A 144,179-nucleotide genomic window follows, 5' to 3' on the forward strand; every position below is an offset into this window, starting at 1 on the left:
GCTGGACAATTTCCGGGAAAACATGTACCTCTGGGACCTAGTATTTGGGAAAATTTGACTCTAAAAGGCCAATATCATCTGCATGGTTGAGGTATCTGTCCCTACCTAAACAATGGATTTTATGCTAGAGTGTCTGGGTAGATGTATCCTTAATTTGGAAATCCTTGTCAGCTAGGGGAAGGTCGTCCAGGTCCAAATGTGTAGTTGTGATAGGTATAACATCCATGGCAACAGGAGCAGCCATAATTTAGTTCTCGTGGATTTAAATTTGGCTTTAAAGGTTTAATTCAAAGGTTTTTCATGGAAATTGGGAAATTTTAGAGGGTTTGGTCGCGGGTTTTCAAATTTAAAGTATTTTTCAATTAATTTTACTTAATTAAAATACTTCACAGGCTGAACGTTTTCCAAATTTGAAAGGGTGAGTGGTAATTCGTAGTGAAATACCTGGAATTGGGTGAATTATTTGCAAATTTGGAGTTCATGGTAGCTGCAGAGGTTCGAATGGATCTGGTATGGATTGAGAGGTTGACTGGGGTCTCTGCAACTTTCTTCAAGAGTGAATTCGGAGTTCAAATGGTGAATTCAGCGTTTGCAGGAATCACACTAGTTCGCAGAGGTTCACAAAGAAAACGAGCGAAAAAAGGTGAAAAAGGGCTTCTCGGCCTTTTTATGGAGCAACGGTTACTTTTTGGCAGCAAATTTTATGAATGAACAGTAGGCGGTTTGGCGGGTTGAGCGGGGAGGTAGTTTCCCAGGCCATTGCACCGCTTATGGAGGTTGGGCGGTATTTCAGAGGGGTCACCCGATCTACTCTAGAGCGCGACATGTAGCAGTCGGGGGGCCGGAGAAAACCGCTTTATCGGGCGGGTAACGGTCAGCCATCAGGTGCGACTGATATGGCTATGGACCATTGGATGAAGGGGAAGATGATCGGATGACAGTTGGGCGAGGGAGGTGCGCGGGTGATAAGAGCATGGGTTTCGGGGGGCCCAAGGCTTTAATCCCCAGTGGTTTGTGATTAATTTAAGACTTAATCATGGGCTTAGTTGATCGGGTGGGGTTTAATGATGGGTTTTATTTATTTTTTCGGGATAAGGGGTAAACTGTATAGTTTTTATCAAAACTAAGGGTTGGGATATTATTTAAGGGATTTATTTAATATACGGGGATAAGTATATCGAGAATTTATATAATTAAATTAAAAATTAATATGAAATGTGATGAGAAGAGTGGGTATATCTTTAAGTATAAATGTAAATGTAATATTTGCATGCTTTATTTACATATACTCAATACTTAGGATAAGATGTTTTTGTGGGTTTTTTCAATGAAAAGGGCTTTAACATGGAGTTGTTTTTACTTTTCCTAGGCAAAAGAGTTTTAACCTTAGGAAAAAGGGTTTTATTAGGGTAATGAGGGGGAGATGAATTTCATGAAGGGGATTCTATCACTTGATGTCCTTAAGTCATTAAGCCAAGGGTTCGGTCCCACCAAAAGTTAGAGAAATGCTCTGAGCCTCTTTGACTTGAAGGATTTAAAGTGCTAGAGCATACTTGTGGATAGGAAATTAGTAAGTAAGGGGAAAAATGAATGACGGGGATTTAATCACATTAACTTGAAAACCTTTTTTTTTGCTTTCACAGTTGATCATACATATTAAAATATGTGTCTAAGCCTGATGCATGTGTTTGATCCAATGAACTTTGCAGTTCAACAACCTTTCTTCTACTTACCCATTTCTTACCTTAACATGTTTTCTTCATTTCTTTGGGTGCATTTAGGCTAGCAAACCCTTATTCTATCTTTTCTTTAATAAAACAAACTATCTATTTCTAACCTTATATCATCCAAGGGCTCAAATTTAACTGATGAGCTCCTTTTGTTTTCTCTACCTATCTAATGATCTGCCAAGATTAAACTGTTTGGTCATATTTTATTCTCTAACTATAGACATAAAATTCAAAGCATTATATAATAAAGATTAAACAGTTTGATTACCACGGATTGTGGCATGAATAACAAGCTGCACACAATCATTATTATGCATAAAATTAAATAGTAGTGGCATTTAGCCTTGCTCACTTTCATGGTCTCTTTTTGTTTTTTGGGGTTCATATATTTTCATTTTTTTGACCTTCTCTTTTTCTTTTTTGTCCCTTTATATTTCTTTTAGGACATACCCTCTTTACATTTTTTAATTTTTTAATATGGAAAAAATTTGCAGAAAGCAAAGGTATGTACAATATTACAAGGCTTAACCTTAGCCATTCAAAATTATGACTCCTATTGGTATAGGAACCTAATAGTGGCTCCACTTGGGGATGGCATCTTTTGAAAAGATGTCAAGAACTAATGAAGATCAGTAGCCTTTGAATTGTTGCTGATGTTACCTTGCAAAGTGTTCTTCTATGCATCTACATTATTGATACTTATGACAGTAAATATTTTAAAGCTTAGGGCCTTCTCTTCGGGCTTCAAATTCAATGATCACCACCCAATCCAATCTAGGTTTTGTAAATTAAGTATGTACAACATGGGAAATGAAAATTAGTAACTTGGTTCAAAGTAATGTTTTAGCATTCGACCATTCACTGGCCCACCTTCTGCATCTGTACCATTAATTTCTCTCAGGAAGAAAGCATTATTTCCTCTGTAAGCATAAATGACATAGGGACCTTTCCATAGGAAATCAAATTTCCCATGTTTACCTTTGTCTTCCCTCCTTGAATCCCACTTGAGCACCTTGTCACCAAGGTAGAAATATTCAGCCTTGGTTCTCTTATCAAAAATCTTTTTAACCCTTTCTTGCACAACTTGAGACCTGATATAGACCTCTTCTCTGGTTTGTTGTAGATGAATAGTTTGGTTGATTCTTCTTTGGACACTATTTGGTTCAACCTGCAATTCTTGAAGTATCTTCATTACTGGTACTCCCAAAAAGGATGGAAAGAGAGCTTCCATCCAATAAACTAGTTGATAGGGAGAAGTACTAATTGATTTCTTAGTAGTCAATCTGTCTGCCCATAAGGCATTGACTAGCTTTTTATTCCAAGTTTTCTTATTGTCCTCTAGTAACTTCTTGATGATGTTTACCAGGATTTTGTTTGAGGACTCTACCAATCCATTACCTTGAGGTTAGTAGGTTGTTGAATGGCCCAGGGTGATATGATACTTATTGCAGAAATCTATCATTATTTTGGATTTAAAGGTTGTTGCATTATCAATAATGAGCTTAGTTGGAAATCCAAATCTTGATAGAATATGTGTTTCAAGGAAGGTTATGATAACAGTGTCTGTGGCTAGCCTTGAAGGTATGGCCTCTATCCATTTTGTGAAGTAGTCTGTGTCTGTGAGGATCCATTTGTGCTGGGTAGATGAGGGTGGGTGAATTTTGCTAATGAAGTCTAAACCCCATTGTTGACATTTGTTATAAGAGGTCACATATTTTTTGACATCATAAAACAAGGTAGGCCAATAGAAACCAGCTCTAAGGATTTATCTACAGTGGTCTTCCAGTAAAGGTGTCCTCCACAGTCACCTGCATGAAACTCTTGCAAAACTTTAGCAGATTATTCTTTTAATAAGCAATTGAGAAGAATACCTTCATGATGTCCCCAAAATAGAGCATTGTCTAATATACAAAATTTCAAGGATTTCATCTTCAAAAACCTGCTTTTAGTCCTCGATAATTCAGGAGGAGCTTGTAAGTTCAGTAAAACATGAATAATATCAACATACCAAGGTGATTCAATAAAGGCTTGGTTGATTAGTGGAGTCGACATCTCCTCTTCATTATCTATTGTTGCAATAAAGTTTATATCCAAGGCTTGACAGTTCGATTAAGCCATGAGCTTGGATAAAACTTGGCCCTTGATTAACTTAGTAGGTTTGATTTCTATATCATACTCTAAAATAGTAGCAATCCACTTTCCCCTCTTTCCATTAGGACCATCCTGAGTTAGGATGTCTTTGACTACTGAATTTGGAACGTAGGCTACTATATGAGAATATAAGATGTATACCCTAAAGTCCTTAATGGCTTTGACTAAAGCCAATGCTTGTTTTTCCATTATATTATATTTCAAGGGGGCATCTCTCAGGGCTTTGCTAAAGAAAGAAATGGGTTGTTCATAGCCCTAGTCATTTTTCTGCAATAAAACTGCAGAAATTGTGTGCTCAGAAGAAAATGAAAACAAGATGAAATCTCTGTCAAATTTAGGACTGATTAACACAGGTGTTTTAGTCAAGGCTAGTTTAATGTCTTCAAAGGATTTTTAGCCTCAACAATCCATTTTATGGTGGAGTCTTTTTTCAACATGTTGTTTAGTGATCTAATTAATTCTTCTAGATTAGATATAAATCTTCTAAGCAAATTAATTTTCCTAAGAAAGCTTGTAACTCTTTAATGTTCCTAGGGTGTTGTATTTGCAAGATGGATTCTATTCTCGCAGGGTCTATTCTTATATTATCTTTTGAAATTATGTGACCTAACAAATTTCCTTCTTCTAACCCAAACAAGGACTTTTTGGGGTTCAAGGAGATTCCAAATTTCCTGCACTTAATAAAAACTTGTCTTAGATGATCCAAATGTTGATTGTCAGATTTTGAAAATATGGTAATATCATCTAGATATATCACAAGGAAGTCATGAATTTCTTTTGCAAAGGCTATATCCATATCCCTCTGGAAAGTGACTCCTGCATTCATTAGCCCAAAATGCATTTTCACATACATAGATGTGCCCCAGGGAGTAGTAAAAATAGTTTTGGGTTGGTCATCAGGATGAACCAAGATTTGATTATAACCAGAAAACCCATCCAACAATGAGATTATGGTTGATCCAACTACTATCTGTAAAATGTGGTCCATTTTGGGGAGAGGGTAATTGTATTTTAGTCACACTTTGTTGAGGTTTCTGAGATCCACACAGAGTCTGATCTCACCAGTTTTCTTTCTAGTTCGCACCATGTTTGAGACCTAATCAGAAAACTTGATTGATGCAATTTTTTGGCATCATACATCCTCTGAATTTCTTTTTCAATTGCAGGTAATAAGACAAGATTAATCCTTCTAAGTTTTTGTTTGAATGACTTTTGATTTTCTTTAATAGGAATTGTGTGCTGGATGATGTTGGTGTCCTAGGATTTGAGGTCCTCATAACTGCAAGAAAACACATCCTGAAATTCTTTCAACAACTCAATGTATTTCACTTTTTTCGATGGGGGTAATGATTTTCAAAGTTTGATCAGTTTAGGATTTTCATTGGTGCCTATATCACATTCCTCTATATCAGATCTTGAAGGTTCCATTTTAGGTTTCCTAGGAACATCATTTGAATCAAATAAATCTTCCAGAGGGGTTAATCCCTTTGGTAAGAAATTATCCTTGAGATTAATTACTTCGGTTTCTTCACTTATTATTTCATCAATCTCAATTTGCTCCAAGTTATCTACATCTAATTTGGTAAATTTAGTTGGGTTGAGTCTATCTAGTTCATCACCTTCTATCTCATTTATTTCTATCTCACCCTTAGTGTCAGGATCTATTGATGTATCAATATCTATATTGTTATTTACAAACTCTTCTTCTGAAAGTAAAAAGTTATTTATCTTTTTGTCACCAGAAAATATTTTCCAATTCTTCAAATTATATGGAATTTCAGGCCTGTGCCTAACTTTAGCAATGTACTGATGGTTAGGCTGGAAGGGTGATTCGCGGGTGCTACCAAACATTGCTAAACTATGGGATTACATATTATGTTTTCTAGGGATTACTGCACGCTTTGTTTCTAGGAAAGTGTTAAGTATTTCTACGATAGTTCCCCTATAACAACTTAATCTATTGTCCTTTGTTATATATACAACATCAATCTCTTTTATAATTAGTTCAGAGTCTCCCATGACAGAAACTCTTTTAACTCCTACATTCCTAACTAACTTAAGACCTAAAAAATTAATGCTTCATACTCGACCATATTATTTGTACATTTAAAATTCAATCTATGTGCATGGCCTTCTAAGTGATTATTTTCCAAATTATATATCCACACTCCTGCTCCTGCTCCTAACCTATTGACTTACCCATCAAATTCTAGATGCCATAATATCTCATGCTCATTGTTTTCACTATCTGGTGCAACAAATTTTTCATTATTTATAGCAATTTGACCATCTTGTTCATTGAACAGTTCTGTAGTATGGTCAGTTTCATTTTGTGTAAAAACTGCAATTTCTTTTGGTTCTGTATTAGTATTGTCTAAATTTTATTCTTGTGTTTGATCAGAATTATAAAGGATAAAAGAATCAATATCTGAGTGTATGGAGTAGATGGGAAATTTTTGAGGTCGATCCTAGCTACTTACCATATATTTCATTAGGGTTTCACGATATAGTTTCTTAGGTTGTCCAAAAACAGAGATTGTTGCATATGACATATCTAGTTGTAAGGATCCTTGAAGTTTGGCTCCCCATGATCTGGATAACAGCATGCCATACTTTGGTGGGATGTTAACAACTACAATATCCATAAGGATGCTTTTGGTAGGATATTGGACTAAAGTGACACATAGGTCTTTGATCAATCCTAGACACTATACCTGACTAGAGTCAAATGAGAATAAGTCTTTATAAGCCCTTGTAATGTCTAGGTTTAATTTCTCCATCACTGATTTGGGCATTAAGTTGTGAGAGGCCCCCAGAATCCAACATTGCATTGTGTAGAATTTTGTCATGGATACTAAGGATGATGTAAAAAGGTGAAACTCCTCCTTATAATGGTTTTCCATTAACATCTGGACCAAATATGAGTTTTGGTTGGTCATCAACAAGTTGACTGAATCCCCATTTTCAGCAATGTATAAGGTCTGGGTTATTTGTGATTTGTAAGTTTCATTCTTGATTAGTTCTATTAAAGGAACTGAAATCTTTAGCTTTGCTATCTCTGCTCCTAGATTGAATGGAAAAGAGACTTTTTCTGTTTGAAGGTTTTGAATTTTTGCAGCAGGGACTTGAGTAGGTTTGTCTTCTTTTCCTTTATTGGGGACCTCCTTAGGTGGATTTTCAAATATGATGTTTTGAGCTTTGTCCATTGGTTCCTTAGGTGGAATTGAAGTGGATGGCAGATCAACAAAAGGTTGATAAGAGGTTATGTCTAGAATTGTGGGGCCAGAAGGTTTTGGGTTTTCCCTAGGGAGAATTTGGAGGATTTTTGAAACAGGGGCTTCTTTTATTTTCTTGGGTTGACTTTGTATTGTTTTCTTGGTTTGGTCAGGGACATCAACATTCTTTTTGCTTCTTAGATTATACTATTTATGTACTTCAAAGATGGTAGAATCATATCCTTGTTTGTAATCAAATGATTCTCCAGATTGTATTTGTAATTGTTGCAACATATGCAGTTCCTGCTCATCTTGGGTTAGAAAAACAGTGTCCTCATCATTTAATCCCATTAGGTTAATTTGTGTATCTTGTTCTGGATCTTTTGGCTGGGATGTCTCTGCATAATTTTCTTGAAAAGGAGGCCTAATGTTTTGATCCAGTCCATTTTTCCCAATGTTTTGGTTTTTTCTAAAATTTGGGTTTCTAACTGGAGGTGCTTGTTGGTTATCCCATTGAGATTTCCTATCGATATTCTCTATTCTATCCATTAGTATTTCCATAATTTTGGGTAAACTATCTATTTTAATGTCAGATGGTGAAGTTTCATCCTTAGCAGTTCCTCTTCTTTCATTTCTGACTCTAGCCCTTTTAGCTAACAAATTAGCTGCAACACTAACAGCTACACTTTTCATTTCTTCTAATGTTGGGGGGTTTATTTCGCGAAGTTGGTATGCCATATCTATATCAAAACCATCAGGGAACTTTATTAATGCTAAGTTAGGTGGGGGTCTAAGATTAACTAGGATGGCGTTATATATATTATTGAATCTAGTGCAGTAACCTTGAACAGTTTCATTAGGTCGTCTTCTAATATTCTCATATTCTAAAAGGATTTGTAGGGGTTTCTTTTTATTTTCCCATCTATTCAAAAATTTCTGGTAAAATGAATCTAAACTATCAATACTATTAGCAGGCAATGCTCTAAACCATTTCCTAACATCACCAGCTAAAGTTTGGGCAAAGAGTCTCATTTGAACATTATCTGTGTCAATCTCGTGCAACTCAAAGTAATCTATTATCTTGTTGAGATGTTGTTGTGCAGTGTAATGTATTGTGCCATCAAATTGAACAATTTTGCTTCCGTAGTCTCTTGGCATAGCACCAAGTTGGGCAGGTAAAACAAGAGGAGCATATCTATTTGCCATGGCTGTAAGCTGGGAGGGGCTAAGATGTGGGGTTGAGGTACTTGGAGATGATGCAGTAGTGGATGAAGAACTAGGACTAGTAGATGATGAATGGGTAATGATAGGTTGGTGAGGGAGTGTAGGTATAAATGGTGGTAAAGAATTGACTTCAGAAGGTATTATTGTGGAAGTTGAAGGGAACAATGGTGAACTCAAAGTAATGGACAATTTTTTAGAAAGCTCAGGGTTTGTGGCAGTATTAATGGATGATTTTGGAGATTTCAGAATGTATTCATCAATTAATTTGTTGGCTTGTTGAACTTCAAGGTCTGCAATAAAATCAGGATCTAGAACAATTTCATCGATTGCACTTTCAGATTTTGTTCTAAATAATGAAAGATCAAATAGCACATCAAAGGGAAGTTTTTCTAAAAATAACCACTCATCAAGACATGAATTAGCTTTAACTAATGGTATTTGACTAGCTGAACATTCTTCCTTTTTAGATTTTCTTGAAATTAGGTTGGGATTATCAACTACCAGGGCAGGGTTTGGGTCTGGATAAGCCCTAGTAAAATGAGTCTTCCTGGAAGCCAAAATTTCAAATTTTTTAATTATTTTTGTGAGATTTTTTCAAGATAACTTATAACAAATGACTTTAAGAGGCTCAGAATGTAGATTTAGAATTTTTTTAAAGATTTATTAGGCCTGAGAACTCGATTTCCCCAGTGTGGTCGCCACTATGTGATCACTCATAATTTTCTCTAGAAGTTATTAGAAGAAAGAAAATGACCGAGGTAACCACAAACCAACTTTTCGGCATAGGCTCTAGCCAACCTAGGCTCAGAGAGGGCTCTCTCTATGTGATTTAGCTTTGCTTGCTGGGATTTCAGGTTAGTTATGAATGTTTAGGGGGGGTTTTGATTTGTATTGAAGATTGGATGGTGGGATCCTTAAAACATATGGATAACATGATGTCTTTAGACCATTGGGCTATGAAGTCAATAGAAGGGCAGCCGGATTGGATCAACTTACTAAAGGGAATGTTCAAAGGGTAAGCTAGTAGAGTAAAGTGACGGTATTTCAAACAAGAGGGTGAAATGGTTTTAATCAGGGTGATAGAGCAATTAAGAATTCTAAGACTGAGATATAAAGGAGGAATAGAGGGTAATCGAAACAAAGGGCATCTAAGAATCCTTTGTTATGGGTTAGAAAGAAACAACCTAAACTAAGGAGAAATTAAGAATTCCTTAACTTAGATATCAGTAGAAAAAATTTAAATGCCTGACTGTTAAAACATAGTGTAATTAAACAAATTCTGAGATATTGTTCCAGTTATAGCATTCAGATTCAGAAATACATTAAAGATTGTGGAAAAATTTAAGAAAGATAACAACAACATGAGAAAATACTTGTCTGCACTTCGCTTAACACATGAATCCTGTGAAATATCTTGTCTTTATTCATCAATCCAACTTGCTAGCCTAGTCAGTGATACAATAGCTTTACAGTCTTTTGATCAAGAAGTCTATAGAAATGTCTAAGAATCCACCCTACATACTTCGAATTGTGAAGTATTTATACAAAAGTTTATTACAAAATATCCCAAACTAACTTGAGATTTAATCTAGGAAATAAAAATATCTTCTTGCTAGAAGGTAGAGACAGTTATTGAACTGCTTCATGCTGTCCCTAGTATTTTGGTGTTGCTGGCCTTTATAGTTGGGTTTCTAGCCTTTTATGCTGCCTTGCTGTTTGGTTTTTTATGTTGGAAGCTGCATTCAGTTTTGGCTTTCATCTAATACACTTTGACACTGATACTCTTTAATCATGCTGACCTTCCTTTACCTTTTACCCTGTTGACTGTACATTAACCTTTTTACTACATTTTACTATAGTAAATCAATCAATTTTTTCCATAATTCAGCACCAGGTAAATTGATTTTCAAGATCCTCCTATATATCTCATTTGCCTCGATGTACTTAGCAAAAGTAGGCCTAGTGATGAATAGGTGTTTCACCTCATGCTGGAGGAAAAACAGGTTTTCAAATGTCTGGTAAAGAACTTTGCCTGTTGGCAATGCCTTTATCGATGATGTACTGGCCTGTTCTTTAGCTAGCTCTCTGATTTTGTTGTCATAATCCTATTGTGTCATGAGCTTGTCATTTATGACCAAGGGACTAGGTAACCCTTTCTCTCTCAAAATTTGAAACTTGGCCATAAATCTATCAACTGCTACCTGCATATTTTGACACTTGTCCTCCAAGTTTAACATTAAGTTTCTCTTGGAAAGGACCTTTCTTACCTCCAAAATTGTTTTTGTCCTATCCTCTATATCCAATTCCTGAAGTTCATACTTGTTTTTACTATTGAGGAAGTGGATAAGTCTGGTAGCATCTTCAGGCATGTCTCCTAGTTCTTCCTTGACTTTTTGGATAGCTTCTGTAGCTATCTTTATCAGATCTATCTGTTCAAAAATCACTTGAATGGATGGCCAAATATCATTGACAGAGTCAATGATATTGGCCCATAATAGTTCCTTGGCTTGCCCAAGGGGTTCCTTTAGTGTTAGATCTTTCTCCATGGCCTTTAATATTTCATTCATTCTGGCAGCTTTCTACACTTCTTCCTTGTGCATGATCTTGGCAAGCTTGCAATCTATTTCCAAGCTTGTCATCTTTTCCTTCAGCTTATTCATCTCTGTAGCCTGTATGGACATTTCCTCCATGGCTCTGACCAACTTTGCTGCTTCTTCACCTGATGCACCTGATGCTGATGTAGACTCCGTTGAAACTAGTTGTGCTGTAGGCATAGGAGTTGTGGGAGCCAATGAGGCTACCAATGCGGAAGGGACTGTTGGGATGACATTTGCAGATGTAGTGGCAATATCACTTTGCTTCAATTGAATTAAAGTGTCTAATTCCTTCTCTGTCTCCCTTAATTGATCATTCAATTTCAGGACTAGGTCCATTAATTCTTCATGTCTAGTCTAGTTCTCCAAAACTTCCAGTGTTTGGGGATGCTGTAGCTGAGGTATCTTCAATTGTTTTTTCAGTGCTACAATGTCATCGTTATTTTTCTTAATCAGCTGCTTAGTGGCTTTAATGTCTTTGGGATCATGTCCCAATTCAATCACTAAGTCTTCCAAAGACTTGATTCTAGTATCCTTGGCCTATGAGGAGGCCTTCTCTAACTGATATTGAGCTGAGATGTTGGTCAATGAATTTTGCAGTTGATGGGCAGCTATGGCTTTACCTGTAAGGGTGGAGTAAATCATTTCTCCAGCCTATTTATGAAACTCAATTTGGTCTATGGGATGAATATCCCTTGCCATCACTTCAAAATCAATTCTCTTGTAATTTGCTGATGTCCTTGGCTGTTGTGCAGTTGGTTTTATGAAGGACATCTGTAGTTTTCCTTCTTTGATGTCGAAAGCAGACATCAACCTGGTCTGATTAGTAGGTGTGAGTTTGAGATACTGAGCATAAGTTTGGGCCTTTAGTTTCTCATTTCTCATCTTGATCTCTTTATATCTATCTTTTATATCCTTATCCTTATCAGCAAGCCTACTGAATGAGGATACTTCTACACTTAGTTGCCTTTCCAAAATCTGGGTCTATGATGTGGATGGCCCCTGTGTTTCCTCAGATGGAGTTGTGCCTTTACTTCTATCCAGCTCAGTATCAATTATTTCTACTGAGCCTTTTGTGTCTTCCTGCTCTGAAACAGGATTTAGCCTAGGTATTTTGCTCTGACTAGTCTCATATTGTATATTTGATGTGCCCATTCCTGAACTTGAGGGTTCCTCCCTGGTCCTTTTGGGGTTCTTTTCCTCATTCTGAGGAGTCTGCATGATAGGAGGGGTGCTCATGGCTGCTTCTTGCTATTCAGGTACCTGCAGAAATGAGCTCTCATCAAGCTGTCTTTCTAAGTCACATAAGGTATTCTCTACATCTACCTTTGTACTGTCTCTGTCTACAAGAGTATTTTCCACCCACTTAGATTGATTGACATATCTTTCTATCTCTGGTATGGGGTGGTGAATATAAGGTCCCAACTTGACCTTCTTTCTCAATCTGGTCATAAATTCTTGAGGGTCATACCTCCACATGAAACTCTTTTGGAACTTCATTTGCTGCAAAATTTGGTCTGCTTCCTCCCTTGCCTCTCTAGAATTGCAGATGAAGGGGCCTAACTGGTTTTTTACTTTGAATTGTGATCTTTTCTTGGTCGAGACAAAATTTATCTCATCAGAGTTCATTATTTGTCTATAGTACTCTAGAGCAAATAACCTCATGGGGAGGTATTTGGGTAGTTTATATGGTGCAAGCTGGCAACCATAAATTCTTATCTCTGTGTGGTTTTGGTAAAGGTACCAATCTCCCACTTTACTTTGTTTAGACAACTAAAGGACCCTTTTTATCTCTGTAGTTATCCTAGGTGGAGGGCTTCCTGTCAGCATAGTCGTGACTGGATGAACAAAACAATATATGGAATCTGAATAGGTATATGGTGACTGAAACTTATGGAACAACGGGGTCCAAAAAATGACAGATTTGGGCTGGCATTTGGTATCCAGCCTCTGAAGGGCAAAAGGAAATCTGTCTGGTTGATAGTATAGGAACATATGGTAGGGGATAGATGAGTATTTAACTCTCTCTCACTGTGCATCCTGGTGAACTGTTCATGCATTCTCTCAGCTATGAACTCAACATAATTGTACAAAACAGCAGGAGGCTGTTCTGGGGTATAAATTGACATGAAGGCTAGGACAAGTTTATCAACTAATTCATCATTGGTGTAGCCAGGAACACATGATATCGTGGTGATGATTTGTTTTCCCCTTTCGAAGAACATGGTAGAAACATATGGAGGGGGATCTTTGGGAATATACCTCTCTTCTATAATGAATGTCTGCAATATTTGGGCTAACTTGGACAGACTGAACTTGGAGTACTGGTCTAGAAAATCCCCAATGGAGAGCGGGGTTAGGTTTTGACTTGGTTGGATTTGCGATATTTGATTAATGGAATTGGCTGTAATGGTGAACATAATCTTTTGGTCAGGGGACATAATAGCTCTCAGGCTGGCAATGTAACAGGCATGGCATTGGTGGACAATTTTAGGGAAAACATATACCTTTGGGAACTGGTATTTGGGAAAATTTGACTCCCAAAGGCCAATATCATCAGCATGGTTGAGGTATCTTTCCCTACTTAAACAATGGATTTTAAGTCGGAGGGTCTGGGTAGATGTATCCTTAATTTGGAAATCCCTGTCAGCTAGGGGAAGGTGGTCCAGGTCCAAATGTGGAGTTGTGATAGGTCTAACATCCATGGCAACAGGGGCAACCATAATTTAGTTCTTGTGGATTTAAATTTGGCTTTAAAGGTTTAATTCAAAGGTTTTTCACGGAAAATGGGATTTTTTAGAGGGTTTGGCCACGAGTTTTCAAATTTAAAGTATTTTTCAATTAATTTTACTTAATTAAAATAATTCATAGGCTGAATGTTTTCCAAATTTGAAAGGTTGAGTGGTAACTCACAGTGAAATACCTGGAATTGGGTGAATTCTTTGCAAATTTGGAGTTCACGGTAGCTGCAGAGGTTCGAATGGATCTAGTGCAGATTGAGAGGTTGACTGGGGTCTCTGCAATTTTCTTCAGGATTGAATTCAGAGTTCAAATGGTGAATTCAGCATTTGCAGGAATCACACTGCTTCGCAGAGGTTCATAGAGAAAACGAGCAAAAAAATTTGAAAAAGGGCTTCTCGGCCTTTTTACAGAGCAATGGTTACTTTTTGGTAGCAAATTTTATGAATGAGCAGTAGGTGATTTGGCAGGTTGAGTGGGGAGGCAGTTTCCTAGGCCATCACACCGCTTATGGAGGTTGGGCAGTATTTTGGAGGGGTCACCTGATCTACTCCAGAGCGTGACACATAGTAGTCAGGGGGGGGGCGGAGAAAATTGCTTTATCGGGCGGGTAATGGTCGGCTATCGGGTGTGACCGATATGGTTGTGGACCGTTGGATGAAGGGGAAGATGACCAGATGACAGTCGTGCGAGGGAGGTGTGTGGGTGATAAGACCATGGGTTTTGAGGGGCCCAAGGCTTTAATTCCCGACGGTTTGTGATTAATTTAAGACTTAATCACAGGCTTGATCGGGTGGGGTTTAATGACGGGTTTTATTTATTTTGTTGGGATAAGGGGTAAATTGTATAGTTTTTATCAAAACTAAGGGTTGGGATATTATTTAAGGGATTTATTTAATATATGGGGATAGGTATATCGAGATTTATATAATTAAATTAAAAATTAATATGAAATGTGATGAGCGGAGTGGGTATAACTTTAAGTATAAATGTAAATGTAATATCTGCGCGCTTTATTTACATATACTCAATACTTAGGATAAGATGATTTTGTGGGTTTTTTGAATGAAGAGGGCTTTAACATGGAGTTGTTTTTACTTTTCCTAGGCAAAAGAGTTTTAACCTTAGGAAAAGGGGTTTTATTAGGGTAATGAGGGGGAGATGAATTTTATGAAGGGGATTCAATCACTTGATGTCCTTAAGTCATTAAGCCAAGGGTCCGGTCCCACCAAAATTCAGATAAATGCTCTGAGCCTCTTTGACTTGAAGGATTTAAAGTGTTAGATCATACTTGTGGATAGGAAATTAGTAAGGGGAAAAATGAATGATAGGGAGTTAATCACATTAACTTGCAAACCTTTGTTTTATCTTTCACATTTGATCATACACATTGAAATATGTGTCTAAGCCTGATGCATGTGTTTTGATCCAATCAACTTTGTAGTTCATCAACCTTTCTTCTCCTTACCCATTTCTTACCTTAACATGTTTTCTTCATTTTTTTGGGTGCATTTATGCTAGAAAACCCTTATTCTATATTTTCTTTAATAAAACAAACTATCTATTTCTAACCTTATATCATCCAAGGGCTCAAATTAAATTGATGAGCTCCTTTTATTTTCTCTACCTATCTAATGATATTGTAAGATTAAACTGTTTGGTCAGATTTTATTCTCTAACTATAGACATAAAATTCAAAGCATGATATAATCAATATTAAACAATTTGATTACCATGGATTTTGGCATGAATAACAAGCTGCACACAATCATTATTATGCATAAAAGTAAAAAGTAGTTTCATTTAGCCTTGCTCATTCCATGGTCTCTTTTTGTTTTTTGGGGTTCATATATTTTCATTTTTTTGACCTTCTCTTTTTCTTTTTTGTCCCTTGATATTTCTTTTAGGACATACCCTCTTTACATTTTTTTATTTTTTAATATGGAAAAAAATTGCAGAAAGAAAAGGTGTGTACAATATTACAAGGCTTAACCTTATTCATTCAAAATTATCACTCCTATTGGTATAGGAACCTAACACATTCCATGGTGCAAAAACGGAGGTCATCTAGGTGATACTTCATATCCTCACTGCATGGAGCTCCATGCTTGAGCCATTAAATCCTCCTGAACCCCCATACCTTCATTTACTCACTACAGACATGGGCATAGTGCAGTCTAATTCATTCTCCTATCAGTGTTGACCCTAGTTTCTTGTTACAAGGGGTTTCATAGGGTTAGCCCATCCCAATTTCCACCTGATCCATGTCTTCCTTTAATGCCTCAGTTGTTGACCCATATGCTTTCAAAGCTTTGTACCATGTTATCGGAACGCAACATGACTCATAAAACAACCACAATGTAATATTATAGATTATGCTTATCCCAATATTTACTTGCAATAAGCTCTGTGAAACAACAAACTCTGATCCCTTTAGCCCCCCTTTGCTTTGAGCCCTTTCAATACTTTTTCATCATATGATCGGGGGCTATGACCATCAACTTAGCCCTCAGGAGCTAAGGAATTTAGGCTCTTGTCGGGAGTTGTTTTTCTTTATAAACTACTTCAAGCCCTTTATTCTTTAAACTTTAAAATCTTTGTTCTTATTCCGATATCATCTCCTTGGGCCCATAGTATTGGGATATTGCAATCGGTGATTTCATAGCATTGCACTTGGTTGCACCTTCCAAATCCTGCAATCACCGATATGAGGGATCACCCTTGGTTCTTAGCCCCATGCCTTTCGTCCTTTAATCTCTTTACAACCGTGGGCCATCCCCCACGTCAGAGTGCCTCTATCGGAAAATTCTAATCGACAGTTTCATAACATGGGTTTATAACACTTCACCTCTTTGATTGCTGAACGTTGATTACCTTTTCTGTTTAGCCCTTGGTTCTCTAGCTCCTTATGTGACTGCAGGCCAACCCCTATGTCGGAGCCCCCTTATTGGTAGATCGCAGTTGGAGGTTTCACTAGGAGCGACAATGATTATCCTCTAATCGTCGATTGCTGATTTGGCGTCGTCCTCCACAGCATGTCACCTTGTGAGTGGTGACATGTGTCATCCTGATTTGGCCCCTCATGACCCCTCAAAATGCCAAATCTACCTACCACGTGTCCACCGTACTGCCACACCATGCTAACGTTAGCTGTCCCATGTCCCTTATCGTAACCAATTATGTGTTTCCAAGTGTCATGTATCAGAAAAAATCATGTGTAGCCATGTTTCATTTATTGGATCCAATGATATTCAGCCACGTGGCCCCCTTGAGGAGAGAGAAAAGTTTAGCCCTCTTCTAGTTTTGCGACTGATTTCTTTGTTAAATATATTAAGGCATTCCCGATGCTTTAACACTAGAGGCTCAAATCCTGGCGAATTTAATCACAATCAAAACTATATGCGATATCACAACTTTAAAAGGTTGTCACCTGTTTGATCACTAATTGCAATGCACCGATCTCTTAATGCCCCAATTCCTTAGACCTATGATGTGTGGGATTGCTGATGTGCGGGATTGCTAATTGCATATCGGTGAAATGCCTCTGCTATTGTGTTGTGCCTTGGGACCTCTAATATTTGGGATCGTTGATATGTAGGATCGTCGATATGCAGGACCTTTGATTGTCGATTACTGATATCAATGATCGTTGATCACTGATTTTCTTTGACCTCCAATACCACTTCTTTAAAAACTCTGATATGTGGGATCCGAGATTTTATACTTAGGAAAATTTCTCCTTGTCCTTAGATTTTCAAAGGGAAACTTCATTTTGCTCTAACTTTTCATTCTGGGGTCCATTCAGGGATTTCCATATACTGTTGGAAAGCTAATTCCGAGCACTATCAAATAGAGTGGGGTTGATTTAGCTTTGAGTGCTTTCATAGCTAGAAATGTGACTGTAAACGTTTCTTCTCTATTGCACCTTTTTGACAGGTAAAGAATTTCTCTAGAGAGGGTGACAACAATTACTTTAATAATTTTTCTATTATCATATTCACTAAACTTTATGTATGCCATTTTCCTATATTATTATAAAATAATTCATTGAAATAAATCAAATACATCTCACATATATACCTTTGAAAATTACTTTTACCATATAAATACTTTTAAAATTCAATTTCAATTATTTATCCATAATTTGTTAAAATGTTATTTAAATTTTTATTACAATAATAATGATAATCTCTTAAAAATCATATTGTGATAAAGAGAAATACTATAACTTATTGTTAGAATGAAATTTTAATTAGAAAAGAATATTTATACATCAAAAAATACTTAAGGAAATAATTACAACAATGTGTACATTATATATATTAACCAACATAGACCCATTTTAAATGCAGATCTAACATGAGCTAAGAGAGATCAAATTTCTTCACATAGCTAACACAATTGAAATTTCTTCACGTACAAACTTCTTTAGAGTGAAAAATACAATCTTATTTTTCTTTGTTTAAATTATTTTTTTGAATGCCAAATACAATATATATAGGACCAAATAAACATTTTAACCATAAAAACTTAATTTTTTTCATGGTGTATACATAAATTTTTTAAAAATACATAATTGATATTAAAATATTTTATATAATATGTACATGGAGACATTTTATCACTCAAATTAAAATGATTTTTTTATTATTAATATATTTTTAAGCATATGTCAGTAATTTTTTCTTTTTTGTAAGCTTGGTAGTACTTTCTCTATTAATATTTCCAGACCATAGAAGTGTTTTTAGCAAAATTTGCAGGTGGTCTCAACCTGCTGGTAGGAAACCAGGTCTGTTGGCCACCTGTCTACGTTAAACGCTGTCCAAAATTTGAATAAAATTTTCAACACCATCCAAGCAACATTTGCAGTTCTATCTACTATAAATTTCATCTTAAAAAATTAAAGGCTATCCGGCATAAAACAAAAATATGTTTCAGGACCTATTTCATTCGTCAGATGAGTCCACCAGGGCTAGGGATTTCACATTGGACCCCGGGATTTCGCTCCTTTTCATGTCCTGTAAGCTTTGCTCTATCCTATTCAATGCGAGATTATTTCTACACTTGAATCTGGAGAACATCAGTTTCTCTATGAAGATCATTCATATTGGGTTCCATTTTTCGGGCTTCCTCTTTTTTCCAGGCCTCCTCCTACTCCTCCTATTCCTTATATGATGTTATTTCTTGGGCCACTATGTTCTTCATAACCAAGTATTGCTGGATTGTTTGCCGAAATAACATGTGTCTCCCTATGGTGTTCCCTGGATCTCTCACCATGTCTTCCCATTCTTTTGTCTCTATATCTTGATTGGTTATATTGTCATTCAGTTCCCTCTCCCACTCTGCAATTTGAGCTCTTACCTCCGGCTGATTTCCAACCATATACGCTTTTATGAAGGTCTACATGTGCTCATTCCCTCGAATCCCATCTACCCAGAGATACACTATAGAATTCCCGATCCCCCTCCCTCCATTAGCATTCTAGGCATAGACTCTCCATTCGGATGGGTTAGAATCCTAGACAACCCAGGGCTCGACTCGTTCTGAGTCTTGCCTTCCCTCAACCCACTCCCCGACTTCCTATGTAACATTCATTTCTGTGATGAAAACGAGGAAGGAAACCGAAAAAACATACAAATGCTTTGTAGTGAAGCCCATTATCCTCTCGACGTCCTCCAACGTGCATCCACCACCTTCCATTGCACGTTCTTTCTCCTTCTCCCTTTGCATGCAGCTACCTTCTCTCTCGTTTGCCTTTGCCTCTTGTTTCTTTTTCCAGCTGCCCCACCTAACTTCCATCTGGCCCCCCACCTGCCCTCTTCCTCTTCCAGTCATCCAATATTTCATTTGATTTCCTTGGAATGAGGTCCCCCTGACCCTTCCATTACTACCTTCCATTACTTCACTCGTGCCATCGGCTGCTCCTGCTGTGGGTTTCCTTCTGACTCCATGCCGCTTTCCATCATTGGTTTACCCACCCTCTCTCTTGACTCCAAGCCTCCGTCACTCTCTTCCATCCTCGACCACACCTGTACTATCTCGGTACCATCCTCTACCCTGCCTTGTCCAGCGTGCTGCCCTGCCTGCTGTTGCATCCTGCCACCTCCCAACACCCCATCTTTCTTTGGGCCCATGTGGCTAGCTTCTGGTGCAGCTAGCTCCCATCCCCTCTGGCCCACCTCTTCCGTCTTCTCCCCTTCTTCCCTACCACACCCCGATCGGGGGTTTTCTCCCTTTTCCTTGTCATTTTCTAGAATCTCCTCTAGCCTTCTTATCTCATCCATTTGTCTTAACTCTTCTCCCCTTATATCCAGGTTTCTACCTACCTACCCACACCCCCAATTGGAAAGATTATTTGCTGCCACGTTGGCCGTCCCGCGGACATGTGTCAGGATAATGTAGCCAATCTATCGAATTATATTACCAACCTCTTGGATGAGCCTTGCAGTCCTCCAACTTTGGCTAATTTTCTCCCATGATGTTCCTTGCTGGAGTTTTTTCATCATGTCTATTGCCAGCTTCGAGTCTCCTTCCACCTCTAGCCTCTAAAACCTTTCCCTTATTGCAATTTCCAATCCCCGCTTCAATGCCTAGAGCTTTGCTTCATTGTTGCTCGCAATTCCACATTCGATGGAAAACAGGTGAATCGTATTCCCTTTGTCATCTCTAAACACTCCTCCAGTCCCTGCTGCCCCCGGATTCCCTTTCGCAGCTCCATCGAAGTTGAGTTTAATGAATTATTTTTGGGGCTGTGTGAAACTATTCACAATCTCACAATGGGGGGGATGATGTTTCCATGCAGTGGGGCTCATCATGCCTTGCTTCAAGCTTAGTCCCATCATTATTCGTTCTTCCTATGGATTTTTTCCCCATTCCTCTGCATACCATTTCTCGACAATGATTGTTTCCCTTATGTTCTGGAGTATCATTTTCCATCGTTCTACTTCTAATCTTTTTTATTCTTTTAAGATCCTTCTATTTCTTTCCTTCTAGGTTGCCCATAATATAAAGCCTAAGGATATTCTCCAGGCATAATTCAGAATGGGGTTTTGGTAAGCATTTTCCTGCCAATTGTCCATTGTTTCTTTCATACTAGGTTGGTTCCTGTCATTGACTCCAAAGAGTTGTTCATGGTTTCTCCACAGGTTTTCAATGTATCTATAGGCACTAGTCAGGTGTTCCATTATTTATGCTTGTTCGGCATAGATACTTCAGATCGAGGGTCCCTGCAAACCTTTTTTCTGAAGTTGGTCCCAAGTAAATGCTCGCCCATGTTAGAATATCCAAATGAAGAAAGCCATTTTCGGCCATGACTTGTCTTTTCAGATTCCGTCCCATATCTGTGTCCCTTGTTGCAGGTGGTGCACTGCTTGCAGATGATAGCACTCTTTAATCGTAAACATCCCTTTGATTCTATACCCCCATCTTATTATGTCCAGCCCTTCCACTATTGCAATTTTTCGGGTTTCCATCTGTTTCTCATAAACCTCCCATTGGGTGGTTTTTGGAGCATCTGGCCAATCTTGTTTCTATTTCCATTTTCTCCAGTATTCTCCTGGGTCCAAGCTCCAAATTTTTTTTACTGTTTGGTCTACAGGGTTATTGGTATACTGACATACTACTCCTAGCTCAAGTCTGTTGTTGAGTTTTTCTCTTTGTTGCCACACCTCTTCCCAGAATTTTGCTTTGTCTCCTCCCCTTATTTCCCAGAAGCTATGGGTTCTTATCAGATCTATATTTTCTGAAGCTAAGTTCCATATGGTCGATCCCTTAATATTATTTTGGACTCTCAGCCATCCTTCAATCGAGCTCGGCATTCCATACTTTCTCCCCCATATTTTCTTCCATAGATCTGCTCCTCCCTGGATCCATCTCCACCAGAGCTTTGCCCCCATGAGCTGATTGAGAATGTATAGGTCTCTAAGACCTAATCCACCATCTTTTAGGGGTTTTCTAAGCCAATTCCACGATAACAGGGCCCATTTTTTTTTGTTCTGGGCCCTTGCCACAAGAACATTTTGAAGATGTCAATCATGCTTTGGAAAACTGTTTTAGGCATCTCTTGGCTAGATAATTGGTAAATCAGGATTGCTTGGAGCATTTCTCTTAGTAATATAACACAACTCAGCATATTCAGTGATATGAATGTCCAATTCTGCATTCTCCCTTGGATCTTTGCCAGCAAGGCCTTCCAGTTTGCCACTCTAGTTTGTTGGTCACTTAGCTGTATTCCTAGGTATTTCATGGGGAGATTACCAATGCGGAATCCCATTATTCTTGCTAGAAAATCTTGTGATGGGTTTTTCGTATTAAAGAAAAAGATATCATATTTTTCCTTATTTATCTCCATCCCCAAGGCGCTCATGAAGTCAGTTAGGATATCCATCAACCCTCTGGCTTTCCTGAGGGTTGCTTGTTCGTACATTATTATGTCATCTACGAAATATTGGTGAGTTAAAGGTAAGTCATTCCCCCACATTCTGAGGTCTGTATACTGTTCCCTTTGAAATTTCTCTTTTACATACCTTCCTAGTCCTTCCGCAACCAGTACACATAGGAATGAGAATATCGGGTCCCCATGCCTGAGCCTGCGGGTTGCATTGAATGCCTTTGTGGGCGTCCCAGTGAGGAGGATTGAAAAAAATGGGGTCGATATCATCGACATTATCCATCTTATCCATCTTGCATCAAAGCCAAACGCCTTCAAAATTCCCTGTAGGTACTTCCAGCTCAGGTGGTCATAGGCTTTTGATAAGCCTAATTTTACCAGCATCCCTTTGGTATCTTTGGTCTTTAATGAGTGTATTTCCTCTTGTGCCATCACAATACCATCGACTATTTGTCTCCCTTTAACCAAACTTGTCTATTCTTGAGAGATTAGACCAGGTAGGACAGGTTTGAGGCGATTCACCATGGTTGTAGCAATTATTTTGTAAATTGTATTACAGAGTGCTATAGGTCTGAAACCTTGTAGTTCTTTTGAGTGTTCCATTTTAGGGATGAGGGCCAAAAAGGTTGCATTCAGGGCTGGATGCATTTTTTTATTGCATTGGGACTCCTCCACTAGTTTCACAATATCGTCCCCCATGAATGACGATGTAGCCTGAAAGAATTCAGTTGTGAACCATTTGGGCCTCGTGCTTTGTTTTTCACCAGACCTTTGATAAATTCTTATACCTCTGACTTAGAGATTTCCCTTAGAAGGGCCATGTTTTGATCCCTGCTCACCAGGTGGGGAATGTGCTGAGTGATTTTGTTTATACTCTCCCCCATGTCTAGATTGGGTTCCGTTAGTAGGCTTTGAAAATGTTGAATTAACAGATTCTCCATGTCTTCCTTTTGAGTAAGCGGTTACCTTGCTGATCGACTAGGGAGAATATCCTATTTTGCTACCTGTGTTGGATCATGGCTTTATGAAAGAACCTAAAGTTGCTTTCCCCTTCCTTTAACCATTGGATTCTTGATTTCTGCTTCCACAATATTACTTATTGTTGTCTCCTTTCCTCCAATTTATTTATCAACTGTCCTTCCTCCTCCACTAGAGATTTAGTTCTACCTTCATTGATGATTTGATGTTGTACTTTCCTCATCTTAGCCTGGATCAATTCCCACTCCTGTTGAATGTTGCCAAACTCTTCCTTGTTCCATTTTTTAATTTTACCCTTTATCTCTTTGAGACAGAGTTGGAAAGTATGCATTAGATTTATACCTTCTTTCTTGCTCCCTTTCCACCATTCCTTCATTTTCTCAATGAAGGTTGGTTCTCTTAGCCAAAAGGCTTCAAACCTGAAGGGTCTATTTGAATGTCCTTGTTTCATTTCCACTTCTAGTTTAATAGGCCAATGATCCAAACCCAGGCATGGTAGGATAGATGCCTCACAGTAAACATCTTGGCTTATAAGATTTTGTGTTGCCAGGAATCTGTCAAGACGAGATGCAATTTGCCTATTTCCTCCCTTTTTTTTGTTCCAAGTATATTTACCATTGATTGTTGGGATATCCACCAGGTGCAATTCTTCTTGGATATCCCTAAATTTCTCCATTTTTGGCTCCTCCCTTCGCATTCCTCCTTTTTTCTCCTCCAACGATGTTATCAGGTTGAAGTCACCTGCTAATAACCACAACTTTTCCTCATGCATTTGTCTTAAAATATTTATCCTCTAAAGGAAGTTTTCCTTTTCTATTGGAATGTGTGGTCCATAAACATTAGAGAGAAGGAACCATTCTTTATTTCCTATGAGGCGAAGCTGCCCTGTGAGGATACGTTGCATGCCTATCTAGTAGTCTACAATTACCTTTGCTGGATTCCACAAAATTGATATCCCTCCTGCGCTTCCTCTTGCGTCTATTGCCATTCCCTCATACCTCGGTTTCATCTTACTTAGAATTTCATCTAGTTTCCCTCCTGTGATCTTAGTTTCTTGAAGAAACATTAATTGGGGTTTCTCTTTTCTCAGTCTCTCTGCTAAGTATCTCTGTTTTCCTCGGCTGTTTAGGCCTCTTATGTTACAGTATGTTACTATCATTGGGTAAATTTATTTAATTGTTGGTATACCGCTGATAATGGTACCATCCTGCGTGTGTTCACTAACATTTCTCCCATAATATGTATGGATTCCTGTAGGTTTCTCCGACCCCTTTTCTTCCCCCCTTTTGCTTTGTTGCGATACTCTTTGGGGTTTTCTTAGTATGTCCCTAGTTGTTTTGTAGTCTCGACTTGTTCCTATCCTTGCTTAGCTTGATATTGTTGGAAAGTCTCTTTGTACAGTCTTTTTTGGTCTTCCAGAATGAATCTTTCATCTAAGTGTCTCCATTCATTTAGTAGTTTCTTCAGGACTTTTTCTTCCATGCTAAGTTCCTCTCCCTTACTTGGATCGATTTCCATTGTGGTGTTTTCTATCCCAACCCATTCTTCTTTGTCCTCTTTGTCAGTGAGATCTCCTTGGGCTTTCTGCTTGGGTGTTGGTTTCACTTCAATCAAGCTGCTCTCTTTTCCTTTATCCTGATAATCCATGGGTTGGGTCTCGCTTTCTTCTTCTTCTTCCACCTGTAATACTTCAAATCTGTTTTTACTACTCGACTGGGCTTGGTGCTCTTTTCCTGGGTTATGGGGTTCCTTCAGTTGCCTCCTCTTAGTTTTAGCTTCTTGGAGCCCTTCCTTGTCATCCTGTGGTTTCTTTTATTGCTTGTCCTTATTCTCCATCTCCTCCATGTTCAGTGGGCAATCCTTAAATAAATGTCCATATTCATGGCACCTTCGACATCTGAATGGGATATGTTCATATTCTAAGGTTTGTTGCCAAACCTCTTCATGGTATTCTAGCTCCACAGATTCAGGTATGGGTTCAACTATGTTCATATATACACAGATTCTCGCATAGGATGTATATCTGCCTCTTTTTTTCGTTTCTTTTATTTTGACAAATTGTCCTATTGTATTCCCAATACCCTCTAGTATTTCTATTTCCCAAAAGTCCATTAGGATGCCAAACAGTCTTACCCATACCAGGGCTGCCAGGAATTTCTCCTTGTTCGGATCATAAAATTCTTCCCAATATCTCATAAACACACCAACATTATAATGGAAATATGGGCCATTTTCAAATATTCTTTCTTTATCTTGCAGGTTTGAGAATATTACCGTAAAGAAGCCTCTAGCTCCCAGCTTAAGTTTGATATGGCCCTTGGGTTGCCATTTCTGTTGTATCCACTTGATAAGGTCTTTCTCCGTCGGCCACATTCCTATGAACTTGCAGATCAACGCGTGGTCCTTCATAAAGCTTCTGTACCTCTCCAATTGGTTCACTGGGATGATGAATCTCGATTTCTCTGCTACACATGGTAGGCATTTTCCCCTGCTATGAGCTTGCCACCGCACCCCAAGGACAGGTCCTGTTGTTTGGTTCATCTCCTGCGCTTGCGGCTGGTTGCTTAGATTTTGGCATTAGTCCCCTGCCGCCGCATCTTGGTAGGAGGGGATCTCTCCTCCCCAGCTTCCTTTGCCATCCAAACCTGGCACGTCTCCTTGGTTTTCCGCATTGTTGATACCGTTAGAGGGTTAAGGTTGGGCTCAGCTTAGTTCATGGCAGTCACGGGTCTGCTAGGGTTCTTGCAAAGCAATTCTAGTATTGTTTAGGGTAACAACATAAGTATATGCCAATATATATATATATATATATATATATATATATATATATATATAACCAATATTATTTTTCTATTGAGAACATAATTTTTAATTTTAATGTAGAAAGAACCTCTAGGCTAAAGGTTATGGGTCTCCTTTAACTTGAGAAAAAAAAGGAATTACACACCTTATTGTAAAATGGACCATTTTGGAAAACAAAATTTGGTTATATGTTAATTTCCCCATCTAATTAGAATATGAACTTATTAGAATTCAGATAATCTCAAATCCATAGGAAATTGGTGGATAGGGAGCCAATATTTTTTTTTTAATTTATTAAAAGTCAATGCAACCTAACAAACTTTATAACAAGTCTTGATAAACATTAAGACTAAGCATATGATGAGCATATTCCCTTTGGAATCAATCTAGGCCGTCAATTTTTAAAAAAGATAGTCAAGAGATCCTCATCCACCTTAAGTTGAAATAAAAAACCTTCCCCAAATATCTAATTATGCATTCCCTATCCAAACACAATAATAAGAATCATATTATAATCATTACACAAAGTTCTTAATTAAAATGTTAATTCAATTTAGTTTCGATGATTAAAAAGATAAGAAAATTTTAAAGATTAATTTTGTTCACTATGTAATTTTTCATAATTATTTATATATATATAGGACACGGTGAAGAAACAGAGCTATGAAGAAGGTTAAATAGGGAGACATGTCAACCTAACAATTAGAAGATAACAACTATATTTGACTGGGGGAGAAAAATGGGAATGTTTAATAATATTTTATTCTTTTATTAATTGTTTATTTCATATATATAGACTTAATAACGACTATATTTGATAAGAGTTTTAATGGTATTTGACTCTTTTATTTTATTCATCGATATAACCAAAAATTAAAAAATATAATAATCAAAGATTAAAAATAATAACTAATCATATTTCTATTGTATTATATTAAATTAAATTAATATTAGTTATTTATATCGATATATATAATATATAATAATATGTTTAATATAAAGAATCAAATATAATTATGTATATCGATATATATAAAAACTAAAGATTAGGATTTTAGTAATATTGGAATCTTTTTAATTTATTTATATATAAAACAATATAATCAAAAATTAAAACTAATAATAAATATTAAATTAATAATATTTATATTATATTATATAACTAAAGATTAAAAACTAATAAAAAATAGATTTTAATATTACTAAACACTAGTATAAATAATAATAATGCTAGTATTTATATTATTAATAATAAGAATATTGATCATACAAAAAAAACTAAAGGGGACAGAGAAAACTAAGAAGAGAGGGCAGGAATCCAATAACTACTAATTTTCCAGCCATAGTCCTTATTAATATTACTAGAAGACCTCTCAATTTTAATGTCTTCCCTAAACTTAGGGGTGTGGTTTATCTTCAGAACACAATGAAGAAACACATCTATGAGAAAGATTAAATAGGGAGATAGGTCAACCTAATAGTTTATTAAAATTTTGTAAAATAGAAATATTTCACTTCATAAAAAAACATATAGTATTTTCATAAATTTAGATAGTTTTATAAAAATATTATCAAATTTTTAATAATTAAAATCTTGAAAATCAAACAAAATTTCAAAATTATTAAAATTATTCATACATAAAATAAAATTGATTCTCTCTCATTAGAATTAATTTCTACCAATTAAATTTTTAATAAATATATTATTATAGTAAATTTAAATTTTATATTTACATATGTGAAAATAAAGTCTCACTAAACCAGAAATTTTGGATTCAAATGTATTGTGAAGTTAAAATCTAATACCATCCCCAGAAGAAAGCTTTGTGCCTACAGAGAGCTCGACAGATCGTAATGCCCCAAAGTTTACTAATAATTACATTGCAGAAAAAGCCCAGTGCCTACAGGAAGCTAGACAGAAAGCGCGTGCCTACATGAAGCTGGACAAATCGAGCCGTTGGACAGATCATAAAGCCCCCAAAAGTTTACTGATAATTACGTAGCAAATTATTGAATCGTGTGAATTACCAAAAAAAAAAATTATATTTACAAAATTAACTTATCAATCTCAACTCATTTTTAACTTGTTTAAATATATTTTATCAAAAATATAAAAGAAAATTTACAATTACCTTCCAAAGCACTCTCCTTTATTAAATTCTCAATAAAAATATTTTTATAATAACATTAAATTTTACTGATAAAAATATATTTTATAAAAAGAAAAAATACTATTACTCTAAAGCAATTCCCTTGTTTAAATTTTCAATAAAAATACTTTTATAATAACATTAAATTTTAGCGATAAAACTTCGAATTTGACAAAATCACTTTACAATTATCATTTTTATGTGGTTTAAAAATGGGATGTATATTTTGTGAGAAAATAAAATAAAATTTACTTTTAAAATCTATCTCAACATACTTACCTTTCATGTATGTTTTTGTGCATAGTAATTTTCAATTTATTTTTATTTTTAATGTCAAAGATAATTAAAAAAAGGAACGGAAATAATTTTAATACCTGAAAACAAAAGTTATCCTAAAAGTCGTTGATGATATAGTAAAACCATACTAAATGGAATTTTGTAGGAGGGTGTCTGAACGCCCCGTGATTTGATGTGAAGACCTATGCACTTTGACGAGATTGAAACTCGATTTGAATAATACAAAAGGATTCATTGATTCGGAGCTCCGCGCACATAATATTATTCCACTGAACGACTGTCATTCTTATCCATTTCGGGAAGCAAATTACAGGAAACAGAACCGTAGATCAGGGAATGGTATCTTTATCAGTCAACAAAAGTATGTTACTAATGTTTTGAAAAAATTTAAGTTGGACAAGTGTAAACCAGTAGATACTCTTATCGAGCTTGGTACAAAGTTAAACAAAGATGATTAATTTTTCTCCTTTTGAAACAAAATGTTAAGAAAAAATGATGTAGGCATTGTTGCTAATTCCACTTTGTATAAGAAACTTGATGGTAGTCTTATGTATCTTAATGCCACTAGACCTAATATAGCATATGCAACCAGTTCTATTTCCAAGTTTATAGAATCTCCTTATGATTGTTATTGGAAATTTGGAAAAAGAGTTTAAAAGTACATGGTAGGTACAACCACTTATGGAGAGGTTTTCCATTAGGAGTTGTCTATAATGCGACTTTTTGGAGATTTCGGTGACGGAATCCGGCGGAAGAAATTGAGGTTAAATCTTGATTTGTTGCAGTTAAAATGGTTTTTTAACTGCATATTTGGATTCAGCACCCTCGAAAACTCCTGGGACGCTTTCATTGTGCAGAAACTAGCTATCAAACTTGCGATTCCAATAAATTCCTGCCGGATTTCGACCAGAAAAACCCGCCGGAAAGGCTTTCAAAAAGTCGCGTTATAGACTATTCCTTTCCATTACACCAAAACCAATAGGTGTTGGTAAACGTTCCAAATCAGTAACTAGGATCCCCAGGGTGGAAATTACAGATTCCATAGAGGTGCGGTGATTCTTCCAACACCCCCCCTCAAACGCAACTCGGGGGAATCAAACCTGGGTCTAGGCTCTGATACCATGAAGAGGTTTTATGTCACACCAAACCCCGCAGGTGTTGGTAAACGTTCCAAACCAGTAACTAGGATCCCCAGGGTGGAAATTACGAATTCCGTACAGATGGGGTGATGCTTCCAACAACTGATGGTGGATTATACACCTTCAGTAGACAGTAGGCTCATAAATTATATAGACAATGATTTTTCAGTATGTATTGATGATAAGGAGAGAATTTCTAGATATGCTTTTTTATTTGGAAATCATTTGATTTCATGTACATCCAAAAAATATCTCATAGTTGCCTTATCTTCTGTAGAAGCCGAGTACGTAGCAATAAATGGAGCAGCATACCAATCCTTATGGTTGAAAAGACTTAGGTTAGATTTTGGATATACAAAAAAGAGTTTACTTCAATCTTCTGTGTTAATACTTTCACTATTTCTTTGTCGAAGAATAACGTCTTTGATAATTAAAAAAGAAAGAAAGAAAGAAAGAATAAGCATATTGATATCCAATTCTATTTCATTCATGAACTTGTTAAAAATGGTGATGTAAGCTTTAAACTTGTTAAAAATGGTGATGTAAATCTTAAATTTTGTGATTAGAAGGAACAATTAGTGAATATCTTCACCAAACCTTTAGAAAGGGTCAATTTTTAATTTTAGCATCAAAATTTAGGCATTAAAAGAATGTAAACCTCAATATTATTGGGGAGTGTCAAAAAGAATCTTGAGTTTACATAGGTGATTAGTTATTTCCCATTATTCAGCCAGTGGTGTTCATTTGTGGATTTGTAACCATTAAGCTCAAGTATATATTAAGTCTCTAATGAAAACTAGTTCGTGCCCATGTTTCTCTGTCCATATTTGTCAGCCAACGTATTTTTCCAGAATCTTGTACTAGACCCCAATGATAGTTAATTGATCTGCTAGGAAATTCTTAGTACTAATCAAGATTCGACCAATGTTAAATTTGAACCAACCCATGCGACTGAGCTACCACAGTGCTCATGAAGCTTGCTCCCTTTTCAATATTATTGATCTCATAGTTAAAGTACAAGGGGCTCTAGTAATTATGTTTAAGTTGGAATTTGAGTAGAAATATTTCCTCTAAATTTCAATTACCTCTACAATTTTATTTTCATGTGAGTTGACCTCGAAGTCAACTTATTTTGATGGTTATGTGAATTACTTTATATCCTTTTTGCTAAAGTGAAACATCATTTCCCCTGTCTGCATAAAAATTTTCCTTCAGTATGATCCACTGGACATCCTTTACAAATACTCAAGTTAGCCACAATACATGAATATAACTTGCATTCTTTTGTAGCCAGAAACATGTTGTATGCATGCAGTAGCCAATGCATCCACCAATATCAGACTTGCTATTATAGATTGAGACCTCAAAGATTCTAGTGAACAACTACATAAAGAAAGATCTTTTTCTATTGAAACAAGACACGATCTGATACACTTGTTGAGGACCTAATTGATAAAATAATTAATTATGAATGTTATAATTGCGACTAATAGTCAAGTGGCATACATAATCAAACCAAGTAAATCTCCCCAACTAAAAAGGAATGTGAAAAGAAGGATGTTGGCTAGAATTCTATCCAATGGCGATAATCACTAAGAATGCTATCAACAAAATTATAATGAACTAGACTATTATGATTTTTATAAAAAGCATGGAAGCATGGAGTTCCGCTTGAGCTCTAAATTTCACCAACTCAACATAAATAAATAAATAATCACAAATGTTTAGCTCAAATTGAAAGTGATCCTCAATCAAGCTTAATGAGCTTCTCTGAAGGATGCAATATTCTACAATGTTTTTCGATTAGGATGGACTTGGTTAGCATCTCCACTTTCTCATTGATCCAAGTGGATCTTGGTGGCCACCTGCCAAGTCCACCTGGACCTCCACCATTGTTTCTCTCAGCATTTTCAGTTTCTTTAATTGTAGCACAACTTACTATTTTTAGCAGTTTTTCGGATCCTGAACTTCTGGAGCCGTTTTGAGGCCCTAAACGACGTTTTTTGGGAAATATGGGGGCAACATGGGTCCATGGACCGATGTTGCCCTTCCCAAAGTGGTAGTGCTCGGATAGATCTTTCTAATGAGCTATTGTACGCGTCAAACGGAGATCGTATGCCAAAGTTACGACCCCGGGAAGTTGATGTACCAATTTACTCAAACGGGGCCCACAGTTTGGCGTTTCATGTTCTAGGGTTAAGTTTTGGAATGTTAAGGGTTTTCCATTGTTTCTCAACAATAAAGAGGCCTTCGAGCCTCATTGTAACACAATTTAGAGGCTCTCTTCTCAGAGATAAGCTACCATCGCCCTAGCTAGTTTATTTCCATCATTGTTTGTAAGCATATTTCTGTGTTTTACATTAATGAAATGAAGTATTATTTCTGCTGCATATCTGTGTTTATGGTTATCTTTGTAATTTGTTGTGTTCCTGTTTCAGTCCAGATCAGTGGTATCAGAGCGATCTGCTTTTTCTCTGTTTTTCTTTGCATGTCCCCAACGAGGTCGGGATATAAGGAGTTAGGGCTTGAACTGGTCGAACCTTTGCAAGACCAACCTCACAAATTGATGAGCCCCAATTTTTGGTACAATTTGGGCTCATTTGGCCTACTTACCTTGCTCAACCATTCATCTTTTATCACTTATGCATTCATTTCTTAGTATATTTGTGTTATTTGTAGGAAGAAGGGCAGGCATTATATCTATGTGGCTAATACATGATGATTTCAGGTTTTTGGCATTAAAGAGAGCAAAAGACCACACAGAAGGAGACAAGAAGACAGCAAAGGTGGCATTGCGGGTTCATAGGGAGGTTGTCCACAGTCTTGATGACCTTCCTCGTGATTTTCACCTTAACTCCGAGCTCCAACAGCTCTCCCCACCGAGCTTAAAGGCAGCCAACACGTTCTACAGGATCAGCAGTTTACAACAGTTTGACTTTCAGTTGGACAGCCAAGCTCCACGAATGGAGGAAGCCAGCTTGATCTTCATTGTGTATAAATATGAAGGCCGTAGCCTTTGTTAGGAGCTTTTTGAACTTTTGAACTGATATTGTAATTTCGGAGCACAGCTCGGTGTTTGTTTTTGTAAGCCAGTTTTGGCATGACATTAGACTCTTGATTATGAATAAAGGCAAGCAGATTTGGATCTAATTCTGAGCTTTTAAGGGAGCTATAGCTCTCAGGTTAGGGCCCAACCTGAGAGCAATAGACCTCCTCTTCTTGTAGTGTTATTTGCCTTTCTTTCCAGCACTTTGTTTCCTTGTTTAATATGCATTTCAAGAACACAGTCTGCTGATTTGATTTCTTTAATGAGATTGAGTAGGATTAGCTTATGGTTGAGTCACTTTCAGTTGCTTAGATTAGAATAGGAGGATTGTAATTCACTGGAGCTCCAAGAAAAGGTTGTTAGTGCCTTCACTGCCATCTCTGTTTAGGGATTGGGGTGCAGTCTATACCAACCACAAAAAAAACACAGTCTTTTTCTACTTTTATGCAAGCTGCAACACAGTCATTTTAATCGTAGATCCTTCCACGCATTTTGCTCTAAAGCCATACTCCTTCATTCCACCTCCATGCACGACTTCTCTTCACGATTTACATTGCTGTTCATTGGTTTAATAGCACAGGTAGCACAGGTTAATGGATTCTCGTTTTTGGTGCAAGACATAAGCAATTTGTTTTATTTACACTGCTCAGTATCATTCCACTTCCTTCTTCTTCTTCTTAACCACGCCTAAAGCCACCTACTCGACCTCTGTTCAGCTCGTTTACCTTCCAACTCTTCCATTGCCATGTAGCTTCATTTTCTTGACCTTTCGTTGTTTCCATCCTTCTATTCACCAACCAACTCTGTGCACTCTCTCTCCATCTTATTCCTCTGCCCCTGAGCCATCACAAGCTCCATCTCCACCTTACCTATCCACCCATACCGCTCCATCACTTCACCATCACCCAAAACTCCAACTACATCACATCCTGTAGAAGTTAGCAGCCTTCATGTAGAAATCCCTGAGTTTCCTGTAGAAGCCTGCAAACTTGGTTGCCGAGCACCTGAACATTGTGGACTTCTGTGGACTGATGCTAGGGATCCTCTGGGACCTCTCCTAGCCCTCCTGACCTTTCCCAAGCTTTCTCTCCCTTCGCACCACCTCTGCACAGCCAAACCCTAATAAGAAATAAAACCGTAATCACTCCAACCACTTGAGCAAAAATACAAAACAATGTTCTTTTTAATGGAAGTAGTTTGAGTTCATGCATTTCACATCAATAGAAGTAATGGCATCCTTTTTAGACATTTGCACTCTCACTATCGCATCATAGAGGTTAAACTAGTCAGATTAGGGTTTACTAGGGTTTCATGTCTTGGTTGGCTTTCAGTTCATTTCTGCAAAGTAGATCCATTTCCTTTGAAATAGCCTTCGTCCATCATTTAGAAAGCTTCTTCTGAGAGCATATAGAAGTTGGCTTGAGCCCTAGCGGACTTGTGCCAGCTAACCAAGTGACAGCTGCGACAAGAGCTAGTACTTGTGCATACAGCACCGTCGCTTCCAAGTTTGTACGAACTACCGGGTTGATAAAATTAGAGATAGGAAGCCCCAGGAGTTGTAGCATTATTGTTACAATACTGGAGCCCACCATCTTTTTGGCGCCGTTGCCGGGGAAGCGTCAGAGTATTAGTAATTGTTGCTTTTCTTCTATTTTCTTACTCTTGCCTTCTGCTACGTAGTTTATTTCATTTCCATTCTGCAAAAGTAGCATAGACATTTCCTGCTTTCATAGATTAGCATTTCCTGCTTTCATAGATTAGCATTTCCTGCTTTCATAGACTAGCATTTCATTTCTACAAGCGTAGACTAGTGTTTCAATTCTGCACGCGTAGACTAGCATTTCCATTCCTGCAATTTCATTTGAGAAAAGTAGATTAGTTCTTTCCTGCTTTCAGTTTAATTCTGCATCTTTATAGTTAGTTGTAGATCAATCTGTTTCAGTTTTGCAGGTACCAAAGAAAAAAAAGCAAAAGCAATAAAAAAAAAGAAAGTCTTTTCCATTTCATGCCTCGTAGAAACCGAGATAAATCAGGCAAATTCCTACCCAACACCCCCACCACATCACTGAGTCACCCTTCTCTCTTCTTTGGTGACAGTGATCCAGAAGAACCTATAGGTGAACATCCCGAGATATACAAAGGTCCTATAGAAGAAGAAGAGTTAGAGACCACTCCATCTGAAGCTATGGCTGACAATAGAAGAGAAGATGAGAGAATAGAAGGTGCCTTCCCCATCCGAGAGACCAATGGAGAGATGAAAATGAAGAACATTAGCCCCTCCGCCTTACCTCACTTCCATGGACTGACTACTGAAGATCCTGATACCTTCCTGTTTGAGTTTGCTGTCCTTTGTAGAACCTATGACTATACTGAAGATGAGCAAAAGCTGAAACTCTTCCCTTCAACTCTTAAGGATGCAGCATTACGCTGGTTCATGGGCTTACCTGGGAATAGTATCACAACTTGGGCTCAGATGCAGCAAGCTTTCAATACCAAGTACAGGGATTATTGTAGGTCTAAGGAAACCAAGGGAGAAATCTTTCGGATGACCATGGGAAATGATGAGTCCTTAGAAGATTATGAGGAGAGGTTCCAACTTAGCTATAAGCGGGCCAGGTGCACACTTGACCCTGAATCCTTCAAGTTGGTCCTGCTCCGAGGAGTCCCTGAAGACTTCTTAGATACCCTTCACATGTTAGCTGGGGGGGAAATTTACCAACTGCCTTATGAGGACATCAAGACTGTGTTTAGAAACCACTCCAGGGCAGCACGGAAACGAGGTAGAGGAAACCTCCTCTCAACTAGTGTCCCTTTCTCCAAACATGAGCTTGCAAATCAATTAGAAGATCTTAAGAGTGAGGTGAGACAGACCATTTCCATGCAGCTGGACACATTCAGGATCCAGCAGAAGAAAGAAGAAGCTGAGAGAGCCTTGGCTGTCTTCTGCCCTAGGTGCACAAGGAGACACCCTAAGAACGAATGCCCATTGCATTCGGTTGAAGTATGTTTCGTTTGTGAGGAGGACCATCCCACAAATCAGTATCCAACCTTACCTGGGTTTAAAGCCATGTACCAAGGGACAGAAGCTCCCACTGAACCTCTCTATTACCTCAACCAAAGGAGGCCACAAGGATCTAGACCTTATCAGCAGGGAATGCAAGGGGCACCTCAAGCTTATTACAGCCCCAACCAATCGACTCCTATGCCTTCCTGGGGTCCCCCTGCTCATCCTTCCTGGTCCATGCCTCCTCCATGGTCTTATCCACCTCAGTACCCTACTCAACCTACTTCTCATTCATATCATTCACATGCCCAGCCACAACCTTAGTGGAATGCACCTCAGTCGGGGTGGAGACCCCAGTACAATACTCCTCCCGCCATTTTGCCTCCACCACCAGTTCAACCTCAGCCATTACCTCCTGCTCCTCCAAGGCAACCTCAAATGCCTGCTCAACCGAACCCAAACCCCAACAATAGACAGGCCCAACAGGTATACACTGGGGAAACCTCATGCCCTACCTATGCTGTGGAGATCTAGGAGATCAATCTTCGATCTGGAAAGACTCTACCAGATCGCCAACCTCCTCCCCCGGAGGATGAGGAAGATAAACAGGAAAGTGAACCAAAGGCTATTCCACCCTTTCCTGAGAGACTGACAGCCACCACACAACCCAAACCAGAGGAGGATGAGCTTCTGGGTGAGCTTAAGCAGTTGTGTGTAAAGATACCACTTCTCCAAGCCATCAAGGATGTGCCAATATACAACAAACTGGTTAAGGAAAAGTGTTTCAAACACCCAGGCAGGCAGAAGAAAGATGCTTCAACCATCAATGTCATAGGACAACTGTCTGACCTTATGTTAGGACAAGTCATCTGCCCAAAGTACCTAGATCCTGGAAGTCCTGTAGTAGATGTCCACATCAATGGCACCATCATACCTCACACCTTGATTGATCTGGGGGCTGCCATTAATGTGATGACCAGGGATACCATGCTCAAACTCAATCTTCAGGGTTCCTTGAGGAAGACCTCGACAGTATCGCAATTAGCAGATCGCTCCACTGTGACTCCCGAAGGGATTGTGGAGGATGTCTTGGTCTCTATCGACTCTTGGGAATACCCTGCAGATTTCTTGGTTCTGCAACCCAAGGCAAAGCTTACTGGATATCCTCTCATTTTGGGAAGGCCTTGGTTAGCCACTGCAGATGATTACATAAGTTGCCGTGCTGGAAATATGACCATCAAAAATGGTCCTATGTCCAAACAGCTAGTCCTATACCCTCCTGCCCAACCCTCCTTAGAGCATGACTTACCACTCTGGTTAGAGGAAGGAGAGGAAGACAAGGTGTACTCAACACCTCTGTGCACCCTAGATACCACTAGAAGAGACCCCCCAACCGAGGATGACTTGATCGAGACCTTGATCCAGAATCCACCTTCCAGTGCTCTATCCTTAGAGAAATTGGTGGAGGATGCCCAAGCTAGCGCCCTAGTGGATCTTTGTACAACCAACCCTGTCAGTCCCAGAGTCAAGAATGTGGAGTTGGGCCCTGAGAGAATGTTAAAGATCAGCTCCTCCCTATCTCCTTCCCAGGAAAAGGAGCTGTGTAGCCTGTTGGCCAGTCACCTAGATGCTTTTGCTTGGAGCTATAAGGAGATGAAAGGAGTCCATCCTTCGGTCTGTACCCATCACATATACATCAAAGAGGATTGTAAGCCGGTTAGGCAACCCCAGAGGAGAATGAATCCAGCCCTTAAGGACATTGTCAAGGAAGAATTGCAAAAACTGTTGGATGCCGGATTCATATACCCCATCTCAAATAGTGAATGGGTGTCCCCTCTGGTGTTGGTTCCCAAGAAAAATGGGAAATGGAGAATCTGTGTGGACTACCGAGAACTGAACAAAGCTACCAAGAAAGACCATTTCTCTCTACCTTTCATAGATCAAGTGTTGGATGGACTGGCAGGAAAGAAGTTCTTCTCTTTCCTGGATGGGTTTAGCGGGTACAACCAAATCCAAATCAGCCCGGAAGACCAAGATAAGACCACCTTCACTTGTCCTTGGGGCACCTTTGCCTACCGAGTCCTTCCCTTTGGGCTATGCAATGTTCCTGCTACCTTCCAGAGAGTTGTCTTGAGCATCTTCTAGGAGCTGGTCCATGATGCAGTGGAAATCTATATGGATGACTTTACTCCTTATGGGGCCAACTCCCAAGAAGCATTGTCCAATCTAGGAAAAGTCCTAACCAAATGCATTGAGATGAACTTGTCCCTTAGTCCTGAAAAATGTGAATTCCTAATGACTGAAGGGACCGTGCTAGGCCATACCATTTCTTGCCAAGGGTTACAGGTGGATCCTAACAAAATTGCTCTCATCAAGAAGGTTCCACCTCCTCAAAAGGTAAGGGATGTTTGGAGTTTCTTGGGATTAGCAGGATATTACCAGAGATTCATTAAAGACTTCAGAAAGCTAGTCTCGCCATTGTTTGGCCTGTTGGCAAAAGATGTGGAGTTTAAATGGACTGACGATTATCAGAGGGCTTTGAATGAATTGAAGGACAAGTTGGTGTCAGCCCCAATCCTGAGAGGTCCAAACTGGGCCCTACCTTTCCACATCCACACTGATGCCTCGAACAAAGCCATAGGTGCAGCTTTAGGACAAATTGAGCAAAAACTTCCATATGCCATTTACTTTGTTAGCAAAAACTTGTCCAAAGTTGAGCTGAATTACATTGTAACTGAGAAAGAATTCTTGGCTGTGGTCCATGCACTGAACAAGTTCCGACATTATATTACTGGCTATCAAACCTTTGTACATACAGACCATGCTGCAATTAGATATTTAATGAATAAACCAGATGTGAATGCTCGTATTATTAGATGGTTACTTTTATTACAGCAGTTTGATTTGACCATTGTTGACAAACCAGGTAGAGAAAATGTTGTTGCTGACTTTTTCTCTAGATTGGATTTGTCTGCAGATGAGGATGGAACAGTGGATGACCAGATGCTCGATGAACATCTGTTTGCTATTTCAGTACTCTCTCCATGGTTTGCTGATATAGCAAACTACCTTGTTTCAGCACAGTTCCCTCCGCACCTATCTTCAAGAGGGAAGAGCAGAATCATCAGAAAAAGTGCCTCATTTACTTGGATCGGGGGCAATTTGTTCAAGCTTGGCCCCGATCAGATCTTAAGGCGTTGTGTAAGGGAGGAGGAAGTCTTTGATATCCTCCTCACCTGTCATGATGGGCCTTGTGGAGGACATTTTGCAGCAAAAAGAACTGCCTTCAAAATCCTGCAGGCAGGCTACTATTGGCCCACACTTCATCAAGATGTCAGAAGATATGTCAGCCAGTGTGACCAATGCCAAAGAATGGGGAAACCGACCCAAAGGGATGAGATGCCTATCCAACCTCAGGTGACTCTTGAGCCATTTGAGAAGTGGGGTATGGACTTTGTGGGCCCAGTCAACCCTCCTTCGAGGCAAAGGTCTTATATCATTGTGTGCACTGACTACCTGACAAAGTGGGCAGAGACCAAAGCAATCAAAGCAACAATAGAAGAAAAGGTGGCCGAGTTCCTAAGAGAAAACATCTTCTATAAGTTTGGCTATCCAAGAGAGCTGGTCACCGATCAAGGGAGCCAGTTCACCTCCAACCTGGTTGAAGATCTACTAGCTCATCACAAGATCAAGCATAGGACTTCCACCCCCTATCACCCTCAAGCAAATGGGCAGGTGGAAGCCACCAATAGAGCATTAGAAGGGATCTTGACTAAGGTGGTGAGCAACAGCAGAAAGGACTGGGCAGATCGCCTGGTTGAAGCCACATGGTCTTACAACACCACTTGGAAGACCACCACCGGCTTCACACCTTATGAGCTGGTCTATGGGAAGAAAGCTTTGCTGTCCATTGAGCTTGAATACAACACTTTGAGGATGGCAGCTCAGCTGGACCTAGATCTCAGCCATGCACAACAAGAAAGGTTATTGCAGCTGAGTGGACTGGATGAGCACCGAATGCAGGCCCTCCTTCACTCAGAAGTGGTTCAACTTCAGAGAAAGGTGTGGCATGACCAACATCTCCATGACAAACAATTTCAGCCGGGAGATTGGGCTTTGTTGTATGACTCTAGATACAAATATTTCAAGGGGAAGCTGAGAACCAGATGGCTAGGGCCATATTCAGTGGAAAAATGTCATGACAATGGATCTGTTCTTATTCGGACCATTGATGAGGAAGCCATCCCCATGCTTGTCAATGAGCATCGATTGAAGATCTACAGGAAGCCTCCCTCAAGACAAGAGTTCATCAAAACTATGGAGAAGGCAGTGTTGGTCATAGAGAAGGGTTCTGCCTTTGCTTTGGGCATACCCTGAAGAATCTAAAAATAAAATAAAATAAAATAAAATAATAAAGATCCTTGGGTGAAAACCTTTCTGAGGCGCCCAAGGCAGGTTGTAGGGGTGAAAACCTCATTGAGGCACCCCTATTGTCTTTTCAAAAAAAAAGGGAGATTGGAAAAAGATCCTTGAGTGAAAACCTCTTTGAGGCGCTTAAGGCAGATGGCAAGGGTGAAAACCTCAATGAGGCGCCCCTGTTATCTTTCAAAAAAAAAAAAAAAAAAAAAACCAAGGTCAGCAGATTCATTATGTAAAATTGCATGCAGGTTGCAGGTGTTCTATGGAGGAGAGGGAGCCTCTCAACTCAAAGCCAAGGGTCCTCATCATGCAGTCAGGACACCTCACCAGCACCTCCTCCAAGAATACTCATTTTCTCCAAGGTAGGTGCAATTTTATTACAGCTTGAGTCTTCTACAGGAAGACGCAGATTTTCTACAGGAAGATGCAGAGTTTCTACAGGAAGGTGCAGACTCTCTACAGGAACGCAACCTTTCTACAGGAAGCTCTGTATTTCTACAGGAAACTTCCTGTAGAAGCTCAGAACGGCCCAGAATTCATTTCATGAGGAGATCTAACGGCTAAGGATTGGTTTGGACGCATGCAAGCCATTGTTGTCACCCTTGCACAATGCTGTTATCTTGTTCCACCATCCTTGTCGACATGCAACAAAGTTACATGCACCAGCAAAGCAGATCGATGAGTTCTCAAGAAAAAGCAAATTGTAAATGAAAAAACGCTAGAGATCTCACACCATATTCATCCCAGTCATCCAGAAGCTCCGGGAGCGTGATCGTGAGGCCAGATCCTTCGTCGTGCAGCATGCACCCAAGGAGGAAAAACTGTTACAAGACATCCCGCGGGAGTCCTGTAACAGTTAAGACTGCTAGAGTGGATACCATTCACAGCGTAGGCCATATGCAGTGAAACGCGGGTGCATGCAACCAAAGAATCCAATCCATCGTCGGCAGCTTGTGAACATGGACCTCCGGGCCTGTGTAAGTTCGCCAGCAACAGGTAAATCCACTCATCAGCGTCCAAAGAACCGAAACATCATGTGTAGCCGCGCAAGTAAGTGTCTCGACCCTTCCTTCCATCAGATTGCATGAATGTTACTTTGATTAATTGCAAAGTGTAAAGGTGAATGGGTTGAGCGGCCGTATGGCCATTTGGCCGGCCACGTCGGCTAGTTAATTGTCTAGTTGGATGTTTGGGTGGCGGCCATGACAAAAAGAATGGGCAGCACGCACGTGAGAGCAATCCCGTCGAAAAAAACGAGTTTAACAGAAGAGGCGGCGGCAGATCTGCGGGAATTGATGCGGCATCAAGTGAACGTGCAGTTGAATGATGGGATGATGTCACCCAACGGTCCGGTGGGGACAGCTCACCCCCGCGCCACGGGTTCCACCGATTCAAAATCTAATCGGCTAGATTGCACTCATGCAGTTATCAACCACCGTTTTGAACTCGAGTGGCTATCCTGATCTTTCTGCAGTTCGATACGCCGAGCCTTTGGCTATCAGAACGATTGTGAAGCACACCCAAGGCACAGACTGACTGCAGTCTTTCCCGAAAATCGCGCGCTGCATTCTACAGGAACGCTGTCATCCTACAGGAACGCAGTTTCTACAGGAAGGCGGGTGCCTCACGTAAAAAGATGGTAAACTAAAAAGGTAACCCTGAACTCTTCATGCAACTGGTTTTTAAAGGTGGCAGAATTGTCGTCCACAGTCTGGTCATAGAAAAATGGTGAAATTGTTGTCTGTTGTGCCTATACTGTCATTCTACAGGATGTCAGGGTAATTAAACTATGTTAAGTTCCTCAGGGATAAGTTTTGTGGATTATGTGCATGACATTCTACGCTCTGTCTCAGTAGACCAAATTTCTTCCACAATCACCACCTCTGGTTAAGGAAACTGTTTTATCATGCCGGGTGGGTTTATTAGACGAGAACCCACTGATTCAACCAAGTTAAGGGAAAACCAGGAGGTGGTGGAGCTCTTCACACAAGTTCAATGGATATCTTTTTGTGACAAATTGCAGGGTTACGACGATGAAGTGGCAGAAGAATTTTTGCAGGCTCTGAGGCCGAAATCCAAGACACTGGCCACAGTGAACTTCAGGGGTCTAAGCCTCAAGCTCACCCCGCAATATATCAGTCGAATTACTGAAATTCCAATGGGTTTGCCATGGGATAAGGAATAAAGGAAGTTGAGCCAGCAGGCCAAGAAAGAATTCTTTCCACCTGAGGAGGAATTCTCGGAGGACAAAAATGGGGTGCGAAGAACCAGCTTGCTGCCACCATGGAATGAAGTTAGCCTGCAAATCATGAAGTATATAACCTGTGAAGGCCGTTTTAGCATCGTGTACGCGTATCACTTTCGGTTGCTCACTGAATTGAGGCACCGGGTTGATCTTCCTGTAGAACAGAAACTGAGCATTCCTTATTTCCTGCTACAGTCCCTAATTGAGTGTGCCACAAAGTTAAAAGAAGGCATACCAGATCAGGTAGCCCACCATGGGTTGATCAAACTTCTTGTGGAGGATGCGCTCCATTCATATAAGGTTCCCCTCTCATGGGAATCATTCTGGAATTTGACAAGAGATGGAGACATAAGAATGCTGATTGAAGAAACGGGTTCCTCCAGCAGTGAGGAAAAAGAATCAGTGGCCGAGGGAAAGAAGGAAACAGGCCAGAAGACCCCGACCACAGTACAGAAGAAAGAACAAAAGAAGAAGCATGAGAAAAAGGATGACAAAGAAAAAGGTGATACACCCATCTTGTCAGCAAGAGAAAAGAGGTTGCAGAGCAGAACGAACAAAGCTAAGATGGTCCACATCAGCCCAAGTACCTCATCAGCACCTGCAACCAAACCAAAAAGCAAAACCCATGCAGCAAAGCAAGCCAAGGTGGCGACACCTGTGTCTACAGGAAAGCAGAAATAGGCTTCTACAGGAAGCCCGAAAACAGTAAAAGGGTCTTCTACAGGAAGCCCGAAAATCATTGAAAAAGGGACTTCTACAGGAAGCCCGAAATTGACTAAAACAGGGTCTTCTACAGGAAACCCTGAAAAGGTAAAACACAAGAAAGAGAAGGCTGGCATTCTCGAAAAAGAGGCAGCAGCTACGCTGGCCGCCCTCAGTACACCTCCAAGGCCAAAGGAGAAGAAAGAAAGGGAAATCCCTCTACCTTTTGAAGCTAGGAGAAGTAAGAGAATAAAAACGGGCAAGCCGCAGCCTCCACCAAGCAGCCAAACCATTTTAGGGGGTTTCCCTACTTCACCCAGTGAAAAATCCCCCTCTAAAACATCGGCCACCCCCGAGAGGGGAAACCCAAAAATAACCTCCTGGACATGAAGGATAGGCCAATCGGCTTCCGAAGCCCGGCTCAAGGAAACAGGAAAGAGGGAAGAAGCGCCACCCTCGTCACCGCCTGGGGCAGAAGAGGCAGGGCCACCAAGAACAGAGAAGGAAGAGCATGTGCCGGGCCCTAGTTCTCGGCCGAGGACAAGGAGCCGGAGCAAAGTTGCTCAAGGATGAGCAAATATTTTAGCTGGGGGGTGATGATGAGCCCCAATTTTTGGTACAATTTGGGCTCATTTGGCCTACTTACCTTGCTCAACCATTCATCTTTTATCACTTATGCATTCATTTCTTAGTATATTCATGTTATTTGTAGGAAGAAGGGCAGGCATTATATCTATGTGGCTAATACATGATGATTTCAGGTTTTTGGCATTAAAGAGAGCAAAAGACCACGCAAAAGGAGACAAGGAGACAACAAAGGTGGCATTGCGGGTTCATAGGGAGGTTGTCCACAGTCTTGATGACCTTCCTCGTGATTTTCACCTTAACTCCGAGCTCCAACAGCTCTCCCCACTGAGCTTAAAGGCAGCCAACACGTTCTACAGGATCAGCAATTTACAGCAGTTTGACTTTCAGTTGGATAGCCAAGCTCCACGAATGGAGGAAGCCAGCTTGATCTTCATTGTGTATAAATATGAAGGTCGTAGCCTTTGTTAGGAGCTTTTTGAACTTTTGAACTGATATTGTAATTTCGGAGCACAGCTCGGTGTTTGTTTTCGTAAGCCAGTTTTGGCATGACATTAGACTCTTGATTATGAATAAAGGCAAGCAGATTTGGATCTAATTCTGAGCTTTTAAGGGAGCTATAGCTCTCAGGTTAGGGCCCAACCTGAGAGCAATAGACCTCCTCTTTGTAGTGTTATTTGCCTTTCTTTCCAGCACTTTGTTTCCTTGTTTAATATGCATTTCAAGAACACAGTCTGCTGATTTGATTTCTTTAATGAGATTGAGTAGGATTAGCTTATGGTTGAGTCACTTTCAGTTTCTTAGATTAGAATAGGAGGATTGTAATTCATTGGAGCTCCAAGAAAAGGTTGTTAGTGCCTTCACTGCCATCTCTGTTTAGGGATTGGGGTGCAGTCTATACCAACCACCAAAAAAACACAGTCTTTTTCTACTTTTATGCAAGCTACAACACAGTCATTTTAATCGTAGATCCCTCCACGCATTTTGCTCTACAGCCATACTCCTTCATTCCACCTCCATGCACGACTTCTCTTCACGATTTACATTGCTGTTCATTGGTTTAATAGCACAGGTAGCACAGGTTAATGGATTCTCGTTTTTGGTGCAAGACATAAGCAATTTGTTTCATTTACACTGCTTAGTATCATTCCACTTCCTTCTTCTTCTTCTTAACCACGCCTAAAGCCACCTGCTCGACCTCTGTTCAGCTCGTTTACCTTCCAACTCTTCCATTGCCACGTAGCTTCATTTTCTTGACCTTTCGTTGTTTCCATCCTTCTATTCACCAACCAACTCTGTGCACTCTCTCTCCATCTTATTCCTCTGCCCCTGAGCCATCACAAGCTCCATCTCCACCTTACCTATCCACCCATACCGCTCCATCACTTCACCATCACCCAAAACTCCAACTACAGCACATCCTGTAGAAGTTAGCAGCCTTCCTGTAGAAATCCCTGAGTTTCCTGTAGGATCCCCTGCAGACATCCTGTAGAAGCCTGCAAACTTGGTTGCCGAGCACCTGAACGTTGTGGACTTCTGTGGACTGATGCTAGGGATCCTCTGGGACCTCTCCTAGCCCTCCTGACCTTTCCCAAGCTTTCTCTCCCTTCGCACCACCTCTGCACAGCCAAACCCTAATAAGAAACAAAACCGTAATCACTCCAACCACTTAAGCAAAAATACAAAAACAATGTTCTTTTTAATGGAAGTAGTTTGAGTTCATGCATTTCACATCAGTAGAAGTAATGGCATCCTTTTTAGACATTTGCACTCTCACTATCACATCATAGAGGTTAAACTAGTTAGATTAGGGTTTACTAGAGTTTCATGTCTTGGTTGGCTTTCAGTTCATTTCTGCAAAGTAGATTCATTTCCTTTGAAATAGCCTTCGTCCATCATTTAGAAAGCTTCTTCTGAGAGCATATAGAAGTTGGCTTGACCCCTAGCGGACTTGTGCCAGCTGACCAAGTGATAGCTGCGACAAGAGCTAGTACTTGTGCATACAGCACTGTCGCTTCCAAGTTTGTACGAACTACCGGGTTGATAAAATTAGAGATAGGAAGCCCCAGGAGTTGTAGAATTATTGCTACAATACTGGAGCCCACCACAAATCCCAACGGCCTCCCATGGCGGATGAGAAGAAAGACAAGGGGGCAGGAGATCCTATCAAAAGCTTGCTCGAAGAAGCCCTCGAGTGACAACGGAACGTGATGATGGACAACTTTGCCTAGATCCTTCAGCGACTACCCAGAAGCAACGCATCGGATTCTAGTAGCTACTTTGGAAATGCCACGCCCTTTAAGGTACAAGTTAATTTTTAAATCCCCATATTCGAGGGTCAGATAGACGCAGATGTTGTAGATAAATGGTTAAATCTACTAGAGGGTTATTTTTCTGTTCATGAATTTTTGAGTTGGGAAAAGATTGTTTTTTCTCTTCTTAAAGCAGCCCCCCACATCAAGGACTAGTGGTAAACCTACTGTGAGCAGAAGGATGAAAGTACCGGTTCACTATTTTCAGCTGCACCCACCTGGAATTCATTGCAGGATGCCATCAAGGAGCAGTACTACCCTGTCGGAAGCTATGAGGATGAATACATAAAGTGGACCACGCTGCGGCAGGGAAGGGACCAAGACGTGCTGGAGTTCACCAATCTTTTCCATACCCTTCGCAAAAAGTTGGGTATCAAGGATTCAGAGCAGCATTTGATACTCAAATACCACGGCTGCCTACACAAGTACATCCAGGAAGAAATAGAATTCCTGAACATCTCCTCGCTTGGCACAACATACCGATATGCCATCAAGGTCGAGCAGAAGTTTAAACAAAAGAAGCGAGACTTTGGATCTGCGAATCCAAAGCAAGGGAAAGGTGCCCCTAAACCACAGAACAAAGGACAAAGCCAAGGCGGGGCAGCCCAAGACAACCCGCCAAAGCTGCAAGCAAAGAACAGTGCCGCGAAGCCGAAAAAGGACACAGGAAAATGGTGTGAGTTCCATAAGAGCTCCACTCACAACACAAGTGAGTGTCAGGCCAAGCAGTCACTGGTGGCTGAGCTAAAGGTTTCAAAATCAGATGCATGTTCCGACTCTGAGTCAGAACCCGACAAGGGGAATGACAAAGGGAAGTAGATCATTGCTGCAGATCCCAATGCCACTGTTGCTACCACCAAGATCCAGAAAAATGAACCTGAAGATCCAGAGGAGGAGGAGAGTCTCTTCCACTCCCAGATGTGGGTAAAGGGCTCCTCACTACAGTTCATTATCGATAGTGGGAGCCAAAAGAAGCTCATTTTGGCAGAGGTCGTGAAGCGGTTGGGCTTACTGACCACAACACATCCACAACTGTACACTGTCAGGTGGCTTCACCAAGGACGGGATCTTTGCATGAGCTAGCAGTGTCACCTTCCATACAACATCAAGCCCTTCACGGATGAGGTATTGTGTGACATTGCTCCCCTTGAAGTTTGTGATGTATTATTAGGACAACCATACTTGTGGAAGCGACATGCTGTGTATGAATCAAGGACTTGTGCTATTATTATTACATTGGGAAACAAGTTGTAAAAGATACCAGAGGTGGCACCGCCTATCGCCATCTCTTTGATTACTGCAAAAAAATGCAGTAAGCTCATTTCCAAGACCAGGAAATTTGTTTTCCTAATGATACACCTTGAAGGAAAGAAGAAGATGGTGGCCACGGCCTCCAGACAAGGCCCCTCTGCATGACAACTACAGATGGACAAGGTCGTGGAGGAGTACGAGGACATCTTCACCTCCCCTGCAGGGGTTCCTTTGCACTGTCAGGTCAAGCACTCCATTGATCTGACCCCAGGTGCGCCGCTACCTAATGGACCAATTTATCGGCGCTTTGTTCTAGAGAACGATGAAATCAAGAGGTAGATTCAGGAGCTCCTGCAGAAAGTTCACATCCATCTGAGTTCATCGCCTTGTGGGAGCGCGATCATGTTGGTACAGAAGAAGGATGGGACTTGGAGACTCTGTATTGACTATCGAGCGCTGAACAAGATCACTATCCGTAATAGGTACCCGATCCCGCGGATTGATGACCTCCTGGACCAACTAAAGGGGGCGAAATATTTCAGCAAGATCGATATGAAGTCAGGATATCACCAGGTACCAATCGAACCCTCTGATGTGTGGAAGACTGCCTTCAAAGCCAAGGAGGGCCTTTTCAAATGGTTGGTTATGCCTTTCGGATTAATGAATGCTCCTGCAACCTTCATGAGGCTAATGGATGACATCTTGCGGCCATTCACCAACTCATTTGTAGTGGTATACTTGGATGACATTCTAATCTTCAGCCAGAGTTGGGAAGAGCACCTCCACCACATCCGACAGGTTCTCCAAACACTGCGGCAACACAAGCTATGTGCCAATTTGGAGAAATGCACTTTTGGCATGACCCAGGTTCAATATCTGGGATACATTATTGATGAACAGGGGGTGCATGTGGATCCAGCCAAGATCCAAGTCATTCGGGATTGGCCATCTCCAACCACTCTGACAGAGCTCTGCAACTTTCTAGGTCTTTCCAACTTCTACCGCAAGTTCGTGTTGGGGTTTTCTCATATCACTTGGCCCTTGAGTCAAGTCACCAAGGGAGGAGCGAAAGCAAAATTCTTTTGGTCCGAATCTCAAAAGAAGGCATTCATAGAGTTGAAAGATCACCTCTGCACGGCACCAGTGCTTGCGTTACCAGATTTACAACAACCATTTGAGGTCGAGACAGATGCCTCTGACTATGCTATTGGGGCAATCCTTAATCAACACGGGCATCCAGTGGCATATCACAGTGAAACACTTTCAGACACAGTCTGGAAGTATCCCACTTATGATAAAAATATGTATTCCATTGTGCAGGCTTGCCGACAATGGAAGCATTACATTTTGGGGAAGGAAACAATCATCCACACAGACCACTGAACCCTGCAGTTCATATAGACCCAAGGGAAATTGCAGAATGATCGCCATCAGAAGTGGTCTACATACCTGCAACAGTTCCATTTGAATATCAAGTATAAGAAGGGAAGCACCAATAATGTTGCAGATTGCCTCAGTCGACCACCGATCATGGTGTTAACCACCGTTCTCAACTCTTGTGGGCACAAGACTTCTGATTGGCCACTTCTCTACAAAAGTGACCCAGAATTCAGCCACACATACCAGACACTCTTGGAGGGTCGGCATGTTCCAGATTTTCACCTCCAGGATGCCCTGTTATGCCACCTAGGTCACCTTCGTGTTCCTTCAAGCGAGCGTGCCAAGATGATTTGGGAAGCACACTACAGTCGGGTTGCTGGTCATTTTGGGGTTGAGAAAAAGGTGGCATTACTGCAAAAGTATTTCTATTGGCCGAATCTTCGACAGGATGTTGGGAAGTACATCATATCATGTACTGCCTGTGCCATTGCCAAACCGACCATCAAGAAGCAAGGCCTCTATGCCCCGCTGCCTATGCCTAGTCGACCTTGGGAATCCATCTCCATGGATTACATTTCAGGCCTTCCTTCCACTAAGCATGGAAATCACTGTGTTTTTGTGGTCGTTGACAAGTTCTCGAAGATGGCCATTATGGCGGCCTGCAAGAAGAATATCACAGCAGAAACCACTACTAAACTCTTCTTTGAACGAGTGTGAGTGCACTTTCGGATCCCACAGTCTATCATCTCAGATTGGGATAGTCAGTTCCTCAGTACATTTTGGTCTAGTCTCTGGTCAATGCTGGACACCAAACTCACTAAGTCCACAGCCTTCCATCCTCAAACTGATGGCCAGACAGAGGTTGTCAATAGGATGATTGTGCACATTCTGCGCATGTACAACTCAAAGCATCCATGCACATGGGACGAGAACCTCCTCTATGTTCAACACAACTACAACCGAGCTCTTCATAGCTCGACTAGCCACAACCATTTTTAGGTGGGCTTGGGATTCCAACCACTATGCCCCATTGATGTGGCCATGCCACTTGCAGCTACTCACATAGATTCGGCTCATGTCTAGTCCAAAACAGACAAGGCAACCAATTTCATTGAGCACATCCAACATATTCACTAGCAGGTCCATGACATTCTAGAGAAATCAAATTCCAAGTACAAGTAGCGACATGATCAACATCGGGTGCCACACAAGTTTCAGGTGGGCAACAAAGTCTGGTTGCATTTGCAAAAGGAACGCCTTACTGAAGCCTATTGGAAACTAAGACCACTCTGATATGGTCCTTACACCATTACTAAGGCTGTGGGAGACAATGCATTTGAGCTCAACATTCCCCCATTCCTTGGCCTGCAGCTAGTGTTCAATGTGGACTGCCTTCGGCCATACTTTCCACTATTGCTAGACACATCCGACATTGCAGAACAACTCACACCCACAAAATTAAATCTAGATGGCATGGAACAAGCTGCAACTGATCGGATCATGAACACACAGATCAAGAACACTCACCAACAGAATATCCAACTGTATCAAGTTGTCAAAGCAGGCCAACTCCTTCACCAGGGCAAGTGGCTTACCAGGGACCAAGATCAGCAAACGTTTCCTCATCTCATGGAGGAACTCAACGCAATGGGGACCATTGCTTCCTAAGGGAGGGAGGAATGATACAGGTGGATCTTGGTGGCCACATGCCAAGTCCACCTGGACCCCCACCATTGTTTCTCTCAGCATTTTCAGTTTCCTTAATTGTAGAACAACTTACTATTTTTAGCAGTTTTTCGGATCCTGAACTTCCGGAGCCATTTTTAGGCCCTAAACAACGTTTTTTGGGAAATCTGGGGGCAACATGGGTCCATGGATTGATGTTGCCCTTCTCAAAGTGGTAGTGCTTGGATAGATCTTTCTAACGAGCTATTGTACGCGTCAAATGGAGATCGTATGCCAAAGTTACGACCCTGGGAAGTTGATGTACCAATTTACCCAAACGGGGCCCATAGTTTGGCATTTCATCTTCTAGGGTTAGGTTTTGGAATGTTAAGGGTTTTCCATTGTTTCTCAACAATAAATAGGCCTTCGAGCCTCATTGTAACACAGTTCAGAGGCATGTAGCCACCACATCTCTTCTCATAGATAAGCTACCATCGCCCTAGCTGGTTTATTTCCATTACTGTTTGTAAGCATATTTCAGTATTTTACATTAATGAAATGAAGTATTATTTCCGCTGCATATCTGTGTTTATGGTTATCTTTGTAATTTGTTGCGTTACTGTTTAAGTCCGGATCACTGATTCCCGAAACATATACATGAATTACATGGCATGACATCATTGAGAAGAAATTAGGATCTAATTTAGGGAACCAATTATATTTCTATAATCACAAACATCCACAATCAGGTAAAGAACATAGTATCATGACCCCAAATACCCACACACATGTCGAAAAATACATAGGAAAATTTCAAGATCACCTCAAAAACATGAAACCTCTTGATAGCACAGTAACGATTCTATAATGCGGAATAAACACTTAAAAGAATCGAAAACTTGAATGCCCAAGAAATCATACCTACGCCCATTGATGCTACTCACACTCCGATATCAAATGAAAGCAAGATTGCTTGTAACTTTCTCTTTCATGGTAGTTACCCTAATTTATTGCTGTACGAGATAATGGAAACGCCGAAATAAAGCTGCTCGGACCTCCAGCATCAACTGCCTTTGAAAAAGCTCCAACAACTTTGTTCAGCAGCAATGATAATCATCATCAATTAACTCCCACAAGGAGTTTGAGCACTGTCATCGAGCTTAAGAATGTATGCACATAATCCTAGGGTTTACAACCACACCAAATACGATACAAACAAGCATACAACGATGGGGGCAATATGCTATAGGAGAAGTCAAGAACAAGTGGCGCAAAAGCTAGAAGCAATCATGTGTGTAGGACAACTAATGGCCCAAATAGTTGGGTATATAACCACACGTTTAGTGAACAGGTCGTTGTTGGGAAAGAGATATGGAGCAGACAAAGACAAAAGGAAGAATTATATAGAGGCAGGCAGATCTTTCGAAAATCCCGTTTAGCACTTCCAAGCTTTGCTCACTCTAACTTGATGGTGTAAGGCTGAAGGGGATTGCGTTAGTGAGCTTGGGGACCAAACAAAAGTATTTATAGCCAAGCTTCCATCAAGCTTCTGTTGGCTATGTGTCAAGTTTTCCACAGATCATGGTAGAGAACTGCAGAGGGAGTAATGGACCACTCCAAGAGCTCCCAACAAGAAATTAATTTAACTGCAGTTGATTTCCATAATTTAAGGAAATTACTGCAGTTGGTTTCAGTAAATAAAGGAAATAACTATAGTTGTTTCCAAATTATCGGCGGCAGTTGAGGAGCCGTGAATAGCCATAAAGGGAGCTTACAAAATGACTGCATTTGGATTCCAGATTATTGGTGGCCGTTGGGAGAGGGAGCTTAACATTCTCCCACTTGGTCCATACTTCCAATCTTAATGTCTCATCTTAAAACCCATTGATAATCTGTATTAAGTAATAGATACATGAATCATGGCGATAAGTCCTCTAATGATGAGTATTATCTTCCATGTATTACTATGTATTTATTTCTATTATAATTTATGTGGCAACAATTTCTTAATGAATAAACCTTATGTTTATTCTTGGTACTACATAGATGAATTCTCTCAAATAAAATTAACGTGCACATAAATATGAGGAAAACATCACAATAATTAAGAATTTCATTAAAATAACATTGTCCATACAATGAGAAACTGCATAATGGAACCAAGTCCCATATTCATTACATGATCGTTGAATTTAAACGGTGGCATGCCCTTAGTCAAAGGATCAACGATCATCAACTCAGTGCTGACGTGCTCAATGACCACTTTCTTTTCTTTAACACGTTCCCTTATAGCTAAATACTTAATGTCGATGTGTTTATTTCGACTCCTTTTGTTGTTTTTAGCCATAAAAACAACAACTGAATTGTCGCAATACATTCTCAATGGCTTAGAGATAGAATCCACAATTCTAAGCCCAGAAATTAAACTCTTAAGCCATAGACCATGTAAAGTAATCTCAAAACAAGAGACGAACTCGGTTTCCATAGTGGAAGTGGCAATCAAGGTCTGCTTGGCACTCGTCCATGATACAGCTCTATCGGCCATCATAAAAATGTATCCTGATGTTGATTTGCATGAATCAACACATCCAGCAAAGTCAGAATCTGAGTAGCCAATTACTTCCAAATTTTCCGTCCATCTATACATAGGCATGTAGTTTTTGGTTCCTTGAAGGTACCTCATTACTTTCTTTGCATCTCTCCAGTGGTTTAAACTTGGATTACTTTGATATCATCCCAACATTCCCACAAAAAATGCAATGTTAGGTATTGTGCAAACCTAAGCATACATTATGCTTCCGACAGTAGAAGCATATGGAATGTTCTTCATTTGTTCCCTTTCAAAGTCGTTCTTTGGGCATTGGTTCAAATTGAACCTATCACCCTTCACAATGGGAGTGACACTTGGTGAACAATTCTTCATCCGAAATCTCTCTAAAATTTTATTAATATAGGTTTCCTGAGACAGACCCAAGATGCCTTGGAATCTGTCTCTATGGATCTTAATGCCAATGAAATAATATGTCTCACCCATATCCTTCATATCAAAATTTTTAGAGAGGAATTGTTTCACCTCATGCAACAAACCCTTATCATTGGTTGCTAGCAAAATGTCATCCACATATAAAACAAGAAAACAGATTTTACTCCCACTGACTTTCAGGTATATACATTGATCCATAATGTTTTCTACAAAACTGAATGAAGAAATTACATTATGGAATTTCAAATACCATTGGCGAGATGCTTGTTTTAAACCATATAATGATTTATTGAGCTTGCAAACCAATTTCTCACCATCACTAGAGTGGAATCCTTCAGGTTGTTTCATGTAAACCTCCTCCTCTAGATCTCCATTGAGAAATGTCGTTTTCACATCCATTTGTTGCAACTCCAAGTCAAAATGGGCTACTAATGCCATAATAAAGCGCAAGAAATCTTTCTCAGATACAGGAGAGAAAGTCTTCGTGTAGTCAATTCCTTCTTTCTGAGTGAATCCCTTAGCAACAAGTCTTGCCTTGTATCTCTCAATGTTTCCCAGTGAGTCTTTCTTAGTCTTAAAGACCCATTTACATCCAATGGCTTTTGCACCATTAGGAAAATCAACAAGATCCCAGACTTCGTTACTCTTTATAGAATTCATCTCTTCCTTCATGGCATCGTACCATAATTCTGATTCTTTGCAACTCATGGCTTGTGAAAAGGACTTGGGATCATTTTCGGCTCCAATGTTGTAGCCAAATTCTTATAAATACACAACATAATCATTAGGAATTGTTGATCTCTTTGGTCTAGTATATCTTCTTAATGTTGTACCATCATCTTCCTGAGAAGTATGTGGTTCAACTCATTGTTCAAAAGTTCTTGGCAACTCTTGAACTACCTGATCTACTGGAATGTCATTAGCAGCTTGTGGAACTTCAACATTTGGTTGTTCAACATCAGTTTGTACTTGAGGGGTGCTGTGAACAATGACCAATATATCACTTGAGGTGGAAGGTTGAGATTCTGAATGATCCTTCTCAGAAACTATGTTCCTGGTTTGATCGCTCCCACAGATCAAGTCATTTTCAAGAAACTTTGCATTTCTTGATTCCACAATCCTAGTGCTGTGAGATGGAAAATAAAATCTGTAATCTTTAGACCTTTCAGCATATCCAATGAAATACCCACTAATGGTCCTTGGGTCCAGCTTCTTCTCTTGTGGATTATATATTCTTGTTTCATACGGGCATCCCCAAACGCGCATATGTCGCAAACTCGGTTTGCAAACTTTCCATAATTCAAATGGCGTTTTAGGAATAACCTTGGTTGGAACTCAGTTTAATATATACACTGTCGTCTTAAGTGCTTTAGTCCACAAGGAATTAGGAATATTGGAGTTGCTAAGCATACTCTGCACCATGTCCAATAATGTTCAATTTCTTCTTTCTGCTACACCATTATGGTTTGGTGAACCAGGCATGGTGTATTGGGCAACAATCCCATGCTTTTGAAGAAATTTTGCAAATGGCCCAGGTGCTTGTCCATCTTCTGCGTATCTACCATAATAATTCTCCACCTTTATCTGGTCTCATGATCTTAATTTTCTTGCCGCATTGTTTCTCTACTTCAGCCTTAAATATCTTAAAGGCATCTAATGCTTCGTTCTTTTTATGAAGCATGTAGAGATACATATATCGTGAGTAATCATCTATAAAAGAGATGAAGTATCTTTGACCATGTGAGTCCATGTTTGGACTACATATATCAGTATGTATGATTTCTAATATGTACGAACTCCTATTGGCACCTTTCTTTGACTTGTTGGTCTGCGTTCCCTTTATGTAGTCCACAAAAGTCTCAAAATCAGTAAAATCCAGAGTATTAAGTACCCCTTCATTTACTAATCTTTTAATTATTTCTATAGAGATATGACCTAATCTACGGTGCCATAATTTAGAGCAATCTTCATTAATAACACATCTTTTAGTGCCAGTGTGAACATGCATTGAATCATAAGTGACATTGTTTTGTAAATTAATGTAGTAAAGACCATTAGACAAAATACCATTCCCAACATAATCAGATTTATAAAATAAACGGAAAGATATTTCTGAAAAGTTGAAGGAATATCCAAAATGTACAAGCCTTGAAACTGAAATCAAGTTCCTAGAAAAACTTGGAACATAAAAGGTCTTTTCTAATTCTAAAACAAAGCCACTACTTAAAGTTAAATAGCATGTTCCTATAGCTTCCACATGCGAGCCCATCTTGTTTCCTGATAAGATGCTTTGCTCACTTCCCACTGGCTTCCTTAGGTTTTTCAAACCCTGCAAGGAATTTGAAATGTGAAATGTTGATCCAGAATCAATCCACCAGGTGTTAATATTGACATTAACCATATTAGATTCATAACAAACAAACGAGATTGGATTACCTTTGTCTACAAGCCATTTATGAAATTTGGTGCATTCCTTCTCCATGTGTCCCTTCTTTTTACAGAAGAAACACTTGGAATCCTTCTTGATATCGGCTTGGGGAGGTACTTTACCTTTCCCTTTCTTATTGGCTTGAGATTTTCCCTTTCCACACGTTGTCAGCATTGCACTTTCTCCCAGTTCCATCACCAATCTCTCTTCCTCTTGAACACACATTGTCATGAGTTCATTAATTGACCATTTATCCTTATGTGTGTTGTATGAGATTTTGAAGGGTCTGTATTGGTGCAGAAGGGTGTTTAGGATGTAGTGCACCAGGAAGGATTCCGATATTTCAACCTCGAGTTTCTTTAATTGAGCCACAATGTCCCTCATTTGCATGATGTGCTCGCGCACACCTTTCACACTGGTGAGCCTTAGGGATGAGAACTTCATGATTAGGGTGCTTGCTAGTGCCTTGTCTGAAGTGACGAATTGATCATCAATGGCTTTCAGCAAGTCTCAGACCTTTTCATGCTAATCAATGGAACCATGAATACCAGCTGAAATTTTAGTCTTAATGAACATCATGCTTAGATGATTAGATCGCTCCTATCATTCATAAAGCGTGATGTCCGTTGCAGTGTTGGTGTTAGTGAGTGCTAGTGGTTCATGTTTCCTAATAGCATAGTCTATGTCCATCCACCCCAAATGAAGGAGAACCTACTCCTTCCAGACCTTATAGTTATCTCCCTTAAGTTCAGGGATATCACAACGAATTTCAGAGAAATTTGCAGGTTGTATAACTGCATAAAATTAAAGATCACATGCTTATGTTAAATTTGAGGCCTAAATAAAATTTCATGCTTTACCAATGTAAATCATGCTTAAAATTGAATCTAATGACACAAAAATTGTCTGTAGACTAAATTTTCAATTCAAGTAGATTCAATTATTCTTTATGATAGAATTTATCAAATTATTTTCTTAATTCATAAGTCTAAAGGGTATATTATGATTATAAGTTGATATAAATTCTATCTTAGATTTGAACTTGATGATAAAACTATTAATTCATAATTCTTGTGGGTAAGTTATGAATAATTTGATATTTTATCCTAATTAATTATATAAATATAATAAAAATTCCTGTGGGATAAAATTTATTATATTTAGTATAATTAATTACAATTAATGTCTAAATATTCTTTATGTGATCCTAATCAATCATAATATATAATATTATTTAATTAGAGATGCTGTGGCTATTCTCTAATCAATTAAAAATTATATGGATCACTAGACATTATTTCTTTTATGCATAAAAATTAACTTGATATGAGAATAATTATAAATTGCATAAATAAAACTAAAATATTCATGCATAACATTCAACGATGGGTCTCGTATACTCATCCAAAATAGCATGTATTAATTAGAGCAGAAATAATCAATTCATGCAAATTAAATATGAGCATAATTAATAAATTTGCACAACAATTATCCAAATTGCATATAATTAAACCAAATAAATATTATAAGCATAAAAATTGAGCAAAAATTAGACATATTTCCAAATAAATGCCTTAATTCAGAAAATCCTCTAAATATGGCATTGAGCCAAACAAAGTATGTCTATAAACATCAAGGCAGAGATAAAAAATGCTCTGATACCAAATGATAGCATAATAACGATTCTATAATGCGGAATAAACACTTAAAAGAATCGAAAACTTGAATGCCCAAGAAATCATACCTCTGGCCATTGATGCTACTCACACTCCGATATCAAATGAAAGCAAGATTACCTGTAACTTTCTCTTTCACGGTAGTTACCCCAATTTACTGCTGTACGGGATAATGGAAATGCTGAAATAAAGCTGCTTGGACCTCCAGCATCAACTGCCTTTGAAAAAGCTCCAACAACTCCATTCAACAACAATGATAATCATCATCAATTAACTCCCACAAGGAGTTTGAGCAATGTCATCGAGCTTAAGAATGTATGCACATAATCCTAAAGTTTATAACCACACCAAATACAATACAAACAGGCATACAACGATGGGGGAAATATGCTGCAGGAGCAGTCAAGAACAGGCGGCGCAGAAGCTAGAAGCAATCATGTGCGTGGGACAACTCATTGCCTAGATAGTTGGGTATATAGCCACACGTTTAGTGAAAAGGTCGTTGTTGGGAAAGAGATATGGAGTAGACAAAGACAAAAGGAAGAATTATATAGAGGTAGGCAGATCGTTCCCAAATCCCATTTGGCACTTCCAAGCTCTACTCACTCTAACTTGATGGTGTAAGGCTGAAGGGGATTGAGTTAGTGAGCTTGGGGACCAAACAGAAGTATTTATAGCCAAGCTTCCATCAAGCTTCTGTTGGCTATGTGTCAAGTGTTCCACAAATCATGGTAGAGAACTGCAGAGGGAGTAATGGACCACTCCAGGAGCTCCCAACAAGAAATTAATTTAACTACAGTTGATTTCCGTAATTTAAGGAAATGACTGCAGTTGGTTTCAGTAAATGAAGGAAATAACTGCAGTTGTTTCCAAATTATCGACGGCAGTTGAGGAGCCGTTAATAGCCATAAAGGGAGCTTACAAAATGACTACAGTTGGTTTCTAGATTATCGGCGGCTGTTGGAAGAGGGAGCGTAACACCTCTTACACTCAAATATGGATCCACCGAACTAGGTCATCTTAAAGGTACTCACCATAAACCCAAATAGAAAAATTTAAAACTCCACCAATTCAAAATTCAAACGATGTGACAATTGGATTTCAGTGAACACAAGTAAAGAATGAAACTATGCAGTTAATCAAGAACATAAGTATACAAATAGGTTATCGACATCTTGGACTAAATATGAGAATAAGGCCAAAACCTTATGTTAGAAATACTCAAAAGTGCGGAATTTAGGCCTCCCTTTCCACCTTTACTTGAGAAAATAAGCTCCTTTCTTCAACGTAGTTATTCATAACAAAAATGCATAACAAAATTAAATTTATAAAAATCAATAAGATTCAATATGATGATGTCAATTATGATGGATGATTCACCTTTTTTGGAGTAAAGGGGTAAAAAGATTAAAAAAATAAAAAATAAAAAAAACTACTTTTTCAACCTGTATTTTTAGCTTATTTCCCTACAGTTTACTAAAATTTCAAGTGGGATCACTCGTTATATGCATAATCTAATTTTGCATCCAAGGAGTACCCATGTTGCATACTTTCGATGGACCCTACTACATGAAAAATATGAAATACATGAAAAAAATGTAATTGTAGACGCGTTTTTCATGTATTTCACAATTTTCAAGTTATAGGGTCCATCAAAAGTATGCAACATGGATATTCCTTGGATACAAAATTAAATTCCACAACAATAGAGTGCTACCACTCGAAATTTGAGTAAAATCATAGGGAGATAAGTTGAAAATATGATTTGAAAAAATAGTTTTTTCCTTTTTCCCTCCAAAACTTGATGAGTTAAATTAATCTTATTTTATTATTTCCATTATTAATTTATAATATTCTTTAGGAGACCCATTTTAGACCTCAAAATTTCTCTAATGGCTTGGAATCATCAATTGAACAAAAAACAAATTAGGGGAGAGATATCTAATGTTGTGCAAGGACTAGTAGTTGTTATAGTACTGGTGTTATCACCAAAAATTAATCATCTAGCCATAATTTACTAGATGGATCGAAGTACACCATGTAAGGCCAATTTTACAACAATAAAATTGCTTTCACTGTAAGAAATTACTTAATAAACCACATTTGTTAAGTTATTTTAGTTAAAACCCATGAAGAATAATTAAATAAATCACTATTTATTTAATTATCTTCTAGGAATAATTAATTAAATCATTGTTTAACTAATATTCCTTGTCATATTTGACCTAGTTATGAGAAATAAATAGCTAAATCATTAAGTATCTTATTTTTATCTAGGAATAATTAATTAATCACTAATTAATTATTATTCCTTGTCAAGTTTGACTAAATCCCGTAGGAGTAATTAATTAAATCATTATTTGTTTATTATTCTTTAATGATATTTTGTGAGATTATAAATAAATCATTTATTTACTATTTCTAAATAAAAGTATTTGACCAATTCAAATACTTTTTCCCTCCAACCAAATATAATAAAATATTCCAAATAGTTATTTCTAGAATTCGGTTAATAATATTTTATTATTTCCCATTATTCGAGAATAACTTAATATTTTGTTATAATTAGGAGGGTTTTAAATTCATTCTTAACTTTCGATTATTTTCATTGCTGCACTCACTGTTGTAACTTTGATTATTATCATTTTCGCACACCATTTTTCTTTTCCATTTGAGTTCTCATTGAGCTCAAACATTTTTGTTTGCTGGGTTTTACACATTATAGAGGAGAAAGACTCTACAAAAGCTAAAGACATTGAAGATATCCAAGAACCCATCCCATAGAGGGGGACTGGTAACAATATTTGTTCCCTTCACAGGTGTTTTTTAATAAAATATATTCTTTATATATCTGGTTTCCATTGGATTATTGGAGTTACTGGCGCTTATTTCTTTTTTCTATTTAACTACTTTTGTTGTATAGATCAGGGCTTCGACACATTTTGTTTCTATCATTTGATGCAAATCCATACTATTTAACAACCATTTCGATTGTTAGGGCTTTTTTTCATCCATAGTCTAAAGAGGTTTCTTTTCATACACGTTCGAGAAGAAAACTCTCCAACTAATTGGCGACTCCACTGGGGATTTTATGATTGTCGCTAAGAAATTGGCGACTCCACTATGTTTTTAATTCTGATTCAGAAAATTGGGTGACCTTCAGTTTTCAGCTTAGGGTTTATTTATTTATTTATTTAGTCTCTTAATGTTTTTTACTAGCATTCTAACCCTAGATCAGTTAAATTTCTAACTTTCGCAAGTTTTCTGGTTATTTCTGCAGGTTACAGGAACCAGCTGTGACCGAGATGACAAATTTTTCCGTGACTTGCTGCCTGAGAAATGAGGAGAAAAAATCACACTTTTCTGCCACAAATCTACGATCTGGAGGTCTAGGTCGCACTTTCTGGCCCAAAAAGTGCGATATCCCCCTAAACAGGTAAGTACCTGCGATTTTAGGGTTTTTGGGATTTTTTCTTATCTTTTTGTGGGTTTTGCTAAGAGTAATCTGTTGGGTTGGTTCACCACTATCTTAGCCCACTTAGGCCTTGATCTACTCTGTTTCGCTCGTCGAAGTGGAATTTAGCCCCTTAGGGCTTCTAGTACGCTTCCACCTTTATAGGAGGAGTTTAGCTGAGTAAGAAGTCTGAGTATTTGCAGAGTTTTCAGGCATATTTTCCAGATATCTTCCTTCCTTTTTCAGGTCTTCGCAAATAGGTTGTTTCCATCCAAAGTTTCCTCTTGAACCTTGTTTGGTCATTTGCCTTAGGGTGCAACTACTTGCCCTAGGTTTCACACCCATCTCTATATCTTTTGCATTGATTTTCCTCATTGGTTTTTTGTTGTTGCTGCACCACTTTCCAGTAGCCTAGTGTCATTTGATCCCAATCACACCGATGCTTAGATATCTTGGCCCTTTTTGTGTGTTTTCAATTGATTTCGACACCAACCAACACAATGTTTGCAAACCCAGTTTGGGTGGGGGGTTTTAGATAGTTGATTTGTTGTTCATTTTATGTTTTTACTTTCAATTTATTTACAATATTTCAACAATATTTCTCTTTTTCTTTTTCAAACACGATATGGGCTTAATTAATAAACACACTTATTTGCACACACAAGCACACCTTAAGCAAAGGGTGCTTGGTTTACACTGCCAAGCCAAGACTTAAATTAATTAATTTATCTCCCCAATAGAGACAAAGACATTTTGTTTATCTCCCTTCACCATTTTTGTGTCACTTGTGTCTTAAAACCATTGCACCACCAAGGCATTTGTCGTAGACACTTTTAGACCTTCATCCCTAGTTTTCGCTTGGGTGTATTACTCCTCCCTGCAGGGTTCTAGTTAATCCTCCCCCGAGTCCCCATATCGACTCTTCTTTTGGTTCATCTAATTCCTCATCCAATTCTGAGCCTCCTTCACCACATACCGTCATCATGTCAGGACCCACTATAGGTGCAGGAAACCAACCTCGTGTTGGCTCCGGTTCTACCCCGATAGTCACATCTAGTGGAACCGTAACATGAACCACTCGAGCAACTCCTTTGCTACATTTTATGGCTGGGTTAAGTCTCCTAGAGTTTAGTCAGTTGATTAAAAACCCTATGCACCACGATGCTATTTGGCTAGCTATGCCGACTAAGCTTCCCTTAGATATTCCCAAATTTTAGGGTAATTCTGGAGAGGACACCACTAATCACGTCTGCTCTTTCCATATGTGGTGTTCGTCCAATTCCATCACGGATGACTCCATCCGTCTTCAGTTGTTCCAACATACACTCACTGAAGATGTTGCAAAGTGGTACTTTGTCTAGCCTGCCACTTCTCCTTGCACTTTCGTGATGCTTGTTAAAGCATTCCTATCATACTTTCAATTACCTCTATGATACGACACTAGTATGGAGCTATTGACCAAATTTCGTCAGTCCTTCGCCACTCGTCTTTCCGATCCTGTCCAGGAATGGCGTAGAAGGAGGAGCATGTGTCATACTCCTCCCTTCAAAGACCATGTCTACCTTGATTGGTTTCTTAGGACTATTTTAGTGCCCATTTCCAAAGATGTCATGTCTCACTTTCCTCAAACAGAGGAAGAGGCTGTCTAGACAACTTTGAGATATAACTTGATTTATGCTCAATTAGGTTATGTCTATACCATTATACCAGACGTTCCTCCTCCTGGTGGTGCTAATGCACTGCAGGCATCTCATGCCGTCAACAGTATCGTTGGAGCTATTTCACATACTTCGCTATATCCTCAGCAGAATTATGGCAATTCACAGGGGGCACCAATTCCTATAACGCTTATCCCCTTCCTTCTAGCAACATATATCCAGGAAAAAGAATGCCATATGCATTAGCCAACTGCATCAACAGATGCTAGGGCTAGCTAGTGCTCAATTTGTTTACTAGACTGTTGCTCCTTTACCATCTTACACCTATGCACCACCAAGTGCTCTAGCCCCCCAGGTATTAGCAACACAACTTCCCTTGGGGCCAAGTGTATGCACAACAGACTGCGACCGCTCCCCAAAATTCGAAGAAAAAGAATAAGGGGAAGGGTAACAAGGGTAACCAAGGAAACCATGGTAACCAACCCAATCAACCCTAGGGGAACGAACGTAACACTGAGAACCAGCAATAGGGAAACTAACCCACGCAGAATAAAGCTATTCGTACGAACAGGCCTTATGCATGTTGCAGTGTACACGTCCATTATACTTAGGTTTGTCCCCTTTTACCTCAAATGTGCCAAATGTGGGAGGCCCAAGCAGCTTCTAGAGGTCAACTGGCCATGCAGAAACCACCTTAGAATCCCGCGCCATCTCAACCGGCCGTGCTTACAAATCCTTTCCCTTGACAAGGATTTGTTTCTACTCAACCTCCAAAAGGTCAAGCAGCTTACCCTCCCTAACATTCTCATCTTGGTGACTACTAGATCCTCATGATGAATTCTGACGAGGTCAATACATCTGATGCCAACTTGCAAACTCGCTCGCGTGAATAAGACAAGCCATCAAATTTGTTTGCAACTAAGACAAAAAATAATGAATCTACTGAGCCTCTTATGACACCAAATGATCAGTTACAGATCCCTAAGCCTAAGGTTATGTCAATTCCCAAGATTTCCAAGGGGCCATTACACTATAATGCAGCTTCTAGCTTAGCTTCCCACACATAAAGTATAGTAGATGACTTGGTGCAATTAACTATCAACATGTCAATGTTAGAGGTCCTTTAGTCATTCCCATCTCAAGGAATTTCTACTACCGACTCTTGGCGTAGTAGATCCTTCCGATAATCGTTTGATTGTATTTCCTGTTGATGCGTCAGAACATCCCCCATTACCTCCATCTATTTCTTTCCAGATACCAGTCCGAGTCTGTAATGCCATAATCTCTCGATTCATTAATCACAAAGGTGCGTCCACCCACGTGATGTCTGCTACTGTTTGGAAGCAATTCAAGTCACCTAAACTTTCTCCATTCACCATCACTTTGCATGCTTGGGACGGTCACCCTTCCTAGCCTCTCGGCATGTATCAAAATTTTCTAGTGACTCTTGCGGGAAAGACTGCCAATGAATACATTGAGGTTATTGATGCCCCTCTAGATTATAACATTCTATTGGGTCATAGTTACACATATGCCATGTCAGCCATCGCGTCTGCGGTTTTCCGCAAGATGTGCTTCCCCCATGAAGGGAAGATCATCAATATAGATCAGTTGACATATTACGAGCCATCATCCTTAACCTCCCCTGAGTCCATTATCTCATCTATATCAGACAATCAATATTCCACCCCTCTCACCGGTGGGTCACCTGGAGTCTACAAAGATTCCACCTTGTTGGGTGCTTACCCTGGTCCCCCACCCATCTTTGAGCATAACTCTATGATTGTTTGGATGTTACAAGCATCATGGGCTGCTCTAAAGCACTCTGGTACCTCTGGTCAACAACCAACTCCTTAGTACCCTATTGTTCCCATCCCAACTGAGCCATCCAGATCCCCCTCTCTAGGAACTCCTCCTTCTGTGGGTGCCTCTCCTTTGTTCCCACCAAGAACTATTCCTCCAGGTATCAACCATATAGGAACTATTTTGTCAGGACACTACCCTGCAGGACAGATACCTTTCTTGTTTCCACCTCCTAGAATATTTTTTGTCCCTGTCATGGCTTCGTTGACTCTCCTGAATATGAATTTGGGGATCCCAGTATGGTAAATTGATCCCCTAGCGAGCACTCCCCCTGGTCAGCTTAGAACATATCATGCTTTAACCCCGGTTCAATCGGTCTCTACTGTCGATACCGTTACTCCAGTTCCATCGCAACCTCAACACAAACCCACTCCTGTTGCAAAAGCATCTAGACAGGGGGGCAAAGCCAAGAAGAAGGAACCTAAGGTCAAGGCTCCCCAAGCACCTCCAGCTCCTAAGCCTCCAAATTCGACACCTCCATGCACTTTTTGTGAATTTATTGGGCATGCAACCAATAACTGTCCTAACCTACCTTGTCTCAAACCTTTGGTTCATGAAATCTTCCCTGAGTCTAACATCCCTAAGGTCCACGTTACCTTAGCAGATTCCACCAAGAGACCTAAAATGTTGTGCACAAATCACCCTTGTGCCTTGTGCGATCATTATGGTCATTATTCCCATTGTTTCCTTCGTCTCGACGAATTTCGTGATTTCCTCCATGTGCTTCACGACTCCGAGGCCACTTGTAGTGGATCATCCACTCCTCTACCTATGGATTTTGGTACCACTAGTATGCCATAACAGGGGGACTCCAATCACACCATCGTGATCCCTCCCCCCATTGTCGAGATGACGGACACCAGAGTTCATATCCTTTACCTGTTTTCATCCTTGAGATCTTCACAGGAAAACCCTTTTGAGTTTCCTGCACGCGCTTCTGTTGAACCTCTTTCATTGAAAACCTGGGTCTCAATATTGGTAGATATTCCATTGACTAGCTCGTCTTCTACCATTTCAGATGATGCGTATGTGAACCTTCTTTCTTAGGATGATGCACTAGGTAGTTCTGCCTCATCATGTAGTCTCTTTTCCTCCAGTCCTCCCATCTTCCATTCCACTGAGGACTTCATGGAAGCCATGAATACCCCTGGTTACCCTTGGATTGATATTCACCATCATGCATACTTACTTGCATATTTGTGAACCCGGAAGTTTGTCCCCCATCTTACTTGTGATGATCAATGACGTATTCGATAATAGGCCCCTCACTATCTTCTCATCGGTGATGACATTTATCGTCACGATGTTGATGGTATCCTTCATCGTTATCTCAGCCATCATTATGGTTAGGGCCTTACATCATTCATAAGGAGTTGGGTAAGGGGGCATATCTTCTAGAGGATTTCGAAGGCCAACTTCTTCCTAATCCTCACAATGTACTCTACCTCAAGAAATTTTACCCATAACATATCCCATTTAATTGCGTGTATTTATTTATGTCATGCATTTAGGTAGGTTGTATCATCTCATTTGTTGTATTTTACACCTTTCATATGGATCCATCATCCACACTGTATATTGGTTATGCCGACGGTGTGAGTCGCTTCTCTAGGAATCTAGCCTCGACAGCATGGGCCATTTATACCCCCTTGCATACGTTAGTCCATTCTAATGGTGGGTGCATTTGATCTACCATCAATAAGCAGGCCAAATATGATGTAGTGACAAGTTCGTTAATCGATTCCCTTTTTCATCGTATCCTTCATCTTCATGTTCGTTTAGATTCCCTGCTACTTGTCATGCAATTGAATGGTCCGTATCATGTGCATAACCAAGTCCTATTTAGAAAATATCTATGCGTTAAGATATTGGTATGTGAATTTGAAACCATTACTTTTAGCCATGTTCCTAGAGCCCAAAATAACTATGTAGATACCATTGCAAATAATATTCTAGATTGGCATTTATCACATGTGTACCACAGAAGAAAACCATAAACATAACAAATGGTGAACCATTATCGTCATATAAAAGATGCATAATCATATTATGTGTCACGTAAAACATATAAGTGTTTGGAGTCGATAGCTCTAAATACATCCTACATTCCCATAACATATTACAAAAAATCAAAACCAAGGGGACCCACATATGCCTGTCTCTAGTCACTATCTGGTAGATCGCAAACCAAAGGTTTTGCTCCACCTTCCCATAGATCATGTACCACCTGACTAACCATAGCCATGCGCCACATTATACCTCAACACTCTGAGGGAAGGTCTGTGAACTCATCTGTGTACTGATCATCTAACTCATGCCACCCATGCTCAGAAACTCCTGGCAAGAGTACATCACATCTACGCCGAAGATCAGTGAATAGAGCACTCTTGTCTCGACCCTGTCGTGACGATGATGTTCCTTGATCTACATCCCCAGGCGCTGCGGCTCGGCGTGCATATCCTATCGATTCTACCACAACTATATCTGCATACCACATATTTTACACTCACTACCATATACATCTAATAAAATTATGAAATACACCATAAAAATAGCAACTTAACACTTACCATCTGGTCCCCATATTCGCCCAAGTGGAAGTTGGAGGGCAGGATCACCCTGATAGTTCATCCCACTATAAGGATAATCGTCAATGTAGAGGGGCATCTAATTTCAGTGTGCAAAAGCCTTAGTTTGGAACACATGCTTGACCCCCCTCCTCCCCCTCTTCGCAGTAGATACCCCCAGCGGTGGATCTTGGGCTCCTGTGGGTTGCCATCCCGCATTTGTACATGAGGGCAAATGGTCGGTGTCTTCTCAAAGAAGAAAGAACATATAACTGTTCCAAATGCACAGTCATGGTTCACCTGTCTTCTGCATAGACTCAGCTGTTGTTTCACCAATGACAACATCATTTGGGCCCACCCATAGCAGGTCCCTGCCAATACCCTCAACAAGCATATTTTTCCCACCAGTGATGTGGTGGAATGCCTGGATGCCCAAAATCTATAGCACTAATGCAGAAACAACCCATGTCTCTAACATATCTAGGTCACTAAGCAGGATGGTCATTCCCTTCACACGAACACCCTGTGGAAAATGGCGGTCCACGAACTCTACCATGTTCCTCCCATGAGGCAACACTGGATGTATATCCCCCACCACCCCTAGGAGGGGAGTTTGGTCAAAAAATAAATATCCATCGCGTGAACTCGATCCTATGCCCTTGCACCACAAAGACCTCCCGGTCAAGATCCCAATAGCTCACGATCCTTGATAACAAGGGCTCACTTGCCCTCATCAATGGGTTCTCTGGAAACTTGAGAACCGTGTAGTGAGCTAATGCCCCTCGAACCCCCTGATCCCTCTGAATCTTAGATCGAAGGGTGTCCAAATCTCACTGTTGGAAATAATACTGAGAGAGGGGGGGGGGGGGTGAATCAGTATTAGCAAATCACTAAATTTTTCATTTCCATAATTAGATTCATATATGCTACTTCAGTTAAGGGAACCCGTGTGTACATGCAACTGTATTTAATGCAACTAGCGTATGTCCAGTAGAATTATGATTCAGTTAATCCATTATATGTTGATCTTTAATCAGTGCATCAGAACTTCATTAACCATATAAATAGTAAACAGGTGCAGTAAAACAGAACAGATCATCACACATAAGAAACACACATGAACACCATGATATAAGGTGGAAACCCAATGCGGGACAAAAACCACCTGCTGCCGTCTTCCTTTAATATAAGAAAAACCTGTTTACAATCTTGTACTGGCGCAGACTCATACCAGTACGCAGGCACCCACTTGTAGAAGGCTACAACCTTCTCTCGTTCTCCAGCTACTATTGGAAGGGAGCTACAATCCCCTGGCTCTTATACTAGCCGATATGTTTACTAGTATGTAGGCGCCGACCTACTAAAGGCTCCAACCTTCACTCATTTTCTAGCTACTACTGGAAGGGAGCTCCAACCCCCTGGCTCTTGTACTGGCCGATATGTTTACCAGTATGTAGGCGCCAGCCTACAAAAGGCTACGACCTTCTCTCTTCCTCCAGGGACCATGTTTCATAAATTTTCATACTGGATACTCCTGAAGCACAACACCATAATCTGAAGGCCACATTTCATCCAATTTTCATACTGGACCCATCAACAACATTGAAGCACAAAATTAATCACCACTGCAATACACCCATCAACTACACCTGCATCATCAATCTCTGAATCACCCAACACTGTAACACTAAAACCCTGTCAACAAAAAACAATCACCAGAACATAAAGAAAACCACAGAATTCTACAACAACAACCAGATCCAACTGCAACTTCAAATATCATGCTTCATTCTGTATACGCTACTCTGATGAGCCGAACCAACGTGTATACATTATTTTATCAAAGTGAACGCACTACAGATCTGCAAATATTTACTCATAACTTTGCAGCTACTCCAAACATCAGTCATACCCAGATCATAACATTTATACAATAAAACATGTTGGCATTATGATTCTGGTATGGCTCTATGTTACAGATGTTGTACTTGATGGCAACACCCTCAAGTGGCAATGCTCTAATCAGGCTCTCAAAATGTTGGAAATTAAGAGGTACGCAGGTGAATGGTTCAAAAGGTGCGTACCCGCAGGTACGCCGGCCAGGAAGTGCGTTCATACCCGCAGGTTACCCGTTCATGAGGTGCGTACCCCCAGTTCACTCACTTCAAGGCAGAGAAGCGCGCTCACGTGGGGTTTCTTATGTTTGGCCCGTGGTATTTAGCCCGCCATTCTTGATTCTATGGTTTTGGCCCGTGGTATAGGATCTAATTTTGCCCCGGTTTGGATCCCTTGTATTGGTTATTGATGGTTTTGTCCCATGGTGTGAATAAGGGCTTGACTATAAATAGGGAAGGAGATCACTTGGCTAAAGCATCTTTTGCAAATTGAATATCTTAAGATCTGAAATATTGGGTTATCGGTTTAAAAGCTTGATCTATATAAAAGTGAAGTTGAAAGTGAATCTATGAAGTGTGATCTCTCGGGCGCATGATCAGATCTGGGCATCTGACTATCTGTGGCACACTGGGGGACTGCCAATTCGGCCCTAATCAGAGGTACGCAGGTGATTAACAGTGCAAGTGCGTGGGTACGCACAACAGAAGAAGGCACAGTGCGTGGGTACGCAGAGCAGAAGAAGGTGCAGTGCGTGGGTACGCAGCGCGACAGAGGTTCAGGTGCGGAGGCACAGTGAAAGTACGCGGCGCTACAGAAGCCGCAGGTGTGTAGATACGCGACGCGATAGCATCTGAGAGTGCGTGGCCACAGTAGTAGTACGCGGCGCGATAGAAGTAGTGGGTGCGTGGGCACAGTGAAGGTACGCGGCGCGTTTAAAGGAACAGTGCGTGGATACGCAGTGCAACTCAAGGCTCTCTGCGGGGATATGCAGAGGTGCAGAAGGTGAAGTGTGTAGCAACGCATGTCAGATAAAGAAAAATTGCGTATCTGTCTTAAGGCATTTATTTGACTGACTTTTCTCTGTTGATAAGGTGTTCTAGGTTTAGTTTACTGTTACTATTGATCTGGTTACTGCAGTTGACTGGGGGATTTACTTGTACTTGATGATCATTTGATGTTCATGGACACAGTTTGAAAATTTATGAAAAGTGGTCCTTGAAAGAAAAGAAGTAGGGGGTTGTAGCTCCCTTCCAGGAGAGACTGGAAAACGAGAGAGAGTTGTAGCTCTCTGCAGGTTGCAGCCTGCATACTGGTAAAGGACTGCACTAGTACAAAATCATTGTAAAAGGAGTTTCTAATTGAAAGAAGATAGAGACATATTGCAGCAGGTGGTTTTCACCCACATTGGGTTTCCACCTTACATCTGGTGTTCTTTGGTGTGACTATCTATTTTTCTTGTTCATGCTCATTGTTTTATGGTATTGACATACAAGAATAATTCAAAGTATAAATAAGGAAGATTTATTAAAAAGAACTAGATAATACTGATTCACCCCCCCCCCTCTCAGTATTATTTCCAACAATTGGTATCAGAGCAGGTCCTTCAGAGAAGCTTGATCGCTTGAAGGAAGATCATTCATCATGAGCAATTATGAGAGGGAAGCATCAATTAGGCCACCAATTTTTGATGGGACAAACTTCAATTATTGGAAGGTAAGAGTTACTGCCTATCTTCAATCTCTTGGTACAGAAGTTTGGGATATCATAGATACAGGCTACACTTTTCCTTCAGCTACTCCTACAGATTCAGCCGAGAAGAAGAAATATGAAACAAATGCTAAAGCAGTCAATACTCTGCTGGGATGCTTATCTCAAACAGAATTCGTAAAGGTTATGCAATATAAATCCGCAAAGAAAATATGGGACAATATTGTCTTGAGCTACGAAGGAGATGAACAGGTAAAGCGTGCTAAACTTCAAACCCTCAGGATTCAATATGAGAATCTCAGAATGTATAATGATGAAAGTGTGGCTAACTATTTTCTTCGGGTAGACGAGATTGTTAATTGCATGAAAAACTTGGGTGAAGAAATAAAAGAGGCTATTGTGGTTGAAAAAGTTTTAAGATCATTGTCCCCCAAGTTTGAATCTAAAGTGTCTGCAATAGAAGAAAAGTAAAATCTACGAACTCTTACTATGTCTTAGCTACACGAAATTCTAACTGCTTATGAAATGAGAAAGGGAGGTCCATCAGACAGGAGAGAAGCTGCTTTCAAGGCTTCAGGCAAAGGAGACTACTATGAAGCAAGTCACGTGCAAGAAGAAGAAGAAGAATCAAATTTTGTCAGAAATCTTCAACGGGGTACTGGAAGGATCAGAGGTAAGTTACCTTTTAAATGTTTTGCTTGTGGAAGAGTAGGTCATTATGCTGCGAAATGTCCGCATAAGGATACGATTGAGAAAGGAAAGGAACCTGCCAGATGGAACAAGAAACAGAATGCAAATAAGAAAAGCTACTACACTCATGAAGATAGTGATGGTCTATCAAATAGTGATGAAGATGAACGAGGTAATGACTATAAACTTTTAATGGCATTTGAAGATGATGATTACATGGATGCTATAGATGTGGATAGCTTTTATGAAGAAATTTCTAGACTCAAGACATGTATAGAAGAAAAGAATATGATCATTGATACCCTACAATCTCAAATTGATGAAAAAGAAAAATATCTTGAAAAGTTAGAAGGTGAAATTGTTGGTCTTAGAAAAGAGATTGAGAAAACAAAGGCTATTAATATTAAGTTTGTCAAAGGATCTGAAACTCTGGATGAGATCATCAATGTACAGTGTTCTCCTCTAAACAAGACAGGTCTGGGCTATAATGGAGAAACTTCTCAACCATCCACCTCAAAGACTTATCTTGATGTAGCAAGAAGGAATGAGCAAAAGCACAATGAAGATCACCAGGTAAAGCAGGGACGAATTACATCAAACAAAGACTATCAGGTAAACCAGGGGCAATCCGTCCTAAGGATGAACAAAAGCTACAACCAGCCACAGGTAAAATCCTCTCAATTTGCTTCAAGAATGGATGACAATAGAAATTACAATCATTTGGCTGGAAGATTTAATAACCGCAGAAGTTTCTTCAATGGACAATGCTTCTCTTGCCATAACTTTGGTCACAAAGCAGCTCAATGTGTTGCATATAAAACAATCATGACTAGAGAAGCTCAAAAACAAAGAAGTATGACCGGGATTACAAAAAGGACCTATAACAACTTTTCGGCTCTTGAAAATGAAGTTGAATGTTCTATTTGCAATAACTTTGGTCATGAAGATTCTGAGTGCAGGAGCAGGTTTCAGCAGACAAAGGAACAAGCCTCAAGCACCAAAACATGGAGAATAAAGGAACCACAAACAGAAAGATGTGGGATAGCATTTTATGCAGAGGGACAGGAAAATATATGGTACATTGACAGTGGATGTTCGAAGCATATGACAGGTGATAAAGAAAAACTTGAATCATATTCTGCTTTAGAAAAGGGAAAGAAAGTTTCTTTTGGAAATGATACTCCTGCAATTATAAAAGGAAAAGGCACTGCTCAGTTAAGAGAAAAGGTCAAAGCTGGAAATGTTTTGTATGTTGATGGATTGAAGCATAATCTTCTGAGTGTCAGCCAGATGTGTGATCAAGGAACTGAGGTGATATTTAGATCAAATGGATGTCTTGTTCGTGATCTTGATACAGGTAAAACAGTGATCAAAGGTGAAAGAACTCCAAATAATCTATACATATTTGAAGAAGGACAACAACAATGCCATCTAAGTAAGGATGATGAACACTGGTTATGGCACCGGAGGTTGGGGCATCTAAGCTTTTCACAAATAAGGAAAGCATGCAAATATCAGGCAGTTCGTGGTCTTCCAGATATCAAAATTCCAGACAACACCATATGCAAATCATGTCAGTTTGGAAAGCAAACCAGAACTAACTTTCCAGAGAAGGAAGGATCAGCTAGCATGCCTCTTGAGCTTGTACATACAGATGTATGTGGACCATTCAGGAAAAGGACACCTCGAGGAGAAGAATACTTGATATTATTCATTGATGATTTCTCCAGGTTTGTCTGGTTAGGACTTATGAAGCACAAAGATGAAGCATTCGAAAAATTCAAATCCTTTAAAGCCTTGGTTGAAAATGAATCAGGATACAAAATTAAGTGCCTTAGATCCGACAGAGGTGGGGAGTTTACCTCAAATGAATTTTTCGATTTCTGTGAAGAACATGGGATAAGAAGAGAATTCTCTACAGCTAGAACTCCTCAGCAAAATGGAGTGGTGGAAAGAATGAACAGAACAATCCAACAAATGGCTCGTGCTATGCTTTATGAGTCTGGAACTCCCACAACTTTCTGGGGTGAAGCTGCATATGCTGCGGTTGTTATTCTCAACAAAACAAATGTCCGGGTGAACAACACTCAAACCCCTCATGAGCTCTGGTATGGTGGGACTCCTTCGGTAAAGCACTTCAAAATATTTGGGAGCAAATGCTATATTAAGAATACTGATGAGCAACTTGGCAAACTTGAACCTAGAGCAGATGAAGGCATTCTTCTTGGTTATTCTCCACACAGCAAAGCATACAAGTGCTACAATAAAAGACTTGGAAGAATTGTTGACAGCATTGATGTAGTGGTCGATGAGAAGGGATACATTCCTAGGCAAGTAAATCATGAAGATATCGAAGAAGATGAAGACTACCCTCAAAGACAGAATGATGAAGAAGAAGAACCTCAAGAAGAACCAGAGGAGCAGATAAGGATAGAAGAGAAGACTCCATCCAGATATGTTCAGAAGAATCATCCAGAATCTCAGATTTTGGGGCAGAAAGAAGCAGGTGTACAAACAAGAATAACAATTGCAGAAGCTTCAAGCTATTTGGCATTACTCTCTTCCACTGAACCACAAAATGTGAAAGAGGCATGCAAAGATGAATGTTGGGTCAAAGCAATGGATGAAGAACTTGAGCAGATCGAAAAGAAAAACACTTGGGAGTTGGTTCCTAGACCAAAGGATAAGAATGTTATAGGGACAAAATGGGTCTTCAAAAATAAATTGAATGAAAATGGAGAAGTAATTAGAAACAAGGCCAGACTTGTTTGTAAAGGATATGCGCAGCAAGAAGGAATAGATTTTGAAGAAACTTTTGCTCCTGTTGCAAGACTTGAGGCCATCCAAATGTTCCTTGCTCTCTCAAGCTTTCAAAACTTCAAAGTATTTCAAATGGACGTGAAATCAGCCTTTCTGAATGGAGACTTGGAAGAAGAAGTATACATTGAGCAGCCAGATGGTTTCATTCTTGGAAATGATCCAAATCTTGTATGTAGATTGAAAAAGGCTCTCTATGGTCTCAAACAAGCTCCAAGGGTTTGGTACTATCGTTTGGACAAATATCTTCATCAACAAGGTTTTTCAAAAGGATCAGCAGATAGAAATCTTTATATAAAAGTTGAAAACGACAAATTGCTAATACTTGTTGTGTATGTAGATGACATTATCTTTGGCAGCAATGAAGAAGCTATGAGTCAAAGCTTTGCCTTGGTAATGCAGAAAGAATTCGAAATGTCCTTGCTGGGAGAACTGACATATTTTCTTGGTTTGCAAATCCAAGAAAAAGAAGGAGGGATCTTTTTGTCTCAAACCAAGTATCTCAAGCAGATTTTGAAGAAATATGGCATGGAAGATGCAAAACTAGTATGTACACCCATGGTCACAGGATGTAACCTCAGTGAAAATGATGAATCAGCAGCAGGGCATCAACCAACCTACAGATCTATGATTGGAAGTCTACTTTATTTGACAGGTACCCGACCAGACATAATGCATGCAGTAGGAATAGTTGGAAGATTTCAGGCAAATCCAAAAGAAACTCATCTTCAGGCAGTAAAGAGAATCTTCAAATATCTTCAAGGAACTCAAAACTATGGCTTATGGTATCCTAGAGATACAGATCTCACACTTCATGCTTATACAGATGCAGATTGGGCCGGAAGCGTGGATGACAGGAAGAGCACAAGTGGTGGTGCATTCTTTATGGGTTCCAGATTAGTATCTTGGTTCAGCAAGAAACAGAGTTCGATTGTCTTGTCTACAGCTGAAGCGGAATATGTTGCTACTGCATCTTGCTGCACTCAACTCCTTTGGATGATGCAGACCTTGCAGGATTTTCAAATCACTTGTATACCACCCATCTCCATCTTATGTGATAATACAAGTGCAATCAACATTTCAAAGAACCCAGTCATGCATTCAAAGACCAAGCACATACCGATCAAGTATCATTTTCTCCGGGAACAAGTACTTGAACAAAAGGTCAAGTTGGAATATGTTCCTTCTAAGGAACAAGTTGCTGATATACTCACCAAACCATTGCCCAGGGAGACCTTTGAATACCTTAGGAAAAAGTTGGGGGTTGTTGATGCATCATCTTGTTGTTTAATCTCTTCTGATGGTTGGTTGTACGCAAGGCTCATCTGGGGCATATGCGTACATGTGCTGGGTTGCAGATTGGTCGAAGATCGAATGGCACAGGTTCAGGGGGAGCATATAATGCATTGTTGGCATTATGGAGGACGTACAGAAGGAGATCATGGATGCTGGTTTGAATATTGCTGCAATATGTCTCTATCTCTTTCATGGTCATTTATGGTGTTTGGTGGATTATGGTTCTTCTTTGCAGATCTGGTTTATAGTCAAGGGGAGCATGTTCTTAGGGGGAGCATAACCCATTGCCCTTGATGTCAAAGGGGGAGAATGACGTTGAGGATCTTGAGGTTGCCATCAAGTCCAAAGGGGGAGATTGTTGGCATTATGATTCTGGTATGGCTCTATGTTACAGATGTTGTACTTGATGGCAACACCCTCAAGTGGCAATGCTCTGATCAGGCTCTCAAAATGTTGGAAATTAAGAGGTACGTAGGTGAATGGTTCAAAAGGTGCGTACCCGTAGGTACGCCAGCCAGGAAGTGCGTTCATACCCGCAGGCTACCCGTTCATGAGGTGCGTACCCCCAGTTCACTCACTTCAAGGCAGAGAAGCGCGCTCACGTGGGGTTTCTTATGTTTGGCCCGTGGTATTTAGACCGCCATTCTTGATTTTATGGTTTTGGCCCGTGGTATAGGATCTAATTTTGCCCCGGTTTGGATCCCTTGTATTGGTTATTGATGGTTTTGTCTCATGGTGTGAATAAGGGCTTGACTATAAATAGGGAAGGAGATCACTTGGCTAAAGCATCTTTTGCAAATTGAATATCTTAAGATCTGAAATATTGGGTTATCGGTTTAAAAGCTTGATCTATATAAAAGTGAAGTTGAAATTGAATCTATGAAGTGTGATCTCTCGGGCGCATGATCAGATCTGGGCATCTGACTATCTGTGGCACACTGGGGGACTTCCAATTCAGCCCTAATCAGAGGTACGCAGGTGATTAACAGTGCAAGTGCGTGGGTACGCAGAGCAGAAGAAGGCGCAGTGCGTGGGTACGCAGAGCAGAAGAAGGCGCAGTGCATGGGTACGCAGCGCGACAGAGGTTCAGGTGCGGAGGCACAATGAAAGTACGCGGCGCTACAGAAGTTGCAAGTGCGTAGATACGCGGCGCGATAGCATCTAAGAGTGCGTGGCCACAGTAGTAGTACGCAGCGTGATAGAAGCAGTGGGTGCGTGGGCAAAGTGAAGGTACGCGGCAGGTTTAAAGGAACAATGCGTGGATACGCAGTGCAGCTCAAGGCTCTCTGCGGGGATACGCAGAGGTACAAAAGGTGAAGTGCGTAGCAATGCATGTCAGATAAAGAAAAATTGCGTATCTGTCTTAAGGCATTTATTTGACTGACTTTTCTCTTTTGATAAGGTGTTCTGGGTTTAGTTTATTGTTACTATTGATCTGGTTACTGCAGTTGACTGGGTCGATTTACTTGTACTTGATGATCATTTGATGTTCATGGACACAGTTTGAAAATTTATGAAAAGTGGTCCTTGAAAGAAAAGAAGTAGGGGGTTGTAGCTCCCTTCCAGGAGAGACTGGAAAACGAGAGAGAGTTGTAGCTCTCTGTAGGTTGTAGCCTGCGTACTGGTAAAGGACTGCACCAGTACAAAATCATTGTAAAAGGAGTTTCTAATTGAAAGAAGATAGAGACATATTGCAGCAGGTGGTTTTCACCCACATTGGGTTTCCACCTTACATCTGGTGTTCTTTGGTGTGACTATCTATTTTTCTTGTTCATGCTCATTGTTTTATGGTACTTACATACAAGAATAATTCAAAGTATAAATAAGGAAGATTTATTAAAAAGAAATAGATAATACTGATTCACCCCCCCTCTCAGTATTATTTCCAACAAAACATGCGTCAATAATTCAGATCTAGTCTATCCATGATCAAACCACATAATGATAATACATTCCAAACCTTATGATCCCAATCCATCATCCATCATCAACGACATAGGTGCATCCTTGGTTCAGATCAAGCAAAGCATCACAAACCCATAACCAACATACTAGATCTCACACTTCATCAGATATTCATCACTTGCACACTTGCACTTTGGCCTAATGATCTTCTTCTCCTTATATAGGTTTAGGCCTCTCTCAATACCATGGTCCAAAACCACGTAGGACTGATACCTTGGACCCAATACCTGGGGTCAATACCTCAGACCAAATACCATGGATCAATACCAAAATACCATGGACCAAAACTTAGTTTTCCAACATGTACGTGCCTTTCCTTCTGTGAAAGTGTGTGTGTACATTATACGTGCCTTTGTATATAGTGAACCTGCGTGTATACACAGCTTGGTCAATGGTGAACCTACATATACCTTTCTTTCTTCATTCTTGTTATTTACCTGCTATACTGTGATCTTTCATTTGAGAGAGTTTCCATCAAGGACAACACTTGTGTCATACCTGTATCATAATGCCAACACTTTCTTGCACCGGTTGATTTTCAACTCTGCCATGCCTGCAAAACACCACATTTCTTGTCAGTTCAGAGAAGAAAACATTGGCTTTGACTGATCAATCTATAGCCCCCACCAGGGAAATAGACCACACTCCTTCTCAGCTCCAAATCACACTTTTCTACCCAAAAACTGTGAGCTCGCAGGTTTGCCTCTCTTTCCTATGAGAAATAATAGAGTCATGGGCCCAAAAAGTGTGATCCAGTCGAGAAGAGGAGCAAGGGTCTCCCAGGGAGTTGCAAGGCACAAAAACCAGGAAATAAACCACTGAAATTGAAGAGATGAGTAAGGCCACCTACCTGAAAGTTGAAGATCCTGATTTTAACAGTCAGTTTGTCTGCTATGATCTCCACAAGATTTAGGTCCTTCTCCTCCTCTCCAAATTCACCACAACTCAGTTAGCAAATGAATTAAAATTGGAGGGAAAACGTCGTTTTATAGAAAACCCATAGTTTGTGTGTTGCCCATTTTGACCAAACCGTAGCTCAGTTTGATGAACCGTCAGCACCATTGGAAACCTCTCACCGAGTGCTGTAATGGGTATTTCTTAGTTTTCGATGATTTGATGCTTCACCATGAAGTCATTTTTCCAAGAAGGGTCACTTCGTCACCTCTTAAAATCAAATTTCTTCATATGCGACGCTTGTAATTTGGGACCACCTCCCCTTAGCGCTTGTTGTCTCACGTGTCGATTTTCATCAAGAGTAACCATCATTTTATCATGCCTTCATGGTCCCCACCGGGCCTATTCTATGTGGCAGTGTCATCGAGTCACCCTTGTTTAGAGCATCCGCACTGAGTCACCTTTGCATCTATGAAGTCTCTTTCGCATCCCATTGTACCATGTCATAGTATTCCATCCATATTTTCATATGATTCATCCCATGTTTCCCATTTTGGTCATCAGTCATACTGTCCACTGTCCCCTCTTGAGTAGATTTAGTCGCTACCAGGTCAACCATGCACTTTATGCTCTGACAAAGGAAGTCTCCTATTTGTCCCTCAGTCCCATTTTCCCCATTTTCCCTTGTGTCAGTCCATCAATCACATTACTATTTTCCCTCGTGCCTTAGTTGAGGATCCTCTTTTTCTCTCCTATGGCAGGCCCTATTCTGTCAACATTATCACATCTATTCCAGAAGAACGACCTAGAGGGCAGTGTATCTTGGTTCCAACTTATACTCTTATTTGGTGCCTCAAATCAAGAAAATAAACTCATCATTGCGCTTTGTATTGGTCGTTTCCTGATTGTAATTCATACACTTGATGGTCCAAAGATGCATCAGATTGTACCAATGAATCCTAGGTGCCTGTGATATGTTTCAGACCTCATGATGGGATGGCCATTCAGGTAGCCCCTCACATGCCTGGATGACTTCATATTATGCTACAGCCTCAGATGCAGTTCCGGAGATTTTATGGGTTCGGTTCGTATCGCTTGCAACATTGATAGCTTGCACGTCTCTTTCAGATGATCCATTCAGTTTTGCAGAGCCCTTACCTATTCAACAAGGCTTCTTTGGTTGTTATACCCTCCCTCCCACCCGTTTTTTGAAGGAAGGGCCATTATATCTCATGTACTCAGATATTATTACATTTAGTCCTGACTCATGTTTTTTCCTAGGTGCATTATGTATATGGGACACATTGTATTATTTTCTGGCTCATTTATGTTAGCATGTACTTTATTGCTCAGTTTCATGTTTCTGGGTGCATCATTATTTTTCATATTGAGTTATCTCGACGGGTATAGGTATGCCTCCCCCACCTCACTAAGATAAGGTACCACATCCTAAAAGGAGACTTACATAAGTTAGTTGGTCTCACCCCCTATGTCCCTATCCTCTTTCGATTCAGCTCCATTGGTCTCTCTCTCTCTCTGACTCTTGTTTGGTGTCTAGTGATTGTGTACTTACAACGTACTTCGGTCATACGTTTTTCTCCTAACACTCGTACGTTGGGGTGGAATTTGTTATCACCAAAAATTAATCATCTAGCCATAATTTACTAGATGGATCCAAGTATACCACGTAAGGCCAATTTTACCACTGTAAAATTGCATTCACTATAAGAAATTACATAATAAACCACATTTGTTAAGTTATTTTTAGTTAAAACCCATGAAAAATAATTAAATAAATCACTATTTATTTAATTATCTTCTAGGAATAATTAATTAAACCATTGTTTAACTAATATTCCTTGTCATATTTGACCCAGTAATGAGAAAATAAATAGATAAATCATTAATTATCTTATATTTCTCTAGGAATAATTAATTAATCACTAATTAGTTATTATTCCTTGTCAAATTTGACTAAATCCCCTAGGAATAATTAAATAAATCATTATTTGTTTATTATTCCTTAACCATATTCCTTTATATGGTAAATAAAGCAATTACTTATTTATTTAAAAAAAAAGAAGTATTTGATCAATTCAAATATTTTTTCCCGCTAACCAAATAAAATAAAATATTCCAAGTAGTTATTTCTAGAATTTGGTGAATAATATTTTATTATTTCCTTCTTCGTGAATAACCTAATATTTTCTAATAAATAGGAGAGTTTTACATTTATTCTTCACTTTCAACTATTTTCGTTGTTGCACTTATCGTTGTAACTTCGATTATTATTATTGTCGCACACCATTTTTCTTTTCCATTTGAGTTCTCATTGAGCTCAAACCTTTTTGTTTGTTGCGTTTTACACATTATAGAGGAGAGAAACTCTACAAAAGCTGAAGACATTGAGGATAGCCAAGAACCCATCCCATAGAGGCAGACTGGTAACAATATTTGTTCCCTTCATAGCTATTGTTTAATAAAATATATTCTTTATATATCTGGTTTCCATTGGATTATTGGAGTAATTGGCGCTTATTTCTTTTTGTTGTTTAATTGCTTTTGTTGCATAAATCAGAGCTTTTGCAGGTTTTGTTTCTATTATTTTCTGTAGATCCATATTGTTTAACAACCATTTCGATTCTTAGGGTTGTTTTTCATCCGCAATCTAAATAGGTTTCTTTTCGTACACACTCGATAAGAAAACTCTCCAACAACTCATCCCCCCAATCCACCATAAATTGAGAGATGTGCAACTCTTTTTAAACATAAATGTATAACATTGAGTGCAAATAGATTTTAATTTATGTCCAAAATTTCCCAAAATACAGACTGAGACCAAAACTATCGATAAATAGTATTTTAAATACCAAGAGTACAAAACATCTTATCGAAACTATAAAACAAATAAAACTATAAATACTTCCAAAATGGTCTATTCCAGAAGTACAAAGTACCATCACTTCAACCTCATTGAACTGAATTGAAGCGATGTATCCCAAATGCACATTCATAACCGCACATATAAATATTTAATTTAAGTCAGCCATAACTGTTGTGTTTTTCAACATTTCAACCCATTGTGTTCAATAAATGACACACAATCCATTAAATTTCCCATTAAAACATATCAGATCAAAGCACATGGATCAATGATAACAAATTCCTAGCCATTGGATCACATCCAAATTAATCTAGATTACACATTCAAAATTAATTGATTGCAATCCATGTCAACCCTTGATACCAATAAAATTCAAGTGCTAAAACTATAAAAGAAGTTCAACCCTTGCTGAGGTTGCATTTGTATCATTCAAACTATTCACTAGCACTGGAGACATACCATCACAAAACATTTCACAATATATTCAGGTTATTTATTTTAGTTTTGCACAGATTATTTCCCACATAGATTGTATCATAATTTATTTAAATGATGGAACTTAAATAAATTTTCCAATATTTTGATTATGTAAACTAGAGACTATAGTGTAACAAATGGTCTATGCATTTCAACATTTTTATCAATACTTTTCTTTCACTTCGAAACATAAAAGGATGTCTTAATAATACTAAGAACCAACACAACCAGTACAACAACTATGTCGATGATTGCACCTAATCTTATACTATTTGGATTTGAATTTTCTAGAAATAGCAACACAAAATAGTTATTTTTATTCTAAATGATATTAGATCATTTTGATTGACTATAGATAAAAGTGAAGAGTATGCAATTTAGGTGTCATTTTTCATATGAGGAGGGTATGGAACTCCAATGAAAATATAGGCCCTGAATTCCTTAAGAGGCTTATAGATTTTATTACTAAGGTTAGAACTAATGTTCATAATCTGTGAGTAGTCGAAGCACATCAAATCATATTAAAAAAAAAAACCGAACCAATGTATAGATACAATTAGCGTTGTAAAAAATCAAGGCAACACAAATTCACTATGGCTATGGAGAGGTTCAAATGAAAATTTTGTTCCATCCTATGGAATATCTACTTATTTCTTATATCCCAAAATGAGGGGGCTCTAAACTACAATTGGCCCTAATAATGTCATTGGCATTAGCAGGTATAATGATTTACCTTTAATGGATTTTGTGCCAAAATCAAGGAATGGGGGAATGTCATTAGCATTAACAGGTACAAATATTTCCCATACAAAAGGTGATATTATCCTTTGTAGGGGGTGTCCAATTTTTTTTTACTGTATAAAGCTTAAAAAAGAAACCTAAAAAAGGACCATCTTTACAAAACATGAGAGTACCTTAAGTTAATGAAGGGCATTCCCACTCATTGTTTTCTTCAACACCTGAACTAATAGAAATTCTAATTTTAGAAGTGGCTAACTGATGGTTCATAGATAAATTTGAAACTTGTTTATGCATAACACAAAACTTATCCTCTTGATTTTTCAATCTGTCTCTTCTGTTGCATCAGAGTTTCCGTTATACTTGCAAACCCACTCCTATGATTTTCCTCCCGAGCATGATTTTCTCTTGTTGTAGTGAAAATAGAGGTCCTATTATTTGCAAAAAAAAAAAAGCCTTCTCCTAATTCATGCCATTCGAATCTCTAAAGAAAATTACCAAGAATCATCTAATTCAAGTCATCCTCTATATTCTCTACAGTGAGCCACACTTACATTTCCAATTTGAAACCAAAGATGACAGAGGAACAATTGCAAAATTGACAGACCTACTCACCTTTTTAGCTAGAGAAGCTATGAAACACTCGAAGAATTCATTGGATAGGGAATTTGGATAGACATTTCTAGGATTATCACCCCTAAGGATATAACCAGGGTAACCATGGTAACCAACCCAATCATCCCTAGGGGAATGAGCCTAACATTGACAACCAGCAACAGGGCAACCAACCCATGTAGAATAAGGCTATTCATACGAACAAGCCTTGTGCATGTTGCAGTGTACACATCCATTGTACTCATGCGTGTCCCCTTTTACCTCATATGTGCCAAATGTGGGAGGCCCAAGCAGCTTCTAGTGGTCAATTGCCCATGTAGAAACCGCCTTAGAATCCTACGCCATCTCAACTGGCCGTGCTTACAAATTCTTTCCCTCAACAAGGATTTGTTGCTGCTCAACCTCAGCAAGGTCAAGCAGCTCACCCTCCCTAACCTTCTGGTCTTGGTGACTACCAAATCCTCATGATGAATTTTGATGAGGTCAATACCTCCGATGTCAACTTTCAAACTCAGTCGCCTCAATACAACAAGCCATCGACTTTGTCTGCAACTGTGAAAAAAAATAAAGAATCTACTGAGCCTCTTATGACACCAAATGAACAGTTACAGATCCCTCAACCTATGGTTGAGTCAATTCCCAAGATCCCCGAGGGGCCATTACACCGTAATTCGACTTCTAGCCGAGATTCCACACATAAAGTATAGTAGATGACTTGGCGCAATCACCTACCACCATGTCAATGCTGGAGTTCCTCTAGTCGTGCCCATCTCAAGAAATCTCTACTAACTACTTTGGGCACAGTAGATCCTTCCTACGATCATTTCATTATCTTTCATGTTGATGCGTCAGAACATCCCCCATTACTTCCATCTGTTTCTTTCGAGATACCAATCCAAGTCCATAATGCCATCATCTCCCGATTCATTAATCTCAAAGGTGCATCCACCTGCGTGATGTTCGTTGCTATTTGGAAGCAACTTAAGTCACCCAAAATTTCTCCATCCACTATCACTTTGCATTCTTGGGACGGTCACCCTTCCTAGCCTCTCGACATGTATCAAAATTTTCCAGTGACTCTTGTGGGAAATACTGTCAATGAATACATTGAGGTTATCGATGCCCCTCTAGATTATAACATTCTATTGGGTCATAGTTACATATATGCCATGTCACCCATCGCGTCTGCAGTTTTCCACAATATGTGCTTGCCCCATAAATGGAAGATCATCAATATAGATCAGTTCATGTATTACGTGCCATCATCCTTAACCTCCCCTGAGTCCATTATCTCATCGATATCAGACAAGCAGTCTGCCGCCCGTCTCATAGGTGGGTCACCTGCAGTCTAAAAATATTCCACCTTGTTGGGTGCTTACCTTGGTCCCTCCCCCATCTCTGAGCCTAACTCTATGAGTGTTTGCATGTTACAAGCATCATTGTCTGCTCCAAAGTAGTCTGGTACCTCTGGTCAACAACCAGGTCCTCAATACACTGTTGTTTCCGTCCCAGCTGAGCCATCCAGATCCACCCCTTCAGGATCTCCTCCTTCTGTGGGTGCCTCTCATTTTTTCCCAACAAGAACTGTTCCTCCAGGTATCAACCATCTAGGAACTATTCCGCTGGGATAATACCCTGCAGGACAAATACCTATCTTGTTTCCACCTCCTGGAATATTTTTTGTCCCTGTCATGGCTTCATTGACTCTATTGAATATGACTTTGGGGATCCTAGTATGGTAAATTGATCCCCTAGCAAGCACTCCCCTTGGTCAACTTAGACCATATCATGCTTTAACCCTGGTTCAATTGGTCTCTACTACCGATACCATTACTCCAGTTCCATTCCAACCTCAACAGGAACCCACTCATGTTGCTAAAGCATCCAGACAAGGGGGCAAAGCCAAGATGAAAGAACCTAAGGATAAGGCTCCCCAAGCACCTCCAGCTCCGAAGCCTCCAAATTTGACACCTCCATGCACTTTGTGTGAAGTTATTGGGCATGCAACTAATAACTGTCCTAACCTCCCTCATCTCAAACCTTTGGTTCCTGAAATGTTCCCTAAGTCTAACATCCCTGAGGTCCATGTTACCTTAGCAGATTCTGCCAAGAGACCTAAAACATTGTGCACAAATCACCCTTGTGCCTTCTGCAATCATTATGGTCATTATTCCCATTGTTTCCCTCGTCTCGACAAACTTCGTAATTTCCTCCATGTGCTTCATGACTTTGAGGCCACTCTTAGTGGATCATCCACTCCTCTACCTATGGCTTATGGTACCACTAGTACACTAGAACAAGGGGACTCTAATCACACCATCGTGATCCCTCCCCCCAACGTTAAGATGAGAGAAATAAGAGTTCATATCCTTTACCTGTCGCCATCCTTGAGATCTTCGCAGGAAAACCTTTTTGAGGTTCTCACACGCACTTCTATCAGACGTCCTTCATTAGAAACCGAGGTCTCAATATTGGTAGATATTCTATCTACTAGCTCATCGTCTACCATTTTAGATGATGCGTATGTGAACCTTCTTTCTCAGGATGATGCACTAGGTAGTTCCGCCTCATCATGTAGTCTCTTTTCCTCGAGTCCTCCCTTCTTCCATTCCGCTAAGTACATCAAGGAACCATAAATACCCCTGATTACCCTTGGATTGATATGCACTATTGTGCGTAATTACTTCCATATTTGTGAATCCAGAAGTTTTTCCCCCATCTTACTCATGATGATTGATGACGTATCCGATACCGGGCCCCTCGCTATCTTCTCATCGGCGATGACCTTTCTCGTCATGATGTTTACTGTATCCTTCATCGTTGTCCCACTCATCATTATGGTTAGTGGCTCACATCATTCATAAGGAGTTGGGTAAGGGGGAATATCTTCTAGAGGATTTCGAAGGCCAACTTCTTCATAATCATCGCAATGCACTCCACATCAAGAAATTTTACCCAGAACATATCCCATTTATTTGCATGTATTTATTTATGTCATGCATTTAGGTAGGTTGCATCATCTCATTTGTTGTATTTTGCACCTTTCATATGGATCCATCATCCACACTGTATATTGGTTATGCCGACGGTGTGAGTCGCTTCTCCAGGAATCTAACCTCGATGTCATGGGCCATTTTCACCCCCTTGCATACATTAGTCCATTCTAACGGCATGTGCATTAGATCTGCCATCAATAGCCAGGCCGAATATGATGCAGTGATAGGTTCGTTAGTCGATGCCATTTCTCATCGCATCCTTCATCTTCATGTTCTTTTAGATTCCCTGCTACATATCATACAATTGAATGGTCTGTGTCATGTGCATAACCAAGTCCTATTTAGAAAATATCTACGAGTTAAGCTATTCGTATGTGAATTTGAAACCATTCCTTTCAAACATGTTCCTAGAGCCTAAAATAACTATGTAGATACCATTGCAAATAATATTCTATATTGGCATTTATCACATGTGTACCACAGAAGAAAACCATAAACATAACAAATGGCAAACCATTATCGTCATATAAAAGATGCATAATCATATTATGTGTCGCGTAAAACATATAAGTGTTTGGAGCCCATAGCTCTAAATACATCCTACATGCCCATAGCATGTTACAAAAAATCATAACCAAGGGGACCCACATGTGCCCTCTCTAGTCACTCTCTGGCGGATCCCATTCCAAAGGTTTTGCTCCACCTTCCCATAAATCATGTACTGGCTGATCAGCCATCACCATGCGCCACATGATACATCGCCAATCTCAGGGAAGGCATGTACACTCATCTGTGTATCAATCATCTAACTCAAGCCACCCACGCTCAGAAACTCCTGTCGTGATGATGATGTTCCTTGATCTACATCCCCAGGCGCAGTGGGTTGGCTTGCATATCCTACCGATTTTACCATTGCTATATCTGCATACTACATATTTTACACTCAGTACCATATATATGTGATAAAAATATGAAATGCACCATAAAAATGTTAACTTAACACTTACTGTTTGGTCCCCATGCTCGCCCAAGTGGAAGTGGTAGGGCAGGATCACCCTGATAGTTCATCCCACTATAAGGATAATCCTTAATGTAGAGGGGCATCTGATCCCATTGTGCAAAAAACTCGGGTCGAAACACACGCTCGACCCCCCTCCTCCCTCTCTCCATAGTAGCTTCCCCCAGTGGTGCATCCTGGGCTTCTGTGGGCCACCATCCCAGATCTATACATGAGGCTGGATGGTTGGTGTCTTCTCAAAGAAGAAAGCACATAACATTGTTCCAAATGCACAGTCATGGTTCACCTATCTTCTACATAGACTTAGCTATTGTTTCACTGATGACAACATCATTTGGGCCCACCCATAGTAGGTCCCTACCAATACACTGTCAACAAGCATCTTCTTCCCACCAGTGATGTGGTGGAACACTTGGCTGCCCAAAATCTGTAGCAGTAATGCGGAAACAACCTGTGTCTCTAGCATATCTAGGTCACTAAGCGGGATGGTCATGCCCTTCACACGAACACCCCATGGAAAATGGCGGTCCAGGAACTCTGGTATGTTCCTCCCATGAGGAAACATTGGGTGTATATCCCCCACCACCCCCAGGGGGGGAGTCCGATCAAAAAATAAATATCCTGTAGCGTGAACTCGATCCTATGCCCCTGCACCACAAAGACCTCCTCGTCGAGATCCCAATAGCTCACGATCCTCGATAACAAGGGCTCGCTTGCCCTCATCAATGTGTTCTTTGATCACTTGAGAACATCGTAGTGAGATAACACCCCTTGAACCCCCTTATCCCTTGGAATCTCAGATCGAAGGGTGTCCAAATCTCGCTCACACTAGTTGATTTTCAACTCTTCCATACTTGAAAAACACCACATGCCTTGTCATTTCATAGAAGAAAACATTGGCTTTGACTGATCAATCTATAACCCCCACCAAGGAAACATACCACACTCCTTCTTAGCTCCAAATCACACTTTTCTACCCAGAAACTGCGAGCTCGCAGGTTTGCCTCTCTTTTTTAATGAACAAGAACATAGTTCTGGGCCCAAAAAGTGTGATCCGATCGAGAAGAGGAGTAGGGGTCTCCCAGGGAGTTGCAAGGCACAAAAATTAGGAAATAAACCACTGAAACTGAAGAGATGAGTAAGGCCACCTACCTGAAAGTCGAAGATCCTGATTCCGACAGTCAGTTTGTTCGCTACGATATCCACAAGATTTAGGGCCTTCTCCTCCTCTCCAAATTCACCACAGCCCAGTTAGCAAATGAATTAAAATTGGAGGGAAAATTTCCTTTTATAGAAAAACCCACAGTTTGTGTGTTACCCATTGCAACCAAACTGTAGCTCACTTTGATGAACCGTCAACACCATTGGAAAGTTCTCATCGAGTGTTATAATGGGTTTCTCTTAGTTTTTGACGATTTGATACTTCACCAAGAAGTCATTTTTCCAAGAAGGGTCACTTCGTCGCCTCTTAAAATTGAATTTCTTCATATGTGACGCTTGTACTTTGGGACCACCTGCCTTAGTGCTTGCTGTCTCATGTTTCAATTTTCATCAAGAGTAACCATAATTTTTTCATGTCTTCATGTCCCCATCGGGCCTATTCTGTGTGGCAGCACCATCGATTCACCCTTATTCAGAGCATCCGCGCTGAGTCACCTTTGCATCCATGAAGTCTGTTTCACGTCCCATTGTACCCTGTCATATTATTCCATCCATCTTTTCATATGATTCATCCCATGTTTCCCGTTTTGTCCGTTAGTCATACTATCCACTTTCCCCTCTAGAGTCGAGTTAGTCGCTGCCAAGTCAACCATGCACTTTATGATCTAACAAAGGAAGTCCTCTATTTGTCCCTCAGTCCAATTTTCCCTATTTTCCCTGGTGTCAGTCCATGAATCACATTACTATTTTCCCTCATGCCTTAGTTGAGGATCCTCATTTCCTCACCTATGGCGGGCACTATTCTGTCGACATTAGCACATCTATTCCAGAAGAACGACCTAGAGGGTGGTGTATCTTGGTTCCAACTTCTACTCTTGTTTGGTGCCTCAGATTAAGCAAAGATACTCATCATTGCGATTTGACTTGGTCCTTTCCTGATCGTGATTCATACACTTGATGGTCAAGTGATGCAGCAGATTGTACCAATCAATCGTGGGTGTGTGTGAGATGTTTCAGACCTCATGATGGGGTGGCCCTTCAGGTAGCCCCCCACATGTGTGGATGACTTCATATTATGCTACAGCCTCAGATGCAGTTCCACAAATTTGATGGGTTCGGTTCGTACCACTTGCAGCACTCACAGCTTTCATGTCTCTTTCAGATGATCCATTTAGTTTTACAAAGCCCTTTCCTATTCAACAAGGCTTCTTTGGTTGTTATACCCTCCCTCCCAAACATTTTTTTTGGGAAGGGACATTATATCTCATGTACTCAGATATTATTGTATTCGGTCCTAACTCATGTTTTTTCTAGGCGCATTATGTATATTGGACACATGTATTATTTTCTAGCTCATTTATGTTAGCATGTACTTTATTGCCTAGTTTCATGTTTCTGGTGCATCATTATTTTTTGTATTGAGTTATCCCGACGGGTATAGGTATGCCTCCCTCGCCTCACTAAGATAAGGTACCACATCCTAAAATTGAGACTTACATCAGTTAGTTGGTCTTGCCCCCTCTGTCCCTATCCTCTTTCGATTCAACTCCATTGGTCTCTCTCTCTCTCTCTCTCTCTCTCTCTCTCTCTTTCTAACTCCTGTTTCGTGTCTAGTGATTGTGTACTTACAACATACTTCAGACATATGTTTTGATCCTAACACTCGTACGTTGGGGGGAAATTTGTTATCACCAAAAATTGATCATCTAGCCATAATTTACTAGATGGATCAAAGTACACCATGTTACGCCAATTTTACCACAGTGAAAATGCTTTCACTATAAGAAATTACATAATAAACCACATTTGTTAAGTTACTTTTAGTTAAAACCCATGAAAAATAATTGAATAAATCACTATTTATTTAATTATCTTCTAGGAATAATTAATCAAACCATTACTTAACTAATATTCCTTGTCATATTTGACCCTGTTATGAGAAATAAATAGATAAATCATTAATTATCTTATTTTTCTCTGGGAATAGTTAATTAATCACTAATTAGTTATTACTCCTTGTCAAGTTTGACTAAATCCCTAGGAATAATTAAATAAATCATTATTTGTTTATTATTCCTTAACCATATTCCTTGAGATGATAAATAAATCATTTATTTATTTATTTCTAAATAAAAGTATTTGACCAATTCAAATATATTTTCCCTCCAACCAAATATAATAAAATATTCCAAGTAGTTATTTCTAGAATTTGGTGAATAATATTTTATTATTTCCCATTATTCAAGAATAACCTAATATTTTCTTATAAATAGGAGGGTTTTACATTCATTCTTCACTTTCGATTATTTTCATTGTTGCACTCACTCTTGTAACTTTGATTATTATTGTTGTCGCACACCATTTTTCTTTTCCATTTGAGTTCTCATTGAGCTCAAACCTTTTTGTTTGCTGAGTTTTACACATTATAGAGGAGAGAGACTCTACAAAAGCTGAAGACATTGAGGATAGCCAAGAATCCAGCCCACAGAGGGGGACTAGTAACAATATTTGTTCCCTTCATAGGTGTCATTTAATAAAATATATTTTTTATATATTTGGTTTCCATTGGATTATTGGAGTTACTGGCGCTTATTTCTTTTTGTTGTTTAACTACTTATGTTGCATAAATCAGAGATTTCACAGGTTTTGTTTCTATTATTTGTTGCAGATCCATAATGTTTAACAACCATTTCGATTGTTAGGGTTGTTTTTCATCCACAACCTAAATAGGTTTCCTTTTGTACACTTTCGAGAAGAAAACTCTCCAACAACTCGTCCCCCCCAAGCCACTATAAATTGAGAGATGTGCAACTCTTTTTAAACATAAATATATAACATTGAGTGTAAATAGATTTAAATTTAAGTCCAAAATTTCCCAAAATACAGACTCGGCCCAAAAGTATCCATAAATAGTATCTTAAATACCAAGAGTACAAAACATCTTGTTGAAACTATAAAACAAATAAAACTATAAATACTTCCAAAATGGTCTATTCCAGAAGTACAAAGTACCATCACTTCAACCCCACTGAATTGAATTAAAGTGTTGTATCCCAAATTCACATTCATAGCTGCACATATAAATATTTAATTTATGTCAACTATAACTGTTGTGTTATTCAACATTTCAACCCATTGTGTTCAATAAATGACACACAACCCATTAAATTTCCTGTTAAAACATATCAGATCAAAGCACATGGATCAATCATAAAAAATTCCTAGCAATTGGATCACATCCAAATTAATCTAGATTACACATTCAAAATTAATTGATTGCAATCCATGTCAATCCTTGATACCAATCAAATTCAAGTACAAAAACTATAAAATAAGTTGAACCCTTGCGGAAGTTGCATTTATATCATTCAAACTATTCACTAGCACTGGAGACATACCATCACAGAACATTTCACAATATATTCAGGTTATTTATTTTAGTTTTTGCACAGATTATTTCCCATATAGATTGTATCATAATTTATTTAAATGATGGAACTTAAATAAATTTTCCAATATTTTGATTATGTAAACTCGAGACTATATTGTAACAAATGGTCTATGCATTTCAACATTTTGATCAATACTTTTCTTTCACTTCAAAACATAAAAGGATGTCTTAATGATACTAAGAACCAACACAACCACTACAACAACTATGTCGATGATTGCACCTAAGCTTATACTATTTGGATTTGAATTTTCTAGAAAGAGCAACACAAACTAGTTATTTTTATTCTAAATGATATTAGATCATTTTGATTGACTATAGATAAAAGCGAAGAGTATGCAATTCAGGATTCATTTTTCATACGAGGACGGTATGGAACTCCAATGAAAATATAGGCCCTGAATTCCTTAAGAGGATTATATATTTTATTTCTAAGGTTAGAACTAATGTTCAAAATCTTTGAGTAGTCGAAGCACATCAGATCATATTTAAAAAAAATCTGAACTGATGTATAGAGATAATTAGCGTTATCAAAAATCAAGGTAACACAAATTCACTATGGCTATGGAGAGGTTGAAATGAAAATTTTGTTCCATCCTATGGAATATCTACTTATTTATTATATCCCAAAATGAGGGGTCTCTAAACTACAATTTGCCCTAATAATGCCATTGGCATTAGGAGGTATAATGATTGACCTTTAATGAATTTTGTGCCAAAATCAAGGAATGGGGGAATGTCATTGGTATTAGCAGGTACAAATATTTCCCATACAAAAGGTGATATTATCCTTTTGAGGGGGTGTCTATTTTTTTTTTATTGTATAAAGCTTGAAAACGAAACCTAAAAAAATACCATCTTTACAAGCCATGAGAATACCTGAAGTTAATAAAGGGTATTCCCACTGATTGTTTTCTTCAACACCTGAACTAATAGACATTCTAATTTTAGAGATGGTTAACTGATCATTCATAGATAAATTTGAAACTTGTTTATGCATAATACAGAACTTAGCCTCTTGATTTTTTAATCTGTCTCTTCTGTTGCATCAGAGTTTCCATTATACTTGGAAGCCCACGCTTATGATTTTCCTCCTATGCGTCATTTTCTCTTCTTGTAGTGAAAATAGAGGTAACAAAAAAAACCTTGTCCTAATTCAAGCCATTTGAATCTCTAAAGAAAACTACCAAGAATCCCCTAATTTAGGCCATCCTCTATATTATCTACAGTGAGCCACACTTACATTGCCAATTTGAAACCAAATATGACAGAGGAACAATTGCAAAATTGACAGACCTACTCACATTTTTAGCTAGTGAAGCTACGAAACACTCGAAGAATTCATTGGACATAGAATTGGGAGAGATGTTGCCATGATTACCACCCCTAAGGATATAACACTAGAAATGAATTGAGGGTGTCTATAGCTTGGGGTTACAATAAAACTGAATTGATAGAGTTTCTCTACATAAAGGTTGAATTGTGCAATGGTATAGAGGTTGTAATTCCTTTCGAATTCTAGCCTTACATCTTAAATTCAATGGGCCACTTGGCTTGGTCATATGATGGCATCTGTAACGTTGGATTAGGAATTAACAAAATTTATTAAGAAACCAGGGAGAAGGATACCCCCATTTTATCCTCAATGTTCCACAACCCAGGCATGAGGCTTTATTGGCCAAACACTTAGCTTGATTGATTCCTTTCTCTAAGACTTGGAAAAGTGTATGGATTCAAAGTGGTTGGCTGCTTCCTAGATTCACCAAGTGAGCCTTTCTAGATTTCCATTAGACAAAGAATATTAGTGCATGAGTCTAATGATTATTGCTAAATCTCTAATGGAAATTAACTCTCTTATCTTCCTTGGGTCAAGAACCTTTAGCCCTTGATATAAAATAAATGCCTTTTCCTAATTATTGGTTTCCTTATCTAGTCCCCATTCAAAACAAACTTTTTGAAAATGATCCTCCTACACCTACCATCAACCTGTTTTTCCTTTTGAGGCCCCATTTAAAAACATATAAAATTTTCAATGAGGGAGTTTCTAACCTTGTTACACCTCCTCTACCACCTCTAGATGAATTTTACAATTCTAAAACTATCTAGGTTTTGAGTTGATGATTCTAGGCTAAAAGGCATGTAGAAAATTGTAGGCCTAAAAATGTTTTAGTTTGAGGAATCACGTCAGTTTAATTCACAACCCAATATAGATTTTTGTTGTTATTTTTAAACATGAATACTTTCTATAGCATGAAACACAACCATTCCCATAAAAGGAAAATCACTAACAATTAGAAAGTAATTGATTGAGTTTTATGTTTGTAAAGTCAGTGTTCATGGACATGACGCTCAACATTTTTAATGGAAATTAGCAGGTCGATAAAACCTTTACTAAGGAAAGCCTAGAGGTTCCTTCATGCTTAGAGCTTCTATTGAGCTGCTAAATTCCTTTAGTAAGGAAAGCCTACAACTTCCTTCATTCCTTGAGATTGTTATTTATAGGAATAACAATATTAGAAAACTAAGAACCATTCCCACAATACGAGAATCAGTAATGGCCACCAGAAAAAACTATACCAGAACAACATCTTAACCAGAAAATGAACCAGGTGTCACTTGTTTTATTTGAAATTCCTCCAATGTCTACATCATTTTATTATAACACATAAATTTTTTTATCCAAAACATTTATTCATATAATTGAATACATATAAACAACTCTATGTCAATATCAACACAGTGGCAGTAATTTTCCAAGTGCAAAAACAAAAATGGTATTTTAAGTGGAAAAACAAGTTATCAAAAAAACAATTACTGATATAGTTGAATACATACAACAAATTCCTTTTGCAGATTTGATTTTTCAAGGATACTGTCAAAAAGACATATGTATGAGAAATTGTTAAGTTTCTTCTATTTTTTTTATTGTAAATTGTCTCTATTATAATCCATGCTATTGCAAAATCTTTATTGAAATTTGCAATAAATTTTGAACAAACTAGAATGTTGTTAATTTATTATAGGAAAGTAGGATTACTAATAACTTGTAGCAAAGAAAAATTACTAATAGCTTGTAGGAAAGCAGGATTTCAATTATTGTTAATTAAATTCATGCAATAAATCTGTAGGTAATTACATCTATGACAAGACTATTTATGTTTCTCGTACAAGGAGAAGTGGCGGGCTAGTGACCAGGGGTGCCCAACTACGATTCCCTTCCTCAGATGAGGACGAAACAAGTGATGTGAATGCCAAAAATTCTCCCAACAATGCTGTTGAGGATGGCCATGCGGTAGAGACTAATTGATGAGGTGCTCAAGTTTAGGCTCGAAAATCAAAATGTCAGAATCTTGATAAACTCAACTTCATATCAAAGAGCTCGTCATTCAGAATTCAACGGTGTGAACGACAGTCAAATCTGAGCTCGTATGCAAAAGTTAGAGCAAGTCAAAGTTGAGCTTTAACTTGGATACATGGCAGGATTGGATGATGTGGCAAGGCCCTTCAGCGAATGAGGAGGTGCCAAGTGGAAAGCCACCATTGGCTCCCACATATCACAAATCACAATTGCAGGTAGGTCAGCCTTAAGGCATTCAGAAATCAGCCTGAGTTGCGATGCAATAAATCGCATATCGCAATAGGGAAGCAGGTCGACGTCCAGAATTGGCCCCTAACAGGTTTGGAGTTGCAATGCGATATCGCAATCACATATCACGACAAAATAGAAGTATCACATATTAAAAACCATGGTTATTCACCAATTGTAAAATGCGATATTTCCCGGATGCGAGATGTTTATTAGTTTTAGTTAATACTCTCATTAGGTCCGCCACGTCGCAATTGCACATCACTCATAGTGCTCACAAAACCTTAAGCCGAAGGCCCTCACCCATTGCGATTTGTGATTCAAGTGACAAATTAAGGCCCACTACGCAACAAAATTCTCGCTCGGTTAGCGGATTTTGGGGCTAACTTGTAGAATCATGTCAATTTTGGAGCAATTTGTGGAACAAATAGTGGGAGAACTAGGAGAAGTCATAACGTTTTCAGTTCTTATCCAAATTATGTGCGAATAGATTCAATTCTAGCAGTTTTGGCTATTATGAACTCATTGAGACAGATTTCATAGGCATTTGAGCATTTTAAACACACTTTTTTTGTATTTTTTAGCATAATAAAGAGGCCCAAGCATTGGAAGTTGGAACAAGGAGACGTAGCCTAGGAGGGGTGAACTACTCATCAAATCTCTATGTTTTGTGTCGTATTTTGATGTTCTTTGCTGTTATTTTGGTGTTGTTTAGTATATGTTTTATGTTAAATTCTTTATAACATTTACATAAGAAACTCTCATGGGAATCAGTTAATTAAACAAAAATGTTGAATCCTTAAGCACTTGATAAGAAAATGATAAGAATCTTGGGTTTTATTCTGAATGGGGAATTAACATAGCATTACTAATCTGCTCCATTTAAGATCATGTTGGTATCAGAGCACTGGTTTTTTCTTATTAGATTGGCTTGTGCAAAGGAGTATTGTTTGCTAGTTTTGTGTCATCCTAACAAGGTTAAAACTCAAAAGAGGTGAAGAAAATTTGGTTGGAAATCCTAAAGTTAGGTCAAGGGGAAGGAGGGCAAGGTTGCCACAATCTCCAACACCAGTTTAGCCTCAAGTTGTAGTTGAGACTTCAGAGATCATGTCTCAAGAGGGAGAACCTACAAACATGACAGAAGATGAGAAGACCTTCAGAAAGGATTTCTTTGATATGAAAGAGATGGTGAAGGTCTTTGTTTGGTCAATTTAGTGTATCCTAAATTGCTATTTAAAATGTCAATCCGGGAGTCGTAAACTGCTGAAGTGAAGTGCACTGTATATGCAAGATAACCGATTTCTTAGTCTTTTGTCGTTTTTTAGTTTTTTAGTTTGTTTTTGGGTTTATCTTCTGTGGATTCCCTAGTGTGAGATGGCGAAATTGAAAGTCAAGTATGGATGGTAACGGTGATTTCTACAATGATTCAAGTATGGATGGTAATGGTGATTTCTACAATGATTTTCCAAACTTTAAAGTTCTCAAAAAGAAGGTTTCAAACTGACTGTGATGAAATCAATTCTCAAAAGGAAATAAATGTACCAAAACAGTGAACTAGTGACAATGGCCCAGTATCCTTACTGCTGTATGAAAAAGAAAATAAAAACTGAACTCAAAGCAACTCAAAGACTGAAAGTAAAGCAAACTAAATCACACTACTTCAACCCACATTCTGACCCTTCACCTTTCGACTCGCTCCGGCTATAGGAAGTAATCATAAACAAGCTGAGTAATATGATATCTAAAATGCAGGAAATCAAATTACATAAAAGGAAACTAAGATTTAACTACTCATTCATATTTCAATTCTTGAAAATGACATAAGTAATTTAATCTCTAACTTGTAGGAAAGCAAACTAAATCATACTACGTCAAATAATATTCTGATTCCTCACTAATTGAGTCGCTTGGCTATAGAAAGGAAATCATAAACAGATGAGTAATATGATATCTAAGTGGCAGAAAAGTAAATAAGAAAAGAAAAACTGAAAGAAATGACAATGCTGGAATTAAAACTCAGTAAATGAAAATCAGCAGAAAGGACAAGATGATCTCATGTCAGTAGTCATTAAAAATATGTAAATTTGCCCGGGCTGCCTACAAAGACCTGTAAGAAAAGCAATGATCATCTAACAGTTATGAGAAAACATAAAAGGAAATATGGACAGTAGTTAATCATGAACATCAAAACAACGTAATATATACAAGCTATGATTATAAAAACAGTAACACAATGAAAGCAAGTGAGAAACTATACAAAGCCTTGGTGTACAGGGGCCCTCTGCAACCTCAGCCGGTCAGTACTCAATCACAAATCGAATTCAGGAATGTTGTCTTCTCATATATTAAAGTGCAATAATAAGACAAAGTAAAGCACAGTACAGTGGGCTTATAACAACAATCAAAATTACATCTGAAAAACTAACTATCCAGCGTATACCAATGCGTTATTTATAAGTGAAAACGTTGCAACTAATTCCTAGATTCTATGCTGCCAAACAAACATGTAAATCTCCACGGCCTGAGATCTAGCGTTATGGTAATCATGACAGTTAAATCCATGGAGTGGTGTCTACTCGATTCAGTTCACAGGTTGATCTACAGGTGTGCTACTACCTCCGGAAATTGAGGATCGTGCCACGCAAACCTTCACGTGGGCAAAACAGAGCCGTGCCACCACAAAACTCTTGGTTTGGCCCTTCCTTTGACCGTCTTTGACCATGACTGTTTATGAGTGATTTGGATGAACTGAGGGGACACGCTCCATGTACATGTCACTTGCAGCTTGCCCATGTGGCCGGTTTCTCCATTGGACACATGTAACATAGTCTTTAATGAAATGGCTACGGAAACTTGAGTTGGCTGCGGAAAGTTACAAGTTTCCGCAGCTGCTTGAAAAAAAATCTAAATCAAACAGCAGTCATAAACATAGTTAGGAAACCATTTCATAAGCTCTTTTTAGACTAATATGCAATAATTTGATATCTTGGTGGATTAAGTAAATGGAAAAGAAGGCTGAAAAGGTATATAGGGAAGTGCAGGTTTGGGACTCAACATACCCCCACTGTGAAGGTGTTGCATGTCCTCATGCAGCCAAAATTTAGTAATTCCCCTCTAATCCATATGTTCTGAAGCTTCTGCTAGGACATCTAGCCCTCTTTTCTTCTTCTTTGGTGCTACCACCATCCTGGGTTTCCTTATTATACATCTGAGTTTGAGATTGATCAATTCTCTGCTCAACTTTTTTCACTTTTTCTTCAGTTTCTTGTTTTTCTTTTGCCATAGTCCCAAATGAAGCATAGTGTTATCATGAATAATTTTATCTACTTTGCTCTACTCCTTGAGTGCTTCATTTTCTTGCTTGATATGCCTGTTTAGGACCTCTAATTCAAATACCTCCTGCTTTAAGGACTGAACTTGTGCATCTGGTGGCAGAGTGGTACTCAGACCTACAGCTGATTTTTCTAAAGATTCCAAGTAGTCATATACCTCCTGTTGATTGGGATCTACTTCAGGTGTCTTTCTTGGACTGAGTTCAAAATCTTGTGGAGGAGGAGGACTGCTCTCTAGCTCTGGCCGAGAAGGGCTTTCATCATGTGGAGGACTAGTTTCAATACTTGGCTGAGGACGAGGTGGACTACGGCCAGCTGGAGGTTTCTCGGGTGTCTCTCCACCCAAGTCAATGAAGTGGGGCCATTTTATTTGTGTTTTACTCCCCTTTCCTCTTAGCCTGGTGCTTCTCCTTAAGTATGGTGGACTAGTACTCCTTTCTTGTATACTCTGTTTCCCTTTTTCCTTTTTCTTTGCTATAGCAGCCTGTTCTTGAAGATGCACTAATCTCTCTGACAGTGGTTGATAATCCTCCTCTATGGATGGCTCAGGTGATTGGTAGACTTCTTGGATGGTTCTTTTGCCTTTCTCTTTTCTCTGTTTCTTGTCTTTAGTTCTGTTCTCTTTTCCTTTTTGACCAACTTCTTGAGTTTCTGTAGTAGGGGAGTCTTGGACTATGGTACTCTTTTCTTTTCTCCTACTTTTTCTTGGTGTCTTTGGTGTACTACTTTTAGAGGCCTCAGATGTCTCTTGAAAGTAGTTTCTTATCAAGAATTGTTCCCAGGTATCTTTGTTTTTCTTTAGTTGGTCCTCAATCAGAATTTTTACAAGTCCATGATGATATATATGAGGTTCTATATTGCCTATGTGTTTTTGGACTGTAATACTCATCTTCTTCAAACTCAACAGTAAGAAATAAGGCAAATTAAGAGTCTGACTCTTTAAGAAATTCATCAACAGTCTAGCATGGTACATGTACATTGAACCAAAGCGTCCTTCGCAAATGATAAATTTTTGGATAACTAACAGCAGACTGGCCCATTCTTCTTTCAATGCATGAACATGAATTCCTTTAGTAAACACAGTGGTGTCCATACCTAGGTTTCTTAGCATAATTCTCCATGCCTGTTCATCCATGCTTTTGTTTTTGAACCATCACTCACCTTCTTGGGGTAAGCCTGTGGCAGCTGCTACTGTTGTTTCAGTCACAGTGAGCTTCAAGTCTCCAATCTCCACCATTTGACCATCGAAAGACCGTGTAAAAGCTTTGGTTACCTCTTTATTATAGCCTTTAAACTTTTGGATGAAGCGTAGCCATTTGGCTTTCTTCAGCAAATATTTTGCTTGAGGGTAACCTTCTAAATATTTCGGTCCTTCTGGTTCTGCCCTTAGTAGTTTTCCCATTCCTTCCTCTGTTTTGAATTTCAACTGAGGATTCAATTGCGTGTGAGGGTTTAGCAGAGGGAAGGTAGCTCGGTTGTAGGGTTTATGGTAAAATACAGTGGCTGCAATCAGTAGTAGGTAACGAAAATGCTTCGGATTACAGGCGGAATAGAGGATGAGTAGCCGCAAATGAGTTCACAAGTTGAAATGCGTGTATGTGAAGAGGATGATCTTAATAGAATGGTAAGTGAACGGAGTGGAGTCGAGATTTTTGAATTAACGGCTGCATACGAAATATCACACGTTTTAATGGATGGAGAGGAGCCGTAATGGGATAGGTCACATCTCATGAGTACAGGTGGTAAATGAAAGTGCAATCAACTTGAGTTTAAACCCGAAAATCAATCATGAGACCGTTAAGAAATGAATGCATGGTGTGTGGAGTAATATCGTGGAATAGGAGTGGGTAATGGAGCTATCGTACCGAATCATTGCACATAGTAGAACTTTTATGGTTTGATAACTATGCATAATCATGAATTTAATTGTTATTTGATAAAAAAATTTGCTCATACCTTTGGAAACCTTGTCATTTCTTGCTCATAGCTTTTAACCAACTGCTCTTCCTTGATGTCTTGGAGATGCTCCATGTCTTCATAGCATTTGCTCAATTACTCCTGCATTTTCATGATTATTGCACTAACATTTTGACTGTGAATTTGAAAAACAGAGTGGTGGTAGCTGCGGAAATCGTTTCTGGCTGTGGAAACTGTTTCTGGCTGCGGAAACTGCTTCCAGCTGCGGAAACTGGGACAACACCCACTTAGCTGAACAAAGATAGTTAGAAAAGAACTAATTGAGTGAAAATAGTCCTGAAAGGGACTTTTATTGATGAAATGAAAATGAAATGAGTGGAATGGAGTGAAAGTGAAGCGGAGTGAAGTGGAATGAAAATTAGAATGAGATGGAGATGGAGTGAAATGACAAATGAGGTGGAATGAAGATGGAAAAAGAAGGAGAGGAGAGATCTTTTTTTGGAAAATATAGAGTGTCAGGTGTCCTTGATTTTCACTCTATATTTTCTGTATAAGACCGCCAATCTATGATTGGTTTTCAGGCTTATACAATTTTTTTTTTTAACTGAAAGGAACAAAGGCTAGGTTGGTGGGGAAGAAGGATTCTTCTCCACCAGCCTTATTGCAGAATTCTCTTGGAACATTTTGACAAATTCTTCTTTTGAGAGTGGCTTATGATAAATTTTCAATCGATGGCCATTCACAATAAGAGGAGTCTGAAATTCATCAATGGTCTTGATTCTTACCGCTCCATTGTTAAAGACTTTGTCAATCTCATATGGCCCAAGACAATGGGTCTGGAATTTACCTTTGAAGTCTTTAAACTTGGAATCAAACAGTAGCACCCAATCTCCCTCTTGAAACTTTTTCTCTTTGATATATCTGTCATGCCACTTAGCTCTTTGATGTTGAGCTAGATCAGTCCTTAAAATTGCTTCTTGTCTGATCTCATCTAGCTCATTCAGCTGCTCCATTCTGTGCTTTTGTGCTTCTGATAGATTCATCCCCAACTGGACTGCCATCTTGAAAGTCTTGACTTGAAACTCAATGGGGAGCAAGACTTCTTTCCCATAAACAAGTTCATAGGGAGAATGTCATGTTGTATTCCTCCATGTAGTTTTGTAGGCCCACAAGGCTTCAGGAAGCCTCTCTGCCCAATCTCTTCTGTGTAGATGGACAGTTTTGGTGATGATGTTCTCAAGAACTTTGTTTGTGGCCATTTGCTTGCGGATGGTAAGGAGTAGATTTTCTGTGCTTGATTTTGTATTCTTCCATCAGCTTCTCCATAAAGTTAGATGTAAATTCACTTCCCTGGTCTGTCACAATTTCTCTTGGGACACCAAAACGAGTAAAAATATCCTCATAAAGAAAATGAACAATTGAATTTTCAGTGGCAGAAGGCAATGCTTTGGCTTCTACCCATTTAGTGACATAATCAGTGCATACCAATATATACTTCTTTTGTTTAGATGGTGGATTAATGGGTCCAATGAAATCTAAAGCCCATTTTTCAAAGGGTTTGATGAGTGCCTGTGGTTGTAATGGCATTTCATTTGAAAGAGTCGGTCTCCCAACTCTTTGGCAGCTGTCACACCTTCTGATATATTGTTTTGCATCTTTGAAAAGGGAAGGCCAATAATATCCTAAAGAAAGGATTTTATAGACCGTCCTTTTGTCAGCAAAGTGTCCACCGCATGGTTTATCATGACATGCCTTGAGGATGTCAGGCATTTCATCTTCCTGAACACATCTTCTGATCACACAATCTAGCCCTGTTTTAAACAATTCATTAGAAATCCATGAATAATTCGAACTCTCCTGAATAATTCTTCTTTTTTCATTAGGAAATAAATGTGGAGGTAGCTTCCCTGTAACCAAATAGTTAGAAATATCTGCATACCAAGGAGTCTTAGTAGTTATTGCAAATAAATATTCATCTGGAAACTTATCTTCTACAGGAGAATCTTCATTAGTATTTTGGATTCTAGACAAGAAATCAGCTACTATATTTTGTTTCCCTGGTCTATCCAACACAGTAATATTGAATTCTTGTAAAAGTAAGAGCCATCTTGTAACTCTGCCATTAGTAACAGGTTTTTTCATTAGATATCTAATTGCAGAATGATCAATATGGACAAAAGTTTCATAGCCTGTTATATAATGTCTAAACTTATTGATTGCATGAACAACAGCTAAGAACTCTTTTTCAGTCACAGTATAGTTTAACTCAGTGGGAGTCAAATTTTTACTGGTGTAGTAAATGGCATAAGGAACTAAATCCTTTTGACCCAACACAGCTCCTAGAGCTGTGTCTGAAGCATCTGTAGAAATATGGAAAGGAAGTTTCCAATTTGGCCCTCTCAAAATGGGTGCTTCAGATATTCGTTTTTTCAAAGTTTCAAATGCAGATTGACAATCAGGATCCCATTTGAATTCACAGTCTTTTGTAAGTAATTTGAAGAGTGGAGATGCTATCTTGGTGAAGTTTTCAATAAATCTTCTATAGTATCCAGTAAATCCAAGGAAACTTCTAACATCTTTCTGACAATTTGGAATAGGAAACTTGGAGATGACTTCAACTTTTGATCTATCAACTTTAATCCCATCCCCTGAAATATGATGTCCTAAAACAATCCCTTCAGTAAACATCATAAATCATTTTTCATGACTCAATGAAAGGTTTGTTTCTTTACACCTTATAAGGAATTTTTCCAAATTCTCTAATGCCTCTTCAAATGAATTACCATAAACTGTAAAATCATCCATATAAACCTCTACACAATCATGGATTAGATCAGAAAAGATTCCTAGTACTGCCCTTTGAAATGTTGCGGGTGCACTACATAATCCAAAAGGAAGTACTCTGTAAGTAAAAGTTCCCCATGGACAGGTAAATGTGGTCTTATCTTGATCTTCAGGTGCTACCTGAATCTGATTATAGCCACTAAAACCATCCAAAAATGAATTTTTTTTTTGCCTACTAAAGTATCTAATACCTGATCAATAAAGGGTAAAGGAAAGTGATCCTTCAAAGTTGCTTTGTTCAATTCCCTGTAATCAATGCATACCCTCCATTTACCATTCTTTTTAGGTACTATAACCAAAGGAGAAACCCATCGGCTATCTGAAATTGGATAAATGAAGTTTACATTGAGTAGTTTTTGGAGCTCTTCTTTCACTATCTCCCTATGGTTTGGATTCATCCTTCTCTGAGGTTGTTTGATTGGTCTACTATTTTCCTCGATGTAGACGTGATGAATGCAAGTTTTAGGGTCAATACCTTTCATATCAGTATACTCCCATGCAAATGCAGTAGAATGTTTTTGCAAGATTTTGGTTAGCTCTCCCTGTTGTGATCTTTCCAAGTTTTTGTTGATATTCAATGTTTTACCTGGAAAGATCTCAATGGCGGAACTACCAAACTCTTCCATAGAGAAAAGAGACATTTGTCTAGATGATAGATACTCAATGTCAGAATCTAACTGAAATTGTGTGTGGTCATATTATGAAGATGTTTCAAAGTTTTCTAATGTGTTCAGAATTTGACTATCTTCACTGATTTCAGAAATGGTAAAAACAGGTTGTATAGTATCCTCATAATCAACCCACTCATTATCTCCTATTTCTGTAATTTATTTTGCTGGAGGATACAGATTGAATTTCTTTATTGAATTACCATCAGAAATATATATTTCCCCAGACCTACAACTGATAAAAGCATCAGCTGTGGCTAGTCAAGGTCTTCCTAAGATGAGAGGGTGTCCTCCTAAATTACTCTTGGGAGTTAAAATCATGAAATCTACTGGATATTCCCAAGAGTCTAAGGAGACCGAAATGTCTTCTAATACACCATCTGGTTTGATAATTGATCGATCTGCAAGTTGCAGTAAAGTAGGTGTAAAAATAAGATTAGGAAGTTTCAGCTGTTCCATAGTCTGTCTACTCATAATGTTGATAGCAGCCCCTAGATCAATTAAAGTATTTGGAATTTCCACCCCATTGATATGTGTTTTGACAGTTGGACTACCGAGATCTGCATACTTCTGCATAGTAATTTTTCCTATCATGATATCTGCAATTTTTCCTACCAAGTGGATTCTTCTTGTATCTCTTGGTTTCCTTCCTGGTCTTTTAAGACTCAACTCCTTTATTGTTTTTGCTAGAATAGGAATCTCTCTAATGGCTTGTAACAAGGGAATCTTGATACAAACATTCTTTAATTCATCTAGAAAATCATAGTCAGGCAACAAGATTTGTTTTTCCACCCCTTTGTCAATTTGTAATCTTTCAGGAAAAGGAGGTGTGGATAAAGATGCAGGTTGCTCAACTGTAGGAGTTGTGGGGGTTGATTCTTTTTCTTTTTCTTTTTGAGTGCTTGGGTTTTGAAGAGATGCTTCAGAATCTTTATTGGTTTCAAGAGAATCTTCCTCAGAAATGCTTTGCTTTTGGGCATCTATAGAAGGTTTATCTAAAACTCTATCAGATCTGAGTTGTACATCATTGAGAGGAACAATCATATAGGTAGGAAATTGTTGACCTTCTACCATGTAAGCATTTTGAGGGTTTTTATTATTGGGGTTTGGCAATGGCTGGGAAGGTAGTTGATTTGGCTTTTGTTGGAATGGAAGCAAGAGTTGAGAATTTGGATTCTGTTGAGAAGGTTGTTGTTGTTGTGGAAATGGCAATGATAGTTGTGGATTTTGATTTGGAAGTTGTGGAGCTTGTTGGTTTTGAAAAGATGGAGGATATTGATAAAATTGAGCAAATCTCCCATAAGGATTTTGCATACCTTGTACCCATTATTGAAAAGGATTTTGAGGTTGGAACCAAGGTTGTTGCCAAGGATTCCAATTCGGTGGGGGTTGAAAGTTCATAGAATTATTAAACCCTTGGTTTTGTTGTCCCTGCCAAGGTCTCCTTGCAACAAAACAGAGAGACTCAATTGTATTTGGATCTTCTTGAAAGACAGCTTTGAGCCCAGGAATTGAAGGACAATCCTTGGTCTCATGATTCTCTGAACAAATCACACATGTTTCTACAACTTTTGCATCCAAGGGACATTCCCTTAGAGCATGTTTCTTTCTACATTTTGGGCAAAAGATGGCCAAAGCTTCAGCTTCTGCTTTCTGCTTGTTTTGTATTTTAAGGGTGTCTAGTTGCTCACTAAGACTCCCTAAGATATCAGTTTTGAATTCATCAAGCATGTTGCCAATCTCAGCCCTACTTACTGATCCAGTTGCAGATTTGTTTGCTCTAATGAGAGAAGGATCTCTAGGCCCTTTTCCGGTTTTAGATTTTCCCCTTGAGAGATGGACACATAGCTCTGCTATATCATGAAGTGGAAGTTGAGATATATCTCCTTTTCCCATCATGTTCAAAATATCTATCCATTCATCTCTAATGGCTTTTAATAGAAGGGCTTTCAAGGTTTCCTCATCTAAGTTACTCATTTTTGCTCTTTTCAGGTTGTATTGGAATCTTTCAAGTAAATCCTCCAAGTTTTCATCCTCTCTTTGCACCATTTTGAATACTTCATCCTTGTGATTGGTGGGCATACAATAGTCCAGGTATCTATCCAAAAATGTTTGTTTCATATCATTCCAAGTCCTAATGGATTGAGTGAGTAATCCCATGAACCATTTCAAAGCAGCTCCTTTCAATGTTGAAGGAAACAATTTGAGTTTTTGAGAGTCTTCCAAATAATCATAAGTTCGACACACGACTTCAAACTCAAATAGAAATGTTTTAGGATCCTCATTTGTTAACCCATGAAAGTTTGGGAGGACAGATGGTGAGATGTTTTTCATTTTTGCTCGAGAATCCTCATCAACTATAGGAAATCCGAATGAATTATCTCCATCCATATTTCCCCCATTGTTACCTCTACCTCCTCCATTATTTCCTCCTCCTCCTCCTCTACCTCTACCTCTACCAAATCCGTTTACTACTTCCTCTGTCATGATAGTTTCCTCAGAGACTTCAGAGTCCTTTGGTTCCTCTACTAATGCTGAACGAGGAGGAATTTCTCCCTCTTCTTCCTCAGGTGATTCTACTTCTTAAATTACAATGTGTCTCCCTGTAGAAGGAAAGAAAGGATCTTTTCCTAATTCAGATTCGATGGATGGTGTGGGAGAGTCTCCTAATTCAACTACTGCCTCTTGAATTCTAGGAATCCTAAGGCTAGGAGTGTGAGTCGGAGATGATGGAGGTGTCTCTTGTCTATTCCTTGAAGTAGATGGAGTTGTAAAAATCGAACTCTTGGCCCTTGCTAAAAACCTTCCCCTAGAATCTCTTGCTCTATGCATGTCATTTTTTTTATTTTTCTTCAAGTCGGGCTAATAATTCTCTTTCTGATCTTCCAGGTCACTCTAGGTGCAAGAAGAGAGCATACTCAAGAAATTATTAAACCAATAACTTTCTCTTTTCTGATCCTCCAGTTCACACTAAGTGCAAGAGGAGAGCATACTTTGAGAGGTTATCAATTTTCCTTCCTTGAAATTTTCTTGTTTTTTTTTTTTAAGAAATTGGCTACCTAGTTTCACTTCCCCGGCAACAGCGCCAAAATGTTTGGTCAATTTAGTGTATCCTAAATTTCTATTTAAAATGTCAATCCAGGAGTCGTAAACTGCTGAAGTGAAGTGCACTGTATATGCAAGATAACCGATTTCTTAGTCTTTTGTCGTTTTTGAGTTTTTTAGTTTGTTTTTGGGTTTATCTTCTGTGGATTCCCTAGTGTGAGATGGCGAAATTGAAAGTCAAGTATGGATGGTAACGGTGATTTCTACAATGATTCAAGTATGGATGGTAATGGTGATTTCTACAATGATTTTCCAAACTTTAAAGTTCTCGAAAAGAAGGTTTCAAACTGACTGTGATGAAATCAATTCTCAAAAGGAAATAAATGTACCAAAACAGTGAACTAGTGACAATGGCCCAGTATCCTTACTGATGTATGAAAAAGAAAATAAAAACTGAACTCAAAGCAACTCAAAGACTGAAAGTAAAGAAAACTAAATCACACTACTTCAACCCACATTCTGACCCTTCACCTTTCGACTCGCTCCGGCTATAGGAAGTAATCATAAACAAGCTGAGTAATATGATATCTAAAATGCAGGAAATCAAATTGCATAGAAGGAAACTAAGATTTAACTACTCATTCATATTTCAATTCTTGAAAATGACATAAGTAATTTAATCTCTAACTTGCAGGAAAGCAAACTAAATCATACTACGTCAAATAATATTCTGATTCCTCACTAATTGAGTCGCTTGGCTATAGAAAGGAAATCATAAACAGATGAGTAATATGATATCTAAGTGGTAGAAAAGTAAATAAGCAAAGCAAAACTGAAAGAAATGACAATGCTGGAATTAAAACTCAGTAAATGAAAATCAGCAGAAAGGACAAGATGATCTCATGTCAGTAGTCATTAAAAATATGTAAATTTGCCCGGGCTGCCTATAAAGACCTGTAAGAAAAGCACTGATCAGCTAACAATTATGAGAAAACATAAAAGGAAATATGGACAGCAGTTAATCATGAACATCAAAACAACGTAATATATACAAGCTATGATTATAAAAACAGTAACACAATGAAAGCAAGTAAGAAACTATACAGAGCCTTGGTGTACAGGGGCCCTCTGCAACCTCAGCCAGTCAATACTCAATCACAAATCGAATTCAGGAATGTTGTCTTCTCATATATTAAAGTGCAGTAATAAGAAAAAGTAAAGCATAGTACAGTGGGCTTATAACAACAGTCAAAATTACATCTGAAAAACTAACTATCCAGCGTATACCAACGCGTTATTTATAAGTGAAAATGCTGCAACTAATTCCTAGATTCTACGCTGCCAAACAGACACGTAAATCTCCACGGCTTGAGATCTAGCATTATGGTAATCATGACAGTTAAATCCATGTAGTGGTGGCTACTCAATTCAGTTCACGGGTTGATCTATAGGTGTGCCACTACCTCCGGAAATTGAGGATCGTGCCACGCAAACCTTCACGTGGGCAAAACAGAGCCGTGCCACTGCAAAACTCTTGGTTTGGCCCTTCCTTTGACCGTCTTTGACCATGACTGTTTATGAGTGATTTGGTTGAACTGAGGGGACACGTTCCATGTACATGTCACTTGCAGCTTGCCCATGTGGCCGGTTTCTCCATTGGACACCTGTAACATAGTCTTTAACAAAATGGCTGCAGAAACTTGAGCTGGCTACAGAAAGTGACAAGTTTCTGCAGCTGCTTGAAAAAAAATCTAAATCAAACAGTAGTCATAAACATAGTTAGGAAACCATTTCATAATCTCTTTTTAGACTAATATGCAATGATTTGACAACTTGGTGGATTAAGTAAATGGAAAAGAAGGCTGAAAAGGTATATAGGGAAGTGCAGGTTTGGGACTCAACAGTCCTCTATGAAGAGAGGAATAGAAGATTGCAAGGAGAAAGTTCCAAACCTCCCAAAGGAGAAGGCTGTTCAGGAGGAGGTAATGGAAAAGGAGGTAATTGGAATGGAGACAAACTTCCACCCTCTCCACCATCTTCTACATCTTCTTCTTTATACGCATCTTCACACTCTTCCACTAACACAACCCTTACTCATACTTAGCATCATTCTTCAAAAGGAACTGGTAAATCACCTTTTCTAAAAATTGATGTTAAATTTGAGTTGCCAATGTACAATGGAGAAGTTAATGTAGAAAATCTGGATAACTGGATTCATCAATTGGAGGTGCATTGTAGAATTCAAAACCTTCAAGATGATGATATCAAAATTCAATTGGCTTCATTGAGAATGGAGGGTGAAACACTCATTTGGTGGGAAGCAAGGACTCAAGACGAGATAAAAAAACATGATAAGATCTCTATTACTTGGTCTGATTTCATTGCTACTATAAAAATACAATTCTACCCTTTAGCTCATATGCAAAAAAATATCATGAATTGGCAAAATTTCAGACAGTGAAAAGTTCAAAATGTGCAAGAGTATACTAACGAATTTAGGAGAAGAGCTATTATGCTAGGAGTAGACTTGCAGTCACAAGATAATTTGTTGAAATATATAGGAGGTTTGCATAGCTATCTTTGACACACCATTCTTATGTTTAATCCCACGAATATTGATGAGGTTTGTGTTCAAGCTACACACCTCAAAGCAAGAGGGAAAAATGTACAAGAAGAAGGTAAGAAGAAGCCATTCCAGAGTGGTGAAAAAGGAAAGAAATCTAAAGGAAAGTAGAAGAAAAATGCTTTTGTTAAGAAAGAAGGGGAGAAACCCATGTGCAAGAATTGTTCCAAAGAGGGCCATGATGAAGCGCATTGTTGGAAGCTTCATCCTGAATTAATACTGAAGAAATTTAAAAATAAAGGGAAACATAAGACAAACATTGTTGTACAACAAGACTTGGGTTCCGACTTAGGTGATGAAACAAATATTGCAACCACAATCACTAAAGGAAAATCCGTGGCAAAAACAAGCAAAGAGGAAGCTGTGGCAAGCACCAGTGAAACAAATAACTCCAACAATGCTTCAAATGAAGAAAATAGAATTGAGTTGTTCCATATCAGAGTTATTTCCAAACACACCAAGATTGATACATTGTTTGACAGTGGATCCCAAGCAAATTTAATTTCTACAGACTTGGTCAAGAAGTTGAATCTGGAAACCATGCCTCATCATAAACCGTATCCATTGGGTTGGATAACCAAGGATGAAAATATTCAAGTCACAAGGAAATGTGTTTTCAGGTTTTCAATTACTATCAATTTCGTTGATGAAATTGAATTAGATGTAGTGTCATTGGATATTTCTAGAATTGTGTTGGGAAGTCTGTATCTGTATGACCGGAAAGCCATTTTCCATAGATTTGAGAACAAATATCATTTGTTCAAAGATTGAGTGGAGTATATTGTGAGAGCCCATCGTAGAAATCTTAATTTGTCTTTAGTAAGCACAGTGAAAATGAAGTGACTGGTTAATTCCAGCAAGAATCTTGTGCTCCTTATGATCAAACAGAAGAATGATACAGAGTGTGAATCCTTTGAAGGTTGTGATGTGAAGCTAAAAGCCAAATTGGTTGATGTGGTAAATCAATATGGAGATGTGTTTCAAGAACCAAAAGGATTTCCACCAAAAAGGGGAATCCAGCATGAAATTTATCTACGCAAGACTGTAAACTCCCAAATATTGGTATGTATCGAATGTCAATACTAGAAAGTTTAAAAATTAAGAAAGAAGTCAAGGAATTGATGGATAAAGGTGTAATTCATCCCTCTACTTTAACATGTGGTTCACCAATTGTTTTGGTACCCAATAAAGATGGAACCTGGGGCATGTGTGTAGATTATCGAGATTCGAATAAAATTACCATAAAGAATCGATACCCACTGCCCAGAATAGATGATTTTCTAGATCAGTTGAAGAATGAAAAATATTTCACTAAATTAGACTTGAGAAGTGGATATCATCAAGTTAGAATATCTGAGGAGAATATTTGGAATATTTCTTTTAAAACCAAACAGGGATTGTTTGAGTGGCTAGTTATGCCTTTCAGTCGTTGCAATGCTCGAGCTACATTCATGAGAGTTATGAATGATCTTTTAATATCCTTTATTGATGAGTTTGTAATTTTATATTTATATAATATTTTGATCTTCAGAAGATCACAAGAACAACATGTCAATCATGTGAGGAAAGTGTTGGATGTCTTGAAAAAAGAACAGTTATTTTTGAAGATGTATTAGTGTGAATTTTGGAAAACTTCATTATTATGTTTGGGCCACATAGTTGGAGGAGGTGAGCTGAAGATTGACCCCTCTAAAGTTTCGGTCATTGTGAATTTCCCAATACCCAAATCAGTCACAAAAGTAAGGAGTTTTCTGGGAGTAGCGCACTACTGGAGGGAGTTCATTGCCATTTTCTCTTCCATAGTAGCTCCACTACATGCTTTGACTAGTGTGAAGGTTGTCTTCTAGTGGGGAGGAAAAAAACAAAAAGAATTCGATGCTTTAAAACAAAATATCAGTTCAGCCCCAGTTTTAGCATTGTTGGATTTGAAACAACCATTTGAAATACAAATAGATGCAAGTGAATATGCCATGGGTGCAACTCTTTTACAACAGGGTAAACCCATTTTATTTCATTCTGAGATTTTTAATGGTGTTTTTATTAACTATCCTAGATTTGATAAAGAGATTTACACATTGGTGCAAAGTGTGAAGAAATGGAAGCATTACTTAATGGGAAAATAAACAATTATTCACACCGATCATCAACCTTTTCAATATATGCAATCTCAAAGAAAATTGTAGCAATCAAGGCACTTTCGTCAGATCGGATTCTTACAAAAATTACACTTGGTAATCAGGTACAAGAAAGGTATTTATAGCAAAGTTGCTGATATGCTTTCTAGACCGGTTGTTAATGTAGCCATTTTACTTAAGAATCATTATGTTTTTCCTGAACTTTATGTTGAAAAATATGCACATGGTGCTGACTTTCAAGAGGTATATTCAAACTTGAGTCAAGGCCACCAAGTTGAGGAATTAGGCTACCATTTACATGATACTACGTTCTATTATTTGGGAAAACTTTGTGTTGCACAAGGAGAGAGAGTAAATGTCACAAGGGAAGTGCACACTTCTCTTATTGCTGGAAATTTCAGTGTAAGTAAAACAATGGAAAATATTCAAAGGTATTTTTACTATCCTCGTATGCTTGAAAGTGTGTCACATTTTATAAGAGGTTTTTCATTGTGTGTAGTCAGTAAGACTAGTAATAGGAAACTAGGATTATACACACCACTTCCAGTGCCTTCACATCCATGGGAGAGTGTTTCTATGGATTTTGTAGGAGGTCCTCCTTTATCAAGAAAAGGTCATGATTATTTGTACATAGTTTTGGATAGGTTCAGCAGGATGTGCATATTAATGCCTTGTAAAAAACAAATTACAACTGAAAAAACAACTCAACTTTTCTTTCAAAATGTATGGGTTCATTTTGGATTACCTATTTCTATTGTAAATGATCGTGATTCCCGATTTGTTGAAAATTTTTGGTCAAATTTATGGAACTTGATGGATACCAAGTTGAAGAAAAGTACAGCCTTCCATCCACAAACAGATGGTCAAACTAAAGTGGTTAATAGGAAAATTATTCATTTGCTAAGAGGATATTGCAGAAAGCATCCTAAGTTGTGGGATGAATAGTTGCATTATATTCAACATGCTTACAACCGAGAAAAACACTCTTCTACTCTAACTTCGCCTTTTGAGTCATGTCTTGGTTATTTTCCTAAATCACATTTGGCTTTCATCTTTGAGAAAGATGTAGTTGTAGATGGACATAGCGACATAGACAGAGAAAAGAAATGCATTGAGAGAATTCAGTTGATTCACCAAACAGTTCAAGAACAACTAGAAAAAAGTCAAGGAAAGTATAAGGCAAGGCATGATAAGCATTGTGTGGATCATTAGTTTCAAGTAGGTGATGAAGTTTGGATTTACATTAGCAAGGAAAGGCTTCAAGGTGAAGGTAAAAATCTGAAACCAATCCATTATGGTCCATTTAAAATTTTGGAAAAGATTGGTAATAATGCTTTCAAGCTTCATTTGCCTTCATAGATGAAAAATTTACTCTGTTGTTAATGTTGAAAATTTGAGATTGAATGAGCCTCGTTTGATTGAAGATCAAGGAGAAAGTGTACATATTCCATCAATTGAATATTTTTCTCTAGAATTTCTTAATGAGCTTCAACAAGACACCATACTTGACAGAAGAATGAGGTCATCAAAGAGAGGAAATATTGATTATCTTTGAGTGGGTCTCAAAGGTAAAAATCCATCAAAGGGAAAATGTATTGAAGAAGGCAAGGTGAGAGAACAATACCCTCATCTGTTCAGTAATTGAATATAATCTTTTGGGGTCCAAAAGCTTCTAGTGGGGAGGAGTGATCAGGTGCTCAAGTTTAGGCTGAAAAATCAAAGTGTTCGAATCTTGATAAAATTAGCTTCAGATCAAAGAGCTCATCATTCTAAATCCAATGATGCGAACGACACTCAAAATCGAGGTCGTATGAAAAATGTTAGAGCAAGTCAAAGTTCACTTTGACTTGGACACATGGTAGGATTGGATGATGTAGCAAGGCCCTTATGCAAATGAGGAGGTGCCAAGTGGAAAGCTACCATTGGTCCCCGCATATCGCAAATCACAATCACATGAAGGTCAATGTTAAGGCATTCAAAAATCGACCTGAGTTGCGATGCGATAAATCGCATTTCGAAGATTGCAACAGGGAAGTGGGCCGGTGTTCAGAATTGGCCCCCAACAGGTTTGAGGTTGCGATGCGATATCACAATCACATATTGCAACAAAACATAAGTCTTGCATACTCAAAACCCCGGTTATCTGCTGATTTCAAAATGTGATATTTCCCGGATGCAAGATGTTTATCAGTTTCGGTTAATACTCCTGTTGGGTCGGCCACATCGCAATTGCACATTGCTTGTCGTGTTCAAAGAACCTTAAGCCATCGGTCCTTTCCAATTGCGCTTTGCGATTCGACTGACAGATTAAGGCCCACCGTGCAATAAAATTCTCGCTCGGTTAGCAGATTTTGGGGCTAATTTGTAGAATCATGCTGATTTTGGAGAAATTTGTGGAACAAATAGTGGGAGAACTAGGAGAAGTCATAACATCTTCAGTTCTTATCCAAATCAGGTGCAAAAAGAGTCAATCATAGCAGTTTTTTCGTGAAGTAAAATTATGAGTGCAGACACAAACAATTCCTCTAGCCCAATAATGGGTCTAGCCATAACTGATACATTCTATGGAAGATTTCCTTAGGTTAGAACCAATTAATAGGGCTTGCCTCTTAGTACACTTATCCCGTTTGATGATGTCCTTGCTTGCTCACTCCAACTACCTCTCGCTTCCTTCTTCAAACACCTGAAACAAGTAAACAACATCAAACGACAACCGTGATAATAGACAAATTTTAATTCAACCTAATTAACAAGTCAAGAAACATTAAGCCATGAGCATGTAAGATGACACATCATGTAGGAAATCAATCGATAGTTTCATATATATTGAATCAAGAAGATATTACAACCATTGTCTTGACGTTTCCGTTCTCCTCTGACAAAACCAGGTTCCCACACACTTCTACTAGCATTCCATGATGGCCTCAACAATAATAGTTTTAAGGCTCTTCCCTTTAGGCTTCACACTAAACCAAATTTACACTTCTCCCTCACACAACTAGAGAGCTACAACTATGAATAGTGTGCTATTTACTCCAAACATAATTAGCACTAGCACACCAACATTAACACTAGCTTGTGCTTGGGAAAAAGGGAGCTTTATATAGCATGAATGGATGGGAGATGGATCCTCTTCTCATGGTAGAAGGTCTTATCTCTTGAGGTAGTTCCATCATTATAGGAGAAAGGAGCCCAAACTGACATCCTCGACCCCATCCGACCAAACCATTTACTAGACTTCTGTTACAAAGCTTCTAGAGATGGAAGCTTCGACTCTTTATTTAAAAACTTTCCATAAGAGGACTGATGCGACTAGGACAAAGATCAATCACTCTGATTGATGCTAGGGATAGTGTTAATCCCTGCATACTGGCACGTGGAGGACAAGGGCCATTAGCGCCAGTCTTGTAAACTAGGAATAATAGAAGATTTTAGGGAAATGGTGCAAAAGGGAATTGTTTTGCTCATGAAGAGGGACACATTGGGAGTTTCTTCATGAAGGGAAAGCGTGTAGGGTTCACTGTAGAGGTCCTCCAGGATCAAGGAACGGGGAGTACAGGGAGAGTGATAAAATGTTATGTAGCAGATTCCCTCTAAAGCGTGAAGGCCAAACTAGAGTGAGGGATGAAATGCTTTATGAATTAGTGCGGGGAATTGTAGTCCGTCGTCGGAAAACCTGCACAAAAGTACATATACATATAAATAACTGAAAACTTTGTCAAATGATACATGAATCGTGGTATGGATGCAACCGTCCAAAGAATGATCATGTAAATGGATCTAGGCATGGGTGTAGCCATCCATTAAAGAGGATCATAATGAAACCAAGGTATGGTCGCAGCCATCCAATAATGAGAAGGATCACATATGATAACTCATGGTATGGTCAAAACCATCCATCTGAAAGAGACATGTATATCAACATAACCATGTCACATCACTTCGCAACATGGACTTTTTTGATCTGAGTCCAGGGTCTTACGCTCCAACACGACCCGATCAAAGTACAAATTATAACATGTGAATAGATGTGTTGACATCAAACATGCTAGAAAGTCGCTTGATTACCATTCAATGATGTAAACTATTAACAAGCGCAAGAGAAACCACCAATAATGAAAATGGTCCTCATGGTACTATCAAAAAAATCCACGGAATGTGAATAGAGGAACTGAAGTTGAACACCCGTGAAATCACTTGATCAAAAGCCAATGATGTGAACTTTCCATCGAGTGTGAAGAACTTGCCATTAGGGCATACAAGCTCTAAGGTACTGGAAGGGAGTCTCTTGGTCAACTTTCCGGATAATGAGTTGAAGTCAAAAGGAAGCATCCATGTCAAAGGAGGGCCATAATGTATCCCACATCATCGACATGAGACAAAAGGATGCAAAATGATTTTGGATGATACAGAGAATCAGAGGTAAGTGTAACTGCAGAAGGACAACTCTTGAACATATTGGCGACACAACTGGAAGTTTGGCAACTTTTGGATCCATAGGATTAGTGGTCATGATGACATGGAAGAGATAAAATGGAAGGCAAAAATGAATGGCCCAACCCAGGAAGGTCAACGATACAAAGGAGGATATCCCAACCTGACACGAAGCAGAAAGTGTCATGTTCAAGAGTGAGCTGCCGACACAACTGATTAGATTTCCAAATTTTCCCCCACCATTTCTGGCAGGTACCCCAATTATTTTTTAATCACAAGCTTGAAGGGGATAGCATATGCTTGCACTGTAAGTTCATCCTTCGGACGAATCTGACCTAGTAAGTTTAATGAGCCCTAGGAAGGAGAAACTCATGTTCGTCATGATAACGAATTCGATGTCGTTTAATATTTTAATGAGTCCAACAAAGGTGTAACTTGGTATCTTTTTCATGTTTAGAGAGTTTGAAAAAGACATGAAAAAGAAAACTCCACATGGTCCATTTTTGTACATTTGTGTCTCTCGAGCCCGAAAAGGTAGAAAACAATACTTGAGAGAACTGCTTGACCATTTCAGTCAAGGAGTAACTTTTTCGTAAATAGTGCCATGCAACTCAAAAAAGGGGTAAACTTATACTGGGTGCACGACGTTTCGCATCCGTTAACGAGTTCAAAATGACAAGGGCTCGGCTATGTTTTTCGTTTTTAAAGGGTCGGAAAAGAGCTTGAAAGCAGACCCCCCATTTTATTCTCTTTTTCGAGTCAAAATAAAAAATACTCTGCAATCTTTTCATATGAATTTTACGAGTCAAGAAAGGAGCTAAAACGTGACTCGGCATCATCATTGAACATCCATCACCTGTCACTGCACAAAAAGGTAAAGTGCATTATCCAATTCTTGAGGAAAAATAGGTCAAAATATTTACAAAAACCTAATATTTCATGAAAAACTGAATAAAAAGGAGGAAAAGTAAATATTTTTTACCATTTACTATTTTACCTTGTTGTGAAAGACTTTTTACTCACTTTTGCCCTAATTGTTCTGGAGTAGATTGCGGGAGATCCGGGAGGTCATTCGTCGAGTCGCCAGTTATAGGTAAGAGCCAAAGCCCTAAGCTTCATTTTCATACCATTTATTCCTATTTTTAACCATTTTTGGGATTTTTGAGGGAGGATTTATTAAAAAAAATTTGCCCTTTGTCAGCGCAACTTTCGGGCATGGAATCATGCCAGCCGAGGGTAATTAACATGGCCTATCGCATCGTTTGTGCAACTGTTTTCACAACAGGTGCACCGACACCCTGAATAGGGAAAAAACCTATTTACCCTTAAAACCACCTTTGAAATTTGAAATTGATAGGTCAAAAATGATTATTGACTTAAATCTATGGTTTTTGTAGGAAAGAATCGCCGAAAATGGTAGACTAGAAAGAACGAGAGCATGAGGATATGAACACCTAGGCACTGAATGATCCAAATTTCTTGGAAACTTTGAGGGCCTGTGGGCTCCTCAAATTCTTTCTCACGCCAGGGATGTGGGCCCAACCTAAGTTTCTTCGGTACTTGAATAGCCTCTGGGACATAAATTGGGAGATATTCGTCATTGGTGACCAGGAGCTGGAGTTAGAAACTTCAGACATATATTTCATCATAGGACTATCCCGAGAAGGGGAATCGGTCAACTTATATGGGTCATGACTGATTGGGGCAAGCATATCCATGTTTCTCGTTGAACATTGCCCTGAAGCCCTCAAATCCAAGAGTGGAAAGATTGAGATTTCCATTGTTCAGGATCTGACACTGAGAGTGCTACTGTTGACTATCAATAGAGTGGCGGGGTCCCAGGCAGTGCATGAGACTAACAAGTCGAAATTCCTATATGCCATTAACTGCACAACATTGACGATCTTCAACTAGGTAGAGGCCATGAAGATCAACATAAAATGCTAACTGACCAAAGCTAAGGTGAGGAATTTGAAGCAATTTTGCTTCGGATTTGTACTAGTGACCTTTTTCTTGGAATGGGTGCCACTGTTCTAGTACCAGTTGACTGAGGTAGATCCTCCCATGCCACGCAACCCGCGGATGGCCCGCTGGAGTCATTTGATGCCCAGGATCACTGGGGGCCAGCACATGTCGTATAGACCTGCATTCTTTTCATGGCTACGATGACAGAAGATCATCGTGGAGGATTGGCCATACAGTGGCACCGAATTCCATGGAGATTTGAAAATGCCGCTACCGGATGGAGAGGATTTTGACGATGAAGGTAAAAAATCAATTTTTTAATTTTGTGATTCTTTAATTGTTTTGATACATACGTGTTTATAACATTTCACTTTGTTAATGCAGGCATTAGAGCAGAGCGTCCTACTGGGATGTCCCCAATATCCAGGTGCATCGCCCACCCAATTAATGCTATCCCTCCTTATCAGGAGGGAAGTGACAACGAGGAGGAGATAGCGAGGAACCTTGAGGGGTTGACTCATGGTATCCTAGAGTATGCTCGGGTGGGAGACATTCCTCACCAGTACCAAAGATACACGATGGGAGTATTTGATCGGATCCATCAGCTACTGACTCGTGTTGCACAAGCCATGTCATGCTACCACGATCACCATGCTGATTAGTTCCTAGGTCCAACATTTACATTTTTTGAGGCCTGCATGCCACGGATATATGAGGCCTGCGAGCCGTCGATGTTATTTTGGACATATATATATATATATATATTTTGGGTTTTGATGTATTAAACATTATCACCATATATATATATATATGTGTGTGTGTGTGTGTGTATGTATGTATATATATATGTTGTGTTTTCTTGCTTACTATGGCACAAATGATTTGTTGTATCTTTTCACATGTTTCGTAGGTGAAAATCCAACACATAATTAGCTAATGCATTTGTCAATGTATTCATGCGTTTAGGAATATGAAGATATGTAATGTAATCAAAATGCCTTTCCAGTAGATGAATACGAAGATAAATTCTCAATATTTGAGGGTTTCTGACGGAATATTGCACGTTGAGTTGAAGGACGACAAGCTGTGAATCCAGGTTGACAACCAAATCTCGAATGTCGAGCAATGGCTTCTGACAACAGTTCGATGACCGCACTATATCCATCAATGTTGTTAGTTGTGTGACCTAAAGAGATACCTTGAAGGTCAATCAATTCACTTTTAGGGTCATAAATAGCCCATGCTGTGGATGATAGGTTCCAGATACTATGACAAGCACCATCAGCAAAACTGATGTGGGGAGTCATAGACATCTACAAAGCAAGGAAAACATGGTAAACAGGAAAGCTCTTTGAAAACTAACACACCAAACCACACTGCACATAAATGAATGACACACTAATGTACACAAGTAGGCATGCAAGATAACCTAAGCATAGTACTTCTGAAGGTAAAGCCCGTTTCGGGGCTTATCCAGAGGATTGCCTTCATAATCAATAATCTCATAGGACCCTTTTCGCAGAACACGTTTCACAATGTAGGGCCATGTCACATGGGTTCGAAATTTCTTTCCCCCAGCTTATCATTAGCTTGGTCATACAGTAAAACCAAATCACCCTCAGAGAACGCACGAGGGGAGACTGACCGATCGAAATGGGACTTTACCCATTTCTTTTGTACTTCGATAACTAAATCAATGAGACGAAGAGTCTCATCCAGTCATTCTAAATATAAGAGGCGTTCTTCCTGAGGCGATGTTTTGGGGAGAAGTTGAACAACTAGTTTGAGTGAAGGAATCTCGCATTCAATCGAAAATGTTGCTTCTAGACCATAGACTAGCTGGAATGGTGTGAAATCAGTTGCATGTTTGGTCAAGGTTCGGTAAGCCCACAGAGCTTAAAAGAGCATGAGATGCAAATTTGACTTGTGCATCCCAATGGTATGCTGAAGCATTGTAACCAAAACCTTGTTCACAGCTTCAACTTGGCCATTGGCCTGAGGGTAATATGGGGTTGAGCCATTCTGGCGCAAACCCAATGCGGATTTCAGCTCAGCAATCATGTAATCTCTGAAATGGGAGCCATGGTCTACGATAATGAATTGAGGTACGATGAACCTGGAAATAACATTATTGAAAAGGAATTGAAACACCATTTTACCATCTGTAGAGTATGTAAGCATCGCTTTGGCCCATTTGGTGAAATAATCCACAACAACGATAATATAGCCATGCCCCCTAGTTAAACGAGGGTTACATGTCATATAATCAATGCCCCATTTGGTAAAAGGACCAACGGTAATGACAGGTGTAGGTGAGCGGGTGGGGCGTGCATCTTGCATTGGTAAATTTGGCATTCATGGCACTTGCAAACAGCAAGGATCCAATCCTTAAAAATGGATAGTGAGAAATAACCAGCATGAAGGATTTTTTGGGCAGAAGCATAGCCAGACATATGAGCACCACATGCCCTAGAGTGGCAGTCATTGAGAACTCTTTCAGCCTCCTCGAGAGTAAGGCATCGGCGAAGAACTGAATCGACACCAACATGGTATAAAGTATCGCCAATAATATAGTAGGGTTGGGAGTGATGCCGAATCCTTCGGCGATCATCCTTAGTCAACATGGACGGAACGTGGATGTCTGGAGATACACGATGATATCACCGTACCATGGATCAAGGGTGCTGATAAGGAAGAGAGTCTCGTGTGCGAGCTATTCATCTGCACCAGTAGGGAGAGACTTAGAAGGAAGGGAGCAAATCAACTCGATGAAAAGTAATGACTTCTTATATTTGGTAGTAGTAAATTCCAAATCAAATTCTTGTAGGATAACAATCCATTTAGAATTCTTGCCCCCCAGCAACTGACGAGTTAGGATGTAGGTCATTGGGTTTCATTCAGAAATCACAGTAGTCGTGCGTAAGAGGATGTAGTGCCGAAAGTGTTGAACAACCTAGATGGCAACTAAAGCCAACTTCTCGACATCAGCATAACGAATTTTAGTTTCGAGGAGATTACGACTAAGGTAGTGGATAATGTGTTCATTGCCTTCATCATCATCTTGGACCAAGACCATAGCAGTGGTGCTAGGGGCTAAAGCTAGGTAAAGGAAGTAATCTCAATAATAATTTGTGGGATGCAACAAAGGAGCATTTATGAGGAAAACCTTGAGATCATCGAAAGATTTCTGGGAAACGTCATCCCATGCAAAGGGCATTCCTTGTTTAAGCAATCGGGTAAATCCTCTATCTAGCCTAGCATAATTGGGTATAAAATGACGAAGAAAATTTGCCTTTCCTTGCAGGCTCTGGAGTTGGTGCAATGAAGATGGAGGGGGTAAATTTACAATGGCCTCGAATTTAAGCGGATCAAGGCAAATACTGTCCTTGGAAACGATAAAACCGAGGAGTCATCCAAATTCTACGCAGAAAACACATTTATGTGGGTTTAACTGAATGTTGTAGTGTCTACAGTGAAGAAAAATCTACCGAAGATGGTCAGGGTTATCTTGGTGCTTACGAGAATGAGCGGGAAGGTCATCCAAGTAAGGCTGGACAATGTTGCGAATATTGTGAAATGCATAGGATATTGCCTGCTGAAACGTAGCCCCAACATTTTTAAGGCAGAAAGAGAGATTTTTTTATGTGAATGTACCCCATGGACAGATAAAAGTTGTCTTGTCTTGATCGATCAGTGCAATGTTAATTTGGTTGTAACCAAAAAAAATGTCCATAAAGGAAAGAATTTCACTCCCATCACATTCGTCAATGATATGATGAATGAAGGGAGTAGGGTAGTTATCCTTAGGACATGCACGATTGGGATCACGATAATCAATGCAAACACGGATCGTTCCTTCCTTTTTCGTCACCGAGACAATATTTGACACCTAATCTGTAAGAGGGATGGGATAGATGAACCCAGCCTTGAGAAGCTTTTCAACTTCTCCCTTGATAGCGGTGGCCTTCCTAGGGTGCACTGGGCAGAGCCATTGTTGAACGGGCTTCACGTGAGGATAAGTTGGTATTTTGTGCACAACAATGCTAGGATCAATGCTAGGCATTTCTTCATCAGACCATGCAAACACATCATGAAATTCTTGAAAAGGATGAGTATAGGTATTGATCTTATCCAGAGAACAAGTTACCTTGATATGGACATGTTCAACGATATCAGGGTTGATAGAAATATCAATCGACATCATTTGGGTAATATTACCCAAATTTCCTTCAGACCATACTTCATGAGTCATGATCGGTGGCGAAAGCAGGAGGGAAGGAAATGGAGCAAAGAACTCTTTGAAATTGGTAGACATGACTTCTGGGTGAGGTAGGAATGAGGAACAATGATGAGTGTCGGTCCAAGGTGGTTCCTTGAGAGACATTACTTCCATGATACCTTTGTTAGAAAGGAAAGTCTTGGCTAAGGGATCAAGCGATTCAAAAGTGCCAAGCCACAGGGATTGAGAATACGTATCGAGCCTCAATTTCCACATAATTGGTTTCGACAGGACTAAGTGGCATAACATCATCCCAGGTATCAACAAGATATGGTGAAGGTATGACCCAAGGGTCAGATTTGACCGAGATCATGTTGATAGAGGAAACATGACGAGGTGGGAGTGGAAAAATTCCCATTAAGGCAGAATCTTTAAAAAGACCTACCCCCACACTCTCATAGGGAGCACTGGTGTGCTTGATGTACGAAACATTTCCATATGAGAAGGAAGAGGCAAAGAAAGATAGTTGGTCGATAGTGACAATCTTCCGTTGATGGGGAAAACGAATCATGTAGAATAGGGAGGAGGCTACAACATGCATAGCATGGGTTTAGCTTTGGCCGAGTAGAAGATTGTAATTGAGATTAGTGTCAACAATCTTGACCTCGACTTGTACTATCTTTCCCTCCAGAGTAATGTCAAGGTTAGGTAATACGCCGAAGGGTTGCAAATCGCACCCATCGAAAGCTTCCATAGTGTTCGAGGATTGGTTCAACGTAGGAGAACCAATGGCCTTCCAGCATGTGATTGACATAATGCAGGTGGAAGCACCTTCATCGATGACTTTCCTATGGATGGTCTTCTCATTGATGATTACCTGAATGAGAAAGGAAATCTAATGAAGCGGGCGTGGAACATGGTTCCCTAGATCAAAACATATCAGATTGGAATTGGTGGGATCAATACCCCCAATAGCCGACAACAAAGATTTCTGTTGTGATGGGTGGCTTTGGAGCACCTCAAGAGCCGACATAGTTGACGGTGCCTCAGCCAAATCCTCAACAATATTATAGTGCTAAGCCGCTCAGGTGTTGGGATTATATGAGGATTTCCGTAGCACACCTCGAGAGGGTGGCCATATAGCAGAATCAGGGTTAGGGCACTCAATATGAAGAGGGCCAGAACTTAGGGTAGAAGAAGAAGGGGTGGCTTCTTTCTCTTTCCCAGCTGTCGAAGCAGGAGTTTGGTAATATTTTGATCTAGTAGCCACATTAATAGGCGTACTCATCATGAACACTTGAGATCCCAAGGAAGCAGATGATTGAGGTTGGTCTACCATTTGGGTCTGCTGAGACGGAAATGGCTCTTTTAGGATAGTTGGGGTCCCTTTGAGCAAATGACTAACTTCGGATCGTCGGGGAAAATCCTTGGTATAGTGATCCTCCTCACAAATGAGGTAGGGATACTTAGGTTTCCATTGTGAAGATTCATGAGCAGACGGTTTGGGAGGGCCCTATTTTGGGGCATCGACTTTACCCTTGCCTTTGCCTTTCTTCTTACCTTTTGAGGATTTGTCCACTGCAATAGACTGGATAGCGTGGGCCAGGTCAATTCTGCAAAGAAATATTGGAAACAAAGTTTGAGACTGACTTCTTTTTGGAAAAATAATTATTAGGGGTCTGGGACACTGAACCAATAACTCCATCAACAGGGGGTGCAACCTGTGACTTTGAAGTCATGGGATCAGATGATTGCCACAGAGCATCAGGTAATAACTCATACAAAGTGCTAGACTGTGAGTAAACTAGATCTAATTACTGGGCACGAGTAATGGCTTATTCTTTAGTAAGGCACCCACCCATATTGTAGAATTTTCTCTACAAATAAGCTAGCTCACTGATATCATGTAGAAATTTCACCTACAGATCAAACTGATATATGCAATGTACTAAAGCATAATACTAGATCTACATCTACCATAAAATTTGCGGAAGCTAATCAACCATGAGCAACATCAAGCATGAACACATATAATTGATAAGAAGGAATCAATCACACATAACATAGAAGATATAACCCGAGGAAAGCACCTTCCTAAAACCCCATTTCTGTATTATCCTACAAGTGAAAATATAGTCTGGATTACGCAAAGCCTTAGCTCTGAAGCTATCCAACTCTCAGTACAATCCCTCTACTACTCATAGACAGTTAAAGGATTCTCACAAACCTTCTCCTTTGCCCTCCAAGCCTCCTAATTCCTTGTGCAGTTTCCTTGGGGTCTAGTGCTGCCACCTGTGTGAATTGGCCTCTTCACACACTCACTAACCTTTGATCTAACTGCACAAACTGAAGGAGATAAATCCTCATCATGGATGAGCTTCCTTTATAGGAAAAATATTCATCGAACTGATAGTACATTGTCCCTTCTCTGATCTCAATTGGGTCTCTGTCTGAACTGACATGCATGAGTTATTTAAGCTATAATATTCAGTTATCTGAAAATACCAGATGTCACATGCATGCAAGCATCAACAAATTGTATCTCATTAATTTAACAACTTGTTAAATTAAACTAACTGAACTTGACTAAGTTAAACTAAGTCAACTAATCCTCTCAATATAGAACTCATCCTTAATTCCTCAATTAGTGGAGAAAATCAAGGACACATTCCCCAATTAGTGGAGAAATAATTGCATGTTCTCACAAAGACTTCAAGTTTGCTTTTCCTTAACTAATTAACTCATGGAGAATTAATTAATTAATATTCCAAACAGCTTGTAAGACCAAAATCGAATTTACTTCCTATAGATAGACCAGGGACTGCCGTAAATAGGAAGGGACCCAGAAATGATATTTTTAGAAGATGTTATTTTTAGAAGATGCTATTTTTAGTAGTTTCACCTCTCACCCAAGGTGGCCAAAATTCTCATTGGTCAAACTGCTATTTTTAGAAGTGCTATTTTTAGTAGTTCTATTTTTAGCACTTCCTAAATTTAGCATTTCTTGTTGCACACTTTTCAACACATATCTATATCACGAGCAATTGGGGCCACAAATGATTTAGTGAACCATTCAGTGAGAAAATGATCAACAATATTGAATTTGATCAGGCGACGTCTACATCTCCATTCATGGATGTGATCAGAGATGTGTGTCGCATTATATTTCTTAAGCGATGTGAGCAAATAGGTGCCAGTTTCATAGCAAACCGGCAGTTGGAAATGTGTGAGGAAAGCCATGGCTAAATAGTTAAAGTCATGGTAAGTACTTCGAGGAAGCTTGATGTACCACTTGGAAGCAACACCTGTGAGGGTTCGTTGGAAAAGACGGAGACGAATGGAATCGTCGATGTAATAATTCGAAGAGCACCAGAGGTGATATGTCATCACGTGGGCTCTAGGATCTTCTTTTGCTTTCCCATCGAATTTTGGACAATCGCTCGGTATCTTGGACGAAACCGGAGGCTAGTGTGGCGAATGAAGAATTGGATCATTCGTAAGGCGAGACACATCTGGCAACTCTAGTGTGGCCAAGAATGGTAATTGAGTATTAAAAGACATTGGAGGTCGGTAGGCGAGTCTAAGCGTAGGAGCCCATCCTTGTTGGTAAGGATTTTGGCCCCATAGTGGGGGATTTTGGTCATATGGGATTTTATGTTGCCCCCATTGGGGGTTACCTTAGCCATAGGGAGGATTTTGACTTTGAATACCTTGGAACTGTCCAGTCATAGGTTGCTAATAAACAACGTACGGGTTAAGGGGTTGTTGAGCTTGTTGAACTTGGACAAATGGGTATTGCACCTATTGTCCCTGAACATATGGGTGGTGAACCTATTGTCCTTGGAAAAGAGGATTTTGGATATGGTGTCCTTGGGCATAAGGATTATACACTTGTTGCCCTTGGACATAGGGATTATGTACTTGCTACCCTTGACCAAAAGGATTCTGTACCTGTGGACCTAGAACATTAGGATTTTAGGCCTGTTGTTGCAGGACTTGACCCTAGCCTTGCCCTTGCAAGGGTTGACCCTACTGATATGTACACAAGGGTTTCTGCTGCCTGGGTTGGTTTTGCTGCTGCAAGGGTTGGCCTTGCGGCTGCAAAATTTGTCCCTGGGGTTGTAGAGGTTGACCCTGTGAGGACATGGGCTGGTAGGTTTGCTGCAACGGTTGCAAGGGTTGCCCCTGTGGTTGTTGCAGTTGACCTTGCTGTGAGATCATTTGCCCTTGTTGTAACAAAGGTTGCCCTTGCGGTAACAAAGGTTGCCCTTATTGTTGTAGGGGTTGCCCTTGCTGTTGCAATGGTACCTGAATAGTGCCTAGAAAATTCCTTGGAAAGTGGATGAGCCAGGCTGAATGTACTGCCCAGACTGAAGGGTGTAAGGCTGATTAACCATTCCTTGAGAACCATATGGAACATAAGGAGTTTGGTATTGGACCGGTACCTCATAAGGCTGCTGATATTGGACATGGCTTGACCCAAATGGACCAACGGGTTTATGAACCTATTGGTACTAGACATTGCTTGATCCAATAGGATCAACAGGGTCTTGAATAATGCCAGAAGAAGGCTGGTTCATTCCAAGCATGTAAGCCTATGAGCCAGTCACATTGGTGGTGCCTGAAACCATAGAAAAATTTAGGTTCTACCCCCAGGTGGTGGCATAACTTGGCCATTGACTGGAAGGATGGAGGAACTGACAGAGACATTCCTCAAGACTGTTGGTTGAACCGGACAGGTGACTTGGAAGGACAATAAAAGAGGGTTCGAAATGATGGGTTACACCGGGACTGAGGTAACAGCCTGTTGGGAGGTCGAGTTCGCAATGAAAGGACCTGTAGTAGGCATTGCGCCTAACTCCCAAACAAGGTTATGGTAAAGTGATGGGGCACTAGGTGTGACTGAAACCAACTGTGCCAAAGACATATAATTAGGTGACACACTCATGGGAATACTCCCTGTATAGGGGAAACCTTCAGGAGGAAAAGGATGTTCTTCCTCTTTGACAGTGTGTGGAGTAGAAACTTCTAACTCATCCGGAGAGGTGACTGGAGCATCGCCTTCGGGTTCCATATTTGGGAACAAATGACGGCGAACGACCGAAGAAGTTCTAGGGGATAATTCCAAAGGAACACCAGGCTGATCATATAGAATGTACAGACGGTGCGGTGATATCACAATAGGGTCAAACAAAGGATTCAAAGGATAGATAACCAGTCCAAGCTGACCGTCAGTGGTCAGCGAACTCTCAGGAGTTTGAATGGGATTGTCCGAAGATTCTGGGCCAATATTAGCAAGTGACCCAGTGTCTGAAGTAGGCAGAGGATGAGATTACAAAGGTTGAATGCTCAAAGCAATTCCAGGTTCAACACCTTGGTCCTCAAGTGACTCTAGTAATTAAGGAAATGACTCCTCAGGCAATCTTTTAGATGGAGGAGAGGAAGAGGAATTAGGTGAACTAGATGCTTCGGCCACGATGACCTTGTCTTAGTTAACAGGAAAAGAGAGATAAACTTCAAGGCTTTAAAATTTGCTTTAAGGGAAACTCACGATTTGGTCTGGAAAAGACTAATAGGATGTTATCATATCATGGGCAATCAATTTATTAAGACGCATAAATAGACTGGTGCTCTTTCATTTTTTAAGAGTCGAGAAAGAAACAAAGATGACTCTATCTCTTTTGATTGGAAACGAGCTCGAAAGGACAAGTGATCGAATGATATTTTAATTTTAATGAGTCAAAAAGATCAAATGACTACTCTAGATGATCTAGGCAAAAGAATTACCAAGCAACTATGAACTGCAGAATACCTCCCGGTGAACCCAGAAGTACGAGCAGGAAATCTCCCCGAATGTTGTGTTCAGCGTATCACGTTTGCAAGGTAGCTGACTCGGCTTCCTATGGATAAAGTATTGCATCCTAATGGGGTCTCCCATTATATACTCGATGGTAGAGGGAGCACAAATCCATACTAGCATTGTCTAATGCTGAAGCTAATGACAACTACTAGGTTTAAAGATGCCAAAACACGTCTCTAGCCTAGACCTTCTAGATATGATCGTTAGATTTCAAATATGCCTTAGGTTATTTGAGTTCATTTTAAAGTTTATCTTGAGTTATGTCTCAGTTTCCAGGCCTTGGCAATGTGACTCGAAAAACCACTAAATGAGACGAGACCCCTCCAATTTGATGATTTGTCTACACTACAGAGGGTAGAAAACACACAATCAAATGAAAACAACCAAGCAACTGAAAGCAAAATGATTTTCCACTACTTCACTTTTTGAGAAAATAAACTAATGAAAAATACATTCCAATTCCTAATTTCCTGACAAGTACATTTCTAGTAGTCCTTCCAAAAGAAAAAAGAATTATTTTCATTTCAAATGCCAATGCAATCCTAGTCTTTAATAATGCTGACTATGGTAGCATACTGATGCAAAAACCTAGAATTTCATACTTTTTCATGAAATGATAAAATTATTTTTTCGCATACAACACTTCAATGAATTTTTTTTCAAAGCAATTAGCTCTTCAAGCAAATAAAAACATGAAAATAGAGACTCATTCAGACTAATGAAACACCGACTTTACCAAAAACAAGACAAGCAATGTGATCCATGCCAGAAAAGAAATGTTTAGACAAGAAAACAAAAAATTTTCAAACTTGTGTAATGGAGGTCAAAGCCGTAACAGGACCGCAAACAAAATGCAAGGAGTATATACACCAACAACTCGACTCATTGAGTTCACAGTCAGCTGAATGGATGACAATCTAGATGACCTAGTTGTTGAAATGTGGCAACAAGAATATTCCAATTTAATTTGTCCTTGAATTAAAATGTGAATTAAAATCAAATTTAGTCTTAACAACTACTTGGAAATAACTAATTAAGTTATTTTGACTTAATTAGTTGGAGAAATTCAAGTTAGAAGTCTTTCTGAAGCCATGCAAGAGTTATCCCTTAAATTAAGGAGATACGCCTTAAATTAAGGAGACAAGATTGAGTTATATTTGAGTTGTAATTAGTTAACTCAGTTTCAAAAGTTAAGTCCAGTTAAATTAGTTCCAAACTGTTTGAGGAACTAATGGTGAGTTAATAGTCAGTTGATGCATGCATGATCTCAAGTAGTGTACTCCAGTTAACTGAAGATTCACTCATCAAAAACTCATGCATGTCTACTATGAGAAAGACCCAGTTGAGATTAAAGTCAAGGATAGTGTACTATCAGTTGCATGTGTTTTATTATAAAGAAAACTCATGCATGCAGAAGGAATCATTCCTTGAGGATTGTGCAGTTTTGAAAGTGTGTGAGATCAAGGGATCATCCACTAGGTAGAAGAGGTTTTCCACTTGGTTGAAGGAGAATCATCCTAGAGGAACAACACAAGGAAATAGGAGCTTGGAGGGTAGAGAGGAAGGCTGAAGAGCAGTAAAGATTGCCTATGAGCATCTCTGAGGATTGTACTGAGAGCTAGCTAGCTGTGAGAGCTAAGGCTTTGAATAATTCCTATGTATTTCCACCTTGTATGATAATACAGATAGTGGGGTTTTTAGCTGAGGCTTTCCCCAAAGTATTTTCATGTGTATTGTGTGATTGATTATTCTTCTTCTAGTTATATTGTTCAGCTCGATATTTAAGCTTCCACAAATTGATAGCAGAAGTAGGTTATAGTATTCTGCTTTGGTTTATATTGCATTATCGGGTTAACCTACACAGTAGAAATTTTCCACAAGGTATCAGAGCTGGATTTGTAGAAATTTTCTACATTGTATCAGGGCCAAGTTTATCAGAGCTGTGAACAATATACTGAGAAGAGAATTCAAAGTTTGAAGTTTGGGGTTGCAGGTGCAAATCGAATTCATATCATACTTCAAGGTTGGCCAATGGTGTTCTATGGCTTGAGACTCAAGTATGCCTTGGAAGGTAGCTCGAATTACATAGCATGGAAAGATAGAATGGAGCCTGTATTCGAAGACAATGGCTTGAAGGAAATCACTAATCAAGAAATCCCAAAGCCAACTTCAACTAATGCACAAGAGTTGGCTGAGTGGAAGCAGTGTGTGGCAAAGGCGAGACAGACAATCCTTGAGGGAGTTCGAGACCATATTGTCTCGAGTCTCCATGGGAAGGATACTCCATTTTCAATGTGGAAGACATTGAAGGACCTCTACCAGAACATTAGCGACCAGATGAAATTGGTGCTCAAGGACAAGCTTTGAAGAATAAAGATGGAGAAGGGCGATACTATTTCCACATATCTAAACAAGCTCACCACCTGCAGAGATGAGCTTAGCAGTGTGGGAATAACTACTGCCGATGATGATATGGTGAGCCTTGCTCTCCTTGGCCTTCCAAAGAGTTGGAATAGCTACCAAGACTTTGTGAATGGAAGGGAGAAACTGCCAGATTGGGAATGACTGTGGCCAGATCTTATGCAGGAGGAGACCAGGAGGAGCACATGAGATGGTTCTTCATCCAAGGATGATGATGAAGACAATATGGCCTTAGCAAGTAAGGCAAGGAAAGGGAAGGGGAAGGCTTCCCATTCCAAATCGAATTCTTCTCATGGAGGGAAGAAGGGTAACATGTCTAAAGTGAGATGCTTTAATTGTCATGAGATGGGACATTATGCGACTAATTGCCCATCGAAGAAGTCCAAGAAGGGATCCTCGGTAGGATCAGAAGATGAGGCATTAGCCTCTCAGTTAGAAATGGAATTTTCCCTTATCACATGCATGGTGTCATTGATGATGGGTTGTGTTTGGTATCTTGACAGTGGAGCCTCATTCCACATGACCGGTGATAAAAGTTTATTCAATGCCTTGGAGGAGAAAGACCTCAAGATACGCATAGAGATGGGTGACGACAAAAGGTATAGTGTTTCAGGAGTGGGCACGGTTGCTTTTCAGAGGGAACATGGACCTCCTATCACGTTAACAGGTGTGATGTATGTGCCTGGACTAAAGAAGAACTTGGTATCAGTTGCGATGTTAGAGGACAAAGGCTATGATGTTGTCTTCAGTAAAGGAAAGGTGTTCCTAAGACAAATAGCCACGGGTCAGACCAAGAGGATAGGGATTCGGGTGAAGAATCTCTATAAACTGGAGGTAGATGATTGTGCAGAATTGAGTATGAAAGTAGAATTGGTGCAAAGCCAAGACATTGGCGAGTTGTGGCATAGGCGGTTTGGCCATTTGCATCATGGGGCTTTCAAGATAATGCAACAGATATCTACTGGACCTCCCAAAGGTAAACTTGAGCAAGTTGACACATGCAAAGGTTGTACCTTGGGAAAGTACACCAAGTCTTCCTTTCATGATCGAAATAATCGAGTGAAGGATATCTTAGAGTGAGTTCATACTGATGTGTGTGGACCATTCTTGATAGCATCCACAATAAAGCAAAGGTATTATGTGATTTTCATTGATGATTATTCTCGTAAATGCTAGATTTATTTCATGCAGAAGAAGGACCATACCTTCACAAAGTTGTGTGAGTTCAAAGCTTTGGTCGAGGAAGAGTTAGGGAAGAAGATCAAGGCCTTGAGAAGCGACAACGGTGGAGAATATGTCTCTCAAGAGTTTAAGGACTTCTGTGCAGTGGAAGGAATTAAACGAGAGTTAACGGCACCTCATAAACCATAGCAGAATGGGGTGGCCGAGAGGAAGAACATAACTATTGTAGGGGTAGCATGGGCGATGTTGCATGAACAAGGCCTACCACTTCACTTGTGGGCTGAGGCATGCAACACAGCAGTCTATTTGCATAATAGAAGCCCACATCACATACTTGGGATGAAGACTTTCTCTAGTATGGGACCAGATGTGGGTCACTTCAGGATCTTTGGCTCATCGGTATATTTCTGTGGGACAAAGGATGCATGGAAGAATCTTGAGTCGACAATAGAGTTAGGGATACTTGTGGGGTACATTGATACACCTCACAACTATCAGGTGTACTTGCCTACCAGTCGGAGGACAGTGGTTCGCAGAGATATCAAGTTTGATGAGAAGGAGGCCATGTTAGTTTCCCTTGAGAGGGAGCTCCAACTACACGCTGTGGAGGAACTATTGGTTCCTAAGGAGGAGGAGCCGTAGACTAATGTGGAGCAACCACATGCAAAAGTTACAAGAGTGGAGACATTCACTCAAGTAGAATCTTCTAGAGATGGATGGAAGAGCACAAGAGAAGCTGATAGATTGTTGGAGGATGTGAGAGAGAATGTGGGAGCACCATCTTCTCAGTGCAGATAGAGGAGGTCACTTGAGAGGTGCACTGGATACATGGCCCTTGTTGGGGAATGTGTTGAGACCGAACCATCTTCCTTTGAGGAAGTAGTGCCACAGTCGATTTGGGTTGATGCTATGGTGGAGGAGTATGACTCTATAGTTTGTAACAGCGTTTGGGACGTGGTTCTGAGACCAGAGAACAAGTCAATTGTGAGTCCCCATTGGCTTTACAAGGTAAAGCAAGCTGCTGATGATGGGAGGATCATGTTGCTGCAATATATTTTGACAGAGGAGCAAGATGCTGACATTTTGACAAAGGCATTGTCAAAGTGTAAATTCGAGTTCCATAGAGACAGGATCGGGGTGGCAGATAATCCCTTTCTTGTTGAGAGGGAGTGTTGAAATGTGGCAACAAAAATATTCCAATTTAATTTGTCCTTGAATTAAATTGTGAATTAAAATCGAATTTAGTCTTAACAACTACTTGGAAATAATTAATTAAGTTATTTTGACTTAATTAGTTGGAGAAATTCAAGTTAGAAGTCTTTTTGAAGTCATGCAAGAGTTATCCCTTAAATTAAGGAGATAAGATTGAGTTATATTTGAGTTGTAATTATTTAACTCAGTTTACTGAGTTAAGTCGAATTAAATTAGTTCCAAACTATTTGAGGAACTAATGGTGAGTTAACAGTCAGTTGATGCATGCATGCTCTCAACTAGTGTACTCCAGTTAACTGAAGATTCACTCATTAGAAACTCATGCATGTCTATTCTACGAAAGACCCAGTTGAGATTAAAGTCAAGGACAATGTACTATCAGTTGCATGTGTTTTCTTATAAAGAAAAGTCATGCATGTAGAAGGAATCATTCCTTGAGGATTGTGCAATTCTGACAGTGTGTGAGATTAGGTGATCATCCATTGGGTAGAAGAGGTTTTCTACTTGGTTGAAGGAGAATCATCCCAAAATAATAGCGCAAGGAAATAGGAGCTTGGAGGGCAGAGAGGAAGGCTGAAGAGTAGCCAAGATTTCCTTTGAGCATCTTTGAGGATTGTACTTAGAGCTGGCTAGCTATGAGAGCTAGGGCTTTGTATAATTCCTATGTATTTCCACCTTGTATGATAATATAGATAGTGGGGTTTTTAGCTGAGGATTTCCCCAAAGTATTTTCATGTCTATTATGCGATTGATTCTTCTTCTTCTGGTTATATTTTTCAGCTTGATCTTTAAGCTTCCGCAAATTGATAGTAGAAGTAGGTTATAGTATTAGGCTTTGATTTATATTGCATTATCGAGTTAACCTACACAACAGATTTTCTGCACTAGTGCCACTAACCATCCAATGACCCAAGAAATCAAGAAGAAAGATGACAGATCAACAAGAAGACAAAACCAATGAAAAGAAGCTTTCTAGTCAGGGAGAAACGGTCTAAAAGGCTTACAGGGACGAAATCATGAGAGAAAAACGCACTCCCCAAGATTGGGGACAAACCGTAATCTTCACTTATAGGCATTGGCATGACTTCCTAACTGAAAACAAGCACTAGAGGGAAGTTGACGTGACTGTTTCTCAGCATATTGTGCTGATCGGCATGACTATCTACGAATTAAGCGTGATGAGCAAGGGAGCCAAGAAAAAAATATTTTTTTTTAAAGCTGGGACCAAATCTGTTACTATGAATTTCAAACTCAAACCAGTAAGTATAGGAAAAGAAATAGAACCAAAGGGAAAAAGTGTAACTAGAAAAGTTCACACAAAATCATGAAATCTCAAACAAGACAAACAAAAGGATTGACTCTCTAGTATGGTCGCCAATTTGTGGTGAAGTAAAATTATGAGTACAGACAAAAACAATTCCTCTAGCCCAATAATGGGTCTAGCCACGACTGATACATTCTATGGAATATTTCCTTAGGTTAGAACCAATTAAGAGGGCCTACCTCTTAGTACACTTATCCCGTTTGATGATGTCCTTGTTTGCTCACTCCAGCTATCTCTCACTTCCTTCTTCAAACACCTGAAACAAGTAAACAACAACAAACAACAATCGTGATAATAGAAAAATTATAATTCAACCTACTTAACAAGTCAAGAAACATTAAGCCATGAACATGTAAGATGACACATCATGTAGGAAATCAATCGATAGTTGCATATATATTGAATCAAGAAGATATTACAACCATTGTCTTGATGTTTCTGTTCTCCTCCGACAAAACCAGGTTCCCACACACTTCTACTAGAATTCCATGATGGCCTCAACAATAATAGTTTTAAGGCTCTTCCCTTTAGGCTTCACACTAAACCAAATTCACACTTCTCCCTCACACAACTAGAGAGCTACAACTATGAATAGCTTGTTGTTTACTCCAAATTTAATTAGCACTAGCACACTAACATTAACACTAGCTTGTGCTTGGGAAAAAAGGAGGTTTATATAGCATGAATGGATGGGAGATGGATCCTCTTCTAATGGGAGAAGGACTTATCTCTTGAGTTAGTTCCATCATTATAGGGGAAAGGATCCCAAACTAACATCCTTGACCTCATCTGGCCAAACCATTTACCAGACTTTTGTTACGAAGCTTCTAGAGCTAGAAGCTTTGACTCTTTATTTAAAAAACTTTCCATAAGAGGACCGGTGTGATTGGAACAAAGCTCAGTCTCTCCGGTTGTCGCTAGGGACAGTTTTAATCCCTGCATATCGGCACGAGGAAGACAAGGGCCATTAGTGCCGGTCTTGTAAACTAGGAAAAATAGAAGATTTTGGGGAAATGGTACAAAAGGGAATTGTTCTGCTCATGAAGAGGGACACAATGGGAATTTCTTCATGAAGCGAAAACATGTAGGGTTCACTGTAGAGGTCCTCAAAGATCAAGGAACGAGGAGTACAGGGATAGTGATAAAATGCTATGTAACATGAAGGTCAACGTTTAGGCATTCAAAAATTGGCCTGAGTTGCGATGCGATAAATTGCATATCACAGATCGCAACAGGGAAGTGGGCCGGTGTTTAGAATTGGCCCCCGACAGGTTTGGGATCTCGATGCGATATCGCAATCACATATCGCAACAAAACATAAGTCCTGCATATTCAAAACCCCGGTTATCTGTTGATTGCAAAATGTGATATTTTCCGGATGCAAGATGCTTATCAATTCTGGTTAATACTCCCGTTGGGTCGGCCACATCACAATCGCACATTGCCTATCGTGTTCACAAAACCTTAAGTTGCTGGTACTTGCTGATTGCGATTTGTGATTCGACTGACAAATTAGGACCATGGCGCGATAAAATTCTCAGTCGGTTAGTGGATTTTGGGGCTAATTTGTAGAATCATGCCGATTTTGGAGTAGTTTGTGGAACGAATAGTGGGAGAACTAGGAGAAGTCATAACTTCTTTAGTTCTTATCCAAATTAGGCACAAAAAGAGTCAATCCTAGTAGTTTTGGCTATTCTAAACTCATTGAGACAAGTTTCAAAGGAATTTGAGCATTGTAAACACACCTTTGTTGTGATTTTGAGCATAATAGAGAGGCCCAAGCATTGGAAGCTGGACTAAGGAGACGTAGCGCAGGAGGGGTGAGCTCCTCATCAAATCTTTGTGTTTTATGTTGTATTTTGATGTTCGTTGATGTTATTTTGCTGTTGTTCAACATATGTTTTATGATAAATTGTTTATAACATCTACATAAGAAACTCTCATGGGAATCAGTTAATTATGCAAAAATGGTGAATCCTTAAGCACTTGATAAGCAAATGATAAGCATCTTGGGTTTTATTTTGAATGGGGAATTAGAATATAATTACTAATCTACTCCATTTAAGATCACTGATGTTGTCCCACCATCAACAACATAGCCACCATCAACCATAGTCCAAGGGGAATGTTCAACTAAGAAGATCAACGCCATAAGAGGTTGGAAAAAAGGATGACATGTTAGTCGACATTGATGACATAGAGTTTAATGGATATTTAAATCAGACATATGAAAAAAGACATGGTATTCCTCCCTCATCAATACATTATTGGGTTAATGGGCTCACTCATAGAAAATGTAGAGGGCCTCTTATAATTATGACTGAAGAGGAGGAGGTCAAGGTCGCTAAGTGGTGTAAGGAGATGGCCCAGTTGGGACATGAGATAGAGTTGATACAAATCAAATCCATAGTTTCTCAAATCTGTCAGGGGAGGCCAAATCCATTCAAAGATGGTTTTCCTGGTCAATCATGGTGGTTTTGGTTTAAAAAAAGGAATATAGACCTTGTATTGCGTACAACTGACGGCCTTAATAGAGACACAACTTTAAATTTACGCCCTGCAATTGTGTCTAAGTTTTGTGACACTCTTTATAGTGCATACAATAAGTATTCTTATGCTATAGACCATATATGGAACTGTGACAAAACTGGTTTACATGCAGGAAGGAATTGTGGCATGCAGGTAATTTCCAAGAGAGGGATATGAAATGTGCTAAATATTTTTCCTAAGGGAAAGGAGTGAATAACTATTTTATGTTGTTTCAATGCAATTTGCACTTCAATCATAGGATTTTATCTATTTAAAGGTAAAAATCAGTTGAAAAATATATACAAAACTGTGAACCACGTACATGCATGGTTGTGCATCCCCATGCATGGATGACTAATGAAATTTTTTTGAATTGGCTTTGTCACTTTTTCTACATATATTGCAGCTAGTGTCTCACTTGAGAATATAAATCTATTGATTTTAGATGGTCATAGAAACCACATTATTGTGCAAAACATTGACAAGGAAAATAATTTGGGCATTGTCATGTTAAAATTTCCTACTCATACCACTCACAAATTGAAACCTCTTGATGTCGATGTGTTTGACCCTTTCAAGAACTATTTTAGGTTAGAGTGAGCTACATGGAAGGCAAATAATACAGGGGCTGAGGTGAAAAAGCTTGAGCTAGTAGAGCTTGGATGTAAAGCCTTTAAAAGGGCTCTCACACCATCAAATATCAAGGTTGGCTTTAGAAAGACTAGAATATGGCCACTGAACTATGATGCTCTTATGAATGATACTGGTTGTAGCTAGGTGTTTCATGTAAATGGTCAGGAAGAAGGGAATGTCCAAGCAAATGTTGAAATGCAAGAAGAAGTGGATGCACAGGAAGATGCAGTTGCAACTGATAATATAATTTCCCTCTATCAAGGACACTTATATGGCGATGATGATGAACATGTAAGTGAAAAAAAATACAATCATGAATGAATTGATAGTAACATGGAGGTTGTTGTACGAATTGAAGCACATGGAACTTCAAGTACTGATATTCTTAATGACTTTGTTCATCATGCAACTCACAACGATAATGTGGTTGAAAAATACATTGTTGATATTGCATTAGGAAGAAACAATGACCAATTGACATTTCCAAGCTAAGTAACCCCACCATCATGGTTGGCAGAAACCATGATGAATATAAGAAAACATGGTGTCTCAAGAACCAATGAAGAAATCATGAACATACTTTCACAATTAGCAGAATTGAATAATGAAATTGTTCATTTTTTTTTTTGTGGACAATAGAGCAATGAAAGAAGTTAGTGCACATAATGAGGAATCATATGAAGAGAACAATATAGTTCAATTAGTTTTCCTAGATATTAAAAGGCAAGTTTCAGCCAATGACATGAATGTGGCAGGGAATGAGAAGTTACTTGGTTGGTTCCTAAATCTACCAGTAGAGGGAATGCCATGAAAAAAAAACATGCATAGTTACTCACCTTAGAAGACTATATAGCCCAGGGGGCCTCATTGGGGGAGAAAGACCATATCACGTGCATTCATATTGGGGGATATATATTGAATAAAAAATTACATAATATATTGAGCATATAATAGGGGGTAAAGGGTTTTTATATTGGCAGGTATAAAAAATGGAGCTCAAAGTTAATGAAAAAATATAAAGGGGTATAAAAAGTGCTAATGAAAAAATGGATGCCTACAATATCTAGTGAAAGTAGGGTTTTATCAATTGGAAAGGTGTGTTGGGTTTGTATTGGTAAGGGGTCAAATAATGTGATTTTAAGATATATTTTCCAATATGTAATCAAATTAAGGGTATTGTTTAGTAAGCCATGAATTCACGTGATATGTTATAGGTTCATCGAGTGAAGTCCCCATGATATAAACCCATTATTTTAGTCTGGAAAAAATAAACTTTCCATTCAAGAATTAAAACAGAAAAAGAAGGATTTAGCTAAGGAAAAGAAGGCAACAAGGATTGTTGCAACACAACTTCGAGTAGAGGAAAGGCTTGAAAGAGAGAAAGTAAGGCAAGAGAAGGACCATAAAAAAAATAGCAAGGTAGGAAAAGGAAGCAAGAAAGGCTCAACAAATGCTTCAAAGAGAACAAGGGATGAAAATTGACAATGATGCAAGCACAATTAATGAAACGAGGATGATGTCAACCACATTGGACCAAATTGCAGATAATACACCATTATTCCAAGACCTCATAAACATTCAAGTACCTCAATATTACAATGAGGGTTTACCCACTTTCTATATTCCTACCAGTGAAAGTGTCAATCCTATGTATGCTTATCAGACACCTTCACTTAATGAAGGGGTTACTAAGGCAAGTGTGAGTTATGTGCACTCAATTCCTCCACGGCTACAAGGGAAAATTGGACTCAATCATATGGCAGCAATGCAACACATCCTAATAATCCACTATTAGGTATGCCAACCTACTTGGATCAAGCAAGGAACTCAAAAATTTTGGGCACTAAAGATTCTAGAGGCCATCAAGAATAGGGGTGTGATATGTTTTTTGTTGTAACCACATTATGATGTGGATTTTGTTGATCTATCATGACTCCATTGAATTAAACAATTTCAATTTTTTTTAATCAAACAAATTCACAACTGTCTTGTTATGACTAGAGAAGAAAATGTGATCAAAACACAGTGGATGAAAAGAAAGAATACCACACAATCAATGAAGATTTTAGAGGCCATCAAGCAAAGGGGTGTCATGTTTTTTTTGGTGTAACCACATTAGGATGTTGATTTTTGTAAGGATGACCATTTTGTATACTGATATAATCTATGTATGACTGATTTGGGTAGCATATAGAATGTTCTCTCATGCATCCACATAGGATGTTCTCTCCTACAACCAACTACTAGATGTTTACAATTTGACAAGCAATTGACTTTGCAGGATGATGAAATTTAATTATATTTAATTTTCACCTACACCCAACACTATTACTGATATTCAAGATCAAACTATGTTTAATGAATTTTATTTTAAATTGCAACAAACTGTATACATATTCATGTAATGTGGTCTACTTTATTAACAGTAATATATTAATGTTATTCAAAGATGGTGTTAGTGAGGGTCAATTCTAGTCAATTCTACATGGCCATGAACAAAGAACTATTTTCCTTCAAATCAACAATGATAGGTTCAAATAATATAATGAAAAAAATCTTTGCAATTTCATCACAGATTGAAGAAAAAATACAACTTGAATGATGAATCTCATCACAAATAAACTTGATAAAGAATAAGCTACTCTCATCACATAATTTATCGACATGGAGCCTCCCTACCAACTTTTCACAGCAAATTGTCTTTCTTTGTCAAGTTCACAAGCTTCAGTTCTTTTTCTTGCACAAAGGCAACCTATCGATCACAACTCGATGCCTTCCCCTCACAAGTTGTTCACCCGGACATGGTCCAGTTGTAGGCTGAGCAGCTCCCCCAAGAAACTGCACAATTCTAGAGGGAAACTAGCCTTCCCTCCAGAAATTGTACAATCATATCTGACAGCCTGCTGGGCTCCAGAATTGGGCAACTCTTCCAGTCAACCCTCATAGAGAAAATTGCGCAAATTTCCCTAGCAAGGCTGCTCAGCCCAGAATTTTCACAAATTTGGGTAGCAGTCAATTGCTCTGCCTAGAAATTGCACAAATCTCTTGGGCAGCCAGCCCAACTCCCAGCTAGAAATGCACATTTTATCCTAACAGTTGAACAACTTCTTGCATGTGTAGCTGAGTTGATGGATTCCCTCTAGGACTGAGAAAAATTGACTTGCATGCATGGGTTGCTTCTCCCAACGCAGCATGCAAAGGGATCCCTTGTTTCAAGGATCTATTTTTAGCAGTTGGAGGTTACATGCAAGGATCAATTCAGAAACCTCCCACCAAATGTCGCTTTCCCTATATTTGTGGCATACGCATCATAACCTTGATGTTATCAAAACTCATCAACGGGACGCTGCAGAGCTCATTCCTCACATCAACATTGCAGCTCTGACATCCCACATCACATCTAGGAGCTATCGGCACATTCAGCTCAGTTGTTTTGGGGTAAGCCTACTTTCCATGACTTGTGTTTCATTTCTGTCGCTTTTTGTGTTTTCACTTGTATGAGTACTTTTTTCTTGTTTTCATTGAATGCTTGCTGTTATTTGCATGTATATTAGCTTGTCCTAGCACTATTTCAGTTTTCATTACTATCTCACTGTTGTCGCATGCATGAAACTGTTTTTCACGAATGGTCGCCAATTCGGTGACTCGCTTCACCCACATGCATGTTAATTTGTTTACTAAATCTTTCATTCATGTTTGCATGCACTGTCAATTACTTCTACTTTCACTACGTGTGGCCATGCATCCACTATCATATTTGCGTTCAGTTGCCCATCGGCGACTCGGACCAACCTTGGTCTAGACTTTTCCTTCACTAAGATAGCATTGCAAAATATGGGGAAGGAAGGCTTTGTCTTCCTCTCCAGAAATGTGAATTTCTGCCTAGGAACTATTCTCTAGGACTGTTTTGCTCATTTTCGAGGGAAAATGACTATTGGACCAGAAAATTGCGCAATGCAGTCACTAAGCCCGCAACCATTGCCAACTGATATTGCTCATTGCGCAGTAGTCAGTAGCCAAACTCAACTGTGCATTGTGTAGTTCCAGTAGTCAGACAGTCTCCTAGTAACCCAGACTATGCCTTGTACAGTCTTGGTAGTCAGTCTCCCAACCTCCCTGCCGAAATTGCGCAACCTTCATGATCAGTCACACATGTATGTTGCAAGTTAGTTCTCAAGTTTAGTTTGGTTTTTGACTGACAGATTTCTTGCAAAGAGTGTTTCCATGTCTTCAAGTATTGTAGGTGTTCATCTGCCTCTCATCAGTGCAGGTACAATGCTTTCCAAGAGGGTAGAGTCGAAGACACCGTTCAGAGCACACCTGGAGATGCGGTTGATCAAATGTCTATGAGCTTGCCTACTCATGAAGATATCAAGTTGTTCGTAGACAATAACATCAAGATATCACAGCATGCAGAATCATGAATAGCGTCTGAATGAAACATATCGAATGCAATGAATGCAACAAATGAAACGAATGCAGCAAACGCAACAAAAGAAACGAATGCAAGAGGAAGGTTGTTGACAACTTAGAGGTGGAACAAAGCTGCAAGATCAAGCAGATCCACTAATGTTGAAAGAAACATTGGAGACTCAGGCTATGAGGTGACGACGTGACATGAAGATTGTGTGAAGACAAATAATGGAACAAATAAGGAGTTGCATGGGCTGAAGCAGCAACTCAAGGAACAACATGAAGCTGCATAGACAAACGAATGAGTTGGAGCAGGAACAGGAACAATAGTGGGCGCAACATGCACTGATGGATGAAACTACGCATGTACAAGTTAAAGATCCATCCTAGCAGCTGGCACATAGCAGACATGGTGAGCATTTTTGTTGATCACATGAAATGGATTCAACAACATGCATGTCATTGTGCACTCACATTCAATCCAACCCATTCAGCACACTCACCAAGGAAAAGACAAGAAGCAAGTCGAACTAGAGCTGAACATGTACTTCGGCAAGTTGATGAAAACCAGCACACACTTGAAGATCAACACAAACACTATGCATCAGTGTGTTGTCGATTTAGTCGCACCCAAGAAGGCCATGCACATGTTAACAAATGAGTTGGATGAGGGAGCCAAGACAATGCACCATTTGCAATGGAGGAAAGAGTTCACTTCAACAAGATGTCACCATGAGGTGCATGCACACCATCACGGATGACCAAGCTTGGCATCAGTTCACCACCTTCACCATCACAAGCATGCCAAAGAGTTGGTCTCATGACAACGCACCAAGTGTCAGTGATGTCTTGCATGGCTTTCCCAAGCCATGTTGTCTCACATGAGTACATGTGCATTGTAATGTAACGTCATGTCAAGTGTAAGTCAAGTGTCAATCGTTGGATGTAACAACCATAGAGTAGATGAAGAGTCATGAAAGTAGATGAACTGTCACAAAGGGGAATGTCAAGGGTCACCCTACCCTTTGCTATAAATAGTCCCTCATAACTCATTGTATAGGCTTTTGGTCAACCAAGCTTCTGATAAGACTATCTTGGAAAGAGCTTGGAAAGTATTGTAACGCACCTTTGCTTCTCCACTACACGGAGATAGTTCATCTCTTTGGAGGAGCAGGAAGATGTGGCTGTAATGTTCCACTATTGGGGCTAGTAGGTTTACATGGATGCATTGTATGATTGGAACTTACACTTCTTTATATAATAAGAGCCAACATGTTTTCATGCATATGTTGTTATTGTAGTTGGATTGTTCCAATTGTTGTAGCAATTTATGTTGTTTAACTTACGTAGTTGTGTATGAACACTTTTTTATGCAATTATATGAATCTTGTTGCAGATGTGTTGTTGGTTTAACCATCAATTTGGATTACCGGACTGACCTTCTTTCTAGCCTATGATGAATATTCACTCGTGTGTTCCCTTCCCAGCTGAGTATACTTACAAGTTGCCAAGGGGCGCACTCATCTCAACCCACCTGTGTTAGAAACCTCTCATACACCTTCCTTGATTCACTGCACCGGTCACACACTTGTTACCAACAGAGTTATCTTACTTGCCTCTATGCGACATCGCAGTCAAGGCATTGCTTTACAAACCACTACTGGGACTCCTACACTAAACGGTCTGAGGTATAATTGGGAAGTCTTACCAGGGAGATCCCCTTGACATGTTGGCGGGTCCAGCACCGTCAACATTTCTGGCGCTAGAAGGAGGGCCAAATGACAAGCTATGTCCTCTCTGTTAGAAATAATACTAAGAGGGGGGTGAATCAGTATTTACAAATCAAAAACTTTTTCATTTCCATAATCATATTTATATACGCTACTTCAGTGAAGAGAACTCACGTGTGCATGCAATTGTTCTTAAGGAAACCAGCGTATGTCTAGTGAACTTGTGATTCAGTTAATTCATCATATATTGATCTTTAATCAGTGCATCAGTACTTTATTAAAAATTAAACAGTAACCATGTGAAGTAATAATAGAATAAACCATCATGCATAAGCAACACACACGAACACAAAGATTTAAGGTGGAAACCCAATGTGGGTGAAAACCACCTGTTGTTGTCGTTTCTGTCTTCTTTTAATAATAAGAAAATTTGTTTACAATCTTGTACTGGTGCAGACTCATACCAGTACATAGGCACCCACTTGTAGAAGGCTACAACCTTCTCTCATTCTCCAGCTTCTTTTGGAAGGGAGCTACAACCCCCTAGTTCTTGTACTAGCCGATATGTTTATTAGTACGTAGGCTCTGACCTATAGAAGGCTACAACATTCACTTGTTCTCCAACTGCTACTAGAAGGGAGATCCAACCCCCTGAACAAATCACTAGCCATTACTAGGAGGAAGCTTCGACTTCCTCACTGAAGGCTCCAACCCTTAGTATCCTCCAGGGACCACGATTCATAAAAATTGCACATTGGATACTCCTGGTACACAATACTACAATATGAAGGTCACGTTTTATCAAATTTTCACACTGGACCCATTAGTAACATTGAAGCTCAAAATAAATCACCAT

The sequence above is a fragment of the Pinus tabuliformis genome, chromosome 1_2 (genome assembly GCF_031772625.1).
Source record: "Pinus tabuliformis cultivar Carrire ecotype Pingquan chromosome 1_2, CPIR1, whole genome shotgun sequence".
In the NCBI taxonomy this organism is placed as follows: Eukaryota; Viridiplantae; Streptophyta; class Pinopsida; order Pinales; family Pinaceae; genus Pinus; species Pinus tabuliformis.